General features: G+C 44.4%; 4 protein-coding genes across 5 annotated transcripts in view; 3 read left to right on the forward strand and 1 right to left on the reverse strand.

Moving 5' to 3' along the window:
- Nucleotides 1-37813: 37813 nt before the first annotated feature.
- On the forward strand, nt 37814-78781 carry LOC128430677 (NACHT and WD repeat domain-containing protein 2). Its single transcript, XM_053416799.1, has 8 exons — nt 37814-37828; nt 38852-39023; nt 47703-47791; nt 56992-57108; nt 66469-66672; nt 67359-67509; nt 68306-68895; nt 72034-78781. Exons 1-8 carry the CDS (start codon nt 37814-37816, stop codon nt 75925-75927), a joined length of 5232 nt encoding a protein of 1743 aa, XP_053272774.1. The 3' UTR covers nt 75928-78781.
- A 3648-nt stretch (nt 78782-82429) lies between these two features.
- Nucleotides 82430-101209, forward strand: zgc:194930 (uncharacterized protein LOC557813 homolog). Its single transcript, XM_053416479.1, has 3 exons — nt 82430-82727; nt 94625-94677; nt 99036-101209. Exons 2-3 carry the CDS (start codon nt 94646-94648, stop codon nt 99838-99840), a joined length of 837 nt encoding a protein of 278 aa, XP_053272454.1. The 5' UTR covers nt 82430-82727; nt 94625-94645; the 3' UTR covers nt 99841-101209.
- A 5128-nt stretch (nt 101210-106337) lies between these two features.
- rell1 (RELT like 1) lies at nt 106338-126386 on the reverse strand. The gene is made up of 8 exons (XM_053416478.1): nt 126245-126386; nt 119935-120129; nt 116869-116940; nt 115212-115266; nt 111375-111623; nt 109472-109622; nt 108051-108102; nt 106338-107971 (listed from the first exon to the last, which is right to left on the reverse strand). Exons 1-7 carry the CDS (start codon nt 126267-126269, stop codon nt 108070-108072), a joined length of 780 nt encoding a protein of 259 aa, XP_053272453.1. The 5' UTR covers nt 126270-126386; the 3' UTR covers nt 106338-107971; nt 108051-108069.
- A 5523-nt stretch (nt 126387-131909) lies between these two features.
- The window catches only part of per1b (period circadian clock 1b), a 15030-nt gene continuing 2760 nt past the window's right edge, over nt 131910-144179 (forward strand). Inside the window, exons 1-16 of one of the 2 annotated variants that reach the window (XM_053415747.1) lie at nt 131910-132091; nt 137520-138300; nt 138459-138676; nt 138848-138969; nt 139223-139424; nt 139574-139768; nt 139910-139988; nt 140102-140208; nt 140310-140463; nt 140564-140840; nt 141086-141194; nt 141604-141763; nt 141850-141965; nt 142332-142469; nt 142974-143363; nt 143517-144179. The exon at nt 143517-144179 is cut by the window's right edge and continues 134 nt beyond it. In XM_053415747.1, the coding sequence (XP_053271722.1) occupies nt 137885-138300; nt 138459-138676; nt 138848-138969; nt 139223-139424; nt 139574-139768; nt 139910-139988; nt 140102-140208; nt 140310-140463; nt 140564-140840; nt 141086-141194; nt 141604-141763; nt 141850-141965; nt 142332-142469; nt 142974-143363; nt 143517-144179 (3346 nt within the window). In that variant the 5' untranslated portion in view covers nt 131910-132091; nt 137520-137884. Of the gene's footprint in view, nt 132092-132611; nt 132768-137519; nt 138301-138458; nt 138677-138847; nt 138970-139222; nt 139425-139573; nt 139769-139909; nt 139989-140101; nt 140209-140309; nt 140464-140563; nt 140841-141085; nt 141195-141603; nt 141764-141849; nt 141966-142331; nt 142470-142973; nt 143364-143516 lie in introns of those variants that run through there. The other variant, XM_053415749.1, reaches the window with a different exon arrangement.

Genomic DNA, 144179 nt, shown 5'->3' on the forward strand with positions numbered 1-144179 from the left:
ACGTACACACACACATGCCATTGTTTTTACCTTCCCTGTCTCTCAGTTTCTCTTTGCTTTGTCATGCCTGCGTTGATTAAGCCGGCGCGGCGAGCAGCTGGGGAGCGGCGGCGTTTGCGAGTGGTAAAAATCCCTTCAGGTGGAACTCTGTCAACACCTGCCATCTCCGCTCGGCGGGCAGACGGCGGCCGGGCGGAGAGAGGAACAGCCGGCACAGCGGTACACAGCAGCAACAGCACTTCTGCCGTCTGTTGCGTCCCGGACAGCTGAGGACCAAGGACAGGTCAAGTGAGCCGGATAGGTGTGTGTGTCTGTGTGTGTGTGTGTGTGTAGTTGGAGCTTTTCCTCAAGAGCAGATGTGTTTCCACTTTCCACCGTCTCAACACTTCAGACTGAATTACTTCTTGGCTTTTTTTTGGGCCCCTGCATGGTGGAGGCCATCAGCTCCATTTCCCAGCATCCTCCTCCCTCACGGCCCTCGTCCCTCTCATTCTGTGAGGAGAGCGAGTAATTTCCTGTCTTCTATGCTGGGGCTCCTTTAGTGGTGCCCCCCCCCCCTCCTTCAATAAATGATGGTCCCTTTCTCCCTGACAGACACTAACAGCTGCATATATATGGATCCAAATGAGGCTGGGCGAGCTTTTTATGGCTCTTTATGATATATTAATATTTATGCCCCTGCCAACCAAGATAACGATAGCGTTTGAATTTAGCGCGACCAATTAACAAGTTCCAGCTGCTGCACTTGGGGTTTGTGCGTTTGTGTTGTGCATGCGTGTGTGTGTGTGTGTGTGTTTGTGCATGTGTGTGCACTAAGTGCATGAATGAGAGCGCATGAAGAGGGAGAGTTAAATGTTCCATTTAAATGTTATGTCACGAACTCAAGGATTGAATCAATCTTGTCGAAACACAATTAGGATTTTCCTGCTGTAAACAAGATGCTACTTCTTACACACACACACACACACACACACACAACATGTGCAATTATTCCAGTCAGGGGAACAGATGTGAGCATACGATCTTCCTATTAATATTATATTATTAGTCGGCAGCAGACTGATTAAACGAATTAGAATCATCTGAGGAATTTATAGCAACCACCTCCTTCCACTTTCCGACTTCCTCCCATGAATAAATCATGCGCGGCAAATTTTCGGCAAAATCTAAAAATAGGAATATGAAATTAAATAAAGGGGTATTATTTATATCCCACTGTCAAGAGCCAGGAGCGTACCCCGCTTGATGTCGTGGGGCTTTCCTCTCTGAAATAGCTCTAAAACGCGCATGTGTGTGTGTCAGTCTGTGTGTGTGTGTGTGTGTGTCACCAGCTCAGTGACATCCACAGAGTTGAATGGTCTTACTCATCCCTGCCAGACATGTTGGGGACAAAGAGGACGGTGCATGACAGCGGCCATGACTCACTCCCACGTATCTAATCTGCGGCAACTCGGAAACATACAGACATGATTTATGACAGTGGCGGCACATGGAGTGGACATGTGTGCAGCTTCTACCTGTTGTGTGTGTGTGTGTGTGTGTGTGTGTGTGTTTCTTTATATGCTGTGTAAACGGTGCCTCAAATACGTCCGAGAAAAACTATTAACAAGACAAAAGACGTGTCCCAGTTCTGTATGCGAGGTACACACAGTATTACTCTTTATAGTGCACGTATTTTGTGTATCATTTCACAGATTGTGTATAAAGATGGATGACCCGTGTCCACTTCATCCCACTATCATGAAACAAAGGCAAACAACCGGAGAACGAACCTTGCCACCTTGCGCCGATTACGTTCTTATAAAGCAGAGGCTCGACCAATCACAGGTCACGTTCAGCTGTCAATCACGACGTGTCAATTGTTTTTTATAGCATAAAATATTCGAGTAAAACTAAACTTATAGAATAATGACAGAACTACAGAATTATCATTTCCTCACTTCAATCTTTCCACAAATTAAAAAAGACTAAATCTAAATCTAGAGGTGCTATAGCGTGTAGCCATGCTAGCAGCTCTGTGAGGCTACGCATAGCTGTGATTTGAGCTAAATGCTAACCTCAGCCAACTAGGATGACAGGAAGTTACTGAAATGATCCTCAAATGTCACCTTGATGGTGACAAAAGGGAAACACTGACATCAGGAGGGTTCATCCACCAGAGAATATGAATGTTTGCACTAAACTTCACAGCGAATCAATCCCTGGGGCCATGTGTGGGGAAAACAAAATGTCTCTCCCTGTATTTTTGTGTTGTCACTGCTTCATCTCTTCCCTCTGTCGTCTGTGAAAAGCCATCGGACATGAGAGATCATGCATTGCTATATATATCTCTCCGAGCGCCCGAAGACGTATAACCGACAGATCGATAGTGACATGTCAGACAGGCCGAGAGCGAGCAGGTAAATTTATCCCAGCCGATCGACGGTCACAACACAGATGGACATAAATCCCGCGATGACTCATAACATTAGCATAATCAATCCTAACCCTCTTTCAAACCAAAACACAACAGCCAATAGACATCAATGAGAATGCTTTAAAAGTCAATTTTCGGCTGGCAGCTCCCGGCGGCGAGCGATGGAGCCATTCCTGGACAGACAGTCACATGCTTCGCAATTCTTATCCAACTCTGCCACCTTCGATTTTCTTGTTGAATTCCGCCCGGCTGACTTTTACAGCACTAATAAGGTCTCCGGTGTTTCTCCAGAGCCCGGTTCTGACACCTCTTTGTGATTGCCGGGCTATTCTTATAAATACCTCAGCATAATAAGAGGCCGGGCTGCAGGCGAGGCGAAGAAGACGTCCAGTCAGCCGGCAGAGGAGGCCCACTGTAATGTGTGTAGCCCGGTTGCTCATTAGCGGACACATCCAGTTATCCTCCCTGACAAGTCAGAGATGTCTAACCCCCCCCCCCCCGCCCCCCTCGCATTGCATTATTCCAGACGTTTCTGGACCAGTCAGATGCAGCAGAGAGCCACTGGAGCCTGTGGAAGCCATTAATATTTCGCAAAGAAACATCACTGGGACAATTGCATTATGTCTCCCAGTGCTCTCTGTGTGTTGTTTCTCTTCTTCTGAGGCAAAATGGTTCACGTGAAAAGTGACGGAACTGGAGATAAAGAGGTGAACATAACTTTTAGTCTGTCGGGATCCGCGAGAGACTCAGAAGCAGAAAAACCCAGTCTCCTCTATGTCCCTGTCCTCCCACTGCACACATCTGCTTCCTCTCACACATATTCTCTGCTGTCGTCAACCTGCATCACTTTGACAGCGTTGTGCTACATAAGAAAAGAGCCACTTGAAGGCAAAGCAAAAGAAAAGGAAGAGCGTGGCAGTCTGGGAAACCCACAGTCTGAATTAGGAGAGACAAGAGTTTTACTTTTGCAGGTTGAGGACCACGCACCTGGTTTAAATGTGATAATAGTGAGATGTGACATTGTGGTGAAGGTGGCGAGGAGTTGTCAGCCCACATATACCTGGCAGGTCTAGGCACCTGCATTAGTATTCTGTGGAATAGACACAGTGGTGGAGAGGTGAGAGTTTGTCAAGAATCAGACACAGTTTCACAGGGTTGCACTAGAGCTCAGCCACAGAAGTTCTTCAAATGATCCTTTAAAGGACCAGTGTGAAGGAGTTAGAAGCACCTAGTGGTGAGGTTACAGATAACAACCAAATAAATACCCCACCTGACATCCTTCCTTTCCAAGCATGAAGAGGGAGCCAACCCAAAAGGTCTTTGTCCTTTATGGACTACTGGAGACAAAATATCACAGAAATGGACGCTGCTATCTTGAGCTTTTAATTTGGAAAAAGTCTGTGAAGTAACAATTGTGGTGCGACAGTGTTTGGATTGAAGCTCGAGCCGAAACACACTCTCGACCAATCAGCTGTCAATTATCATATTTCACCCCATTTTTGTAGCATCGAATTTGAAGCAAATGAAAACACGGCAATTCTTAATTTCAGGTGCATCAAAACTGTTCCAGTTCTGCCGATAGAACCTGGATCCTTCACATTGCTGCTTAATAACTGAATGCAAAACTCACATCACCCGGAGAGAACCTGCAGCGTAAAGTTGTGTAAAACCTCTGGTGTCTCCTGAGGGATCAGCTCGGCCATTTCGGATAAATTGCCTCAAGTGTTGTCGCCCGACTCTCTGTGTCCGTTTGGGCTGAACAACCAATATATATGTTGAAATGAACACTTTAAAAAAAATGGGACCAGACCTTACTGTGTGAGAAGTAAATCTATTGGTGGGTGGTTTAAATTCTGTTCTGCTGGATGAACCCTTGTTTATTTGACAACACGTCTCGGGCAGTCGTATTTTAGGTGAGAGTGATTTTTTCTCAAGGTCTCCACGGGGAGTTCTCTGTCCGGCGCTGGCGAGGAAACTCCGTGGATGGGTTTGATTCTCCCGCTCAGGCAGGAACGGCCTCAACAGACAACTCCTTATTTATTTTTCACTCATACGCTGCCTGCTCTGACACTGATGTACGAGCATCCCATCGGGGGGGGGGGGATTCACTCCGCCGATGCTCTGAAGCTAAACTCAAATAAAAAAAGGCAGGAATCTTATCGAAAGTGATTAAAAAACATAATGAATAAAACCTTTAGCCGGGAGGAATAAAAAACACACTGCCTAAGCGTTAACTCAGGGGAGAGACGTCAGGAAAAGGATGGGTAACAATGCAGCAGATTTCACTCCCATTTGCTAATTGGGGAGATAATGTAAATCATTCCGCGTCAGTGGAATAAACGGCCGTATATAAATGGCGAGTTCCAAAGCAGCTCCGTCTCTGCCGGAGTGAATCAGCATCAGAGAGACGGATCTCATCCTGGGAGTTGCCGTGCTTTGCCTGGAGCCTGGTGAGACTGGGACATATGAGGCAACAGAGGCACTAGGGGGCCGTGGGAAACATCAATGTGGAAACTGGGACTTTCTAAAACCAGTTCGTTGAAAGCAACCAATAAAAGCTTGTGGGGTTTCTTGATGTTTAAAGGGATATGTTGGTGTTATTCATGTTTTTTGTGTAGAAATTGTCGAACAAATGGACAAGGGTGGAAACAGATAAGAACTACAATAGTTTATATCAGAAATACAGATATTTACCCTTGGTAGTGTGATGGTTGATATCCTCGACACTTGCAGCTTGACTCTATGTGGGGAGCTCAACCCTCCACAGCTTTGTCTCAGTGTTGTTGTGTGTGAGCACGCCAGATCACATGCCTGCAGACACTTGAGGTTTATTTTCAGTCTTTCACACAAACAATTATGATTGCGGCATTTTCTTTTTTAAGGTGGAAGTTGTTCAACATCCTTCGCCCCAGTTCACAGCCCTTTTTACCGGAGTACGTGTCTTTTTGAATTCTCCATGAAAACCACAATTTAGCAGAAGACGCAGCAATTTAACCTTATTGAAGTCATTGTCAGTTTTGACGCTTCCCGAATCAATCAGTGCTCTTAGAAAGCGCCGTCTTTATCTTATTTTATTCTCGGTTTCAAAGTGATCAATAGAAAATCCCGGTTGTAACGCGGCAGCCGGAAGATCCTCGGTGTGATTGTATCGGAAAATGAGCGGGGGAAGACCTTAATGAGCGAGTGGGAGGAAGGCCGCCGAGATCGTTTAATCATCGTTCCTTATACAACCATTTAAAACGAGACCAGCTCTTCCAAGCAGGGGTAGTATATTATACGTGGCAGAGTTCAGTCTCTGGGGGGGGGGGGGGGGGGAACACTGGGATTTGCTGATGAATGGAGGCAGTTAAGACAAAGCTTAAGATGATAACAAAGGAGGAAAGAAAAGGAGTAACAAAGCAGAGGAGGAAACAGTTGTGTTTGCGATAAACACTCAGATTTCCTTCACATTACAATCAACGTCCATCAGGAGGGACACGAGCATGAAAACACCACGAAGGCACAGAGGGCGGGCGTGAGTGGAGGGTTTAACTTTAGATGAAGGTCACCCGTTGTTTCTCTAGCACTGTCCTTATCTGACAGGGACTGGAGAGATAAGAGGTCCCCGATAATAAAATGCTCCGGCGTGATTGGAAATAATCACGACAAGAGCCTCTCCAGCGATCCTGGAGGGTCCGTCAACGTCACACAATATGAACCCACGGAGATTCTCACATGAACGTCCGAGCGAGGCCGCAGACAGGGGTTGATTTGATGGCGAAACACTTGGTGGGACCTTTGGCCCGGCGGGAGGAAATGAAAGGACTAAGCTGCTTCATGCAGTCAGATGTGGAGACGAGAGTCGAGCGATTTTTTCAATTTTCCACTTCCAGCTAACAGTTTAAAATGACTTTATGAAACAGTCTTTACTACAAAGGCGCTTGGGAAGCAATAAAAAAACTCCAGCGAGGATAACACCTCATCTCGCCATGATAAAGAAAATTAAAATGTGGTTCTGTATCCGTCGGTTAATCAGGATCCACTAGATCTGCAGGTCAAACGCATCAAACCACACACACACAGATGTCAGTTCTCTTAAACATGTCAGATTTCTGTCACCAAAATCTGTGAATTAATCCCAGGGAAATCAGAGGAAATGTCAGAGAAAGCAATCCACCCCTTGGTCCTGATCCACTGCAAATTGTAAAGGGTCCTTTCTTGGCTCATGGTCTACCCTTCCACCAAGTTTTGTGGAAGTCGACTTAGTAGCTTTATGCGTAAACTTGCAAACAAACAAACAAAGTTCCCTTCAACGTCTCTAAATGCTTATTATAGTTCTTATTAGAGCCTCAAACATCCAAAGCTTCAGACCTGCTGAGCTTTTTTTTTAAAGGGTTATAAAGATAGGTCTGCACAGTCATTGGGCAGGAGTTCAGTTTCTCTTCCCATACCTGAACTGAACAATATTCCTCCAAACTACTGAAGCTTAAACTCAGCACTTTAACCTCAGTCATTGTTTAATCTTAAAGGCAGTTGTTCTCTAGTACAAAGCTAAATCCATAGAAAATGTGTGACTGTCCCGAACCTGTGAGGCTGCACTTTATTTTGAGGTCGGCTCCAATGAGTTGAAATTTGTCGTGGGGTTTCGAACATTACAGTTTTTGTGAGTCAGGAAGGGGCTGCGTGGATAAAGGAACTGGGGGGGGGGGGCTTGTGTTGCTGCCATTGTGCGGCGTGCATCATTGTCTCCGTTTATCTTGTTAGGTCGCCATTGTTAATCTAATCTTGCGCTTTGTTTGCGTGTCACTGCTTTTCTCCGGAAACACTGCAAATCCATTTTCCTCCCTCAGGTATCCACAGAGCAGAACTAGCACGGCAGGGGAAGTCGACAACAATGGTGACAATCGTTTGTGAGTTGTTCAATGGCGACTTCAAATTCTCTTCACTGGCGTCTAACCAGCAGACACTGAGGACTTTCTGTTTCCTTTTCAGAGCATTAGTGGTGATTTTCCTGCATATTTTAACTCATTTAGAAGGTTTCAGTCTGGTGTGATGAGACTTTGACACCTCGGGGACAGTTTGTTCTTATCTTACCTTTAATATTGAAGATGTTTGATGTTTTAAGTCACCAGTACGCTGCACTGGATCCTGTTCCTGTTGGTCCTGTTGCATGATGAGCTCCTTAAAGCAAGCACCTGAAAAACAGTTTGACACAAAAGTAATAACGTTAATTCAGAGTTAACTAAAGTCACTAAGAATCTTTGGTAAGAAAAACCCAGGATGCAAACTAGAATGTCTTCTTCCTTCATTTAGCTTTTTACAGGCTAACATACTTACAGTGCAGATTAAGATGAAGCAATCATTTTAGTTGTTGTGCTTAAAATGTGTGAGGGGATAAATTTAAATGTATAAAATGTCATCTATGTTATATTTGTATTATTTGGGAGTTTGTTACAATGAACTGTCATGAAGAAGTGTCACAGATTTACATCTAAAGCCTGATTCATGTCCGATTTAACATCCTCGCAAAATTAAGTGTGCACACTAAACTGCAATATGGATTGGGACCTAACATTTGTAGTGGATGAGTCATTATGTGATATCTTTAGATCTGCTTCCTTTTATCACAGGAGCATCTACATAATGGAGCTCATACCAAACAGATTCTGTGAAAAAACGCTTTCAGAAAAAGAGATGACACATGATAATCAATATTTTACAGAGTTTGCCATACGTGTCGTGAACGGGTGGCAAGACTTTTGTTCTCCGCTTTAGTGCAGCTCAAAGTTTTGCATTTTCAACAACACTAACTCTTGGTGGCTTTCGTTTAGGTCCTGTAGACAAACTGCAGGAGGGGTCATTAATCTGAGTTTTCTCCTTTCAAAACAAAGGATTACCAATCAATACTTTTTATCTCCGTGCGGCATCGGCAAACCCCCGGCAGCGAGTAAACAGCACGTAGAGGCTCGGGCCTGGTGCAAACAACAATCCTGGTTTGCGTGGGGCTTTATCGACTGGATGGAAACAAACAAACAAACAAAAAAAAGTTGCGTAAATAAGTTTAAGAAACATGAGGGAGGATGAAGGTGCCTCCGAGGGCCCGGCGCTCCGGAGCGAGGGAGGCGACGGGGACCAGAGAGTAATGGGAGTTTGGGGATTTGTGTTGGTGGCTCGGTGACCTTCACAAACTTCACAGTCCTGTGGGGACGATGTAGAAACTCTGCAGCACAGAATGTGACACGATGATTGAAAACATGCAGGTTGGTGATTTCAGAACGAGTCGGTTAAGAGTGGCTGCACAGCAAAGAGCTGTCCTTGGTGCTGAAACATGCTGAGGCCTGCACATTCATCTGCGGCTCAACAACTGGCGACAACTGACAACCACTGACATAGGCCGGCATCAACCCTGACGAGCACTGCACATGTACAGCAAGAAGAACACGTTCAAGTGGAAGTAAGAAGATTTTCCAGGTTAACAAATCCCCTTTAGCTCACCTCAATCTAAGCTGTTTCCAGACACGGCCTCTGGATAATGTCCAGACAATCTGGTCGGGACATTATCTGGACTTTGTCTTTCACACATGAGGAACTCGGACATTTTTACAAGGGGAGGGTCAGGAAAAGTTCTGGAAAATGTCCAGAGCAACTGACTCGGACATTTGTGTTCTCAGATTCATCCCCTCTGGATATTTACAGGAGAATATCCGGAGTTCAATACATTTCTGAAAGCCGCTTTAAAGTAACTCAGCCACATGGAGACGTCTCCTCCCTGCATCCTCCTGCAGACTCAACACACACATTGACCCACGCCTCATTAGACTAACCCACAAACCCACAAACAAACATGACACACAACATCTCCCACGCTTTTTTCTGTACATACGGAAGCAGTCGCTGCACCTGAAAACCCCATAATCTGAATTTAAATGTCTGCAAATGGTTTTTGTTTTAAACATGAGCTGCTTTCTTACATTAAATCCAATTAAAGGGAGAACTCACACAAACACACACACACACACACACATAGTGCACATGGTTAATGAGCCGCTGTTCCAGGCTCTTATCCCTCCTCCCTCCTCCCTGAGCTTTAACGCCGCTCTCGCTCTCCTGCTCGGTGCGTCGCAGGATTACAGTCTCATTTGGAGTCAGTGTTTTTCACCGTCAGTGGAGACCGACTGTCAAAGACACGCCGCAAATGAAAAGTTAATCTTGAGAGGGTCTTTTTTTTATTTTCTCCTTTTCGCTTTACAGTTTTTATAATGTTTGAAATACTCTCTCAGCGGGGGGGAGATAATTACTCCTCTCTCAGATGCAGCCTCGGAGAAACTTTCCGTCTAAGGGAGAAAAGTCTGTATAAGTGATACTGGGCTAAACAAGACATTAGAGAGCCTTTATTGGGAATTGTGGAATCATATTACTGCAGATGAGTGAGGTGGAGGAAGATGGATTTGAAAGGGGAAAATAGTTAAAATTAATGAATTTGAGGAGAGCTGTTATCTACTTTGAACACAAACAACATAAAAACACTTCCTCTCAACTAGTTTCCCTCTTTCTCCCTCTTTGCCTCTTTCAAAAATCACAGTTATAACCGAATCCTTTGACGTCCGACTCTTTTTCCTGCTTTTTGTAAAAGAAATGAAGAATGTGGTCTAAAAGTGCCGGAGAAATGGTCAGAGTGCAACCCTGAAAAAAAAACATATTATCATGTGTTACTTCAGTGGAAACACACGTGATTCTTCTTTCCTGAAAGAAGCTGTCGAGAACAAATGAGAGTGGAGTGACGCCCCGATGGAAGCAAAGAGCCGACAGAGGGGAAAGGAGGGAGAGAGGGTGTGAAAGGTATGAAAGATGAGAGCGAACATATTAACAAGGAGCCAAAGAGCATTCACTTCATTCTCAGGATGAATTTTTCATTTTCTACTACTCACTCTTTCCCCATCTCATTGTTCAGATCTTCCATCTTTTTCCACTTTCTAGCCTTTCAGCTTTAAAGCACTTTATTCGGGCAGCAGTTCATTCACACAGACGGGGACTTTAAAAAAAGGATGAGTAAGAACAACTGCTTTTCCAAATATGACAGAAAAATGATTGTTGCTGGATTCAATATATAGACAGTAAGGTTTCATCGGTCACAGAATATTACTGGAGTTAATAAATCAGATATAAACAGGCAGATTTAAATGACTTATCAGAACCTTATAAACTCTTTGGTTTGTTTGTGAAAACACGTGAGAATGTAAATGAGCAAAACGTAGATACAGGATGAGAAAGGTCCTGTTTTCTAGTCATTGTCTATGTTTGTCTTAATATCCACATTTGTTTTTGCACTCATTGACATAAAAACAACTTCTTTGAGTCGCTGGCAGTGTTCAGAGTCGAGTCCGGCTTGTTCAGAACAAAGACGAATGGAGACGGTTCCTGGTCTCCATCTATTTAAAGGCCGAGCAGCCTGCAGGCAACTGCACCAGATAATCACTGTCATCAGTCAGGCTATGTGAAGAAACACCTGTGTAGGTGTGAAGGACCTTCAAACTACTGTGATTAAAATGCACACACAAACACACACACACACACCCACACAGTCTGGTTTTCAATGTTGCAAACACAACGCATTCCACAGCAGGCAATAAATAATCTATTCTAATTTGTTAGCAAAGATGCCCACTGAGTATTTTAAGCCATTTGCAAACAATGCAAGACTCCACTCTGATTTACACAAACACAAACACACACACACAGACACACACACACACACACACACACACACACATACACAACTGCCACGGCAAGACGGAACTGGCTGCTCTGAATTCCCCGGCCTCTTCACCGAAATGCATCCAGACAAAGTCCTCGCTTCACAAACACACTTAACGACTCTGTACAGTACACACACACACACACGCACAAAGCAAGGGCTTCCCCAGACACACAATTACGCACACACATACACACACTTCAGCACAGTGCACGCATTGAACAAACCACAGGCACAGACACAAAAACACAGAAGTGACCATAAAATGCAAGCATCCGAGGAGATTTATTAACAGAGGCAGACAGGAGGGAAGAAATCTGCCTTGCTAAAGGGCCTAATGACCTCATCTGTGGCCAGCAGCCGACATGACTGATAACATCCAAGACCACACACACACAGACACACACACACACACACATGCAAACACTGCCGGAGGCTCGTCCTTCGCTGCCCTCTCCAGCACGGCTCTCACTGTGTTGTAAGGGTTTAATTTTACACCATGCTACATTGCACCCTGATTAGCTGTGAGCTGCACCTTCCTCGGATTAGGAAAAAGTGAGAAGTGCGTACGTTGTCTGTTTCCGTGCTGAGCCGAGCGGGGAGCAGCCCAGCATGGCTTCATTTTCTCCAAATAACACAAATACACCACAACATCACACTCAACAATAATATAAAAATCACACACACACACAGCACCACAGCTCCACACAGAACCTCCTCAAGACAAAGATGAGGGATATGAGACATGGACTAAAAGATGGATTGAGACTTCCAGAGAGACGGATGAAAAACAGATTATCTCTCCTCGGACTGGTTCTTCATATCTACCTGCTCTCTCTTTTGTTTCTCTCTCTCTCTCTCCTTTCTGGCTTGTGTGTGTGTGTGTGTTTGTGTGGGTCTGTGTGTCGGTGTTTGCTTGTGTTGCCTCTTTAGGAGCTTCTCCATTATTATTATTGTACGGATAAGGATTCGGTCAGGCTGTCCACCATGAACAGAAGTCAAGTCAAAGTCCTTGTAAGGAGAGTTTTGTGTGTGTGTGTGTGTGTGTGTGTGTGTGTGTGTGTGTGTGTGTGTGTGTGTGTGTGTGTGTGTGTGTGTGTGGCTTTGCTCAGACCTGTCACAAGGTTTTAAGTCATGCAAACAAATGCTCACAAACCATTTGTTTTGTATCTTCTCCCTCATTTTTGTCTTTTGGATCTTTTCTTGTGATTTTCTCCTTTAACTCGTCTAAATTCTGTTTATTTGAGGTCGTTTCCTCATTTTTCCCTCTCAGAAGAAGCTCTACTGGTTTCCCTGTCGACATGCCGTGTGTGTGCATGTGTGTGTTGGGAGTTTTGTACGGGCTTTTCCTCCTGAAACACCAAACAGGCCTGATAAGCAGGATGTGCGTGCTGTCGACCTGCCTCCAAGGCTTCTCGTGTGTGTGTGTGTTTCTGTGTGTGTTTGTGTGTCTCCACAGCTCCACACCTCTTAAAGTGGATTTCCAACTAATACCCTTCAACTTATTTCTCCTCTTCCTCTGGCTGGTTTATTATCCGTCTAATTCCCAGTGGTACAGTGGAAACATCACGCTGGTCGGCCTCGTGCAGTTTCCTGGAGATTTCTCAACGTTCTCTTTGTTTTTCTGGAGTTCTTCCCTAATGTTCTTTTCTTCTTCTTCTCGTCCCTGATTCATTAGCGCGCCCCTGCAACCCAGCGTTTCACCCGCTCAGCTCTCCGGGACTGGCTCCGAGAGAGATGTGCATTTGCAAATGTAAATAAATCTGTTACTTCCCTGACAGCACAATTCATTAGCCCTCGCAGCGTTCTGCCTGTTCTCGCGGCAAGTGTTGGTGCAGCAAAAGCAGAGGGAGGGGGGGGGGAATGTGTCTGCTCTGCTCTTTGGAGGCTTGGGTGTGATTACAGGAGGGAAATGCTTTTACAAGATGCTGTGAGGTGACTGAGGTATTGTCCCATTCTCTTACCTTATCTCAGGTTGAGTTTGCTTGCTATCAATCAAAGGTAATTCTTATTTTTTACTGTCAAACTGAGTCAGGTGCTGATTTGAGGAGAGAGATCAGTGTGAAGCCGTAATTCAAGCTGAAGTCATGATTTGTACTGTAATCATTTGTGCACCAGTTTTCCACCACACAGCAAAGACACAATTATGTGTTATATTGTCTCATCTAATCTAATCTAAGAAGACAAAGCTCATGAACGAAAACAACACAAAGACTCATGTACATTCTATGAACTCCACCAATGGGGAGCAGGCCATTTCTGGTTCTGACCTGCATCCAAATGGCTGTAAAGGCAGAAAACTGACATTTTATATCATGGATCAGACGTGTGTACATATTGTGTTAAGTCGCTCCATCATCTTGTAAACATCATTACCACTGAAGCACATGAAAGCTCACATAACGGGGGCTAATAGCAGGGTCATGCTCGCCTTACGAGGACTGTGCCGGGTCATGTGACATCTCGTTGGCCCCGCCGCCGCCTTCATGTCATGTGCTTCCTCGGCAAAATACAGAAAGAGACATGGCTTGTGTGACATGCAGAGCCACACACAGAAAAGCCCCTGAGAAGGTGCATCGGCACTTTCCAAACACCGTTACATAATAGATGGGCGAAGGCGAAGGCAGCACAAAAGAGAGGGGGGACACTGCTGTGTGTGAGAGAGAGAGAGAGAGAAAGAAAGTGTGTGTGTGTGTGTGTGTGTTGGATGGAAGGAGGGAAGGAGAGAAAACTAATTAGCGCAGCACTTTAAGCATCACGGGCCACAGACTGCTGCGAGTGGGGACTGCCATAGACAATCCCAGTCAATTTTCCCACTCAGCGGAGAGAGAGCTGAGGCATGCTCTGACATTGTGTTTTCTCTCAGCGGGCCTCGACAGAGAGAGAGCGAGAGAGAGAGAGAGAGAGAGAGAGAGAGCGAGAGAGAGAGAGAGAGAGAGAGAGAGGGAGGGAGGGAGGCTAAGTTGTTGGTCAGAGAGTGAGAAAAGACGGGGAATTAAAAAACGAGAAAGAGCAGTAAGAGTAGGGAGACGGCTCATAGGACTAAAATCCAGAAAGACACAAGCAGAGAGGACGATCGAGACAAAGAGAAGAGCTGCAGCGAGTCACAGCTTCTATCATGACTGGTGGTCCGCTGACAATACATCTCCACGTCCACTCAAGGACATTTTGCAAGAAGGCCAGAGGACTGCTGTTCACACTAGACAGGGGATTGCTGTGGGCAATCCACACACACAGACACACACACTAATCACAGCGACCATCCTCCAGTGAGCGTTTGTGCAACAATGCACAACTCGCCTCACGCCAGGGTTTCTATGAGTGTATATGATGAATACTGTCCTCAGTGTGTAAAGGTATTCAGCACAAAGACAGACACCATAGCCACATGTCATCTCCGTCCATACGGCTGCCGCATGTGTACTCGTAGCTAATCTGAATAAATCATCAGAAGAGACGGGCCCTTTGCATTAACAGCTCTATTTTTATGGATTGCCCCCCCCGTTAGCATCGAAACACAAAACCCATTCACCTCCTCTCACGTGCTGCAGTATGCATCGCACCAAACTGCTGCTCCGCCCGGAGAGCCTCAGGAATATCCGGAGGAGGGAAGTCACCATATTGGATTGGAAGTAGCCGAATGGATTCAGGAGAGGATTTAAAACCGGGCTTTTATTTGCACTCAGTGTAAAAAACAATATTCCAAGTGCAGCCTCACAAAGCCGCTGCCACTGCTGGAGACTCTGAATCCACTTTTACAATATTCACGTTTCTGATTTTATGGTTTATCAATAACAGATTTTACTTTTTCAATTAAGCAAGCAAGATTAAGATGGAGTGTTAAGCCCAAAGAAGAGAAAATACAATCTGAGATTTCAAGAATAATAGTATTAATTTAAGAGAAAATATCATAATATTACGAGAATGGAGAAAAATAATCATTTTTCAAGGAAATAAGCAACAAGATGAACCCATGCTCCTCATCGAGCTCCTCTCCTTCTGGATCCAAAAGCTTGAATAAATCTCATTGTTTCTGGGGAAACTGTGTTTCACAATAGACCACTGACAAACATTTCCTCCTTCACAAAAAAGCAATTTTGTCTGTGTGGTTCTTTCTTGGGAAAAGACACAATCTTTTCAAATCCTGATATCTATGATAATGTGGGGCTGATGAGCCAAAAGAAGAAGTGTGACGTCCTTTGTGAAACTGATTATAAGATGCTGCACCTTCCTCATTTAAAGACAGACTACAGACTTCTTCTGATATCCCCCCTCTAAAGTGATACAAAGCCTGATATTAAACTTCATTCTGTAATATTGTGACTTTTTATTCTGATAAGATAAGAACTTCTCTCGTAATGTTACAACTTTAGTCTTGTAAAATCTGTGCTTCCTCTCTCCCATTGAGCGGCCCCCACTCATCAGACAGAACTTAATATCAGGAGTCTAATATCTCACAGAGCCAGTGTACTCCCCGGCCAGTCTCTGATTTCCAGGCGCTAATTGCTGCAGCTCAGCCTCATTCCCTGCCACTGTGCGTGTGGGCGCGAGCACAATAAATGAAAATACAGACGGGGTCTTGGAGAATTGAGCAAAAACAACAGTTCCTCCTCTTGTCTCCTCCCCACACACATTCTCTCTCTTTCACTTGCAGAAAGATCGGATCTGTGCGAATTCATTAGCTGGCTGCAGATTTATGGCCCACTGTTGTCAGCGCCTAATTAGCAGTTGGGGATTGTTGATGATGGCTTTGTGAGAGCGGCGGGTAGCGTGTGGCGAGGCGTATGGTCCAAGGTCGACAAAAGTCACCTGGTGTAAAGCTCTGTTTACCTATCACAATATGTGATGTACATATTTTTGTATTTTTTTCTTGTGGTGGCAGAAAGATTGTGCGATTGTAATTGTGTTGTGCTCGCAAAGGGAACTAAACAAGTGGTAATTATCCGCGGCATCTCCAAGATACATAATTACAGTCTGAGCCCAGCTAAGGTTACAAACCATGACGAGACAGATATTCACCAAACACACAACTCAGAGAAGTTTGAACACACAATAACCTCTTTGGTGTGTTCAGCCCAACAACATTACAGATCCCGGTGGAGAAGAAAAGAAAATGGAGGAAAAAGATCAGAATGAACCGAGCCTGTGGTTGAGGACATGAACTCATTTACAAACGTTTCTAATGATCTGTAAGGGAATTCACTGTTTGTGGCATATCAACAACAAGGGGGGGGAAACTTGTTCTGTCTGAACACACAACGTAAATTAGGCGTGATGGATAAACACCGAAATAAAGCTTGTGTCTTAAACACATTCTGAAACCAACAAGCAACACTAGTTTATTTAATATTAAAGAAAGACCAAATCCAAAGCAGGAATGATGCAGATGAGGAACGAGACTTTTTTGTTTTAAATGGTAATTTCGAATGGTTCTGGGAGTTTGAAAAAGAACTACGCCTACACGCCGACTATGAAACACACAGTCCTATCTTGGTTTTATTAAATCCTGACAATGTCAACATGTCAATAGGGATCAGGGACCATCTTTTCTCCACCCACTTGTACATATTTGAAAACGCCTGCAGATAAGATTTATCCTCCTGCTATACCTCTGGATAATATTGATATAAAAAGAAAGTAACTATTGGCTTTTCACACATTCTTTAATTAAATGTGTTTTTTTATTAATATACAGCAGATTGGAGCAGTTCAACAACCAGGTTACCAGAGGATGGATTGACTAGTGGTCTGTTCACTGACAAGGATAGGACACCATGTTAGAATGGAAAGGTCAGACCATTTACATTTGTGCTTTCTGTTTTGTGTGGAAGTGCGCACACACACATTAACACACAACCACATACACACACATTTCTTGGACACAGAGCCGGCAGCAATCCTTATCCAGCACTGTCCCTTTAACCTGTGCACGTCGCATAGTAGACACACACACACACACACACACACACACACAGAGAGAGCATGGGAAATCAAAAGCATGTTCATCTCAGAAGGTAGGCTGAATCTTTGTCTGATCTGATCTCAGGTCAGTGGGTCTCCCTTCAGCGAGCATGGCTCACAGTGTGTGTGCCTTTTAAATGTTTGTGTATATGTGTGTGTGTGTTTGTTTGTGTGTGTGCACGTGTGGTCATTTTTCTTATCTCTTCAAAGCATTTTCCAGCCTGGACACTGACCATATCAGGACCAGCAGACCTCATGGGGCCGAAGCAGGGTCTGTGCTCCTGGATCAGGTCAGGGGGGGGGTCAGCCGGGAATTGTGGTTAGGTTAAGGTTAGGCATGAATTGGTAATGGTTAAGGTTAGGGACAAGGTTGTGGTATAGGCTGTCCACAATGAATGGAAAGTCCTTCGCAAACCTGTGTGTGTGAGATCAATACCCAGTTACAGACAGCTCAGCCCCGCCCTGCCTCAATGCCTTGGCTCCAGCAGGAACACACACACACACACACACACACACACACACACACACACACACAGACAAACAGACACACACAGATAAAAAAGACAGAGTTGGAGCTTTTATCCGCCACATATGACTATATTGCTTCTGGCACAAAGAGAGAAAACGGTGAGAAAAAGCGAGGCAGATAGGAAGAGGTGGGGAGGCAGCGGACAGTCGGCCCCATGAGAAACTAGTTTAGTCACGTGACCGTGTATACAACAGAGAGAGAGAGCGAGGGAGAGAAGGGAGCGAGCGAGAGATTAAAAATGACAGATAAGGCACCTGAGCGACAAGGACAAAGAGACAAAGAGAGCAGGAGAAAGGGAATGCATGCAGACTGTGGAGAAAAATAAAGAGCGAGCGAAAAATGTGAACCGATGGCCTTTGATTTCTCTTTTTTCTTTCTCCTGTCTTAGCACAAATGACAAGATGTCACATAAACCCAGCTGTGATTAACCAGTTCCCCGTCCATGTTGTGACAGCGTGTGGAACCGGGCCTGGGCCTCCTCTCGCTGTAGCTCCCCTCCGCTTGTGCTTTTTTTTTACGAGGCCCTTTTATAAGTAACCGTCTGAAAGTGGGGAGTTGGTACGAGATCAAGGGACGGAACGGGAGGACGGGGGAACGAGGAGGAGAGAGGGAGAATCCTCCAGGCGTTCGCTGCAGCTCCACGCGACTCGGCAAGGTGTAAATTGGAATGAGATATTAGATTTGACTTTGATCAAAATCAGCTTTTTCAATGTTTCAAGCCAGCGTCAGCCAGCGGAGAGAAAAATAACAAACGGCCTGATTTAAAGGCACAGTTAAGCATTTTTGGAACCATGTCATTGGAGTAAATATGAAGCCAACAGCCACATGTTTGCTAGCTTAGCTTCGCGAGCCACGTTTCTCTATTGTGTCACATGGCTAGCGTAAGGTATTTGGAAAGTATTGTCATTGTTCTGATTAAGTGGGATTCAAACAATAACGCATAGATTGTATATTTAGCATTTCTCCATTGTTACAATCGCGTAAATCTCACAGCCTTTGGTCCCTCAAAACTGTAATAACAGGCTGCAGCCTCTAGTGGCCAGCATTCAATAAACACATCAACAAATTAGCTCGCTAGCAGTAGTGCGGGCATGGCAAACTAAATTGATCAATTCCCTTTCAATTTTTTTGAGTGCTGGTGGGTTGATTTTGAATCCTGAAAAGAACAGAAAGCTAAGCTAATTTTCCCTGTTTTCACCCATGCTAAGCTAATCATACTCTGACGTTCAGCTTTCACCTTTAACGAGCAGATGTTAGAGTCGCCTTTCATCCAACGACAAGAAAGAAAGATGATGTTATTTGAGCTGTGAGTACAGGACGGGTGCAGGAACATCTCGCGCATGATATCGCCTGAACAATCGATCTCTCTCTGTTCAGCCTCCATTCATGTCTGAGGAAACAAATGAGCTCTTAAAGGATTATTGATTGAATCCTCCCCGCCTTTCTGGAATATTCTCAGCATGGTAACATGAAAAGGGATCTCAGAAATTTCATCCATCAACAGAAAACCTTTGATTCGGACCCAACGCGCAGCACAGACCGGCCTTAGTCAAAGTGCAAACCACAGACAGATGAAAGTCAGTTTTCTTTTTACGCTGTGCTCAGAATTTATTGATTGCCTTCCCCTTTCTATCTCTCTTCCCCCCCCCCGCCCTGTTTCTTTCGCTTCCCTCCCTCGTCCACTGAATTTCTTTTTTTGCAAAACCGCTGTAATCACCGGCAATTCACAGGGCGCCTCCCAGCTGGACTCCAGCCCACTGCTGACAGAGTGCAAGCTCGTCGGTGAGCAAAGACACTGTCTGTGTGTGTGTCAGAGAGAGAGAGAGAGCGAGAGAGCGAGAGCGAGAGAGAGAGAGAGAGAGCGAGAGCGAGAGCGAGAGAGAGTGTGTTTATCTGTGCCGTCATGTGTGCATTTAAAAAAAAAGGTAAAAAATGAAACGGTGAAAATGGGGACCGTCTAAGTATTGGATCCGGTCATAGGCTGAGGTCGACCGGGGGACAAAGAGATTTTTATAGATTGCTGATTACCTGGGGGCGGGGGGGGTCCCTCGACTTAAATCGAGTTGGGGGTCTGACACAATACGCCCACTCCGATGTCCTTGGGAGTCTCAATCCTCCTCCCATGATTTAGTGTTTTTTTGCTTCAACCGCTGTTTTCTACCGATTCTTACAAAAACAATACAACAACAATTTTGATTCTCAGGATGATAGATTTAAATATTTATATATAATTTGAGATTAAACTAAATAATGTGACATTGCTCTTGTTTGAACTGAATTAAAGACAGGCTCAGCCAATCAATACAAACATTACACATGGATCAAACTACTTGGGCAACATCAGTTCAAATCCTTTTAAAGTTTACGTCTTGCAGCAGTCAGTACATTTTGTCCGCAATAAGTCCAGAATAAACTCGGCCAGTTATCGTCACTGAGCTGAAACCATGTGTTCCCATGAATAAATGCTCCCATGTCCACTCAGCTTAAACACAGTGAGGAGAAAGCAACACGATTAAAAAAACCTGAACAGCTGTGGGTTCGCCTCGACCTCAGTTTAATCTTTCTGACTCTGGAGAGAGCCGACAGCTATTTACATAAAACTGTGAGTGGTCTCTTTCCTCGTCTCTGCCTGTCAACTGGAACGTACTCTCCACAATGAACCCGCTGAAAGCCACTGAAAGCCGCTGCTGCATCACTGCTGTATCCACATCATCTTGTCCTTTTGTGGTGCAGAACACCGGGATGACTGCAATTTGTGTCCTGGATGTAAATAGATCTGATGCAACAAGGAGGAAAATGTCCTTTGCTGAGATAATGCTATTATAATGAGCATATTATATTTAATACAGTACTGCAAAAGGGCTGATGGAAAAAAAACAATAATAACATGGCAAATTCCAAATAATAAGCAATTTTGATAAATACTTACAGTACATAAGAGTTGTAGTAATATACCACGTGTTAAATTGCTCTGGTGTTTACGTGTACGTACACTGTATGGTATTGTGCATAAGGTTTGTTGTTATGGTCCTTCTGGTCTTAAACACGTCTTATTCACGAGAATTAGTTTTGTCCCTGATGAATAGACAAATAAAACAATCCTGATAACAGTAAAAATAATCTAAAGATTATTCACAATCATCCTGCGTATGATATAAGGTGAGAAATTACTACAGTCTGAGGTTTGTTTGTTTGTTTGTTTCCTTCATGTCTGCATCAGACCTGATTAAAACTGGACGTTGACTCCCCGACTCTGTGTCGAGACTTTCTGAATGACTCCATCCTGCAGCAGCAAGAAATCCTGCTGACATTAGACCTGAGAGCAAAAATCCCAACGCAGCTCCAGGTCAAATTTTGTATGATATAAAGGAAACTGCTGGATGGAGTGAAAAGTCCGCCCGTCTCTTGCAATTTCCTCGATTGAGAAAGAAATCGAGAAGAGAATCAAAACCGTAGCATGGAACATCGTGTAATAAAGTGATAATCACTGAGCGACTGTGGATTATTAGGACTTTTTATTACTGCAGATGTTGTTAGACCCGTTGCAAAACATAATTGCTTTCCGTTGACAATCCATTTTGTCATGATGTAATATCCATAACTGCAGAGGTTTGGTTCTGTTTAATCATTTCCATCCTTCTATTATCATTTTTATTGAATGTCTGTACAACATCGTGTCATCAGAGTCTGTTATTGATATTCTAATAGGAGCTATTAGAGAACCTGGATTTCTGAGGTAGGAGTTAAAGTGCCCTGAGTTATCACAACAATGCTTTTTAAATACCTGTCTATTCCTCATACTTTCACAGAGGGTAAGTCATAACTAAGATCGCTCTGTTCCTCAAAGAAAAGAGTTAACCAGAGCATAGCAAGGAACGACTTTCCTTATCCTGAACAACAGCAGAGAAACACAAAAACCCTCTAAACGCACACACACACACACACACAAACAGGGCCTGTTAATGCCCTGTGTTCATCTTCTGTTCTCATTTCCAAATTCCCAAGATGCCGTGCGGTCACCCTGAACCAGGCTTTCTCACACCCTCTGATGGTCCCCATAGATGACAAGGGCACAGTGTATGGGCACCGACTCTCCAAGAGGCGACGGAGTAAACATTCTAATTGCCCGGCGTGTGTGTGTGTATGTGTGTGTGCGTGTGTGTGTGTGTGTGTGTTGGTCATTACGACAAACTGCAGAAAACCAACTCTAGGAAGTCGAGGACACACACCACCGAACATTGCAGAATAAACTTGGCCCTGGTGTGCATCAGTGGATGTGCTCTACTTTACACGCAAAACCTTTTTCAAAATCGCTGATTATCCCCAAATCCTGGAGTCTCTCAAAGCTCTCCACTCGGTCCCTGCAGGACAGGGGGACTTTAGGACTGATGAAAGCAGGGCTGCCTTCATAGTTACTCTCAATTCACTTAGTTTGAAGTGAAACAGCCTCTTGGACCATCTGTTATTAGGTGCTGTTCACAGAAAACTACAAAAACATATTGGAAAACCAGCCTTTTGTCAGGGATAATGAAACTGGTTAACTTTCCTGCGCCAATGAAATTTTAAAGCAATCCTGCAGGTTTGTTATTGTTTGTTGCTCATCAGAATGTGAGGATTGGATTGGTCGGTCGGGGGTTCATCATCATGCGCAACCAGCTCGACCAATATCGTGACTTTTCACCCCTTTTTTTCGGGGTGATAATACTATTATCAATACTAATAGTTACTTGCACTTGAACAAACATCAGTGTGATAAGAACTACCTCGAGGTAAAATGTATTTAACAGTTATTTTACCTTTTTCAGTTTGGTGTATGTACCAGCTACTAACATGGAGGAGGCAGGTTTAATGCAGCCAACAGGGGGCGATCAAGACGGTTTACTATACGTTTGTGAGCAAGTTTTAATTACCAAGTTTCTTTTCCTCGTGGTGGAGAGTTACTACCTTCACCTCTTCTTCTAGAAAACACTACATAGAATAAAACAAAGCAAAAACACAGTTCAGCTCCCCCGCAGTTATTAAAACTTGCAGATGATTTCATATAATCAGTCTCGTGCTCCTGTCACAGATCTACTTCCCGGGTCTTAAGCTCATGATAATGGGAGAAAAAAACTCGCCGCACTCCCACTTACACACGATCCTGATTTATTGCCGAGCTATTTTTAGATCCCAGCAGATCTTCATTGAGTGATCAGCCATGAAGCCGAGGAGGAGGAGCCAGGTTAACGGAGAAGATTCCTACCACCACATGAATAATCAGTCTGGGAACACGAGAAGGATCCGATTCAAGTTTGGGCTCATTTACGGTAAAATGTTGATGTCACGACTGCAGAAAGCTTCTTTGAATAGAATTCAGAGATTATTGTTGCTCAGTTTGCAACCAGCCCTGTTCCCTGATAGTCTCCATCAATCAGGACAGACATAACTGTTAGCCGAGGCTGGACCCTCCCTCCACTGTGTGTTTGTGTGTGTGTCTGTAAGTGTCTCTAAGGGTGAAAGGGTTCTCAACACAGCAGTGCGTTTAATGGGGGGGAAACGCAGGGAGGGTTTGTGACAGGTTGCAATGGTCAGGGGTTTATTTGACATCTGATGACTGAGCGCTGCCAATGGCGGCTGACGTGGCTGCAGAAGCTAAGCAACGGCTGCAGTTTTTTATGCCGTGGCGAGGGGGGGCAGCCGAGCCGCTCATTGCTGGGTTTACTGGTTTCATTGGTGGTGAACGTTGTTGCTGAACCGATATTCCTTCCACAGCAGGTGAGGCCAAATATAGAATGTGTCACGTGGCATGGAGCTGAATAACACTTCTAAAGGGATTGAGTTGCATTTGCAGTTATACAATAATGCAAATATACAATGAGTGAATCTGCAGATGAAGGTTGAAGGTTTTTGACGAAGACCTTGTTACCTTAAAGTTACATTTCGGTAATCGTCTCCTGAACAAATATAATGATGTTATTCCTCACAGACGTGTGTTGTGTGTAAGTGTGTCTAATCTGACACTTAGAGAAATGTTGCTCAGGAACTCAACAGGTGACCTTTAAAATAACCTTTCTGCAGCCGCCATTGAATTAATATGAAGAGATGGAAAACCCTCAGATACCAGAACGTGCATTTGATCAAAAATTCATACTTGTTGCATTTTGAAGACTCAAAAAAAACAAACACAGGATTTCTCATCAAAACGCGTGTTAATAAGAATTAGTTTCTTTCTGTCAAAATATATAAAAGTGATTAGAAATTGTGTTTTTATGACAGAATCGCCATCATCACTGCTGATCGTTCATCACGTCCTTCATGTGTTTCTAAGTCAGACACCTCTTCCTCTCTATTTCTGCCCCTTCATCAGCTCAACAGGCCTCATTCAGCTCCACGAGCGGTCACTTCCTGAACATGCACATCACTCTGCAATCGACGTTTCCTCTTCTTTGTCTTTCTGGGAAATTATCTGTCAACGTCTGATGGAGCGAGGACGGCATTAGAGGGGAGGGGGGGGATGGGTGAACACTCCTGGAGGTAGAGGAAAGTGGGCGGCGGTCTTGAAACAACCTCGCCAACCAGGGAGGAGAGTTCTACGTGGGTTGCCATTGTCTTGTCGACAACCACACACACACACACACACACACACACACACAGTCAGACAAAGTTTTAATCTGAATATTAGCATTCAAAGAATTTGCCCTTTTGTTTGCTTGCTTTCAAAGTGAAATATGCTTTTTTTTTTCTCCAACCATTGTTATTCAAGGTCGGACTGAGCACAACGCTCCTCACAGTTTCTATGCAGTTACCGAGACTGTGCAAACACACACAAGCTGCCTGGAGTTCCCATGCAAAAAGCAGCCTTTGCATTGCTCAAGGGCAGATTTACAATAAGTCGGCTGTTCTCTCCCTCCCACGCAGGTCTCATGCATATTCCCCCCGTTTGCAGAGGGAGAGAGTTTCCAGTCACTAAGCTCCTCTGACCTTTAAGGCGTCTACTGCAGCCACTTAAAAGCGACGCGGGCTCAGAAATGCAAAAACCGCGACGCTCGGCTCACACCGCCTGCCAATCACACGACAGACAGATGCTCGTTTCGGCCAATCGGCACGGCCAGTGACATGTACAGATGTTAACTCTGCCCAGGAGACGTGGCGGGGGGGGGGGGGGGGGGGAAGGGCTCCCACTTTAAAAGCCAATCAGCAAGGGGGGAAGAAGAGCGAGGAGTCGTTTGAAATCGCACGTGATGTACCGCACCACATGCATGTGCGTACACGTACACACACACACACACACACACTCAAAGGTCCGTCTTCGAGAAGAGGTACTCGAGGCGCCATCCACACAAGGCACGTCGTCATGGCAACGGGCTGAAGCGGCGGCTAATGGCCTTCTTATCAATTCGGTCCAAATCACTCTCAGGCAAAACAACAGCCGACTACACAACCTGTCGTGCTGCACACAGGCGGAGGCAAGCGGGGCTCAATCATCCGCCCGAGTCCTTGAGATCTACACTAATGTGGTTTGAAGAGGGCGAGCATGGACACACACACAAACACACACACACACAACAAGAACCAGATCAATGTCAACAGATCCAGTAACATTGCTCATAATGTACGTACATGTTTATACTCACATACCAACACATTCCATCATATTGACAGGTTCATGAGGAGATTTCGCTGTCACCTCCATCTCTACTGTCCTCACACACACACACACACACACACACAGACACACACACACGGCCATGTCTCAGTGAAATCCATCTTCATTGTCTGTGCTTGAGAGCAGCCCTGAGATTCAACCCCTGCTCTCGTCCATCACTCATCCCTGTGGCTCCAGAGACGTGTCTGCAGATGCTGCTCCTGGTCGAGCTGCTGTCTGAACCCGAGCAGCAACATTCAACCAGGAGCCAGGACAAGAATCCTCTCTCTCTGTTATTTCCTCACAGATAGAACAAGAGAACCCTTTATACGACGAAGTGGGAAAGACAAAAAGTAGCGACTGACAAATGAAACTTTATCTTGACTCCGTCTCTGTTCACATTTTTTACCAAAAGTCAAGAAATGAACAAAGTATCATCCCAGTTTCTGAATTTCTCTCTGACCCACTTACACAAGGCTCTCTGATTAATATCTGCCCATCTGGCCTTCGCTGGTTTTTGGAAGCAAAGTGCAGTTAATTATAAATAGGATGTCTTCTAAAAGGTGCAGCTCAGTGTGTGTGAGTGTGTTTGCTTGTGTCCATTTGAGCACACACACACACACACACACACACACACACACAGGTATGTTGAATGTGATTAGGACAGCAGAGGGGAGAAGCTAAATTAGATTAGGAACAACAATTGAGTTTTTCAAGCTGTGTACCTGTGCTTTTTCCTCCAAATGGTATCACAGGCAGATACACACACACACACACACACACACACACACACACACACACACACACAATACAAACACTGGAGTAATATATGCACATTACTCCAGCGTGGTGAGGTGGGGGGAAATTATGCAACATAGAGATGCATTCACAGTGTGCGTGTAATTGAGGAAACCGGGGTGGATGACAGTTCAGACGGGCTATGATCTGCGGGGGGGGGATTTGGCAGGCGGAGCTAAGCTAAGCTAAGCCTAGACTGTGCCGGATGGTAATAAGGGAGCTGGTGTAGTCATCTGTCAGCGTGCCAAACCGGCGCTGTCCTGCGGGAGCTCATTAGCTTAGCATTCTGCCTCTGTGGCCCTGCCTTGAATGAATGGGAGCACAAAGACGGAGACAAACGCTCGGCCGTGCTGCGCCTCCCGCAGATCATCCCTCTGCCCGTTGTCTCTTTCTTTCCGCGTTTTATTACTTTGTCCTTTTTTATTTTCATCCCTGCCTAGTCTCTCTCCCTTTTATTTTTCAATCCACTGCGGCTGCGATGAGCACGATGGTTACACAATTATAAAATCCCCAGGACCCCCTCCAGAACTTCTTGAAGTCAAACATTTTACTAAAGTGAGAGTAAAAATAAAGAATGTACTCAAGTATAAACACCACATCAAGTTTTTGACTTGAGCGAAATTAAGTGTTTCACTTTAAATGAATACATTTAAATTACTTTGAAATATATGTTTATATAAAAACCAAAAACACATGAACACTCAACAGATTTAAATTCACTACAGATCCGTATTTTTATTTGGATCTGCACCAAATCGCACAAATTCATAAATATTAGTTCCCTTAATGTGCCGAGTTTCTTTGAGATTCATGAATCTTCTCTAAAGATTCACAGGAGATGTTTAAAAGCCCTATGTTAAAGAATAATCTGCTAATTAGTAAACAAACAACAGTAAAAACGCAAACTCCTTGGCAGAAGTTATAATATGAACATGTACCGCAATGCTGTGTAAATATAGTAAAGTAGTAAGTACACATACTGATAAATGTATTGGAATACAAGCCAAAAGTACTAGAAAATACATCTTCCCTCTTCTACTACTAAACGTTTACTTCAGTACTTTACAAAGTAAAAGTCTGACAGTCAGTGGTGAGATATAACAGACACAACTTTGATGTCAGCTCTCGAGAGTCCGTCAATGCCCTTTCAAAAAAGAAAACTCCCAACCTGGCCTTCCACCAGAAACAAACCCTCGACTGAAGCTCCCTCACTCGGCTCTCCTCCACTTTAATGGCGAGTCAAACCAAAACTTTTTCCCAAGCTGAACAGGTTTCTCCTCTTTTGTCAGAGCTTTGGTTTCCACCTGCTCCTCTCCTACAATTAGCCCTCTCTGCCTGACAGGCCGCGAGACGTTTACATCTCCATTAGTGTGCCGGCCTGGGGCTACACGCCCGCCCCCCCTTCAACAGACAGACAAGTGAATCAGAAGCACCTGTGGATCCCGATGTGTGGACTTTAATTAGAGGCTTTCTGACCGAGGTGTCGACCGCGTGAGGCCGGTTATTAAGACGGGATCGTCTGAGCGGAGTAATGAGAAAGCAACCTCAGTGGAAATCAAGCCTCACTCCTGGATTGGGAGGTTTCCCGTTACAGGATGAGGTCTTTATGACATAGAGACGGTTTAAAGATGCCGCTGGGCTTCAGAATAATAGTTCATGTTCACGTGCGGGCGCGAACACGCTCTCTGTGAGTGAGCGCCCATTATTCAGATGAGGCCACGTGGGAAAAACAGAGTACAGGAGACACTTGCATCGGGTTTTATGAGCTCTGTGAATGCACACCTTCATTATTTAGCGGTTCTTGGGGGTGCGGCGTCACCGATCAAAGACACACGTGCCCCCATTGGAGGGAATTTTCAGTATTCCACAAAGGAAGGTTGTCACTGCGTCTCCCTATCATCAGGAAAGGAAAATGCTTTTGATCATTTAGAATCACAGAGTGGCATGCATCATTCTGTAGCACTCTCTGCAGTAGGAAGCTGGATTATTAATCAAGAGACTTGCTGTTTGCATGAGGACGACCACGGGGAGAAGCCCGAGTAACAAGTTCTCAAATCGAATGCACCAATATAAATACCAGCAAAAAGGAGACATTTTTCAAACTACTAGCTAAATGTGCACTTAAAGTCCTTCTATCTGGTTTTGTGTGTAACCAGAGAGAGCGTGTGTATAACAGAATAGTACAGACGGAGCTCAATCGGATGAACAGAACCAGCCGGGATCCACAGGGGAGCACCGGGGATCAGAGGCCCAATCCTCTCCGACATACTTGACACGAATTTCTGCCATTTCGCCGAAGCTAAAGCTGTCAGATGCTGCACGCGCTGAGAAGAGGGGTGGGGGGGGGGGGTGGGGGGGGGAACTGTTGTAGCTTTAACGGGAGCGAAGGAGGAGAGAACAGTCAGCTGCAACGAGGGGAAGACTTCCTGCCGGTGCTGAACACGAGCCGAGGTACAGTGGAGGGACACGCACCCTGGAGGACCAGGATATCTGTGAAGTGCAGCCACATCAAAGATCACTCTCACCCTTTCTTTTTCCTTTCCAGTCATCAAACCCTCAGTGAGAGACGACAGTGATTGACACGCACACTGAAGTCTCTGACAACCTTGGGGTGACCAGGAAGATACACACTTGACCCTGAAGCTTTAGGTTTCCTGCAATCGGTGCCATGCCGGATGGTGCTGAAGAAGAGTAATAGCAAGTTTGTGCATGTGTGTAACATAGGATTCAAAATACTACAAGAAATGCATTCTTGTTGTCACTATATACAGTCTATGGACCAACTGGATATCGGTGATGTGATCTGTAGATACTGCTGGATTCTGTGGTGCATGTAATGGGAATCCAGGTCGGTCAAAGGCCAACCATCAACAGAAACCTGTACAAAGATGTGAAAGTATTCTATAGGAGTTCCTTCTCCTTCCTGCACACTGTCTCAAACTCACAGCCTCATTCAAAAGTAAAAGCTCCATGTAATCTTTTTTTTTCATTGTGAGAATTTGCAGGGACTCGGTGTAGTGTTTTTTTTTATGCCTGGCTGCTGTGGGAAAACTTATCACTCCATCATCCCCGTTATCGCAACCTTTGACACTCATTTGGTTCTCTGCAGGTTGAGTATAATTCACCGGCTTCATCTGTCCAGGGCTCTTCAAACAGCAGATAGTGGAGCAGAGATATAAACAGGGAAGACACACACACACACACACACAAACACACACACACACACACACAGACACACGATCTATCATCCCAACATGATTGGCCGTGAGTTGAATTCATATTATCTAGTTGCCTCTTGCAGGCAGCTCATAATAAATTAGGTTGATGCTTCACAGCACCATCACCACACACCTCGCCACCTAGCTGGAAAATGATATCCACAATAAAGAAGTAATTTATGGAGATTTGTGACACCCAGAGAATCGGAGCTGCCGTCCATTGCTCCCTGCTTCACGTTCCAGGGAAAAGAAAACTGTGATGTGACCTGTATTACTTAACCTTGGTTCCCAAGTGGAGACTCGGGTCCGACTAACAATATTAATGCTGCCTCTCTTTTAACTGACAGAGGATGGAGCCTCTGCTCTACTGCCAGATGAGAGATGACAGCATATTTTCAAGCGTGATGCTCGAGAGACAATCTTTTGTGTCCCTCCGTGATGAGCATATGTTTGTGATGTATTTCAATCACTTGTTTACGTTTGCTGTTTCAACGGATTTTTATTTCTCCGTCTTCTGTGCTCCGGGGTAAAAGATTCACGATTGATTCATGGCGCATCGTTGGGTAAGGGTTAGGATTTATGCCGTGGCATGCTCCATCTGACACGGACCAACCAGGAACCGTGTTTCCCGTGTTTACACAGTGTTGATATTTTTATGTCTCCGGCGAAGATCAATGGGAGATTCAAGCAGCAACAACCCCCCCACTCTTCTTCCTAAAGTCGAACCTCCAGCGGCTGACATGAATAACTCTCAGCAGATGGAAGGTTATATTTCGTCCCCTGACATCGTATTAATCCAGCGAGACAAGAACACAGAGTCAGGATTCCAGCCATCATCTTTAGAGTAATGTGACAGGAGGCTGCGGCTGCTCTGCTGTCTCTGGATCTGCTCTGTACGGCCTTCGTTAAGCTGAGCTCAGGCAGAATTCCCACTTTCCTGAACTCCTCGGCTCCGACAGGCTGGTGTTCTTGGTTTGTTTCTGCGGACGTGTCGGGGGACTGTTTCCACAAGATTAACCGATACAGGATTAATTGACAGTAGCTGCTCAGTGAACACAACGCAAAAATGGTGAAGTTGTAAAGATATAAGGATCCCTCTATAATTGCGGCTGCTTTGTAGTTCCCTGTTTGAAGTGTTGCTCTACATCTGTCGCTCTCTCCCCGTGTGTAGAAGTTAACCCCCATGTGCCACTCCCAATTACTCATCCGCTCTATTAGCATCATCCCTCCATGTGGATCCATGCTAAGGCCATTTTAGCACACAATGCATTGCGTGACTGTATCTCCTCAAGCAAATGTATGCGAGTCCGAGTCCCTTATTGGATGCGACATGTTAAAGCAGCCGTATTGCTGCTGCCATTTTGCACATACATAATGCAACGTACAACAAATGTATTTTTCTCCCCTGGCTGCCGAGGGCACCTGAAGAGGATGGCATGACAGCAAACATGAAATGTCATCCGGCTGCAAGTGGACGAGACTTGTCGTCGACACAAATACACAAACGTTTGCTCCCATTAGTTCAAAAAATGGATGTTAATGAAAGGCAGAGCAGAGGGTTTGGGTTTTTTCCAGCAGATGTGCAGATATGTGGCCATTACTGCCGTCTACACACTTGGCTTCCTGCCATTTTTTAATTGTGGAGATTATTTACGCTACATTTTCTGGTCTTTGCGTCACACACACACACACACACACACACACACACACACACACACACACACACACACACACACACACACACACACACACACACACACACACACACACACACACACACACACACACACACACACACACACACACACACACACACACACACACACACACACACAGTCTTTGAGTCAGGTTGCCACTTCCTCCCTGATTTGGACAGGCTGGGTTTCACCCCTAGACTATGATTCAGATGTCTCACATAAGTTCTTTAACGGGAAAACAGGAATACAAAGGCCACACCACAAATGAGAAAGCAACACAACGGAAACACAACCACAACAAAGTGAACAATATCGGATGTTGACCTTGAGCCGTCAAACCCGGACAAACCAGTCGCAGCTTAACATTTATGTTTATCCCCTTTATGTGTCTTGGTACAGCTGTTCTGAGAACCCACTCTGGTTTTTGTAGTTGTGTTGTCACTTTTGCGAGTTGTGTCTTGTGTCTTTCATCAAGATCCATGAATTATTCCCTGGTAAAACGGTGGAAAAACGGTTTCTCAAGCTAAACTGAAATGGTTCTTTGCTGAAATATACCACATCCTGCCACCAAGTTGTGTGGAAATCCATTTAGTTGTTTTTGTTTAATCTTGCTTGCAAACACAAACCAATACCAACCAACAAACAATCTGACAAGGGGGGAAAAAGGTGAAAACACAACTTTCTCGCTTGAGGAAAAAATGGCGGCCTTAACACTTTGGATAACATCTCAGCAGAGTTGGATCTAATGAGAAATTGGAGGAGAAATTAAAGAGTTCCCACACACACACACATATACACACACAAACACACACACATAAACAAGCTTCATCCTGCTCACTGGCACACAACAAGAACTGCAGAGGACCGGGGCCAATTAGCTCTGCTGTCATGGATCTCATGCAGTTAAAGCTCCTATGAATCTATTCACAGCGATGGCCGTGCTGGCATCTGTTTTCCAGCAGTGTGCACGAGGACACACAAGGGATCCTGTCATGAAATGAGTTGTATAGTTTATCAGCTATTGTGTGGATTAAGTCTGGATGTTCAGTTCAGAGACATATTTGCTCGACCTCTTTCTCAAGAAGATTTTCACGTCTGCACCCTTTTGTGTCGATATTTGCTGCACAACATTGTCTATATTTAATACAAGGGTACGTAGAGCGTGTTCAGACTATAGGTGTCATGCACAGTAATGACCACCACACTCCTTCTCCAACAGGAGATCGATACAACCCCTCACTGTGCAGGCATGTGTGTGTGCTGCAGTGTTACAGAGAAGATATGAAACTAGGACAAAACCAGCAGATTGGGGGGGAATTGTCATTTGGCAAAACAATCTAATCAGCCAGTTTTTGGGCGTTCAAGTGAAACGTTGGGCCAACAAGCTTCCACTAATTCCCAAGTGTTGATTTCATCCACAAATTATAAACACAACAGTGGAAGCTCCCCTCGCTGTGGCTGTTCCTGCACATTAGTATCTGAGAGTGGATGTGTGCAAAGTTGTATCACAGTGCAAAGATTCAGCACCCAGCATGAGTAAGTATGTATGTGTGTGTGTGTGTGTGTGTGTGTGTGTGTGTGTGTGTGTGTGTGTGTGTGTGTGTGTGTGTGTGTGTGTGTGTTTGTGTGTATGTGTGTATGTGTGTATGTGTTGTACAATAATCAGACCCTCAACTTCAGCCACTTAAAATAAACAAAATAAAAAATCCAAAACAAATTAACCACCAAAGGTCACAGAAACAAAACCACTAATTGGTGAGCGTTGAAAAGCGGCATTAATTATCTGGCCATGAAAAATCATAAATATCTGGGATTCTGCACCTAAAGGCTGTTGTGTGTGTGTGTGTGCCACATTTGATTACTAGCCTAGACCTTATGATTCCAGTAAAATATAGCTTACATTTTCAGAAAATAATCATAATTGTGCACCTTTAGCCATTGGCAATAGCTGTCATTTTTGTCTAGGGACAAATGAATGAATCTTTGCATGAAAACTTTAGCTAAAAGTTGTGTTATTTGCTCATTGGTGACATCCTAGCAGTTCAATTGATGAGGAAACACATTTTGCAGTGTAAAAGTGGAGCTGAAAAACATATGAACCACATTTCTTATTTCTCAATCCTCTTAAGTGTACAATATTTAAAAAATAATGTTTGCATGTTGAAGCTAAAGCTAAAAGAAATTGTGTCTTCTTGGCATTTGACTTGTGACTCGATGGTGTCACTACCACCTGTTAGGTTTTCCTTCCCGCTGATCCCAGGCCAGGAGGTCGCCTGTCACCTCTTAATCCCCTGTTTTGCCGGTGAAAGCGTGAAAGAGCGAGGGGAACTGTTATTGTGCAGCACCTGATTGGAATCCTGTCTTGGCTAATAGCAGGATTATGTCTGAGTCCCACTAAGCCAGCACTGTCAGGTTTGTATTCAGTCATAGCCGGGGGTATCTCCTGGTTTTTTTGGTTATGAGAGAAGTGTTATTGGATGTGTGAACGTAAACACTGGCGGGAGGAAACGTGGAGGAGGACAGATGCGCTCGTGGAAAAAAACACCTTATGCCTGAAGTGGCCAAATCACTTTTTTTTTTACACATCACAATCAAAGTCGCAAGAACCGCTCCTGTTTGTCAATTGTGTGAATTTTTTTCCTCCTCATGAATAAACCCGGTGATTCGCAAGGTGCCGAAGTTAATCTGCTTTGCATAAATAAATTGGGATGAGGCATCTGCTCCTCAAAACAGACGTCGGAAAAAAATCTGGAAAATTAGCTAATTATTCATACACGGCTGACGAACCTGAACATGTAAGTGAAATTAGAAAATGGGCTTTTTTTTTAAATATTTTAAAGCAAATGAGATGCGGAGGTGTCAAGGCACCTGGGATCAGTCGGTGATGTTAAAGCCAATACTAATTCAGTCAGTGCTTCATGGAAATGAGCACTGACAGAGAGGAGTCGGGGGTCAGAGCGTGATCACACGGGAGCGACGACCCAGGAGCATCATGGGATTGGAGAAATGCTAAAAGAGGATCAGAGGCCAAAGTACGTTTCTGTAAATTAATTACAATCAGATGATTTGTATTCACAGGCACATAAGATGATTCAGATTTCATTTATACGGCATTGTTTTTAATTGCTAAAGGAACATTGGGTTCTACCTGACAGGAATACACAACAGGTAATAATAATACGCATGATGGAAATTTAGTATGCAAAGAAATATCATTAAAGGGGAATAATCAGTTCACTTAAGATATTAATTGGAATAAAACTTGGTCATTACCATCTAAATTAGCTACGTGCAGTAACCTTTACTCAAACTGTAATATCTGAAAAAAGATATATACAACAGGGATCACCCCTATTCGCAGGAGTCTTTGAAATGGTACAGCCCACCCTGCTGTCTCTTTAAATGCAGCCTCCAAAAGGACACAGCCTCAATTCAGGGGTTTCATTGAATTCATTCATTGTACTTGCCTGTTTGAACTCAGATTCTAGTTCTTGTGTTTGATATAGCAAAAACTGTTTTAAACTTCCTGTTAAGATTTCATGCTACTTTATATTTAAAATGCCTCAAATGAATTCAAATGACATTGTTATGATTTTGCTTCTAACAGAATATAGGATCTTTAACAGAATGTTTTTACTGGAATCGTGAAACTGCTGTTCTTATCCTCCCTATCTTAAATCCCCTTCAATAAGCTTTGATTGTGCTTTTTCATTTATGAAGTTTTCAGTAAAAACAGTGAGGAATGAATACAGTTCTAACTAATCCGCTGAGTCGCTCTTAATGAAAGCATGAATCACATCACTGGGACTTTGTCCAAGATCAGATTTCCCATCAATGACTTAAAAACCCCAAAGGGACCGTGTGTAGTTGAACGCCCTTGATCCCTGAGTCAGCTAACAGGAAGGATCCAGTTCAGAGTGGGCCGTTCAATTAAGGAGTTAATGTGGCGCTGCCAGTGGGAAGCACATAGAAATAGATGTTCCCAAACCGTCTGCTCTGACTCCCACTTCCCCCCGTTTCTATCCAGCTGTTGTGCAGAAACAACCATCCATCACCGGCTATTTGTGAAGCTGATGTGTAAAGTGTATGTGTTAGTGTGTGTGTGTTGGGACGTTTGCCAAGTGAACAGCTAGTGTCTGTCCTTTGTGTCTGTGTGCGTCTCCCAGGTGACACATCACATCTTGTCACAACGGCGACTCACATTTGCTTGGAGTGGTCCAGGGTTCGGGGGACAGGAGTACACACAGACACACACACAGAGACACAGACACACACAAACACACCCACGCCTCCAACTTGCAATTACTGTAAATGCTTGAGTGCACACATACTCACACACTGACACTTGAGGGCACCAAATCGGGTAGGGATGGTTAATTATTTAAGATAGGGGCGGAGCGGGACATCGCCAAGATGGTATTTTCTTTACTTTACTTTTTTGTACTTTCAAAAACCCCATGTGCTATTTTTACAAGGGAACCGGAATTTCGAACACTGATACAAAACCCCTCTATTCTCCTCTCACATCCCCATCATGGCAACAAGCTGTGTAAAGTGCATCCTTTCATAAGACTGCTGTGTATTTATCCAGTGCAGGTGCCCTCGTGATTAACTGACTGAGGATTATGGGAGCGAGCGGAACAATCAAGTAGAGAAAGGTCACAGCTCGGCTGGGAACGAGACTCCCGGTCCCCCCCCCCCGGGCTCCACTTGAGCTTTTCCGGAGTCTGGATTTTGTTCTGGTGTGAGCTCGGTGGCCCTGCAGGCTCGTCTTAAATGGGTCGTCGTGAGCCCGCAGAGCCCTAGACTCATCCTCAAGACCCGCAGCAGCAGAACGGTAAGTCATCCAGTGCCTAATTATTTGATTCTACGTAAAATGAATTTGTTAAATGTGGCATTTCATGTTAATCTGTCCTCTAGACTGAGATTTGAATAATATTCTGCTTTTGATGTAGTGGGCTGCCTCAATTATGGTGAATGAAACGTTGTTACTTCTGATGTTCTTAGTTAATTTGGAACAAGATGTTTAGTTTTTAAGAACTTGTAAACAGCACCAATGTCTATCATTATGATCCAGTATCTTTTTTATGAACTTAAATGTTTCTTTTTTCCTTTGCTATCTTTGTCTTAGCTGGGTATATGAAAAGATGACAGATATGTTTAGGGTCCTCACATCACGGCAGGCAAAACATGCTACTGTCTGGGGCATGATGGTTGGAAACCCCCCGAATTAGGACCTTTGCCACTTGTTTTCTGCCAAAAGCTTCATAATTTTTTACCTCTAAATGTTTTTGACAGGCAAGAGCTGTGTAGAAACAATCTAGTAGCCCAGAATATCCACCTGGAACATAAAAGATAAAAGCTTGGGTGCAGACGCTGAACTTAAGGACGGAGACGACTGACACATTCAGATTCCGAGAAACCCTTCGTGCTGCCCACTAAACACCGAGACCCAGAGTGGAGGGACGCTGGTGGTCGGCAGAATACGTGGTTCAGCGTTTCCCCTTCACGAGAACAGCACAGTAATCAATTCCGTTTAGTACAAATCCAATGCACTTAAACTTCCAGCGCAAATAACCACGGGCTGCAGAGCAGAGGTACATTTATCGATAAAGCAATTAATTCAAATCCCTCCTCCCCCCCCTTCCTCCACCTCCCAGCTGCTGCGTCTGGCAAAGGACGCATGATTAATGTTACTCAAAAAGTAACTTGCTACTCCTTCAACAAAGTAACAACTAGGATTAATAATTATTATTATTACTATTCAATTTTTTGATTGTAAATCATATATTGCTATACTAATGCGTCATTGCAATAAAATATTTGATAACTTAACGTGTTATTATGATATGATATGATATAAAAATTTCATGAAGTAAAGACTTCCCAAAAAGTTGACTCTGCAGATAATCTTTGGGCTTGTTAGGTACAATATGGTTTGAAACAGTAGTTGGTGTTATGAACCTTATTCAACCTTTAAATAAAAATAATAAATGAATTGGTAAAGGATTGCATTTCTATATTTGCTTGCACAAAACACAACACAGCCAATTCCCTTGTCTGCGTAAACCTACTTAGCAATGTACGATAGTTTTCTAATAGATAATAAAACCAGCAGTAATGTATAAAGAGCATTAGCATAAAGCTCAACAGAACAAATGCAAGTGTGCAGTATCTCTTTAATGCCTTTGACAACAAACCAGATAGAGTGAAGCACTTTGACAGATTCAAAATTTGAATATGTGAAAGTAAAATTAGGGGCTGAGGAATAAAGTAAAAGACTTTATAAAGTTAAAACATTTGATTTGTCAAAGCTGTAAAGTCATTGGCGAAAAGTCAAGCGGTTGTAGTTTTAATAGAAATCGCTGAGGAGAGAGAGTGAGTCAAGTGTGACAAGGAAAAGTAGAGCCAGACCGGAATTAACTATTTTACTTTCAGAATAAAAGCACTAACCCTGGGAACTAGTGCAATTAGACGATTCTGGAGCTTTTTTTATGAAGGGGAAAAACACAAATAAGTTTATAAATATGACTATTCCCCTCCAAGCGTTTTCAAGGATCTTAGTCCATCTGAGTGTAGAGCTGCGACGCGTTTCATCCAAGGGATATTTTACTCTGACAAGGTCTACCGGTAGCCTCGGTTTGACTGTCTCGCGCTTCCCGCCCGCTCGGCTCCGCAGAGACAGGAGGATGCCACGGGGAGAAGCGCTCCGACACACGGCGTCGTCCGTCCTGCTGCGGTCTCCCGGCGTCGCCTCTCGGCCGCAGCGTCTCTGATGGGCGCGCTCGCTCTCCTCCACCTCCTCTCACCGCTTGGATACATCCCGGAGCCGCGAAATGAAGCGAATGAATGTGAGCAACAACCGAAGTGTCCCCGTTTTCTGTGCCCGTCTCCGGCAGCATCGCCATCTCCTCTACGCGCCGTGCGGACGCGGCGATCTGTAGTTGCGTGCCCCCCCTCCCCTGAGGATCTCATGTAGTCCCCACTAGTGGACTACCCCAAACTTTTACCCGCTCCTCTCTTTTTTTGTTGTTGTTGTCCTCCACCGCCTTTTTTTGTCAGGATAGACCAACTCCCGGAAAACCCCCGACGAACCTGACATCTGCTCCCCGGCGACATAACCGTGCTTAGCGGGTTATTCGCCCCCTTTGCCCAAGCATCGTCTCCGGGGTGGGAACACGACGGATGCTTGCCTTGCTCGTCCATCCCGAGATTGTGTCCCCGTCTCGTTCTGTTGTGTCTGTTTGTGTCCCAGCTCAGTGGCATGACAATTCAATGAATGCGTCCAAGGACATGTACAAATTACGCATGCACCATGGCGGTAGTAGGCTGTGCGTAATATCCTATTCTTATACCCGTAGCACATGAATGCATGCGAGCAACACATTCTGTGTCATCCCTTGTGTTTTGGAGGAGATTTGGCAGATCCATCCTAACTTGATTTGGTGTGTGGATGCGTGTGGAGGAGCATCGGCGTTCTTGGTAAGGCAAGGCAGCCGATTGTAGGGCTTCAAAACCTGGAGTCAAATGTTCTATTATTTATATTATCTGCATTAGGCGATGCATGTGAGGAAGGACAACACAGAGACCTCCTGTGAGTCCTGAAAGTGCTTTGGACCAATTATGTCCTCAGCCTCTAAACGTGCCCAAAAAAAGTTCTTGGCACAATTACTAAAACCATCTTCACCTATTTGCCTCTGCCATGAATAACGCCCCAAGCTGATGGATGGATCCGGGAAATCTGCGCGTAAACTTGCACGTCTGTCCATTTGCCATCCCACCCTCCCTCTCCTCCTCCTCCTCCTCCTCCATCATCCTCAACCACCCCTGGCCACGCTAACGTTGAACCCTTGCTGTTGTATGTGTCCCCACAGCCACGCTGGAAGTCGCCCCCCATGTGGCCGTCGGGAGTGGGGAGCAGGCAGCCCTGCCCGCGGGAGTCGGCGCTGCGCAGGGCGGCCGTCAGCGGCAACATCAACGCCCTGCCGCCGCACCACGTCCCCACCGGCCGCAGCGTCCGCGTCTTCATCTGTGCCAACCCCGACGGTAAGAGCCTGCATGCGTAATATCCCCATCCCCGTCCCGCACACATGACACAAGACGCAGCCTCCTCCTCCTCCTCCTCCTCACTTAATCTTTACAAATGTTTCGTGCGGTGTTTGAGATCTACTACCTGCAGAGGGGAATTAGTGTATCCCGCTTCTCTAAGATCTATTCTGGAAAAAGCTAATCACAGGGAGAAAATCTGCAGCGTTCCCCCACAAGTGCAGGGAAACACTTTGGCTTCGGGCATGTGATGTAAAATCTATAAGGTTAATGCATTGGGATTGAGAATAAAGCCACTGTCCACAGCTGGGGATCTGTAGCACTGGCTTTCAGAGGGAAGTCAGGACTCTGGGATTCAGCTCGAGTCCATTCACCAGTGACATTTAAAAGGACCCACTTAACCTGCTGGAGCGACTGGGAACATGTCTTAAAATTAGGTTACGCAAGGCCACATGACGACCAAATGGAAACAAATGGGTGCATGATTCATTCGGGCAACGCGGCAGAGCAGCAGATTGCTCTGGACACAGGGTGCACGGTGTGAGCAGAGTGCAAAAGGGCCGGGGTCGTGAGGGAGACACCCAGTTGCAGCTCTGTATTTGAATATGCCCTCTGGGCCAAAGGGGGTAAAAATAGGCTCGGTAAAACTGGAGTAAACAAGGCAAGGGAAGTAGAGTAGGCTAGGAGAGAGAGAGAGAGAGGAAGACAGAGAAAGAGAAGGAGGGCACCAGGATTTATAAAAAGGGAGGTCGATACATCACTGTCATTTGCTCGCCCTTGCTGCAGACCAAGAAAAGAATGAATGAATTGACCTCGGATTATTGCACATTTATGATCTGCAGCAGAGGCAGAAAAGTCTGGCGTCGTCTTGCCACCTGTAGCTGACTCAGTCATTCAGATCATCTCGTCACCCCCCCTCCCACCTCCATCGCAAAGTAAATGTAGACGGAAAAACACGCGGGCTATTCCAATAGTTATTTTTAGGCTGAAATGGAAAGGTACACATCTCCGCCTGAGCTGTGAGGAGAGCTAATTATGACCTGAAGTGAAGCGATGGGCTGAAACTCATTTTCAATCCATCAGATGAATGTGCAGGTCAGACCGTACTGGGGACAGGTGGTGACACCTTTACCAGGAGAACCCCTCGACTACTTGTAACCCCAGCCTGCTCTCTAATTGGCTGTTGTAATTATTACTCCAATCAACTAATGAGTTGGCCAGAAATCTACTTGGAGGAGGCTTTGTGTTGATGCGAGGCTCTTCCAACATTTTTTGGTAAAAATGGAAAACTGGGCTTAGAAGCTGTCTTGTCAAGTAAACAAAAGATGGCTTGAGCAAATGCTTATGACAAATGAATGTGATCAACACCCTTTCCACAATAATGTGTATATTTTGCAAAGAGAACTTGTTATTTAGGCCTCTCAGCCACATGCAAACAGCATTTTAAGTCACTAAGATATTATGTGTACTGAAGGTCGGAGGTTCAAAATACCAAAACAATATCCACAGCAGTGGAGACAAGGATTGATACTTTACAGTTTAACCATAAACTTTATTATAGATGACTATAAATAAAAAGAACACATAAATCTAAAGAGCTTGAATGAACTTGAACTTAAATGAAAACATAAATACACTTTGCACGCATTGTTTATTCTGTAAAATAGCGGCAAACATAAACACGATATGTATATTGAGCGATAACAAATGGGTCGGGGCTCTAGTTTCATGTGAAGCGAGATGCTGATATCCAGAATCCATATTAGAGTAATGGAGCCAAACACAATGTATACTTCAGACAGTTGCACAGAAACACTGCTGAGTCCCAACTAGATCACAATAGTCCAATCAAACATGTAATGAAGTATTCTTTGCATTTGTTTAGATGTGTAGGGATGAGTTCACTTTGTATTTCCAGTTGCAGCTACGTGCTCAGCAGCAGAACAGATTCAAACCGTCCTCACACCCTCTACTCGCAGACTTTCTTTCCCCCGTTGCAGACCCTCCCCTGCTGAGACGTCATGTGCCGTTACTCATGAGTGTGACCCTGGTGTGCCCTCAGTGCCGCTGCCGAGCCTCTATCTCCATCTTCACTAGAGGGGGCTGTCCATGCATTTATTTAGCTGCAGCTGTGCAGTATAATGTGGTCACAACAGACAGCGAATCAATAACATGCCACAAATGTATAAAAGGACCTTTTTCTCCACGGCACTCAGTCACAATAAGAGAACCGCTCCTTAAATCCCTGCTGGGCGGAACGCTGCTCTGGCCTTGAGAGCTCGGCAGCGACTCGGCAACTCCGAGTATTTATCCCTTCATGTCTCCGAAATATAAATGTGTGGGCAACGAAACGCAGCCGCGCCATTGTGAAGGAGTCACCCAAGGCCAGGGCAGGATCGCGCTTATGTTGATGAATTTCCCCCTCGATGAAAGTTAACAAAATATATATCGCACATAACTGTGTAATCTGTGATAGCAGAGGCAGGGGCGGGTGAATCATGCTATCTGCAGTGATAATCACGCCAACATAACTGTGGAGCAGCACTTCTTTTTTATTGTGTATGTGAGAATGGAAGGGGTGGGGGCTGGGCGGGGGGGGGCACTCTGTACTTTGATCTACGGCAGTGAGAGTTTTATGTGCTCTATAGCGTTGGCTCTGCTGAACGTGCTGACCCTAATGCCCCGTTAATCAAAAAGACGACGGTGACGCATTCGGATGCTAAGACCTCTGCCGGGTCACGGCACGGCACAACCGGCTGGTTTCAGACGGGGGAAATGTCCGGACCATGGACTGTACATAAAGATGGCTCAGTTAAAGTGAAGCGTCTCGATCTCCACCCGGTGGCTAGCTGCAGTATAGGGCATATATACTGCCTCCTCCATGTTAGTCGATGGGACGTGAACCAAACTAAAGAGTACATGGGTTCGTGGAGTTTAGCTACCTTTCTGGATAGTGCGAGAAAGTGTCGTCCATCTTTATATAGAGAATACTATGTGGAGCAAGTTTTCTAGATCTTTCCGGGGAGTCGGACTTTTACATCGTCCGGGTCAGACTCCTTCACAACAGCAGGAGTCGGTCGCTCTGGAAAAGATCCAGAGCGACCGACTTGTTTCACATACAGGCCCCCTCCGGAAGATTTCTGGAAAATATCCGGACCGCAGCTACATTTCATTAGATGTCAGATGCTACACGAGAAAGTTGACTTCACAGTGTAGTGGATTTATCTCACCATGTGCTACAGTGTGTCAAAGCCAAACAACAAATTTAACTGGATTTACATCCTGCTCCCATGACGCTAATGGATCCCAAGGTTTTGGCTCAGGTGGATGAATCCGTCTGTCGCTGTGTGTGTGCATGTGCGTGTTCTTGTCCGCTTGTGTGCGTATGTGTGTGTGTGTGTGTGTGTGTGTGTCAGCAACAGCCGATCAATTAAACACCCAGCTATCTGTTCGGGCCCGTGGCAGCAACAAACAAGCCTGACATGATTTATTTCTGAATGTTTTCTGTGTGCACTATGCAGACTGTCTCAGCTGTCAGTGTGTGTGCATGTGTAAATCCATATAAGCATATCGAGACATCTCCATTACCTTTGCCGCTGTCACCTCAGGGGCTCTGGCGTCGGCTCACATGCCATCGGCTGCCATTCGTATGCAAGCTATCACTTAAGCTGTTTAGAGTTGATAAAAGGCGAGAGGCCTCGGGGATGTGATGCATAAAATCATCCCGAACCCTCCCGTGCACCATCAGCGAGGATTTAGTGTGTCAGTACAGAGACCACTTACATCGCAGCCCCCCCCCAAGATTACTCCCAAAGTTCCTGTTAACTCTGCTTATCTTTTCTTTTGGTTTGTGTTGTAGGTATTTTTTGGGATTCCTGATTATCTCGCCTTTAAGAATAGGAATGAGTTCCTTCAATTCTAATAGAGTCTGGTGGGAGAGAGAGGGAGGGAGAGGGAGGGAGGGAGGACCGGTGAGGAGACTGTATCAAGGGCAGCTTTTGTTTAAAGAGAAGGATCCTGAAAATCTAGAGGGTGCTGGTATTTCTTTTTTTTTTTATTTCTGTAGCACGTTAAAAGTTTATGACGCAGGCGTATGGCGTTCTCCACCTCCTCGCGTCTGCTCGTGTCCCGAAGCGAGAGAGGAAGCTCGCTGTGTCTCGTTTTGGCAGCAGGGTTGTGTTTTGTGTTTTTTTTGCCCAGTGACCTCTCCCAGAGTTTTTCCCCCCCGATCGCTGTGGAGCAATCTCACACCCCTCAGGACGTCGCTCTGACAAAATTCAGCAGTTGCCCCTCGCACGCTCGTCCAACTCCCGGCGTGTTCAAAACCATTTCACGGAACACACTGTAAAAAAAACACTTTACTGGGGGGGGGGGGGGGGGGGGGGGGGGGAGAGATGATGGAGGTGATAGCGAGCAGCCCGCCCGGATCCACCTGAGTAAAATTACACAGTGATTATCCACTCGTAACCGACGTAATTAACCTCCAGGAAACTGGTGCGGTCTGCGGGCGGTTTATATCTAATGGGAATTTTATTTTATGTGCACATGAAGGGCTGTGGCGAGGGGGGGGGGGGGGGGGGGGGGGGGGGGGTGTTTGGAGGCATAATAATGTTAACTGAGATTAGAAATGAACAGAACGTGACCGGCAACTTACAATGAATGTTAATTCAACGTCTGTTTGGAAGATATTTTTTAGTTTGGGAATCTATTTCTATTTAAACCCACAATTCAAGCCACAACAATATGATTCATTTTTTTTTTATTGATTTATTCCATAACTGAGGAATAGATACTGTACTCTAAAACATTCCCACACTTTAATCTTCCTTGGAGTAAAACATATATTATCTTAATTTGTCTAGATCACAATGTCAAGTAAACAGATTTATCATCAAAGATTAAAAAGTGATATTTCACGATTGGAAAAATAAAGTGCAATCTTCCACCTATGGGCGTTTTGCAGCGAGGCTTTTTAAAAATAGACTCGGTGTAAATTAAATTCAGAAACTAAATCCCTCTTCACACAAAGTGGAGACAGAAGCTCAGGAACGTGTTACCTATGTTAGAATAGCATCACACCTTTAATGAACACACGTTTCGGAGTCACATTTGAATATTAATCCCCCCCGCACGCCGAGTTAGAAAGCCGTGGTTTTTTAAAACAGTTACCCGAAGTGCAGTGAATCCTCTGATAGGTCGATCTGAGGAGGATCCACCTGTTGGAGGCTTCAGGGACGAGAGGGACACATCGGTTGACCACGTTTGAAAAGCCCAGTCGCTACCGCTCTTCAAATGCTACCGCCCCCCCCCCCCCCCTCGAATTAGCACACAGCTCTTGTGTGATCTTGAAAGTCGTTAATCAGTCCAGTGTGTTGCTGGCAAACACATGAAACACGCAAAAGACCCACTAGTGGTTTTGGAGGCAACAGCTGGCGGTGCAGATGTTCCCCAGTGAACGTGGCACATTCTCACGTTGGGTAGACCAACACTGGATCATGCCTGCAGCCAGTGAGAGGGTCACTTAATCAAATACGAGTCACAGAGGCATGAGAGTCCCCCCCCCCCCGCCACTGTGACAACCAGCTTCATGTTATTTCTATTCCACACCGTAGCTGGTGAGCATCAGGTTGGGGTCGTGGCTCGATTACCACCAGTGGAATTCCTCGTTTCCTGATTCAGTGATATCCGGGTCTCTCCGTTTGCTCGGGAAACGCAGCAACATCTGGCCTTCATGGACGGCTGCTCCACACAGCCACAGTCTGCCCCCCCCCCGGCGTCTTCCAGGTCACTCGCTATCGATTTGCTCACTGACTGTGCGTTTGCATCACGGCCGCGCAGGTTCAGCTCTGCACATGAGAGAGTTTGGGTGGTATAGACGAAGAAGGAGGAGAGCGGCGGGGGGGGGGGGGATGTTCGGTCTCGTGTGGTTAACTTTGATGTAGGGGAGATTTGGTTCTGTGCTTTTAAGGAAGAACAAGGTGCTGCAGGCCGTGAGCCGAATTTTGAAGCTAAAATGTTATTGTCAATTCATCAGTTTGTAATTCTTTCAACTGTGTAATTAAACGTCAAGTCTATAGAATGTTTACAGTCCTGATTTGTTGGAATATTTGCTTGACTGGTGGTTTTCAAAGTTTTTTTTATGATTATGTCGCTTTAAATGAATTCTCTATGGACTTTCTACAGTTTGCATACGTCAACGAGTTGTTAACAGTTACACCCAAAAAGTTTTTTCTCTTTAAGAACTCGTGACCTCCATCAACGAGTGAGATGTGATTTGATTGGTCGGTTGGCTTGTTTGTTTGATGGTCAGCAAATTCCTTTCACTGTATCGGGAAGGAGGTAGAAATCTGAACCAAACCATTTATCATCCCAGATACAAACACACACGCTGGTGCATCTTTGTTGACCCCAAATCAAAGCATTGTTTCCATTTCATCTGCTCGGGCACTTGTCTTGTGGACTTTGCCGTCTCTCTCTCTCTCTCTTTCTCTCGTTTAATCACAGGCCTCTGAGCAGTTGTGCTCACCGAGCGTCTCTAAAGTGTCGGTTAGTGAATCTTGATGAGAGCTGAGCGATGGCTTTGTCAGATGCGTGTTGATGAGCCTGGGAGAGAGCGGCTGAGGAGTGACCGACGTGAGGAGGCAGCTGAGGCAGCGTGATGTGATTTTGGTTAATCTGTTCGGTTTGTTTTAGTTGTGCTGAAACGGGGTTATATAGCAAAGACAAATATTCACTGGGGGCAGCTTCTCAAAATTTGAAAGTTTGAGGTTCAAACCAAATAGTATTTATAGATACTCATTGTTTGCTGCAGGTTTCCACAAGTTATATTTATGACTTTTTAAGACCATAATGAATAAAAGTTAAGACAAGTACGACCAGAATATTACTTCCATATTATTGAAGATAAAGTCAAACAATAAGTTAGAGAACAACCTTTGAAATGCCACATTATCTTCAAACTACAGGCAGAGACAGTCTCCAGCCCTCAGTTCCACATCGGTCTTGCAATTTTATAATATCGTGATTATGTTTATGTCCCTGAGAAAGGACTGGATTTGGTTTATTCTGGGTAACTGAAGTGACAAGTGTATGAAAGACAGATGGATAAGAAAGGACAGGAACCAGGAGCCTTGGCTGTGTTTCTTTTTTTTCGACAGGTCGCCCATGAGGAGGTAGAGAGAAAGGAAAAATAAGTGAGAGAGAATTTTTTAAAAGTGGCTGAGGTGACATATCTGAAAAGAACAGATAGAAATGAACAGATTGGAAAAAAACCATCGGCAAGGACACACACACAGCGAGAGAGGGCAAACCTAGCATTCTGTCATTGTTCCTTTGCATGTGGGCGTGTACACAACAGACACACACACACACACACACATACGTCAGGCTGCCATAACTCATCATCGTCCCACGAAAATAAGAGAGAAAGAATGAGGTGGAGAGAGAAGCGTCTTGCTGTTATCAGCGGAAAATACAAACAGCAACACAGTGGAGTCTGTCAGGTCACATGGAGACAGCGAGCGGCACTCATTCCCAAACACACAAACACACAAACAAGGTTTCATCCAAATTTGTGCTATTTCCTGCAGCCATGATGTCATCCGTGTCACCGTGAGACCTTCTACTTGCCTGGTACTGTGATGTGTCTCCACAGGAAGCAGACTACAGCTCCACTGTTGCAGCAGCTGCCTTTTTTTTTTTTTCACCATTTGCATACTATCACAAGCGTCTCGGCTTTGATTTGACATTTTGCTCGGGTCGCCTTTGGGCAGATGCGTGTGCGGCCGCGGCCCGGAGCCATTGCTAAAGATAGACTGGAGACCGATCCGTCAGACCGAATCTGTGAGCTCCTCCACTCACGCGGCGCATGACACGGTTTCCGCGGCCGAGGGGATGTCCGGCGCTCCGTCCGGCCCGGGTGGGGTTAGCTCGCTCCGTTCTCACCCGTCCGTCCACTCCCTTCAGAGGAAAGAAGAAGAGGTGGGGGGTGGGGGGGAAGAGACTGAGCCTGTCCAAATACATTACGGTAACCATTTGGAAGACAGTGGAAAAGGGGGGGCGGGGGTGAGGGGGGGGGGGGGGGGGGGGGGGGGGGGGAGAAAGTGGGACACGTCAACAGGCCGTGGGCTCTCGCTCGGTGACACCGCCTCTGTCCAATATGATCACTGCCTTGGTAATGTGGCATAAATTCTGCAGCCGTATGTGTGTCGGCCCTGGCTCTGCTGGCCAATCGTATTTACTCTGTGGCTGTGCATATATTAGATTATTGTCTTAGTCATTGGACCGCAAATTTGAGTGTTTAATTCTCAATTAATTACAAATATTAAGCAAATGTGCTCACAAATAAAGGGCAAGTCAACACATCTGTATGCACTCATCCCAGTTGCACAGTGGTATCACGCGTCACAGAATCCAATGTGCATTGAAATCTATTTTTATTGTAATGGTCACACAAAATCTTTCCACATGTTATAAAGGTCAGCAGTTATTATAAGGGTTTGTTTCTACTCTACGGGAAAGATAAGAAATTGACGGGAAAATGACACAAAATGTTAAATTATTCCATAAAACTTTCACCATTAAGTTAAACAAGACATCCTACAAATCAAGGCTTTTAAATTCAACATCCATCTGTTACACATGTGCTACAATAAGCTTCCCTCCCTCTTCTCTCTTCAGACACAGAAGCAGAGAGGAACGCACTGAAGGAGCACGTCTACCCCAAACTACGAGACTTCTGCAGGGAGAACTATGGGATTGAATTCCAGGTAACTTGCTTTTCTACTTCTCTCCTGACTTCGTCCTCTGTCTTCACCTTAACTTCCATAGCTGTGGTTTGACAGAGCTGACCGTTCAGTGGCTCCAAATCTACATGATGGTGTACACAGCCATAGATGCCTGAGGGAAACCCCTCAGAGCTTCAAGCAGAGGTCTGTGTATCTTTAAACGCACAGAAGGCCAGCTCAGATAAGGCTTCCATCAGCGAGGTGCTGGCACAGATGTAGCCGCAGGTAAAGCGGCGTAACGCGAGGGTTCTCCCTTTGTTGTTGTCGGAGAATTGCAGAGCTCTCCCCCGTGGTGTCCACTCATCAAGATCATTTGCATTGCAAATCAGCATCAGTGTACTGTACACACACACAGAGAGAGAGAGAGAGAGATTGCTATCAGGGGTCTGTTTGTTAAACAAAATCCAGGAGAGCCCCGGAGTCACTCAAAGATCTGTGTCACAGATTGTTCCTGGGAAGGGTTTGAGGAGTTGTGCGGGGGGGCTTGTGATCGATTAGATCATAAACAGCTCCGAGCACATGCCGTCTACAGATGTTCCGACTGATTTTACGAATTCCTTAAATAGACGTTTAAGTTTTGACTTGTCGACGAGTCTCGAAGAAGGAAAACAATCAGAATCACAGCAGCTGTAAGTAAACAGTGTTATATTGGTTTGCTGAGTGGTGCGGCCTTGTTTCCTGTGGAGGTTAACATCAATACGGGGGGTGCACATTGTCCGGTGGTTCTACACCATCAGTCCCATGTTCCACCTCGCTGGTTCATAGCATCCTGGCGTTAGTACTCATTTGAGGACCTAGCTGTAACAAGAAGTATACTAGCACTGGTAGTATGTGTTACTCTACTGCTTTCTACATAACCATGGTTTTCAGTAAATGACAAACGAGTTGATTAAGAAAAATTACAATTTGTTGAAAATAAAGAACTTTCAAGAGACGTGGGAATAAGTCATTCAACGTTAAAGTTTTTTCGTGTCAGGCTCAAAGTCTGATCAAAATCAGAAAGACTTAAAATGTCCATCTCAAGGAAATATAAGAAAGTTTCAGAGGTTCCTCTCTGGTAAATGCACAGTAAGATATACACTTAGTACTAAGTCCTAATGGAATTGAATATATTTCTGATAATGCAGGCGTGATCAGAGGATAATTTTGAGGTTTCATTCGGATGAGGAGCCGGTTACTGAAAACCCTTCGTCATCGATTAGAAAGCTCCAAAGGAAAGCATCACAGATTTAATGCCCAAATGACTGCATCCAGTTTATGATGAATGGTTCATCATAGATATGAAAATATAACAAACCATCAAACTCATAGACGTAGCGATCGTCCCTCTGATGCCTCCGTGTGCACGATGACGTTCTGGCTCCACTGTGCGTGGCCACGTGTCTGTCTGGTGATTCAGCTCGCCGTGACAAAGCCTGAGCTGAAATGATGATGCAGAAGGCCTGGGAGTTATTACTATGACTCACTTACTCCTCTCACCCACCCTCCCTCCCTCTCTCCTCGTCCTCCTCCTCCTCCTCTACCCAAACCCCCCAACTCTTCCTCGTCCTCACCCACGCCATGTGAGAGTTGGCACCTTCGCTAAAAGCAGTCTCCAGTTTTGGTGTTTAACATGTAAAACACGTACGCGTTCACTACTTTCATAAATTTGTCTTTCATTCCCACCCCCCCCCCCCCTCAGCCTCACACATGCACGTCTCTGGCACACGTCCTCTGGCACACGCTGACACACATATGCCAAAGCTGACGAAACTCACTTTTCCTCGGGTCCCTCATCACACGACTCCTTTTCAATCCTTCCTCATAAGAGGATGTGGAGGGATCGACAGAGAGGGAGGGACGGATAGAGGGAGGAAGAGCACACAGAGATCCAGCCCAGGGGCCGAGGGGTGCGTCCTCATTCAATCAGTGCAAAGCAGCGACCAGGGAGTGGAGGCGGGGGGGGGGGTCCATCCCCATGTTTCCTGCTCTTCCAGGCTTTCATCACTCATACGTGTGCTCAACCATTTAAAGAGATGACACTAAACAGCCACATGACGACTGAGCGATGCCGGTGGACGCACACAGCGGACCAGGGTCAGACGAGGTCTCACAGACAGATCACTGATGGTGTGTGAGGTTTGGCTGGCGTCAGTCGGGGGGGAACAAAAGAACTCATCTCCAGCCATGTGGTGGTATTTGCTGAACACTGATCAGTGGATTTTCATGCTTGCAGCTCAAACACAGATTAACTCCTATCTGAATTATTTGTTGGGTGCAGTAGTTGGTACGTGTCTTTATTCAGATATTGCGAGACATTAACATCGTACATTTATAAGGGGGAACATTCCCTCAAGTTAAAAATATATATTGTTAAATCCCCATGAATTTGGGGAGGCAACAGATGCAATGACTCGCCCCCCCTTTCTAGAAATGAAGCCATAATATCCAGGATGAGGAACGGGCCACCATCTTGTGCATTTACAGTCTGTGCAATTTGCGAGTCAGTCTCAGCTGTCAGTCGTGATGTTTCACTTGGTTTTTATAGCATCAAATATCGAATTAAAACCAAACTAATGGGAAATGGTCCGTGTCCCATCCACTAACATGGAGTAGGCGACCTGAGCAGGTGGCGATAGAGATGCTTATGGCTTGACATTTGGGGGAGCAGTCATCTTTATGAGCAGCCTGTGATCTCCACACGTCTCCGGCTTCACTCAGCCCACTGCTTCGTCCGCCTGCTCCCCCCCTCCCCCCCACCGCCCACTCATCAAACCTCCGCCCGCAGCAGCCTTCAGATCCCGCTCAGCTCGTCCCCCTGCTGGCTGGACACTCACCCAGCCCTGCTCACAGCTCCGTCCTTCTGAGGCTCCGTCCTTCTGAGGCTCCGTCCTTCGTCCTGCCAGTCCCTGTTTGTCTCCCCTTGTCTCCGGCCATCAGCCTTCCAGAACCCTCACCTCCCCCCCAACAGATCTCCACTCTATCACTTGTACCACGGTTTTACATTTACGTTCATCCATCCAAACATGAAAGATTTCCCCCATCCCCCAGCTCCATAACAATACCATCACCACCTTCTACATGTAGGAGTTTAGGAGTAGAAGCATTTCTGATGATCCTCCACATAAATGACCTTTAAACGGAATCGCTGGGCTGCAGGAAACAGATGTTAACGATGTGGGCAAACCTCGCTACGGTTGCCAACTCGCAGACCATCACACACACAAACACACACAAATGCACAGCCGCTACAATTAAAATAAAAGTTTCCAAGGGCCACAGCTGTGCGAATTGATTCAACGGCTGTCACTCAGGCGTCGCTTCAAACTCACGAGATGAGGCGTGAACATGTGACGACGATTAAAAAAACAAAAAAACAAAAAAGCCTTTTCCTTTGTTTGCACTTTTATAAAAAGGAGAACGTGGCTGTCAGCTTGGCTTTGTCGGAAAAGACGCTCTTCGAAATTTCACCCACCTAAAAATGTCCTTAAATAACTTTTTATGAAAAATCTTAAAAGTTACAATATATTTATTATACTCAATCTTCAGATGCGGAAAAACTTGGAAGATGACAAATTCATCACCTGTCACATGGCGTGAACCCTCTTCATCCCTCACTCCTCCATCTGTCTGACTGCACGCCATATTTCTCTCTCTCTTCCACCTCTCCTTTTCTTCCTCCGTCCGTTTCCTCCGCTCCTTGGCAGCAGCAGCAGCAGGCCGCCACTTTCATTCACCCGCCCCCCCCGCCCCCCCCCTCCGAGACCGTTTTCCCCCTCGCCGCTCGGCCTCCACAGAAACACACAAACACGCCAACTGCCTGAATGACAATCAGCAAATACAATCAGAAGTCAAATCGGAATAATACATCTAAGGCTTCGCTTGCACCGCGTCTCTCTCGGCCCTCGGGAGGCGTCTTCATTCTGAGGAGATGATGTCTTATCACTGTCACAGTGAAGGTTATATTCTGGGCCCGGTCGGTTTATCGGCTGTCAGCGGAGGATCTCGGAGAAAGAAAACTCTCTGACGGACAGACGGATTAAAGCGATCTGGTAAAATCTAAATAAAGAGATTTTTGAAACTGACCGGGACCTGATTATAAAGTCTGTTTGAGTATATTTGCTGTGAATATAGAGAGAACTTTAACTGGAGAATCGTTCCCGGCAAACTGAGTGAGACACTTGTTGTTGTGCCGTGGTCTGCAGTTAACCCGCTGGTTTACAAAGAGCGATGTTGCCCAGATGACTCACCGCAGGCAGTGTGTCTCTGATTAGAGAAATGAATGGACTCCGAGCAGCTGCTTGAGCCCGAGCCGCCATTTGTTTCACCACCGGGTTTACGCTCGGTTAAAATGCAAAAAAATCAGCCGGTCCGCCCCGAGATGTTCTGTTCCTCGAAAATCTCTCAATGATTTGGAAATGAATATATTGTATTTTGACCTACTGTTGTTTTTTGTGACTCTAGAGAAACACTGATTGAACTGAGGAGCTGTGGAGAGATAGGTTTATGTGGAAGGAGTTCGCTCCACTCAGTTTATACTGGTTCCCACGAATTGTTAAAGTCAGGGAGTCCTCTGCACAGTCAAAGAATTAAGACTTAACGTCCCACAGGCAAAATTAGCTGCACAAGTAATGTGAATAATTCAATTTTAATTCTGAACGTGATTATGGTTCAGGTCTGATCTTCAAGCCTCCTCAAGGAGTTTACAGAAATGTTTTAAAGTTAAGATTTAAACCCCTTTCAAAAAGATTAAATGAGACGTATGATGCTTTTTCTGAGTTTCCTTCCCGAGAGAAAACAAACCAAGCTTGACCCAAATCTGACAGGCTCTCGGTTTTCTTGTGTTTTCCCCAAATGCAGGAATGTGCGGTGCAAACAATCGATGAATGAAACTTCTGCAGCATAGTGACATCACGTTGGTCGCACTCCTAGTAGCTAGCCCTTTCAAGGAGTAACACAAATTAACATTATTGACCTAAATATAAGTTTAACATATTTATCCTTTCACCTTTTCCCAATAACACAGCAATATTTGCTTAATTTTCTTACACGACAACAAAATAAATATTTTTAAAATGTTCCTTTACAAGTCAAATTATTTAAGTTCAAGGCATAAACTGTATATAAAGATGGAGGATATGACAGCCTCTTAAAAGTGAAAATAAATCATCTCCCTCGCCCCCTGGTGACTGGCTATAGTAGCTTATAGGTCATGTACCCCTTCTCCTCCATGTTAGTTGATGGGGACACAACTAACAAGTCAAAATACACTTTTATTTTTGCTTCTATTCTGACTAGTGACAGGATTTGGAGACACAACGTCCAAATTTATATTCAATCTATAGTTCAGGGAGCTTCAGAGTTGTGCCTGCTTCCCATTTAATTCTCAGGCATCTCAAAGCTGTGTTTGACAGGCTCTAAAAAAAATCAACCAAATTAATTATAATTTGAACGTGTGGCGAGCTTCAGAGTGACCTATCAGAACCCTTGTGTGATGGAAAAATGTATATCTCCCTGAGCCGGTGCCTCATTAGAGCCTCGGCGAGTCCCTGGATCTCATTACCTCGTGTCTTTGACTGGCTGTTAACCTCAACGTGCTTTGGTCGAGCTTTATCAGTCTGAAACACGGAGCCATTAAAGGGCCCCGGCGTTCTCAGAGCGTGACGGATTTCACTCCGAGGCGTGCACGTGAAGTCTTCTCCGAGGAACGCGTTATTGACAACCTCAATCATCTCCGTTAGAGTCATGCAGGGAAAGTGTGACCTCGTATCAGAGAAGCCAGGAATTGAATCAAGTAAAACATACGATTCGGAGATCTAACCTTCATGCATGTGTTTTTCATATCGGTGCATAAATATATCTGATTCCAGATCTGCTGCTAAAACTTGCAATTTTCTCGAGCTCTCAGAAAACTGCATTCATCAAACATTCTTAGAGATTTACTACATGTTCTTAGTAAAACTGCCTGCAGTACAGAGCTTAAGATATTTCTATGTGGGCGCCACATCTATTTTTACTCTTGTTTTTTTTTTTACAGTTGGTGGGGCTTTTCCCCCGCCTGATTTCATGCCCTTTCTTCCTGGGTATCTTGGGTATAATCCCAAAGTCTAACATCCAATAAATGAATCAAAAGGAGAAAAAAAAATTGCTTCTCCTGCGCTTGACCGGCCGTGGGCAGGCGCCCTCCAAGGGCATTAGAAAGCAGCTTAGCAGAAGCAGCTTCGGCTCTTACGCAAGCGGCGGCGCCCTCGGCGGCGTAGTGGAGGGGAAGAGGGAAAGTAATCAGGAAGAGCAAAGAAGAAGTTGGCTCTAAGGAGAAGAAGGAGGAGGAGGGAAGCTGTGAAATAGTTCCAGCTAGAACCAGTCTTCTAAGGAACACCTTCCAAAGCTCTTAACTCCACTCTAGTGTTTATGGCCATTTTGGAGAAGCATTCCTCCAGCTCGCCGTTTCTCCCTCGTCCCGGCTGATGTGGGCAAATTCAATCACTCTGTCCTCCACACACACACACTTCACACACACACTTCACACACACACTTCACACAGACACACACACATGCTCAAGGCCACTAGATATGACGAATGTCTTCATTTATCTTTTAATTACCGCTCATCCTCCCAGTCACCTGCTTGAAAGACGGTGGAAACCAATCATAATCAGGCGCTCATCTCACTTCATTCTCCCTCCCTCCCTCCCTCCCGCCCCCCCTCCGGTCGGTGTCAACACGAGGCCGATTGCAGTCTCCCACACATGGAGGCTGGAAGTAGATTAGTGACACTGATACACAGTGACTGATGTGCTACACAATGCGTTTTCCACAACAGGCCGACACGAGGGAGGCTCGTCGTGTGCGCACCAGTGAGTGGGAGAGATTTTCAAAGTAAAAGCCTTTAGCGGGCGCACGACAAGGGGAACACATGTGATCTGGACTATTTTTTCATTCTGCATTCACGTGTCATATATCATCTGTTGGTAGAACGGCAAAACAAACAATTTTGATTATCAATCAATTGTTTAAGGCGTTTCTCTGAATCTGCTGTCGTTGCTCAAATATAAAGGATTCACTGTAAGTTTGCCATTTCATTTATGTTATAGCTAAAAATAGTGAACGGACGAAATTCATCAGCTTCTATTTTTAAAATCCATTAATCATTTAGGTCGTTTCTCAAGCAAAACTGACAAATGGTCCCAAGTGGCGGCTCCTCAGTCGAGAGGATTTATTGCTCGTCCTGGTGACACGCAAAAAGTAGATGGAAGACTTTATCTGCCTTTAGAGAAAGTTTATGATATTTGTGATGGGGGAGGGGGGGGGGCGGGGGCTTTCTCTTCCATTTATATGACCTTAAAGTTTAATAGTTTAATAAAAAAAAGAAACATCTCATGGATTAAAACTGAGCATTTCTCTGGGTTTGAACGCTGTTGGAAACATTTTGAAAGTCTAGCTGCAAAAGTTGAACCAAATATATAACAACAGTCTGGTTGTTTCTATTTATTCTCATGCAGAATTGTCACATGTAACATCTTTGATTGAAAAAAGCTACATTTTAAAAGGACAAACAGGCAGGAAGCCAGCGGTCTGATTGTTAATGAAAATATTTGTTCAGCGCCCTGCTCGTCTGTGGGAGGACTCCTGCAGCGAGGTGACAGCTGTCTCCTTCCACCGGGACTCAGCTGCTCACAGGTGCACGGAGACGAACAAGCAGATGAGCCGAGTGGCGCTCCAGCCCCCCCGCCGCCGCCGCCAATGATGGGGGGAGGCGAATATCATCCAAACTGTCAAAACACTGCGCCACACACTCGGTGTCAGTGCCAGCCGGTCGGTGTGTGTCTGTGTGTGTGTGTGTGTGTGTGTGTGTGTGTGTGTGTGTGTGTGTGTGTGTGTGCACTCTGCCACACTGCGGACGTGTCAGTCATTGTGCCAGGTGAAACCCATTTGCTAGTGTGGTGGGCAGCGGGACACGAAGGGAGGCGGCAGCACCCCCCCCGCTGCTTAATCACTTCTCCTCATGCAAAACCGTTTTTAACCACCAGAGAAGAAGAAGAAGTTCACATTAGACATTTTAAGGGACTGAGACCTGAGCCTCCGAGCAGCAGCGGTCATCAGACCTCATGTGTCTTTTACTGTGAGGCGCTCGTCGGGCCCCGGCCTGAAGAAGAGAAGCCGACAGAGTCCCAGGAAGCGGCCGGCAGGAGGACTTGTTTCCTCTAAGACGAGCCCCGAGCCAGCAGCAGCATGCCGTGGGCCTCACACACACACACACACACACAGACACACACACACACACTTTCAGATGCTTCCTCACTCCTCTCCCCTCTGGTGGGAGATTCCCCCCGTGGCGTGTTTACAGTTGGAGTTGTCTGAGCTGCCAAAACTTGTGATGAATGTGTTGTGGGAGACCTCCTCTGTCGCCTGCATGTGTTAGTGTGTGTGTGTGTGTGTGTGTGTGCAGTTGATTCTCCCTGCTGGTTCTCAATGCTGAGGGGGGTGTTGTTGTTTTCAGTCACATAGAGCAGCTGAGAGTGTTGAAAACAGTGTCGGCAATATAGAAAACTTTGGACTGTAAGCCCAGGGATCCTCACTTGAGCTGTACTTCACATGTAAACATGTTGTTCAGCTGTAAACTAAACCATGACGGATGGCGACAGATGCAAAACTAGCCATTACGTAGAAGATGCTGATGAAGAGAATAGAAAACCTGATATTTGCACTTAAACACGCGATTTATACGAAGATTTCCAGAGGTTCACGTCCACGGAGTCAACTATTTGGGACGTCTTCATATCCTCTTTACATGTTTATGTGTTTTCCTGCAGCAGCAACCTCCAGCTATAACACAATCCTTTTGTATAACCCTGTTTTAAAAAGAGAATCCATCATATCCTTGTTCCTCTGAGCTGTGGAAGCTTGTTCCGCCATTTATTTTCTTCCACAGTTGGAATATTTTCTTTTTAGAGATGTAGAGAACATTCAGCTATAGGCATTATAAATAATTCATTGAGATTTTGTCTTTTATATTGTATTTATCGTCCAGCTTCTGTGTTCACCTGCGGCCTGTGTGGATATCTCTCTCTGTAATTGCCCCACTGGGACAATAGAAACATCCTTAACCCTCTGGAATCTACTAAAACACATCCATGCGCCTCTATGTTTGTGTCTTCTTCTAATAAAATACACTGAATGGGCTTTTGTGTGTGTGTTCCCAGGTGGTGGACCTGTACTGGGGAGTGGATCCAGAGGAGTGGGACAGTCCGGACCTGCAGCGGCTGAGGATGAAGCTGCTGGAGGAATGTCTTCAGACGTCAGCGGGGCCGTGTTTTGTTGTGAGTGTTAACACGGGTTGCAACTACACACACGAGCGGGTGTTTTGCACGAGATTTAAGTTCACATAAGTAGAAAATCAGTTATTTAATCAGCGTTGGTTTCTCCCATCATCCCCTCCCTGTGTGTGGCTCTGATGTGGTCCGTTCCCACGCTCAGGCTCTAATAAGACTCTGTGGAAAATACCTAATAAGGGTGAAATCTAATTTCTCCTGCAGGACCTCTCTCTTTGTAAGTCCTGGCTCGGTCACATTTGAGAGTTTCAGCAGCGTTTGAAGTCCTCGTGTTGCAGATCTAAGACTTGATGTGCGGGTCCGGTCTCTTTTAACATCGTCTCTTTAACATGTACAGTTGCTCGAGGCGGCGATTCCTCGTTTTAGAGACAGAACATGAACCGGAACAGAAATTTAAAAACTCCACAAACTCCATAGTCCAGAATGAAAGTGCTGCAAATCCATGCAAAGCTAAAATTACTCTTGTATGAATGAGTTATGTGCACGGAGAGAGAGAGGGGGAGAGAGAGAGAAGCATGATGCGTAATTACAGCTGACATTTCAGTCATATTTTGTAGATAATTTTAGGCCACATGGAAAAGAGAAAAACGCACGAGGAGAAGGACGAGGAGCGAATGAGAGACGACGGGGAGAGAAATCTGTCGGTGAATTATTCAAATGGAACAGATCCGTGTCTAGAAGTTTGAAATTGAGGTGAGAGATCACAGCGGGAGGTGATGCATTATGGGTAGAGCAGGAGCCCCTGGTGTCAAGGGGAGCAGAAACAAATCTTCTCCACCATTTCATCCTGCGTCTTTCCTTCACACGTTGTAGTTCTCTTTCTTTATGACACGAAAAACGCACAAATCCACAGAGTCCACTTCTCAATGATTGATTCTAGTTTATTTCTGGGAGGGGAATGATCCTCGTTTCAGGTCAGTGTCACTCATCCCAGAAACAAACATCTCGCCTATCAGGCAGAAACTACAGAGACTAAAGAAAGATACCAAACCCTGGACTGTGTGTGTGATATTGGAGGTGTGTTAATGACTTTGAGTGGTTAATAAAACTAGAAAAGCCCTATATAAATGAACTGTACAACTTGGAATCCAACTCACATATTAATAATCTCCAAAACAAAAACAACAACCACATTAGATTCAGACTCCGACACCAGCCGCTGAGTTTGCACCACAACAGTCAATAGCCATTCTGCAATCTCTATCGGAACTAAAGAAAGTTCCTTCTGCACATGTGGAGAAGACATGTACTTCAAAAATATGAATAAAGCTCATACATGGAGCTCAAGTTGAGCTTTTGAATCATAATTCACATGAGAGTGGGATAACGCAAGTGTCAGAAAACAGCAAAGTGCAATGAGATCAAAAATGAATCAACAAAAAGTTGAATATCCTGCACATACACGAGTGAAATGGAAGCAGTGCAGCAGGGATGTGACACAATCAGCAGTAAAACACTGCACTGGACAGAAAGAAGACATCATGTGTTGATACAGGAAAGGTTGTAACTTACCTGAGTGAAGCTCCCACTCTCCAGAGCCGAGTCAGTGACATCTCCAACCCAGAGTGAACCAACATTTAAAACTCCAGCAGGGGAAGAGGCGGCGTGGAGGCCGAACAGTTCTTCTTTGAAAGCTGCGTTAAAGCCACACGATAAAAGAGTCGACGGGTTTCTCCTCCTGATCAAAAGCATCGTGCAGAACAGCAGCAGCGATGGGAGGTTGAGGCAAACATGGCAGATGATGAGTGTGGATGCACCTGAGAGGAGGAGGAGGAGGAGGCAGGTAGGGGCCTGACAGCTCAAACAGGCCGCCCTCCAGGAAAAAGGTGTGTTGCATTTATGTCACTGTGCTGAGAGGAGAGTCATGTGAGGGGAGCAGCAGGTGGGATTCGTCTGCCTCAACTCCAACAAGCTGAAGGACTGTCAAATATGCAAATACACACAAGTAAAAATAACCCCCCAAAAAATATATGAGATACAAATGTTTTGTTTATTCCTCATCAACACTGGCGTCGAACCTTTTCCCCCCAAAGCTCTCAAATCATCATGTCTCTCTTCATCCGGACGTATTTGTAGTTTCCAGTTTCATGTCCGTCGCGTCCTAGAAAACATCATCTGGAAAATGTCAAGTCACTCGGACATTTGTGTCCTCACATGAAGCCTGTAGCAGTTTCCTTTCATCAGCAAAGGAGGAATTTAGTTTCCCTTATAATTGAAATCAAAGCAAATTTATACACAGAGGTCGTCTAATGTGTTTTGCATGAATAAGATGAGCAGAGAGCTACAAATGGGAAAAAAGCATTAAAAAGGGGAGAAGACATTAATTGGTGAACAGGATGTCACAGAATCACTTTGAGGGAATTGGTTCAAATTTGGTTCAAACGTTCAGTCTGACTCGAATATGAACTGATTTGATTTCAGTGGTCAAAGGTCACGGTGACCTCGTATGATTCTGGAAACAAAATATATGCAGACTGAAACTGTACTGGTCAGAGGAGGAAAACAACCACAGGGAGGTAATTCTAAGTGATTCAGTGAATGCACTGGGAAATTCAGCAGTTTTTAACTGGGCTTTTTAAACCTGTAGTTGTTATTGATCCTATCGTTTGACTGCTGTAGGAGGCAATGTGAAAAAAAGTTATAGATCTGATTTCCTCGGCCTCTAAAGCCCATTCACACATTGTTTTGTGGCGTCGAGGTGTAAAGTAAAAGCTCAATCAGACCAAACGATCCGATCTGAGGTGATTCCATTCGTCCTCATCCGCCCGGCCGCCCTCTGTGCCTGCTGCAATTTCACCATCTTAACCCCGACTGACCCTGAGCCGTACCAGACAACACACTGAGAGTAGACACACACACACACACACACAGTCTGAATCACCTTCATTCACTCCATGTCTGCACACACACACTGAGCATCTTGACCCCAGGCGTTTTCTCTGTTGAGATTTGGAATCGTGTGGGGGGGGCTTTCCTCAGCAGGATATCCAGGTTCCTTACACTCTCAATAGACACACACATGCATGTACAGTGCACGTCCTCCCCATCTGGCTGTTTAAATCTTTAATGGCATACGGTGGTGATGTGCTCTCCACGGCAGGGCTGCAGCGTTTTCTGATGAGGAACGCCACAGAAGTAAATTCCATTCAGACCCGTCAGAGCCAGCTCCCACGGGCCGGTTCCCAGCACTGGGGAGCTCAGAGTGGTGGCAGTGGTGGCAGTGGTGGCAGTGGTGGCAGTGGTGGTGGCGGGTTGTTTGATCAGGGACTTGGATCCTGGTTTTTGACAGATCTGGGTTGTCTGGGCCATCTCTGGAGCACTGTTGTGTTTTGTCGCCGGTGGAAGACCTAGTTTCAGTTTATACGTAGGGATGAGGAGAATAAAAGGTACTGATCAGATACCAGTGCATTTCAAATAATAAAAACTTATATTTGAACAGCTGTATGCCACTCACCTTTATTAGTTTTTTCGTTGTTGTATGGCCTGGCTCAGGTTGAACCCTCTGGAAGACAAATTAATACAGAGAATGACCAACATTCTTTTATTTTGTAGTAGACAGACATAACTGAAAATATATAGTACTCTCTTTCAACAAGCAAGTGCACTTTCAGTGTGAGATGCTAACAAACTGCTGTTTTATCCGGCTCTGACTAACACAACACGACAGAAATCACTACTTGCCCGTGGCCATCACGTGCAACTGCTGTTTTCAAGCAGCGAGGAAGAGTGGATTTCTCGAGAAAATAAATGTTATCTTTAAAGAAGTGATATAGGGCTGTCAGTTGTTTTAAAAGTCAAGAGGGATTTGTTCATATATGTATTCTATCTGCAGTGTAGAACCCAACATATTTCTCCATTTTCGTGGCAAAACATCTTTACATTACTGACTTTCTGAACTGCGAGGTCAGTCCAATTGCAATAGGTCAAGCTGACAGTGAGCGCCCTCTACTGGCCACGCCCATGCCCGACCCGGAGCCATTTCCGATGCTGGAATCTGTATCGGAAACATTTCTAATACCGAAAGTGATTCCAGCAAATTCAAGTCAACCCTCTGCTTTCATTCCCCTAATTTTCTTTCTAACTCGTTTACCTAGAAGTTAGCACTGCAGAAGTGTCACCAGAGCTAACACACACACACACACACACAGACACACACAATCACACACACACATGCAGCAGTAAAAGGAGACTTCAAAGAGAGAGAGAGCTGCTCTGGGGGTCTGCAGCCCACAACAACTGTCACAGAGCCCAGTGCCTGGATGAGAGGGGATGAAACAGAAGAAACGGGGGGTGGCGGAGTGTGTGTGTGTGCGTGTGTGTGTGTGTGTGTGTGTGTGTGTGTGTGTGTGTGTGTGTGTGTGTGTGTGTGTGACAAGGATGTGAGGTGGGAAGAAGAACAGGTTCCTTAGAAACACTTCAGAGGAAACAGAGAACCGGGATTGACGTGCGGAGCCGTGTTCGTGTTTAATGCCGACAGGAAACCTCTTAGTACCGTTTCCATTTGCCTCCATGAATCATTGGGGGGGGGAATAACCCTGGAGATATCGAGTGGAAAACACATCTCTGTTGTTTTCCTTCTGGTTTTCAACGACCACACTCGACGTGTGAAGATGTAGAGTCGTCGTAGAGAAACAGAGTCGACCGTTATCTAAGCTGCTCTGCACTGGAACCTGTCAGTCCCCCCCCCCCCCCCTCTGTGAGCGAGGGTCAATCGCAGCTTTCAAAGGGCACGGCTGTTCCACACAAACACACAAAGACACACCACAGCACACCTGGGTGGGGGGGGGGGGGGGTCTTTTCTCTAACCTGTTGATGCAATAAAGCCGGTTTCCATGGCGATGGCAGGGGGTTGGCATGGTGATGGTGTCATTGACCTGGAGATTAAACATGACAATGAGGACCGGCCGTGTTTCCCCCTCCCTCTCCTCCCCTCCGCTCTGCGACAGTCTCAAATTCCCCCCCCCCCACCCCTGTGTAAAAAAAAAATGATAAAAAGCCTCAAGGACGCGTATCAGCAAACAGCGTGAAGCCGCTCAGCCAGTTCCACGACTTCCTCCTCTCCGTGTCTCTGGCTGTGTGGCAGATTTCCCAGCGGTAAGAGGATAGCGGAGGATACTGTGGCTCTTATATTTCTCTCTCTGGTGATTTAACTGCTGATGAGACGAGGTTGAAGTGCAAACCTAATAACTGGTGTCAAGAAATCCAGCAGAGAGGGAAAAAGGTGCAGAGAGTCCGAGGTATCCAAATCCTAACATTTAAACAATTAGGCTGATAGAATAAGTATAATCCGATTAAAAGACAATAACCATCATCATGTCAGTCCAATAACACGATATAGATCCAGGCTGCAAAGGAATAAGTGTCAGGTTTGTGTTTCTATCCGAGAAAAACACAGAATATCATCAGTCCCCCGTTTGATTGAGAGGATTCACGTTGCATTGATTTCAAACAGTAAGACACTTAGAGCGTACTGTATACTATCAACATTCTGTGTGTGTGTGCATCACTGAGAAATAAATGTTTCTCTCTTCAGATCCTCCGTTTCCTTTCTCCCTCCGCGCTGCCAAAGCTTACGCAGCAGACGTCAGAGCCCCGTTGATTGATTGACTGCGCGAGCCATTGATTTGTTGATTCATACTGTAGCTGCGTGAGCCGCCGCCGCCGCCTCCGCCGCCCGGCTCATCAGATAAAGTGCACTTAGTCCGAGTATGAAAAACCCTTCCGAGGATGAAAAAACAGAAGAGGGAGGAGGAGGAGGAGAAGGAGGAGGAGGAGGAGGAGGAGGAGGAGAGCAGCGAAAACTCAAAACTGCATTTGTCCCTCATCTGCTTTTGTTATTGTCACTTTAGCCTTCATGTCTTTCTTGCACCTGCGACTGCTGAAATACAATAAGAACTTTTGCAACCCCTCGGCCTCCTCTCTCAAAAGACACAAACACACGATCTACACAAACACACACACACACAATCTCCACGAACACACACAAGGGTGGAGTGAGGCTGTCAGCCGACGTGCTCTAATCCACTCTCTGGCTCAGACAGGGCTGTTAAAACCACCCGGCAAATATTTGGACATTTCCTTTTTCTTTTTTTTACAGTTTGGCTTTGGCAAGAGTCAGGAGGGTGACGGCAGTGACAGAAGATCACACACACACACTCACACACTCACACCCACACACACACACACACACACTCGAGGGCAAGCTTACAGTGACTGTTCTCCCTACATCTCTCTCTCTCTCTCTCTCTCTCTCTCTCTCTCTCTCTCTCTCTCTCTCTCTCTCTCTCTCTCTCTCTCTCTCTCTCTCTCTCTCTCTCTCTCTCTCTCTCTCTCTCTCTCTCTCTCTCTCTCTCTCTCTCTCTCTCTCTCTCTCTCTCTCTCTCGTTCAGCTCAGTGCCTCCCATCCTCTCTGACACAACACTGCAGCACCGTGACTCACAACAGTTCATCTGAAGCTGGCTGATGAGTTGACCTGTGGGGTCAGTCCCATGGCCCGAGCATCGCTCCACACGAATGAGGATATTTTGCAAAAACGAACTTTCAAACCTTGAGTTTTCAAAGACTCAAGGTTGCTGTGTTTCCGTGTGTGTGTGGGGAACGGAGCGTTTGTGTAGACGATACACAAATTGGAAACACATCGTCCATCTTTATAAAGTGTACGGCAGCATGTCAAGGTACATTTTGCAGTGTAAAGTCAAAAGCCTCATTCACGGTGGAACGTCTCCTGTGTGCTCCTGCCTGTCACTGTATCTGACTGTGAGCTAATGGCTCCACGTTTCTGCTTAGAGAGCAAACTGAGCCTGTCTGTTTCCATCCTGCAGAGCGACTGTCAGAACTACAGCAGGTTAAACGTTTCCTTTCTAAGCTAAAAGGTGCGTCTGTCACTGGGAACAGTTTGGGCTCGAATCCAGCTTGTGACCTCCCCCCCGTCAATCACTCGGGGAAGATAGCGAGGAGCCTGCCCTACTTATCTATATTCTTTATTTTTGGCACAAAGCATCTCACACACACACGGGTGGGGGGGGGGGGGGATCCCTGCCTCCTCTCTCTGTCGGATGCTCTTAGTGATTCCCCCGGCTTTTGTTTTGCTCTTAAATTAACGTTGCTCTTAAATTAACGTTGCACCTGAATATGATGTCACAGCAGAGTCCATTCATTTATTGCCTGTGAAATACACTCCATGCTATTTCATCTTTGTTTGTCTTTGGCCCTTAAATTCAACTTCAAGTGTATTTAATCTAATGCTTCACTGATTAAATGTGTGTTTTTGCAATGATACGTGGGAAAAAACATTTAAGGGACTGAATGCCCAACCGTGCAGCTGACACCTCCTCCTCCGAAACAACTGACACTCCACGTAGAAACCATCTCCTCCGTCCAAGAGATGCTGTTAAATGACCCTTTGGCGGCAATTTCGTGCAAATCATGGGCAAAACCGTGTGCATGCAAATGAAGCGAGCGAGGGCATTTGTGGGTTTGGCGAACAGGCCGCCCCGCCGCCCCGTGCCACATGCCACATCGACCGACTCCGCTCGTTTCTCTGCATCTGTTCCCGCCGCGACTGCCAAGGGAACGAGGAGTCCAGCGTGGACGTGGACTTTGAAGCGTCATTGCCGCGAGCGTGTGAAGCTTGGTTTTCCTGCTCATCAGAGCTCACAGTCACTCATCCTGTCCCTCCCTCCCTCCCTCCCTCGCTCTGCAGCTTCGACCCCGAGGCCTCTGCTGCACGGGAAGTACGACACATGCAGCAAAGATCAGCCGGTCATGTCGTGCGGTTTGGGGGGGGGGGGGGATTTCCAGTGTTTCTAGTCTTTTCCCTGATTTCCCTTGATCGTGACCGATGGAGAACCTCGTGAACTGGGTCAGGAAACGGCTCGGATCGTTTCCAGTGACTCCGAATCGCTCTGAAGCGTGCGAGTAGAGGCCGAGGGGGAAGACTCAGTGGAGCTCACAGTGGATATGCCATGTGGAGTGGGAATAATAGGGGAAATGAAAAGGCCACAATTTAATATGATAATGTCTAATTATGCAGCGACTGTGCCGAGTGTTCTGGTTTCTGACTAAACACAGATTGTCAGAATTGGCTTCGGTGTGTCAGCCCCGATGACGATGACTCGTGGTTGAGATCAAAATAACCTTTAAATTTAATTTCACACTCCCAGACATTTATTCTTTGAAATAAACATACCTCCGTTAAATTAAAGCATTCATTTCCTTTCATTTAACAAAGTGCCATCTGTTCTAAATATAAAAAGCAAATCTGCTCATTTTATTTAACACTGCTGATTACTGAGCATTAGGGAATTTGGCCGAAGCCTCAGATTTTACATAACAGTGTGTCATTGAAACGTTTCTGTGGCGGCGGCGGAACAAATCAGATTTTTTCTTATTAAAGACGATGATTGATGCTTTTGGTTCTGACTGGAATGTGACTGTTACACCAGATAAATATAGAAAGCTAACACTGAATGCTTGGACCATAGACTGCACGTGAAGATGTCTGGATCGCCACCTGGTGGGCTGCTGTAGTATTGGTCACAAATTCTGCCTCCTCCATGTTAGTGGACAAATCCTAAAGAGTAAAAAGAGCACGTCAAATACTTTTCTCTCCAAGATGTTTAGGAAATATTTAACACAGAGGTTTTGGTGACATCTAGAGGCAGTGAATGTCATATGTAACCTTTAAAACCTGTGTGTGTGTGTGTGAGAGAGAGCTGAGCTGAACTACAGTAATGCAGAGAGAGAGAGAGATAGTGTGTGTGTGTGAGAGAGAGAGAGAGTGACGTAGGGAAAACAGTCACTGTAAGCTTGCCCTGTGTGTGTGTGTGTGTGTGTGTGGTTTCCAGTCAAAATGAAAAAAATCTGTTGATCAAATGCAAACACGGACAAATGTGTGAGTGTGAGTGTGTGTGTGTGTGTGTGTGCGTGTGAGAGATGGGAGCGATGCTGTGTCCTGTGAAATTGAATTTTCTAATTAATTTACTTAATTTCACTATGGTAAATGTACATAAATACTTTTTAAGTTAAGTGTAGAATTTACTGTAATTAGTTTGTTCTAAAGTGAATTATGTAAATACAGAATAGGATGAAGTTGCCGGCAGCCTTTAAGCCCCTGATGTCACACACCGGCGGCCGGATGCACCACAGTCGAGTCTGCAGCTCTGATATAACCCTAAACACCGCGGGCGTCATCGACTCCACCTCCATGCGCCACTGATCCACAAAATAGAGCCATAAAACAGCTCAGAAGATCCGGATGATTCACGCTGCCTGTCTCTCTCTCTCTCACCTTCCCTGCCCTCCACCTTTCCCCCCCCTCCCTCCTCCCTCCCTCCTCCCTCCCCTCAGGGTCTGGTGGGAGAGAAGTACGGCAGCATCCGGGTGCCGGGCGAAGTGGAGTCGGCCGAGTTCGAGATGATCCTGGACGCGGCGGTGGAGGCCGGGCTGGACACACACATCTTGGAGGAGTGGTACTGCAGGGATGAAAACTCTGTGCCACCCGCATACTACCTCAAACCCAAAGCCCAAATGCTCAAGAACTACCAGAACTCGGTGAGTCCAACTACCTGCTGTGAAAGACCCTTTAAAACACTGTTAATGGCAGAAAGGAGGGGGGGGGGGGGGCTTTCTGTTGTGTTATTTTACCCGCACGGACGTGATAACTTTACTTACTGGAGGCTTTCACGGTGCAGTTAATAGATTCTCGTCCTGGAGCTGAATTTACTTCTCCAGGTGGAACGTTTTATTTTTCCCGTATGGAGAAGAAACCAGATTTGTTTTGTCTCATAAAAGTCACTTAACAGCAGCACAGTTATTTTGGAATAAAACTGTCTACTTCACTTTATCTCGTCCAGACCTTTACAGAGGAAATGAAATATCTAGCAGTCTTTTATTAAAAACTGCCTAACGATGAAGATATTTGAAGCTGTAGTTTTTGCGTAATCGAAGCACAAGCACAAAATATGAATGTGCAGTAAACAAAGTGCTGCTCTCAAACTGAAAGATCACAGTCTTGAATCAAGATAAACCGATAAAAATCTGCCCTTCTGTTCCTCGGTGTGGAACGAGCACAGAGTCAGTGTAAATGTTTCCTGCTTCAGATGCAGAGCAGCATCTCTCTTGTTACTGCTTGTGTCAAACCGAGAATTACAGAGTTCCCCGTGATGAGCTCCTCCGTCTCACTGTAAACTCACAGCATCCCCCCGTCCCCCCCCCCCTCATCCTCTGTCCCCGCTCAGATGGAGTCGAGCAGCGCGGCCAAGACCAAGAACGACAAGGCCTGGAGGAACGTGTCGGAGGAGATCAAGAGGATCTTCAGGACGTCCGTGCTGCAGCTCCAGGAGAAGGGGACCATGAAGAGCCCTCAGGCCAAGAAGTTCCTTTGCTCTGGTGAGTTTCAGGTCCACGGTTTTTCCTCTTTTTCATATCGTGTCTCTTGATTCTGTCTTTTGACATTTTTTAAACTTGTGATCTGTACTTCAGGGCCACCGTACACTACAGTGGATTAAATTGGGTAAATTTATTATTATTGATGAACAAACCTGGTCGCTGACATTAGGAGAAAATAAAGATTAATTTGAAAAATGTTAAGTGGGACATTAATCTTCCGTCAGATAAAAAAAGAGGCTGTTGTTTAGTCCCTCGCTAAATTGATGAGATGCAATCAGGATCTGTCCGACTCGGCTCGGCGGACGACAGTGATTGATCGATCACATCAAGGGGATGGATCCAAACAGCACGTCACAAAGTTTGATTTTGCTCTATAGAGGAAGTTCTGTGTATTCCTGGAACTCCCAAACTTTTTCATTTCACCCTTTTTTCCCCCATCTCATTAGACCGGAGAGAGTTTCAGTCAGCCTGCTCTGTGTGTGTGTGTGTGGGGGGGGGGGGGGGGGGGGGCTGCGATACACTTCACTAGCTCTGGCTTATGTGATTTTATCAACTTTGTTTTTTCTTAAATGAGGCTCATGATAAATCCGTCTAATCGGAGGGTGAAAGCTCCTAAAATCTGTTCCGCTTTGCTAGAGGAAGAAATCTAAATCCTACATCGGCTACACTTTAATCCTCCCAGGTAGTACATTAGGATTGGTCTTTATCGGCTGCCCGCGAAAAATTAGGGAATTAGGAAAACGTAGGAGATTTTGTGACGTCAGATTTGACAATTTGTGCTTTTCTCTCCCTTCAGCCTTAGAGGATGAACTGGACTTTGCCCTCGGGAAACAAACTCCTGCCTTTCTCAGGAAATGCGTCTGCTACATCCGCAAGATCTCCAACTTCGACCGCTTCGCCAAGATCCCCGACATGACCCGCTACATGGACATCGTGGTCAGCGCCGACCGCGTCATGCGCAACCAGGAGTCCTACGAGCGCCTCCTCAAGGTGCGGGACGAGTTCATCCCCACGGTGGTCGCCGCCTCCAACCTCCGCGTCTACTCCTCGGTCACGCACTGCGACATGAAGCTGGGCTACTCGCAGGAGGTGGAGAGCCACTACGTGGAGGGCCTGTGCAAGCAGTTCTACGAGGACATGGTGGACATCATCCAGGCCACGGTGCAGCAGAACTTCGACACGGAGACCGACCCGCTGTACGACGAGATCCTGCAGCACCTGTCGCTCTGCAAGAACTACGCCGCGCACTACGAGTACAAGGCCGAGACGCTGGATTACGTGCAGGAGTACGTGCTGCCGTCCAAGGGGAGCAGAATGAGCCCCCTGGTGGTGTACGGAGGGCCGTGCACCGGGAAGACGCTGCTGTTGTCCGAGGTGGCCAAAGAGGTGAGGCGTTGGCGAGGTTACAGGGAGGGGGTTTAGTTATAATGACCAATATGTCCAGGACTTAGGATGTGTCCTAAAGCTGGGAATATACAACTCCACCAGGGAGATGTAGAGTGCAATAAAGAAAGTAAAACTTAGAATACTCTCCAAATATGGAAATATGAAAAACCAGGTTTAAACCCAACTGAATGCGATTTAAAATGTACAAGGGATATTCGCCATCATGTCTAATTTATAAAAGTAATAATTTTTTTAACATTTGGGTGTGAACATCTGCAGGGAAACTAAATTGTGTTTGTGTGTCTGTGTGTGTGTGTGTGTGTGTGTGTACAGTCTTTGTTCGCTCTGCGGTTTCGTGCGCACCATCTGGCTGCGTCCTCCTACATTAGCATCACGCCGCAGCCGAGACACCCACATGTCCACCGCGCCCGTCCAACCTTTATTATAAATGTCACATTAATGCGCCGGTTTGTTAGAGGCGCCATTTACATCGTCCAGGAGTGGATTTTATTAAATGTTACAAGATGCAACAGCACAAAACTAAATAAGCAGCAGGACAAATGATGGTGAGGATTAAAGGCAAAAGTTAAAGATTGCAGAGGGAACACACACACACACACACAGCAGAAATGACTGTTAGATGAGAGTGGGGAAGGACAAACAAGCTCAAGGATGCACGAGGACAAATCAATGTTTGAAAGAATTGTGAAGTTTTACAACCGCAGTGGGTGAAACAGAAAAATTCTCAGAATAAACCATCAGTTGCTTCAAACTGTTTTCATTTCAGTTGCACCTGTAGTTTTTGTGAATAAAACAAAAAGGGGAAGTCTGCACCTTAAATGCAGAAGAAACCTAAATATCTACTTCTTCCATTCAAACGTGAAGGATCATTTTTACACTTCGTAAAGAAATAAGCCTGTTGTGGCTAAAAAAAGAAATATGAAAAGGAAGATGACACTTTATTAACAAACGGCTGGAGTTGAAATTTGTTGTTGCCCACACAGAGATGAGCTGGATGATTAATCACACAACCTTATTGCGAGTGGGCTGTTTTATCTCCTTTGAATCCGTCCAATTTGTTATGTGTCGTGAGGACAAAGCCAATTCTTTAAACAGATTTTAGTTTTAAGCTGCTTCTACTGCCGAAACCGTGCAACTTAGCTCAGATGTCCACGCTCATCATAACCATCCATCTCCCTGTGTATCAGTCCTGTGTGATTCTTCAAGCTTTACTCAAGTTAAAACTCCCAATTGAAAAGTTTGAAATCCTCTGTGGCAGATATTATTAGATTTCTGTTGGAGTACAAGAGGACAGAGGTGTTTTGGGGACTCGATCCACGAGGGGGTGATTCTACACGCAACCTGCTTCCTTTGATTCATTGGACTCTTGCAGCGTTTATGTCTTTGCTATTGAGCTGGAATCTCACTGGGTCTGTTAAAACAATACAGGTCTCTCTCGGCCTTTTAAGAGGCCTGAGCTGTGGCTTGATTGTAGTTACAAGTAGAGAGGGGATAAAACAACGCTCAGCAAGTTACTTTGAGTACTTTATTTATAATTAAAAGCAAGCACTTACTTTTACTCTAGTTGAAGAAATGATGTGGTAATTTTATCTAGTTACATGTTTGTAAATTCATCAGATAAACACAAATTCATCTTTATCAATCGTAGAAAGAATAATAAATAAAGTAAAACTAATAATAAAGTACTGTGGTAGCACAGTATGTGAAAAGTCCTGCGTTTGAATGAAAGGAAACCAGTTGTTTGTACAAAGAAGGAATCTAATCAGAAAGTAAAGTGTACAGTTCTAGATACGTAGGATTTGCACATATAGAGGTGACGTGCAGGTGAAACCTGATGGCAGATCTAGGATTTGAAAGGACCAATCAGACTTCACTGTACACAGGTTGTGAGGAGGAGAGATGGCGCCCTTTGACTTTAAGACCATTTGTGTTCTAGAGCCTGTATCTGTGTTTATCACCTTCTTGATGATGCACCCGATAAAATAACTGTCAAAAACGACGCCCTTGATTTTCAGACCAGTTATTTTTAGGGTGAGATAGGGCCCTAGTTGTTAAATAGACTGTTAGAGCCTAATATACAGCAGCATCTAATAGGTTCTTCAGTGCAACAGCTGCTTTGGCACACTTAGAGAATATTGGGGATGCAGGAACAAGTCTTCAGAGACATTGACTGTGTACAAGTCAGGTTAATTAAAGTTGTGTGGACTGATTGTAACGACAGCAATTAGCTTTGTGCGTAAAGTTACAGAGAATTGGTTGCATTTGCCTTTCACAGCTCTTTTATATAATGTGCCTGTTGTGCATGTAATGTATCATATCATGGTTAAATTGTGTTTTATTCAAATTTTCCATTAAAAGGTTGAAAAAACAATGCATAAATAAAAGGCTGGCTGAAAAAAAGGATTATATTCAGGTCTTTATTTTCAGTTTCATAAATCGGTCACACACACACACACACGTGAAAAAATCATTTCAATGGTAAATACTCCACAGGCAGAGTCTCTGTTTTCCTCTCTCTCACGTTCTCGGGGCTAAAAGTGGAATCGGCAATATCATGTTGCCCTAAAAATGTCACATATCATCTTTATGTTTCCCCGAAATCTCAGCTGTGAAAATGTAATAAATTCATGAATGAAATTAGAATATCAACGAAGGCGGATTAGAGCTCATTCATAGAGTATTTCTAATGGTAAAAGTACTCATGTATGATGTGTATGTATTAATGACTTGGAGGATGTTTTCAGGACGTTAAAAACTAACATTACTGAGTGCTACATATTTCTCTGTCTCAAATGAAAGATAGAAAGTATGTGTAGCAGAGCCGTGCGGTCATGAGGTGAAACTGTATTAAATCTCTTGTCTGTGCTTTGCTAATGAGCCCTGCCTCATGCTGTTAGGATCACTATTAATTAGATCCCTCTGCCCTCTCACTGTAGAGCATCATTATTCTTGATGTTTGACTGAGTTTCTCTAACCAGACCTCGCAGAATAAAAGTAAAATCTACTCACAGCAAACAAGAAATACATGTATTTGTTATTCAAATATGGATTACTTGCTGAAAAGAATGTATTCTCTATTTACATATATTAATATCCAACTTCAATTCTGTTTTTCAGGCCTACACGTGGCTGCAGAAAGAGATGGGCCCCGAAACCGACCCGGTGGTTGTCGTCCGTTTCATCGGCTCCAGCCTGCTCTCCACAGACCTGCGCACCCTCCTCCAGAGCATATGTGAACAGATTGCAATCAACTACCGCTGCCTGATTCACTTTTTGCCTAACAAGATCCAGGAGATGAGGGAGCTCCTGATCAACCTGCTTGGGGAGTCCTCGTTCCACCGGCCCTTGGTCATCGTCCTGGACGCCCTGGAGCAGCTCTCAGAAGCAGACGAAGCTCGCAAGCTGTGGTGGCTCCCCATCCACCTGCCTCGGACCGTCCGCATTGTTGTCTCCACGCTGCCCAACAAACACGGAATCCTGCAGAAGCTCCGACACCTCATCCATGACGAGGGGTATTACGTGGAGTTAATCCAGAGAGACCGCAAGATTTGCAGCCAAACTCTAAAGCAGCAGTTGCTGGGGGTGAAGAGGAAAGTCACCTCAGGCCAACAGATCTATGTCAATGAGGCCCTCGCCAAGTGTACGTTACCCATGTTTGTCAACCTCATCTACAGAGAGGTAGTTCACTGGAGGTCTCACAAAGACGTGGATGATAAGTCCTTGTGCTCCACAGTGCATGAGAGCATAGAGCAGCTCTTCTACTCAGTGGAGAACAAGCTGGGCCAGCGCTTCGTCTTCAGAGCATTGGGGTACATCACCATGGCCAAGGCTGGACTTACTGAGGTGGAGCTAGAGGATATTCTCTCTCTGGATAACATTGTTCTCGGTGATGTTATTGTAGCAACTTACCTCAAAAACCCTTTGAGGATCTCCTACGACTTGGTTGCGAGGCTCAAGGAGGAGCTGGAGGGATATCTGGTGGAACGTCAAGTTCGTAACGTCACCCTGATGGTCTGGGCCAACAGGCACCTGCATCTCATTGCCCAGAAGCTGTATCTGAGCAATGAGGAGGATGTCCATCAAATGCACAGCCTCTTAGCGGAGTACTTCCTGGGGGCCTGGTCAGGAGGCCGGAAGAAGATCTTCACTTATGATAACAACCATTTCACTTCACTCAACATATCTCATCACAAGAACCCCCATCAACAGTCCCATGAAAAGACATCATCTGATAAGTACTCCTATGACCGGCAAACCCCTGAGCAGCCTTGGGTGTTCCAGTGCAACCTTTTGGAGCCCGACATCTTTTTTGTCAACCACAGAAAGATGACGGAGCTGGTTTACCACCTCACCAGGAGTGGGCGCACCGACGACCTCATGTTTGGTGTCATCATGAACTTCAGTTGGCTCTACACAATGATCAAGATTGGCCAGTTTGATAAGGCTTTAACTGACATTGACCTGGCGTACAGCTACACCCAAGAGAAAGAGCTGAAGTTCTTGGCCACCACTTTACGTAGCATCAAGGTTAAAGTTCTGAAGAATCCGGCGTCACTATCTGCAGAACTGCAGCAACGCCTCCTGCCGGTAGTCACCTCCCTCCCCAAACTCAGACACCTTCTCTTGGAGTGTGACAAAGATGGTCCAAAGTACTGCTCCATAGTGCCTCTCCACTCCTCTATGGACGTCACCTACAGTCCAGAGAGGCTTCCTCTGTGCTCTAGCTACATGCAGATTGTGGAGATCTTGCCCACTCTCGCTCCAAACATAGTCCTCGTAGCCCTGGAAGACGGGTCTGTCAGTACCTGGGATGTCGAGAGCAGACAGCTCCTGCGACAGATCGACACAGCCAAATCTGTCGTGCTGGGAATCAGGTTAACCACTGACGAAAAGTATCTGGTTGTGGCCACAACCAAAAACACGCTGCTTATCTACGATAATCACAAGTCCTGCCTTTTATCTGAGGTCGAAATCAAGGGGTCCAAGCATGGTGGCGTTGCTGGTGGGGTTGCCTTCATCAATGGTTTTACCTTGTCCACCCATCATGCTTTGGCCTGGCTTGAGGCCAGTAAAGACGTGAACGTCATCGACCTGCTCTACGGCTGGCCTCTCTACCAGTTCCACTGCTGGTACGAGGTGACGTGTGTCCAGTGCTCTCCAGATGGAATGTATGCCTTCTGTGGCCAGTACCTCAACACTGCATCCGTCTTTCATCTAGGAAATGGGGACAAGCTGGCCACTGTGACCTCTGAGTTTTCTGGGGGGTTCGTCAAATCCATCCTGGTCCTGGACACCCTGAACCAAATGGTGATGATTGACAACGAAGGCAGTTTGTCAGTATGGAACACCAAAGAGATCACCAACCCACGGCTGATGGAGGATTACGACTGTAGAGGGGATGACAGTGAAGTGGTGGGTATTGAGTTATCAGAGGACCAGCGCTCCATCCTCATTTGTAAGGCCACAAGTATTGAAGTACTCGACACTAAAGTATGGAAAATGGTAGAGAAGTTCAAAGCCAAACGTACTGAACGCTTTGTCGCTGCTGTCCTCTCCAAGAACGGACAAAGTATTGTGGCGTCGATGGAGAACACCTCCTCCATCTTCGTCTGGAGGAGGGACAGTGGACAGTGCATGGCAAGCCTGATAGAGATCTCAGGGAATATTGTCAAACTCATTAAATCAGCTCACCACAACTTGCTGCTCTCTGTGGCGAGTAGTGGAGTGCTCTCCGTCTGGGACATTGACATTATCACCGCCATGTCTAATATTGACAAAACAGGCAAGAAGATTCAGACCTTGCTGCTGTCCGGCAGAGAGGATTATTTGTTTACCATGGATGGCTCGGAAGCCGTCCACAAGTGGAACTTCAGCACAGGCTTCATTGAGACCATCTTCAAGCACGAGGGTATAGTGGAGAACTGTGTCCTCACGTCCTCAGGGGATCTCATGGTGACTTCAGATGACAAGTGCAGCCAGTACATTTGGCAAACCGTCACCGGAGAAAACATCTTCCGCATCAACGGGCAGAGAATATCGCAGCTGCTCATCACCCACAATGACCAGTTTGTGGTGTCACTCTGTGAGCAGAACGCCTCCAGAGTGTGGAGGCTTGGAACCGGTCACAAAGTGTGCAACATCTTAGTCACGCTCCAACATGCACTGGTCACCACAGCAAACACGTTCCTTGTGGGATCTTCCAAAAACAAACTCCTTGCTGTCAGCCTGTGGTCGGGGAGCGTATCCAAGAAGTTTGTGTGCGATGATGGTATTACCATCGTCAACTTCAAACTGATCCCAGACTGCCCCGACTGTGCCGTGTTCATCACATCCACAGAGACCGTCTTCATCTGGAATGTGGCGGATGAGTCGGTTTGCAGGCGAGTCCAACTGCCACCCAACTTCCTCAAAAATCTGGAGGACTTCCAAATCTCACCCAATGGGAAACTGGGAATCGTCTCCAAGGGGGATGAGAATATTAACGTCCTGGATCTCCACAGTGGGAAGCTGAGGCTTGTCCACGCTGCCGGTATAATCTGGCGTCAGAAATTATCCAGAGACGGACGTTATCTTGTGTACGTCTGTTTCCGGACCTGCGATGAAGACGACGATGCCGGTGTTGTGTCCAATCTGATCGTGATGCGCCTTGCTGATGGTAAGAGTATCGGTACATGCTCGCTTTACAAAACTCCCACCTTCCTGTCCCTCTGCCAGCGGGCGCTAAACATCATCATTGGCTTCGAAGACGGCAGCATCGGCACCTACACCGTAGTGGACCGTGTGGATGCCGCCCTCAAGATCAAGATAGCCACCTCCAACAGCCGACAGATTGTCAACAATGCCTCGCAGAAGGTGCGGCCCAAATGTGGCAACCATTCCTTCAAGACCGTAGCCGACTGCGTTTGGAGGGAGTCGACGGAGGTCTTCTCCAGGGACAGTCCCATCAACGTGTCCGACTCCGGGGAAGTGGAGTCGACGACGCCTACAAAAAAGACTGAACTGCTGCAGTGAACAAAGGGAGGTGGAGTTTGGACAGGAGGGTGGAGACAAGATGACCAAGTTTAGAATCTCTGGGGTTGCAGTTGATTCTTGTTTACAGCCACGTGATTCAGCTGCAGATGTCAGCCCTCTGGGTAGTTAACGGGCCGACCACTTAAAACGCTGCACTCAGATTATGTATTACTTACTTCCAACTTATGATACAGTTACTATTCGTTTACACATGAAGACTGTTAGAAAAATACTATGTTTTCGAAAAAGACTAAATATGTCAAATTGCGTGAGTTTATTAGTTTCGCCATTATGTGTCCTTTTGCATTTGAAGAACAAAGTTATTATTCAAATGTCTCGTTCAAACATTTTCAAAGCCATTCCAGTGATCTTAGCCACTTTCATTGTACATTATATTTATTTACATTGTGCACATTAAGCCATAATGTTGTTCTTTCGAGTATTTTTATGTTTGTATTTTCATCAGTCGGTACTGTACAAAATGGAAGAACTATGAACATATGTACATATCTGTTTTTGGCTGCTGCAATTTGTGCAACTCCTTAAAAAAAAAATGTTATGTTGTGCTTAATGCAATCAAAGTGAGTGCCTGGAATCAAAAATGTTCTTTATGGGCAGATTACAAGATTTATGAAAATGCAGGGAATTTGTAAACACAGTATACACACAGTTGCATAATACTTGCATTGACGTTAAATCTATCCGATCAGTTTACCGGAAAAAACAGTCAACAACACGAGAGATCGACGGCATTGCTCTTTGTGATGATAGTTGTAGAAGTGTCCTGGAGCGGTTGGCGTAAATTTGACGTGAATTTAGCTGCTGTTCCTTCGATTTGTGTGTTTTAAGGGAAACACCACTATTGAGCATACAGTGTAGCATAGCACCATACACATTCACGCCTTAACCAGTGTACTTGCTTTAGGTTTGGTTTGTTCAAATGTTCCAGTAGAAAAAGGACAAGGAGTGAATATATTTAGAGATTTAGACAATAGTTGGAAGCACTTTACGAGTGGTTTGTGAGATCTTATTATTAGGTTTAATTATAAAACATTGTAAAAATAATATTTGTCTTAAACAGGAAGTGGATCTGCCTACAAGGTCCTCCACGTACTTACAGGTTACAGCTGACTCACTGAAATGCTACAGTCTCTCTCTCCTCTATATATATATATATACTTATGCCTGGTACCTCTACAAAGATGTTGTCATCCTAGCACTGAACTGCAGAGGTGGGCAAATAGAAAAACAAGTGTCAATAAAACGTTTCGCCTTGTATGGAAAAAATAAATCGACTTCTGTGAACCTGAGGAAAAACTTTGCATGAATAACTTAAGATCAGGAAAGTTTAATGTTTGGGCACAAAGTTTGTAACATCTATTATTTTGGCTCAATTACTATTAACAATGAGGTTACGCTGAGAAAAAAAATGCTTTTGTGAATATCTGAGTTGCAAATTCAACTCAGAAAGTCTTTGCACAAATTTTGGCCCTGCTTTTACGAACTAACCACGGCCAACTTTTGATTCTGTGAATTGCCGTCTTTTTTTAAAACGAATGTGTGCCTTCTGCTTTTAAATCCGTACTCGAGGAACGTCTTGGTAGCTGACTTGTTAACGCGCATGCTACGTAACCGCGATGTCCATTGGTTTGAGTCTGGTCTGGGAGCTCTGTTGCATGTCACACCCTCTTCCTGTTTCCCTTCTTCACTTCAAAATAAAACACTTTAAATGAATACATCTGTTCTCAGACGTTCACAAAAGCAGATATTTTGTGAGATAATTAATAACCTCACATTTTATATAATTTTGCAAACTGTAATTGTAATAATTTTTTTTCTTGCACAGTTATGCAAGTTTTTTCGTAGGTTTACATTGGTGGTACAAAAATGATCATGAATCGTTAACATGGTGTTTGAACCTTTAATGTAAATGAGCCCACCGATGCTGAGTCATGATAACAGGTAAAAACAATTGTTAAGATCTGGTTCGCTGACAATCTAAAAATAGAAACATTGAGGTTGTTGCTTTTTACAAGCATGTCTGTAATAACCCAAAACTAAATTTGTTAATTTGATGACACCCCTGATCTGCCAGGCATGACAAACCCCCCACACACTCACACTTTGACATATACTTTTTAAGGGCTATTCCATTATTATTGTACGTTAACTAGTTTTGAAAAGTCGAGAGACGACGGCCCTCGGATAACTTCAAACTAAGAAGCAGCATCGAGCTTTAAAACACAACTCGAGAGTTTCTAAATTGACAAAAAGTTAAAAATTTAAATAAAAAAGATTATGTAATTGCCAAAGTCCCAGTTACGGTTTGTGTTTTATTCAGTTTAACGTCTCATTTCGTTTTTTGAGGCTTGTACTGTAATTATATTGTTACCAAATCGTTTCAGTGTTGGACTGTGATTATGTTTATGATAGAGAAAGATGTGCTATCTTTGCTAAAAAGGTTTTAAAAAAAAAAAGAGTCCTCTTATAGAATACAGTATATTGGAATGCCAGTTTAAGAGTATATTTGAATGTGTCCATATGGAAGCCAGTACATGGTATTATTGTATGTTCAGTAACTTGAATGACTTTTAATAACTTACATGTTTGCAACTCATAGTTGACATACTGGTAATGAATGTTTCTATGGTATTCTTTGTATTGTCAGGACATACTTACCTGTTTAGAGATTTATATTTTCATAAATGTTGTACTTACATTTTGTTACAGAGTTGTTTAACTGGAGTTCAAACAGAAAAAGAAAACTTATGTCTGAAGCAATATGAAACTAGTGTGTATGCATTGTTTGTATGGAACATTTTAATGTAATAAAATGGTTCACTTTCTGCCTCCAGCCCCCCCGCCTCAGCCTCCTCACTGTAATTAGAGGCTGCCACAATCACGTCTCTGCTTCTAGAAATGGACATGTTTATATTTACACCCGTTGATTTCAGAGAAGATGAGGACTGATGTGAATGAGCTCGACTCTAATTGGCTGCAGTTTAACGTCGGTCCTGACAAAGCAGCAGCAGCAGCACTATGTTGCAGAGCATGCTGGGAAACCGGTAATTCATGTGTTATTATTTTTACCTACCTAGAAAGAAGGTGATGACAGCATGCACACACAAAAACATAGACACCTACAGTCGTGTCTCCAGGACTTTAAATTCCTCGAGTCTCACTCATACCTTTAACCGTAAAGTTACAACTTGCCTAGACTCACCCTGAACCTTAATTAACCTAGCCTTAACTTACCCCTAAATATAGCCTTATCTATAACATAAATGTTTTGCATTATGGGGACAACATTTTTGTGGCCACAAGGATAACACCTCCCATACTGTGAATGTATTACAGATTGAGGTAGCCACAACATTAGTGATACCTTGACTACACAGACACACACACACACACACACACAGAGCTGTTAAATCATTTGATAGGTCAGTAATTGCTCCTCGGTGCCTGATTCCGAACAACAGACAAGCGTGGTGAGTATTTCACCAACACTGGCTGACATTGTCACTAAAATTAGAAGATGTGCAGTGCACCTGTACAGTGAAAGCGCACACACGCACACAAACACACACACAAACTTGCAAGGTAAACACATCCGAGATCAAGCTGTGATTGGCCAATAAACTCCTGGTGCTTTGAGCGACCATTTTAATTTCCCAGCGGTATCACTTTAAGCCAATCTATGTGTGTGTGTGTGTTGTGTGTGTGTGTGTGTGTGTGCTGTCTCCACGGCAACATCAGGTCGGCAGCGATGACAGGCTTGGCCCCGCCCCTCATTGTAATGATGGTGAGCTCACGTCTGTTGGCCATCGGGCTGCTTCCAGTCCTTATGACAACAAGGGCTCGACTGTCGCCAGCACATTCCACCTGCAGCGCCGCACAGGCATATAATTACACTGCTTGTTTGTTGAGCAGGAGGTCTCAACAGGTCATAGTGTGTGTGTCTGTATACGTGTGTGTATCCTACAGTACCTGTACACTACGACATTACCTGTTATTCACACAGCCCTGAAATAAGCACTTCAATGTGGCTTCTACTCTAGAAGCCGGAGCGCTCCTTTTCCCATCCTTATATTTCCTCCTTCCAGCTGTAACATGTATTCGTAGTGACGGGGGAAACCTATGACTCACCCATACTCCCCCACTCATCTCTCTCTCTCTCTCTCTCTCCCTCTCTCTCTCGCTCTAGCGTCAACATTACAGAGAGCTGAAATTCAAATCGTATGTAAACTCGAGCTCCAAAGTAAATTCTGCATCGGAGAATCCCGATGTTTGACTTGCCGTTCACTAAATATGCCGTGTGTGCCCAGGGGAAGTGGCGTGGGAAGATCACGCCACTTCTAGGCCACTCAAGAGACGAAGTGCCGTTCTCCATCACAACATCTGAAGATCATAGCTCTATGTTATCCCGTGTTCTCGACTCACATTCCCCCCCCCCCCCCCCCCTGCCTCCACGGTTAGACTCCGGTTAGGAAAGATAACTACCAACAAGCCCTGACCTAATTCTTCTGAAGCATGCTGGGAGGAGAGGCCTCTCCCTCTCTAAGTGTGTCGCTCTGTTTTGAGTTGAGGTGAACAGTAGGCAATGGGGGACGTTAGGAAAAGCTGTTTGCCTGTGATAGGTCAAAAGAGATTAGGGCGTCCACTCAGGAACTCCAAAATGGTGACAGAAAGACGTGAAAACCTCTTGTATCATCTTCGACACCCCCGCAGACGTTCATTTTAATGATCGCGATAAACTAAATCCTGTGTTTGCTTCTTCTTCTTTTATTTTAGAGTTGGTTTGAAGGGCAAATACTTCTCCAGTGATGACTCAGCACTTGCCAAAGTCCATTTATTTTCCTGCCGACTAATTCATCACCGCTGAGGCCCAACAATGAGCATACTCAGCCGTGTTTGACAACGGATCAGAGTTATTGCTCTTGGTATGAAAAGCCTTTTAAAAATGATAATTAGTGACTTACAGTGAGATTTAAAGCGGTCGCTCACACCCGAGGTAAAGATTCAAATTATTTCTTGTTTTTGTTGAAGGAGAAAAGACCTTAAATCCCCGAATGAGATCTCAGACCTTCAAACCTTGACCTTGACAGTTGAGAAACACAACCAAAAAAAAGCGACATCAGGTTTTAGAGGATTATTAAAATTATTTTAACCCATCGTGAATCATCTGAACCAAGGTACGACCCCAAAACCACGTCCAGTTGAAGTGTGTAACCCATTTGCTTACACATCTAAGTTAAACTTTAACCTACCTAAAAACTTACTGGTGCATGCAGCTGTAAACACTCAGTTGTGGGTCATCCTCTGGGGAATTCGTCTGTCAGACAGTAAAAAACAGTCTGGGGGGGGGGGGGGGGGGACAAATTTTATTCACGCAATATCTTCATATTCATACGTAGGATTCTTGTTTGAAGGAAAGATTAGACAATAATATAGAGCAGGTCATATGATGGGATAAGCTCATTCTAAAAGGAACAAACATGGCTTTATTTTATAGTAAGAACTTTTTGATGTGTTAGACTGCATCTAGCTTCTCTCTTCCCTCTCTGGATGAAGCCAGGCTCTGTAAAGTAGGGACCAAGTGTTAAAGGCCGATTTCACTCTAATCGCATTCGAGTCATATGATCAACCATGGTAACAGAGCAGTCAGGTTAAGTTGTGTCAAGCTGGCTGTTGGTTAACAGACCAAAACAGGAAGTCAAGCAAAGTCAGACAGAGGCAGGTAAAGTATGAGCGCCAGGTTTCTATTAGATACAGATGTTTGAGCCTGTAACACAATCACACTCTACACAGGTTGTGGCCACTAGTGTCGATATGATTTGTGAGCTGTTAAACCAAAGAGTGTTCTCATTCTGTTGTATTTAAAGAATTCCCAAAGGCCTTTTATTTCACAGACCAAAGCAAAGATTAACACTGCGATTATATGATTTTGTATTATTATTCAATGTGTTTTGCTCCTTTTGACCCACCTTATTAAGTAAATTAATGTATAAACGTATAGCAAAACTTTGGTTGAGAAATGCTTGATAAAAACCATGTGAATATGTCAATGTCAACATTATTTATATCGCACATTTAAAACCACTTGGTCGAGCAATGTCCTTTACAAAGCAACGTCCTGTACAACAAAAAACAGCAACACGTAATATATCAAAACACTAATGATCAAAAAATGTCAAGGATTTAAGTATTATATATTTATTTTAAGAGAAGGAAATAATAATGATATAAAATGTTGATATTCCTTTTCAAGGTAACCAACTCTGCATCACACAGTTTGGAAATGAGAATATAAATAAAACAAACCAAGGACAGGAAAAACAATACTGACAATTTTAGAAACAACACAACGAACAAATCTCATTCAAATAATCAAACACACAAAACCCCTTCCTGATAACTACTTCTTTGTTTTGTCTGTTGAGCTTTTATTGTGACGGAGTGGACCGGAAGCCGCCGCGTGACGGTGGGTGCACCTCCACGCGCTGCAGGAGTTTCCCGGCTGCAGGAGCCGTGAGCAACCCGCTGTTCAAACAGGAGACATGGGGCCGAGGAGTCACGGCAGCCCGGAGCAGGAGCAGGAAGTCCCCCGCAGCTGAGGACCGGGACCGGAGCCTCCACTTTGTGCCTGTGGTTTTTACTTCAGACCCCGCTGGAAACAACCGGAGCACAACAACAACAACAACAACAACAATAACATCAACAAGTTAAATGACAGCTGAAGTTGTCCGGGCTTCTTTGATACCACGGGCAGAGTGCCACACCTTCGTTTAGAGCTACAGGTAAATTCAAACTTCTGTTATCCTCTGGTTTCATCGCTCTTATTTCAAATACTCCTCTAAAAGTGTTGTTAAAGTCTTATTAAACCTGTATTAACACTGGTTCAGGTGGGTTTTACAGTAACGTCAGACATATGGTGGAAGAATACAACAAAGCAAAACAATAACTTCAAGATTTTACACATTAATAAGCAAATACATGGGTAATATTTGTGTAGTACTGTGTTTCAGTGGATTGAAATACTGTTAAATAATCATGTGTGAGTACTATTTGCTAAATTCACCAGCAGGTGAGCGTACACCTGTTACAGCTGGTGGTAAAACGTACTTCAAAAAAAGTATGAATACATCAATAAATGCAAATACTTTGTTTACAGTAAATACTTCTTATACTGTATGGGGGCCGGGTCGTCTGTTATGAAATATTGAGAACAAGTTTTCCCCCTCGGAACAAAAACAAGGCCTCATTGGTTTTAATATTTTTATTTTCTCTTCTGTTAACTTTCTGTTGAATCTATTTTTCCCTAATTCAGTTGGAAATGTCAAAAAATTAATTTATTGACGCTAAAACTAAGGAAAGTAGAAACAGTCACATCTAAAAAGCCGGTAAAAGCAAATGTTTCATATTTTCTGCCTAAAAGTGACTTAAATAACGTGATTATCAAAAAGAAAATATTGAATTTGATACTAAGGGTACTATATTTACATGAAATGTCAGTAAAGGATTATTGTTTACAAAATAGCAGTTACAGCTTTTCTACTACTAGCACTAATATCACTACTGTACTACTGAATCTGCACATTTATGTATTTTCATGTAATATGATGTACATGGATGAATTCAGTGAAATATCACTTTAATCCACTTTAGCAGAAACTTTCCATCCCACCCTGAGCTCACCCCTCATGTACAGGTGAAGTTAATGAGTGAATGTGGGTTGGGGGGGGGGGGCTGCTCTTGGGGACATGTGTAATTGGGGACGTTTGTTCTTTGTTGCGCTGGAGCGGAGAGGAGGAGGTGGAGGAGGAGGAGGAGGAGTGGTCTGGAGTAAGTAAACCAGAACTCAGATACACGGCCTTGGGCTTTGTTTGCACATGAAACACATAACGTCACTGCACCCTGTGTCACCTGAAAGAGACACACACACGTTGTCAGAGGCCAAACCGGCCGTGTGGGTCTATGGTCAATGGAATCTTAAACACCATGTTAACAGCTGCTCCTGCTACATCACCGTCTGACCCTCCTCCTCCGACTCGTTAACTCAGTTCTTTCAGTTGATTTTCCCAGAAAGCGCTCGGAGCTGCACATGACTCCACCCGTGTGACAGCTCATTAGACAGAACGAGCCATTTAAAGTGGATGCAAATAATATTTGCCCAAGATCAAGTTTGCTTTGCAGAGGAGCTGCTGCTGCTGGTGGTGATGGTGGTGGTGATGGTGGTGATGGTGGTGATGGTGGTGGATGACTTCACCTGAACCAGGATGTCAACACGGGACTGGGACTCAGCGCTGTTGTTTACTTTGTGGTCCTGGGAAATAGATTGTGTACTCACAGTCGTATTAGTTTACAGTAAAAGGAAGTGTTCTAGTGTCTTTGAAGCCCTGAGAAAAACGTATTTAATGCAACAGCAACAAAAACAACACACAATAGACCATTTTCAATTATTCTAACAAATTAATAATAAGTTAAAAAGTTTCAGATTCAGGAACACAAAGAGCTTCTTTCTCGTCTCCATTTAATGTTCTTATGAATACAAATATTCTTTTTGAAAATAGATGTCTTTCTTATTTAATTGTGAATTAAATACTATCAGCAAGATTCTCTGGTCCAGCATTTGTGGTGTAAAGATTATTCCCCACTCTGTTTTATATGAAGATTAACATATTCTGGATAGAACAAGACGATATCATCTTGGGCTTTTGGAATTTGACAAATATGACATTTTTCACAAAAGGAGAAATGTCTGAATTGACAACAGTTGTTGGTGGCAGCTTTTAAAATAGATTATTCACCAGTGAACCTCCTGCCAGAAGATCAGCTCCACCCCTTTTCTAAATGCAGAGTCCCTTTAATCATTAAACGTATGAAACCTAGATAAGATGTGTAAACACACGGAGAAAAAGTAGATTTTTTGGGGTTTAAAAGCAATGTCACGATGTCAGAGATCCACCAGAGGTTGACCCTCGTGTTACAGGCGTGTGCGTCACAGGCTCTTTATCATGTAAGGCTGCTCTCGGCTCCTGGGCTCCTCACCGGGGGTTTGTTTACTCGCTAAAGTAGAATTTCGTGGCTCCTGAGCCGGGAGGATCCACGGGAGGAAAACAGCAGCAGGTCTGTTTGCAGAGCGAGGACCAGAGGGAGGGGGGGGAGGGGGGGGGGGGGTATTGATAAGTGAGGGGTTGTTGGGTAATAGAGACCAGACAGGAGTTGTTTTCATCAAGCTGCTGCTGCTGCTGTTCAAGGCCATCGGGACACACACTAGCAAACACAAACGTTACATTTTCAGACACTCCTTATTGGACCACATGATTGATGGCGTGTTGGATAATGACCTTAAAGAAATAAGTAACCATTGTGACCCCCCCACGGATACACTTGTGCGATCACACCTGGAGTATTCTAAACCAGCCCAACTCGAGGTATCGAACCCACCGCTGCACGTGCGTTGGAGTCGTGGAGACTTTTTATTTTATTTCCCTGCTTTCTTTGTGCCGAGTCATAACTGGAAGAACAATGACTCAGACGTATAGTGCTCCGGCTCTCGGCCTTATCAGGTGTGGGGGGGGGGGTTAATCTGAACATGCGGGTTATTAAACGCTGGATCGGAGCTGATAAGACGCCCGAACTGACCACATTATGGAATGCTACCGTTTTTTTTCTCAGAGAAATCAAAGAGGCGAGGGGGGGGAGGCGCTGATGATTTCACAGAATTTTATGTCAATAATTGCTTTGTTTCCACTTTGCTTATCATAGTGTGTGTGTGAGAGACAAAAGCAGCCTAAGTTTGATCCAGTGGAGTCAGATGTAATCTAGAGACCAGAGGGAAGAGAAGAGGTCACAGGGGTCGAGACCTGAACTCTTATTAGTCGTGCGGGTGACATTTAGAATTCATTAAATCACATTCATCTGTCGAAAATACAGACAGGGACAGTTAATCCTCTTTGAATGTGAATGTGATTTGAAGGTGGATGTTAGATGGGAAATAAAATGTCACCACATCTTATTTGTGGAAGATTGGTTTTACTCTGGAGGATTAACCATCCATTACAGATTGTTCCTGGTATTGATCCCAGATTTAATGTATTAGTATTGGCCGATCGGATACTGATACTTATTAATGTTGAATTAATCTTTTGATTATTTTCTTGTATGATCAATTATTCACTGTTCACGAAAAAGGCATCACACAATCATAAGCTGGGCCCCAATTTACGGGCTGCATCATTCAGGGCCGTCAAACGCAGCAACAAAGGCTCCAATAGGTGGATCCGTCTTGGGCCGACCTATCCCAGAATTCATTGCGTGCCAGCCATGAGGCTAATGAGCTAACTATGCAGGTAGCCGCATAACTAGCTGCAGTAAGTGCAGTGGCTCAAAACATCGATTGGGCCACAGCTGAAGTGTTTCTGCTCTTCACTTGATAAAATCTTATAACCATCAGAATCATCTTCCTGTGCCGTGTGGCTTTTCCAGGCAGCTTGAGATAGATGGGATGATGAAATGGCTGTTTTCTCTTTTCTCTGCCAAACTGGAGTCAACACTTCAGTCACAGTTGTCACCACCAGTCCGTCTCCTGACAGTCTCACAGACTCACACCTCCCCCGGCTCCCGTCTCGCAGGAGGAGAGGCTGCTCAGGATTTTTGTGTGTGACACAACATCTAGGGAGGCCGTGCAGTTGAAGCAGCATATTTCATTATAATATAGACCTGCAAAAACTATGATACATCCCCCCAAAAAGTATGTATCCATAAATGCTGTGAGGAATGAGTCCAGGGCTACAAGTATTAATTTTTCATATAATTTATCTCTTCAATAATCACCTAATCTAACCTTGCCAGACTCTGAGTATTTGCTCGTGGCTGAATGATAGGGATTTAGACCAATCATTGTCCTATGAGGGAGGAGGCACAGACGGGCACAGACGGGCACAGACGGGTACAGACGTGTTTTACATCCTCGATGTGACTCAGGTGCTGCTAGAAGAGCAAAGAGTGGCACTGAATGAACCTGTGATATATGATCCATGATGGATTATCCATCTATCACCAAGTGGTTTTGCTCTTTTCCATGTGGTTCTGTATAACAAGCTTCTGGTGCTTCAGGTTAGGAAGTGTGACGTCAACGCAATATTTAACAATATCCAGCGACATTTGTTTTCTCGATTTAATTTATTTACCCAGAAAATTCTGCAAGCTTTCATAAATGTTTTTAAGGATGGACGTTTAATTCATTTGCTCAGATTCAATCATTGAATCATCAAATTGCCACATCTCCGCTGTATTATGATAATAATAATTTTTCAGACACCGAATTCGAAAAATATTGGCCCTTAAATAAAAGGAGTTGCTGTGACACATTATCACATTTAACTAATCCAGTATAATACAGCACTATAATAAGTCCTCCATCTTGAGGATGATAATGCTCAGTTCTTATTTAACTGGTTTGAGAGCTGCAGATTTATTGTAAAGGTAATTTTACACACTGTAGTTTGTGAAATTGAACTGAGTGACATGTTCTTAATATTTTGTACTTCCTATTAATGTAGGATGAGATGATCCTTACAGTGTTACAGCTAAAAGAGAAAATATAAACACATAATACATACAGTGTGAACAGGATTGCAATTAACTTGGATGTAAATTGAGTTTGAGTAAATATTAGTCACACGCCTCCAGGAGTCGTCTTTGTACAGTTTGGCTCCAATTAATAAAGTCCTATATTTAGATAAATAAACATATCATATCATCCGACTCTTTCCACCACAGCCCTATGGAAACAACGGATGGAGTAAGATGGATGTCAGACCAGTTCGCCCACTTTTCCATCACCACACCCTCCACATGTCACCCACATGAACATGATCTCCCTTTCTCACTGTCCACACACACACACACTAAACACACAAGACACACACACAGTCCAGCCCGGAGTAGGTGTCATCAAATAAATCATGACTTTATAATGCAGCCCGGCTCTTACATAAGCCGACCTTTCCGGGGATCTATCAGGTGACCGAGCTGTGCAGCAGCAGCCTCTCGTCTCGTGGAAGACTCTCCCTCTTTGTTGAAAAGTTCACTGGAGACTCACAGTCGTGTCCTCACCCGAGGCTACAGCTCCTCGTGTGCTCTCAGTTCCTGTCTGCACACATCTTCAGAGGATCCAACGCTGCACTCACAGGCATTCTCATGTTGACCCAAGCTCGCAGTTTTTCTACATTTCTAAGCCTTGTTTACCTGTATTTGGGTTTTCACAGGGCTGGAATGTGCAGTGTTTAGACCAGCAACTCCAATACACAGTTGCAGGGAAGTGGCTGTGGCTACATTTCAGGCGTCCAAGGGCACAACAGAAACAGCTGGTAGCAGATATGTGAGATGGGGTGGGGGGGGGGGCGGACAATCTCAAGGAGGCGACAGAGGTGTTGTACAGGCCCCAGATCAAATCGTGTTGTTTTTGTTCAGTTCCAAAGCCAGTTCAGATCTCAGAAAGTTTTAAATTTGTGGAAATCGGTTTATTTAATCTATTTTCCTTTGACCTCAGGCTTAAAAAGAATATCTTGTAAAAAAAACTTTAACTTCCACGAAACTTTTTCTGCTTGGAATTATATAAAAAAAAAAACACACACATGGCCACAAGCAGATTATATCAGCTCCAGTTATTAAATAATCATTTCGTGCGGTGGGGTTTTGGGGTCAATGTGCTCTCAGCAAACACTCGACTGTCTCAGCCAAAGATCATTTTTACTGGAAAACGTTATTGTGCAGCAGCAGCAGCACTCTGCAGCAAATGGGTGGATTGTGTAATTGTAGTTCAACAATACTGACAGAGTGGTGTCTGTTCTCCACAGACACGATCCACCTCATGGTGTCTTTACATTCTCACAGTGCTCGTCTTGTTCTGAGGTTGCATCAACAAGTTTTCATACATTTTAGGCTTGCTTTAAAAAATGTGATTTAATTGACTTTTTGGACGAAATGGTGAAGCTCTCCCGACAAGATGCGTTATAGTTTTCAAACGGCGTTTTTTAAACTTAAACAATCTCCATCTCACATACAGTAAACAGAAGGTAGATTGTCTATTCTGCATTTGGTTGCGTAGTTAAAGAAAATACCACGAATGAGGCACAGGGGCCGGGGGATAAAACAATATCTATAATTATCAGAGGGACCTAAGGGAAGATATGAAATGATTATGTATCGTGTAATCACATCAAGGAGGTATAACAAAATTCTAATTCAGTTTGCAAGTCCCTTGTTTCCCCTGAAAACTAGAAATGATCCAGTCCTTCAAAATGTAGGTTTCTCATCCTTCAAAATAAGATATCCTCTCTTTCTCTTATTTTGCCCCTTTTTAAATAATCACACAGCAACCCCCTATTTTTAAACAAAACTGGTAAAACCAATTTCAACTGGACACTTTCCCGGAGAAGAATTGTTTCAAGCCAATCTTTTAGAAATCCCCCCCGACTGCCAGTTCCACGGGTGTCCCCCTGGATTTCAATCCAATCCACATTTAGGTGACACTCTGCAGCAATCTCACTTTTATGCACCCGTCCCCCCCCCCCCCCCCCCAAGATGAAACGTTTCAATTTCCCTCTGAAGAAAAATCCGGAAGCGAAAAAAGTGGGAGCGAGGCCAAGCTGCCAGCTCTGAAATATCTCTCCCCTCCAGTAATCGTCCCTCGATCTTCCCAATCGTAAAAAGACAGGGGCAATATAATAATATTGCCCCTGACTGGCAGAGGGAGCAGATAAAGACTCATTATTTCTAGGCAAACAATGACCAATATCTGAATAAATGATAGTCATTGGATGCACTGATTGGAATCCTTGATCTGATTGAGAGTTTGGAAAGTCTCCAGGGGACAAACATGATTGGTCATTTGGACATTTCTGATGTGAAGCCCAGTGGAATGCTGTTGCTCACTGTCAAACCTGTGGGACGTTGAAAAGGCTGAGAGACAAAAGCTTGTTACAGGCCGGTTTGAATCAACCCTTCATTAACTTAACCATATCCAAATTATGACATGGAAAGTGTTATCGTTATTTTGTGTAATCGTCCTGACAAACCAACCAACTAACAAAAAGTTTTGCATAATAACTACTTGGGATTTGGAATGTTTCTCTATTCTACAACATTTTTATAGACCAAACAATCAATTCACTAATTAAGAAAATTATTGCCGGATTAATCAATAATGAAAGTAAGGTTTATTTGCATCCTTATCTTGGGAGAACTACTTTTTTTAAAAAGACGCTATGGTACAGAGGGAGATCAGGTTTTAGACTCTGTACTTCACCAACTGCTAATCTCAAACTTTGTGTCTATCTGCAGCTATTTACTCTGCAAACACAGTGTGGCAAAGATGGCAGCTGCATGCAGACACACTGGAGCCGCAGCATATATCAGCCTGCGTTCTTAGTCATGTTTGCCTTATGATTTTCTTTAGGCTGAGTTCTCAGGGAGTTGTCTTTGACTTTTAACGCCGATATCGGCTGCAGCGGTGTGACTGGCTCGTTACTCACGGAGCCCATTGTCGCTCGGAGGAGTGTAAGCCAGCTGCTGGGGCTAAGATGGTAGTGTGTCATCTCTGGCCTGCAGGACTCGCTCCCCTCCGACTGAGCGGTTTGTGCTGACCGGCAGCAGAAAGATTAGCCCGAGGCAGGTAACACCACAATCACATTGTCAGCGCTCAGTCAACCCAGAGCCGGTTCCTTTGCCTTGCAAATTTGCAATCGGCTCCATTCCGATGCAAAAAAGATTTTCCGACTCCGTCAGCGAGCGAATCATCGGGTTGACGTACTCGTGCGTCCACACTGGATGGTTGACTAACCACAAAATAATGTAATTTCACTTTTAAGCTTCAGTATCTCATGTGTTTACAATGGATTCATATCACAGGGTTGTATAACCGGGAAAAGGAAGTTGCTGCACTGCAGTTCTTGACGTATCAAAAGAGTTTGCTGCTTATTCAATCTGATACAAATGATCTGCATTATCCAATATTGAAATAAAAACCTGTCCTCCTGCTTTTTCCTTTTCCAAACATCCTTTAAACTCTCATGGTCTCACACGAGAGTGAAAGTCATGACTCAAGACCTCAGGGCTAAATATGCCTTAAAAGGTCATTTTGTCCCGTGTGTGCAGTTTTTGTTCAGTTGTTGATAATCAGACTATTTCTCTGTAGTTGTGTTAACGGCTTCGGGGTCTATTTATTGCAGCAGAGATATGCAGTCGTGTTTGGCGCAGGAGGCTCCGAGCTTGAGGACGCTCCGCAAACAAATTTGTGCTGCCTACGATACTCGAGCACATTAAAACACACCCAAGGGTAAAGAGAGCAGAAAGCAACGCACACATCTCACCGGGATGTGGTCATGTGGACTGTACATAATGCACGAGGCAAGAAAACACTTCAACAGGAAAACAGGAGGAGGAGGAAGCTGGTGGTGGCGGAGGCTTGATCCAGCAGTAGCACCTTGAGCAATCTGAGGATTCAAGGCTACAAGTTGGCCAATCTCGGAGCCCAATGGCTATCGTGTGATGAGGAATTAACCTCTGGCTTCTACTGCCAATATTGGGGCTTCCAGAGAACATTTGGCTAGTCTCAATTTACAGCTATGTAGATGTTTCCTGGTGAATTAAGAAGCTAATTTACCAGTTGGCGGCCAAATCCTGCTCAAACATTATTGGTCAAACGAGAAACAGAAACTCGAAAGGCTGGTCCTTCACCTACAGATTCTGCATATTCACATTTTTATAGAGATTACAGGATGGCAGATGATCACTGAGCTGCTTGCATGGGACTACACGTTGTAAAAGGCGGCTGATAGTGACCGCGGTGCCCTGTCCGGTCGAATTCGGAACTCCATTAATGTTAGGGTTTCCGTTGCCCAACTGGGAAATGATCTCCTCTCCTGCGCCACTCCTGGACTATAAGGGAAATTTCATCTGGGAAGGGTACTGGCAGACTAACAGGGAGCTGTCGAAGCCACTGGGCCTTACCGCTGCTCTGAACTGCCTGTTGGCATTTTCATCAGCAGCCGTGAAGTTGCCGGAAGGTCCCGGTGACAGTGTAGCTGTGGGAATTGCTCCAGCCAGGTTTCCGTCAAATCACGGGAGGTTGTTTTTGAAGACGAAAACAGAGGGCACTCTGGGACAAGGGGACAAGGGGACGCTACTCGGGATATCTGTCAGACGTTTCCTTACCTCCGGCTCTGCTGTCTTTTTATTGCATGGTTCACAGCGGCAGACCTGTAGAGGGATAATTAGATGTCTCGGGATAACTAAGTCACGCTTTGTTGCCTTTGCATAAATGGAACTATCATGCAGAACAGTGTGAACCAAGATGTGGCCCACAAACTCAGATTGATAGCCTTGTGTGTGAGGCGGCTTGTATATCTCAGTGGGTCCTCTTGAGATGCATTTGCTTTTTTAATTGATGCTAAAATGAAAAGAACACCGAGAGCATTTTGTATCAGTCCCACATGCATTTTCCAAACCAATCCCCCCCCCGCCTGAAGCAAAGCCCCCCTGGACCTTTTAGCTGGTTCCCTCCAGGACTTTGCACGGAGATGTTTGAAGTCCCCGAAGCTTCTTACATCACAGTTGCTTGGATTGAAGATCTACAGGACAAATAGATACAAATACAAGGAGGAAAAAAACTAAATCAACACTTCCTCTGTGTTCAACAAGCGCACAGTGCTCACACCTCTGCTCCACAAATTTCCATTGACATGCAAAAAGACTAAAAATAGACAAATTAGCCACACTGCTGCAGGGGAGGATGTGTTATTTAGATTAAATGAACAAAGCAGAATACAAAATTTGCAGTTCTGCACACCCAACTTAAATTGGAGCATCAGGGCCACATTGTAGAGCGACACTCTACAGCTGGAGCGTCCTAGAGTTACGACTAAATGCTCCCGCTCCTCAAACCACCAGAAACTAAAGATTCCACCTGGAGCAGCTATTTCTCTCCTGATAGCAACAACCACCTGATGTCAACAGAGATCCCATCAGGGTGCCCTCAGTCATATGTTCCCATGTGATCACTATATATATACACACCTCACAGAGGTACAGTACATTGTATTGTCACATTACGCAACAAGTTCATCATGAGAAAATTTCTTCTGTGCTTATAATCTGCAAACACGGAAGATATATGCATATATCCGGTGAACCGATATCTTAGTAAATGTGAACTAGTCCATGCCTGAAATGAGAGGAAATCTGCCTCTAGAACCGGGAAATAATAATTCTGTCACGATGAATAGGAAATATTAACGTGATAAAGTGGTCGGGCTTCTCAACTAAATTGAATCAGCAGCACAATTAAAGAAAACTTTTTTTGAATGACAATGTCCAGCAGTTTGAAGTAAGTCTTTTTTAAAGTGATACCATAGATCTGTGTCCTGTTTTTAAAGATTTAAGGATCAAATCTTCTTCTTGCTCTTTTCATTGGTTTTGTTTGACATGATGATAGATGAAGAGTAACGCCTCACATGTCATTTGAATGAAGTCTCGCTGTTTGTTATTGGATTTTTTTGGGGGGGGGGAAGACAAAGCTTTCTCACGGCAGCGGTGTCCACATCACGCTCTCTCTCCGCCAGGACTGTAATTCATCATCTGGTGACAGTCTGAATGAGCAGGGGTGACACTCAGATGTAATTCACACTATTCAGGTTTATTCTTACTTCGTTTTCTTCAAGGATTTTTACTGAAAGTGATGCAAAAAGCCGACAGGGTCAGAAAGTTAAGTGGAAGACTGGAAACTTTCATCTTTTGGGCACATTTTCCTCTTTTTTCCCACAAAGAGATTCTGTGTCCTCTGCCTCGGTCGCCCTCGCCCTCCTCTGCTTGCAGACAAACCCCGTTCAGGACCCGGTGATTAATTATTTACTCAGGCAATGAAATGCCAAAGCCTAGAGAAACACACCACCAGGAGAGAAAAGGTCACTCCAGAACCGCACATAGAGACACACTCTTCAACACGCACTCACACAGCAGTGATGGATGGCAATAAAATCTTTATCGGTGCTTTGGGCAGAGAGAGTTTTCATCCTTGTGTCCAAACGCCGTCGAGACCAAGGGCAAAGCAAAAACCTGACTGATGGGGTGAAGTGTTCGAGAGAGCCCTGAAAGAGCCATCGTTTAAAAACCACTCACATGTCAAAGACGGAGAACTGACCGATCCATAACAGTCCTGGACCCTATATCACAACTCCATGTGTGTGTGTGTCATTGTAGAGATTAAGGAGGGGTCATGATTTTCAGAGTTTTGTTCAGTCAATAAAATATAAAGGGTCAGGGTTAGTTTATTCGTCTTTCATCGTTTAAAAACAATTCCCTAGTTTTTATTCATTTCCAGTGATAAAGGTGATAAATACCTACTGCTAAAGCTAAAGCTAGCATATCAAGTCTAGATGGGTCAATTATATAAAATATGATATAATATATATATATATATTATAATCTTTTCTATTTGAAATGTCCATCCAGAGTAGAGACCAGAGGCTTTTGAGCTTTCTTTAACGTTTACTTGATGAGTAACGTGAGACATGATGCTCAAAACAACACACGCAGGTTTTTGTAGAAGTTTTACCGTCTGTCTGTTGCCGTTTATTCAAAGTGTTTTTTGTGCGATGAATTTAATTTCTACGTTGTTGTCTCTCCACAGCTCCTCGACAAAGCTGGCCAGATGGGGTGCCGATGCTGCAGGATGATAAAAAGGTGAGAAGTGACTCGGCAGTCGTCACCACTTCCTGTTTCACGCCGATTCTCTTTTCTGTCTCATGTGATCCATCTGGTGAATAATATCAGGACGCATTGTGTTCTAGCAACCTCTAGTTTCAAGATAGTTTTCATCAACTCACATTTTCCGCATAAATTCAATATAAGCTGCTCCGTAGCTTTGATTTAAAGGTTTTAGATTAATTTTTTAAAAATCATATTTTTGTCATGGCCTCATCAACAACCTGAAACCGGTGACTCCCCAGTAGATTTTCTTTTCTGCTCGTCCACGGTGACAATTCAAATGCCTCCTCGGCCACATCATGATTTCTGGTCTCGTTTTATGCAGATAGTCAGAGGTCCATTGGTAATACGTCTCCGCTCTCAGCCTCACGCTGGCTCCTTGTACAAACTGTGAGTCAATATGCCAATAGCCATCACCCTAGGTTACTGTGTTTCTTTGCTGGACTGTCCATTCATTAAAAAAAGTCCCACAAGACGCTGATGTCAGGGCCTGACTTCTCTGGGCGAGAGTCTGATTGCAGATTAATGAAAGGGCCAAGCTGCGATTCACATACCAGAGTTGTAATCCCCCTCCGCGCCATTCCTTTTTTCTCCTTTCCCATGTCAAAGACACATGTGAATGCTTGTGACACACACACACACACACACACACACACACACACACACACACATACCTTGCTAATTGTCTGGAGTGTCACATTTCTGGGCTTAGTGGCGTTTAGGGCTTGGCGGGGTGGGCCTGTGGGTTACTGGGTCAAGAGTACGGCCTCGGTAGAGGCAGGTCGACGCTCACACATTCCCAGTAAACCTGCAGAAAACAACAATATCATGTTTTATCTTCTTTTGCTGGACAGTCTTTACTTATTAAATCATCTAAGGAATAAAGGCAAGGAACGAGTTTGAAGAATCATCTGGAAAGTGAACATGAAACAGACGATAGTTGCTCAACGCTTTCTCATTTCGTATCTTACACTTTAATCCAAGCAAAATTTCATTTGGACCTCGTCCCATTATAATGTTTTGTAGAAAATCTAATTCCCACAGTTCCCACTTGGTCCTTTTTTAATGAAAACCCATAAAGACAGAAAAAAGAACTACTCATCCACGTGTTTTTGTCTAAATCAGCATTTCTCAAAGTTATAATTATATTTTTCTGGGACGCAGCAGAAATCCTTTTTTTTATATTCTGATTAAAGAAAGTTAACATCTAGGAAACAAAAGCTGAAAACAACAGAAGCTTATTTAGCAATCACTTTATAATAGATGCTTTTTCTCCTATGTTTTTTAATTAATAACTAATTTGGGAGCAGTGGAAATAAGCTGTGAACTACACTATCACGTATTCGCACATGTAGCGATATGGAGCAACAATAGCACGTGAATTGAATTCCAATATTAATTTTCATTGTTTTGCTCTGAACCAACTCCTGGTGCTATTCTCACCAGTGTAATGCACTGGGCTGTTTGTACTGAGAACAGATGTGGCATGTTTGGGTGATAATATCCTGTTGGTTCAACACCTCTCATTATGTAGAAATATTGATAAGAGCAGCTTTAGCAATTATATTTCCTTAGAAAAATAAGTAAACTCAATAACTTTGTGTCAAAAGTTTTACATGTTAACTTCAAGAGGAGCTACAAACTTCCTCTGCTACTCGAAGGTGGAAGTTTCCATCACACTTAAAACAAAAACCGTGGTGGAGAAATCCACAGGCACCACCACACCCTGCATTAGATTCTAGATGAAATCCTGAGCTTGTATTGTTTTCACATGCAAATCATGGTGTCGCCCCATAATCATATGAAAAATCAATATTTGACTTAACCGGAGGAGGTAAACACAGGATTTTCATTGTTGATGTTATGATATATGCAAAAGGGTGGATGAGCTTCCTTAAAAAAAAACATAACCCCCTCACAGGAAGGGAATCCCAACAGAGAGAAGAAGAAAACAGGAACTCAACTTGTGTACAAAAATAATCCTTTACTGTGAAAATCGGAGTTTAACACTGAGGGAGTTGCTGCTTTTTCTATTTCGGTGTGACTGGTATTGCCAGGAGAGAGGAGCATCAGCTGTTTGATTTAGGTGTGAAAAACACTCGTTGGGAAATAGCTCTTTTATATTATTATTATTCAGTGAGCCCCAAAATTTATATTTTGTTTTTATCCAGTTCAGCAGAAGCAAGTTATGTTATATTTTGGTCTCGGCCTTTTGAAAAAAGCTCGGAGATAGAACTGGTGACCTCCTGTCGTCGATGAAAATACACTTTCATTTTCTCACATAGCTTTGTGAATTACTGCCCGTTTTAAAAACAAAAAACATAAAAACATGGCTCTGTTTTCTGAAAGCAAGCTTCAGATTTCACCTCGGCAGCCAGGACACGGCGCTGCCCGGGAGCCAGAGAAAGTAAATTCACTTTCTCAGCTCTCCCCTGTGAGACGGAGGAGAGCGGCTGCAGCAGAGGGAGCACATGGGTTCAGAGGTCAGAGGGCGAGCGTGTGCGTTAGAGCTCACAACCAGAGACGTGTGGGCGGGGGGGGGGGGGACAAGTGTTAGTATGTACGCTTGCCAGGAGACGATTGGTCAATTTATTTAGAAAGTTAACTTGTTAATTCTCTTGACCCTGTGTTTCTTGAAGTAAAAGAAACCAGCAGAAGAAAACAGATCGAGGAGGAAGGCAAGGGAAAGCACTCGATTCAGAGAGAAGTCAAAGGGAGGGTCTGTGACGATGGGGGGGGGTGGAGAGGCACCTGGTGGGGTGTGAGATGGAGGATAGCTCTGCTGGGGGTTATGAGGCGCACAGCTTGGAGTAGGAAAAACAAATGAAAGGAGAAGATGGCTGTGAAAACCAAGAGGCTCTCGCAGCAGGTGATGTCTGACAGGCTGTTACTCTTTAAGCCCCCCCTCCCTCCGCTAACATTCCCTAATACCTGTCAAGGTGTGAGACTGAACAAACTAAAAACATGGTTATTACAACCTGTAGGGGGCTGTTTAGGATGTAGGACCATAGACTGTATACAAAGATGGACACGGCTGTGCTGAAGTGCCTGAAACCTCTATTCCCTTTAATGACCAGCAGGGGGCAACTCCACCTGGTTGTGAACAGAAGATTGTTCTCTTGATTGATCACGTCAGTGAGCATTTTCATACACAGTTTATGATCTCAATCACTAGTTTATTATCTTAGTCAAAACTGCACAATGTTAATTTTGTAATTTATGGTCCCATTAAGAGTCAAAGCATCTCGATTGCCACCTGGTCGCTGCAGCTTCAGCACAGGTCATGACGTCCACCCGCCACCAGGGGGTCGTCCATCTTTATATACATTTATATGATCAGTATCTGTTTATTGTGGAATTTTGCAACGCAACAAACCGACGTAATAAAACAAGTCCTGCTACACCTCCATTCCTTCTCTCCCCCCCCTCCCCCAACGACTTCTTAATAAACTACATCTGACATTCACAGGAGCTCAGCAAACATCATCACAGCTGAGGCTCTGTGCAGACATCACGTCCGAGTGTCGGTGTAACAGAAGCACTCACGACGAGGAAGCTTCAGTGAACAGTGTGCGAGACGGCTTTTATTGATTGTGACGGGAACATCCGACAGGAATAGTCCTCGCTCGTTTGACGCCAAACTGATCCAGGAAATGAAAACACTGACGCCAAGTCCAGTACGACTCCGACTCTTTGAGAAATAAGATTGATTTTACAAATTCCCCTTTGATTCAAAGTCATATTTGAGTTGAAATAAGTGGTTGAAATGATAATGTATGAGAGATTATATTTTCCCGAAATTGCCACAGCTGCAACTACCGATAGCATCTGGTCGACAAAATGGCAGAATTCCAGAGCCAATTATAATATTTCATTGTTTTATCGATTCAGTTCAGAAACCCAGAGAGTCTGAACCCGAGCTCCCAGGAGAGTCTCCAGTGCATGAGGGTGCTTTCAGGGAAATATCATCAGCTCCGGGATGGTCAACGTTTTGGACAAATTGAAATTGGGATCACTAATAATTAATGATAAGGTGGGGGAGGATAACAAATGTTACCTACAAGATTAAACAGAATCATCAAATTAATCAGGATTCCTCCTCTGGGTACCACGAATGTTTTCACAAAGTTTCACCACATCCACTTTGTTGAGATTTTTCCGTGTGGACCAAACCATCACTACTAGACCTACACTGCTAACATTACTAAAATATTTACAGTATTACAATAGCATTGATAGAGTATAATAAAGGACAAATACATGTGCATGAGTGTATATATATTGGTTGCTTTGATGTGAACTTATGATTTACTGTCTCTCCCTCTGTCCCACAGCTACATCTACGACCCGTCTGAGGAGGTGGACGGGAGGAAGCCCGACTCCGCCGGCAACTCGCTCTACCAGCCCCACCACCTCCCAGGCCGGCCCCCCAGCATCGACCCGCTGGGCAACCACAACAAGCAGAAGCAGGGCATCCACAACCTGGCCTACAGCAAGTCCAACGACAGCACCCTGAGGCTGGAGGTGGACAACAACCACCTCAACCAGAGGCTGCACGCCGCGCCTCCACCCGCCAAGGAGCTGCACCAGCAGGCGAGCGGCCTGCCCGAGGACGGCGGTCTGTACATCATCCAGCCCGACGCTGTGGCACCCAGATGGATTTCCCACGAGAAGAGGCCGAGCCAGGTGCCGGTCTACCCCAACATAACGGAGTACGAGAACCAAAGAGGCTACAGCGAGCGGGGACACCGAGAGACGAGGGACGAGTGGGACACCTCCATCAGCAAGTACGGGACCGGCAGTGAAAGCCTGTCAGCGGATGAGATCGAGGTGGACGAGGGCGTGGGGGGGACGCCAGATTACCCGTGTGACACCGGGGACGAGAGCAGCGTCCTATCCGTGGACATGCACACCAGCAACACCAGCCTGTCCTCAGTGGACACCCGGGACGAGCTCAGACTGCGAAAGACTCCGGACGTTTCCACCATGGAGAGCGGGATCTCGGTGACGAAGTACGATGAGGAGGAGGAGGAGGAGGCGAGGAACAAGGAGGAGGAGGTGCACAGCGTCACAGACTCAATGGTGGCGGAGGCCCTGGCTGCCCTTGAAGCCGCCACCGCTGGAGAGGACTTTGATTGACAGACGAACTCCGCCTCCTCTCCCTTATTATTGCGCTCTCGACTCCGATTGATAAAAATGAGACTTGACGGAGCGAAATAACCCCCTGGTGGTTCGAATCAGAAACGAATGAAGGAGAAACTCTGTTTACAAATAAACAAACAGATTTATTTTTTAACTGGAATTTTCTTTTTTTATTGTGGTCACACTGAAGGAAGATAATAATAATAGTAATAATAATAACGAAGCCTTGTGAAGAGGGCAATAAGCTGCGAGGTTTTTTCCATGAAGCCACAAATAAAGAGGCACCAGTGTGTAGACTGTGAATTTCTTTCTGAATCTCTACTGGTTTCAACACTCCACAGTTCTTCTACGTCTGTGAACTCAGCCCCTTGCTCTGCTCGGACCACCAGTAAGATGAAAGTCTCCCTTTGGACCATCGTTATGCTAACTGTTAGCATTTAGCATCAGTTTCTCCTGTGTTGATTCACAGTTCTTCGCCGTGTCTTGCTCTCTTCGGGGAATCTCAAACTCAAACAGGAAAGGTCATTATTGCATTTTGTCCTTGTTTTATATACACCACCCGTGTTTATGTTACCATTCTATCATCTTTTTGTTATTTATGATATCTACACCCACGTCATTTTTTGATTTATCGTGACAGGACACTGAAACGCCTCGATTGTAGCTTGAATCCACTCGCGTGTCAGCTTTGATTTCAGAATGTAAGAGAATCGATTAAAGTAGCGACTTGCAAAGTTAGATATTAGTTTACGCACTGTGCTCACGTTATCAGAGACACCGCACAGCACGTTGATTTTTGTCGTGATTTCCATGCACAACACGTGTGTGAGACGTGTAAGGAGACGTATGCAAGTTTCAGATTTTCAACTTTGAGCCTAACTGGACCCTCGAAGCACGAAAGGCGCAAAATCCTACAATAATCCATCTTGACGGGCTTCGAGCTAATCAGCAGAACTACTGGCTAACTGTGGTGATGCTAGCAAGAAGCAATCCGATTGGTTCTGAGATGGTTCTGTGTGACAAACCATCAGACGCGTCAAAATATCGAATCAGCCCGTGTTTATATATTTCTATAGGTCAGGATTTGTGTTTCTACTCCGGCCTGTGACATTAGTTCACCTCAGATTTCGCTTACGTGCCTTATAATGAACTGATAGAGGCCGGTCACTGCCGAGGACATTGCAGGTATGGGTTTTATTATTTTTTATTTTTCAGTATGTTTAAGCTAAATTCTCTGTTTGCTCAATGAAGTTCTGAATCTGCTTCAGTGCAGCTCCCTTTTATCAGTCATCGTGTGCCTGCCAAATCATTTCTTATTATCACATTTGTATTGTAAAATAAAGAGATGTACTTTAAAAAACGTGAACTGATGCACTTTGTGGTATTTTATGTATTCTGATGTGGTTGTGGGTGGGTAAAGAATATTCGAATTTTCGATTCTGCTTCTGCAGGACGTCAAAACGCTTGTTTACCAGGACGTCATGTCACTTTGGGACTCGGGTGTTTAAAACCTCGCCATCGCAGCAGTTAGAGCCTCGGCAGGCGGCGTCCGGGGCCCCAGCGGGCCTCGGCTAATGAACACCTCTGGGTGCTTGAGACAGGAACACACACACACACACACAGCGAGACTTGAAAACCTCCACAACAAACCTGACTGAGGAGAAATACAAGTCCTGGTCGGCTGACTGACTTCTGATTCCTCGGGGCATGAGAGGCTGTTCTAGAGCTGGACTTAGAAGGGTTATCAAACAGGAGAGGGTTTCATGTCACAAACAAGGAGGGACACACTATAAGACCGAGCTGAGGCCTGTGTGTGTGTGTGTGTGTGGACAAGTTCAGTTTTTTCTTATTGTTATTTAGCTTCAGGCATACTAACAAGGTATGTGTCTCTCTGAAGGAGGCTTGTTGTGTTGTTATTTTTACTCCTCCACCCATGATGGAGCCGAAACACCTTGTGACACAATGTGAGGCTGAAAAAAGCAGATCACACAAAGCAGAAATCTGAAGAAGTTAATTTGTAAAAAATGGATTCTGCTCCAATATCCAAAAACACTTTCGTTATGAAGTTCTGAGCGTGCATCTTACGTTAGAAGCCGGTAGTGAGGGATCTTTGTGTGTGTGTGTGTGTGTTATTGTCATGAAAAGATGAGCAGAGGAACATTTACATATTTCCATTAAGCGCGAGGACAACAGATCTGCTGTGAAGCTCCTGCTCGATGAGACCAGTGACTCATCTCTTCATCAAAACAACAGAGCGACCCTCAGTTTGTGCGTCACCACCAGATTACTTTGATCCTCACAATCAGTGTGAGGAGGTAGATTAAACACCGACGGACAAAACAGCAGGTTTGATACAAATAGAAAAGTGTGAAGATGCTGGATTGCAATTTAAAATGAGATCAAAGGAGAAAAATCCTCCCTTGATGAAAACGTGAGCATTTGTCAATAGATATTCAAATCGTGGCAGATGATGGAGGAGCCCCAAATCCTTCAATTTATAAGATGGCATTTAAGTAATAATGAAATGACCGGATGTTTCCACATTAAGGCAGGAAATGGTCACTTTTAATTTAATCTAAACTCTTTCTGTGAGAGTTTAAGGAGCCTTTAAGGGTTTGAAACATAAATCACTCTGAGACGAGTTGTTTTTAAGTGATAAGGTGTTTTTACAAACATTATTCAAACAGGATCAAACTCGTACCTCACAGCGTCTTCCAGGTGTTGCACAGCAGCAAGAAGGTGAAAGACGAGTTCACAGAGGATCTCCTGCAGGTTCTCCATTACAAAGACAACATTGTAGATTCCCGCACCATCATCCGGGCAAATGTTTCACTAAAGGGGAATTCTGAGGCTCACAATGAGTCCAAATAGAAAACACCTGTTGATTGTTCATGCAAGTCCACGTGGGGAATGTAGTTCACAGCTGTAGTTTCCAATTCCCACACACAGGTTCACACAGAAAGCAATGAGGACATCGACACAGATTCCAAAAGTGATCCTCAGGTTTGTTGTGATGACTTCCCCTTATTTTAGAGTGTAGAATAAAGAGGATTTTCTAGTTTTTGATTTGTTGGTGATGTGTGTGTCTGTGTGTCTGTGAGTGTGTGTGTATGAACTCTGACCTCTTGTCTGAAAGCAGGAGATGGAGTTGGCCTCCCTGTTGACTATCTGGTTTTCCATTATCCCAGTTTAACTGTGGGTGTCCGTCACTGTTACCCTCCACTGACTCACATGTAATCAGCCCCGCCTCGAGATAACAACACAAAAGTGGCTCTGCAACGAGCTAATCTGTTCCACAACCTGCCGTGTGTCGAGAGTAGATGTGTGTCTGTGTGTGTTTGTCGGTGTGTGTGTGTGATGGCAAATAAAGAGCACTTCTGTGGCAGATTCCTCTGTGCTGTTTTTATTAGGTCCATTAGGCAGCTTGCTTTAGAGAGTCCCCAAGGTGTGTGTGTGTGTGTGTGTGTGTGTGCGCGCTCTCAGTTAACATGTTTGTTTTTCTCAAGGCTTTTGTTGGAGTTAATGATGTCACACTTAATTGTTCCCCCCCTCCCCACACACACACACACACACACACACACACACACACACACACACACACACTTGTCTCAGAGGAACAGGTCGGACTGTATTTAAAGAGGATGGATTATTCCACAGATTCCCGATCGTTAACATGTCATTTTTTTGACTTTCTGGAGCCAGTTCCAGTAAAAAGTTGGATTTCCCAGTTCCTGTCAGAGTCATCCACCTTCTCCTGTTTGTTGATTTGACCTCTTACCTGAAAGTCTGTTAATCGGTGTGGACATTCACCATTAAAAGCCTAAAAATAGCCCTCAATACTGGAATCCAACCAACATCCCTGAAAATCAGCTAATGTTTAACTCCGGTCGTGACCGCAGACGACGCCTGAAGCCAAAATATCCCGGATTCGAACGCCTCATGGGGCCGCGGCGTCAACAATGAAAGGTCAAAAGGGACATTTTCATATTTTGTTAAGTTCGGCCAATAACCTAAAACACTTGGCTACACCTAAAGGACCTGAAGGATCATTCTAGGGTAAAGAAAACGACAATTCTGACAATTTAAAGGAAACACACTCCAAATGGCGATGTTTGTTTGTGGATTATTTTGTTTCATTTCTAGAGAGTGAGAGGAAGCGGAGGCTCTCCATCCATCTTTATAAACAACCTACGCTCGCGGGAACCGAGCCATCTCAGAAGGTCACCGGCTCAGACGTGTCGAACACCGACTCGTCCTCCTCCCCGTGGTCCCCGGATGTTTTGCTAAAAATAAAAAGGAAAGCGAAAGAATTCCCTCCATCCAGAGTTACCGCTCCGTCCTCTCGGCTGGTGGAGGAGGCAGACGGAAGATAAGATGTGGGGCACTTAGCCTGGCATCGGCCTGGGAATCCTGTCGCCTGGAGGCCTTAATAATTCAGAGGCTGAGATAAATTTACTGCACATGAAAGTCGTGCAAAAGAGACAGAACCAAGCTTTATTGTTATCTATACCGTCCTTGTGTGCATACCTAATGTCCTTGAGGGGTTTTTAGCTGCTTTAACGTGGTGTGAGAAAGGGAAAAAACTAAATTAGCTTTATATTTGTGTCCCCGGTTAGAAGAACAGTAAACACCGGAGTCAATATTTGCACCAGGTCCTTGTGCTGCTTATTCACGTCCTGCAACGTCGACCGCATCGCTCCAACAGGTTTTACATCCTGAAGCCATCCTGTGTGTGTCTGTGTGTGTGTGTGTGTGTCTGTGTGTGTTTATAGAAGGTAGGTTTGCTTTGAGCCTTCAGCGATGGGTGGGGCGGGGACGACGCCCTGTGTGCCGACAGCATGGACATGTTCCTCGTCCCTGTCAACACTCGGAGAATCAATCCTCCCGCCAGCGAGGACCACGTGTCCCTCAGAGCCCCCCCCCCCCCGCTGTCCCTCAGAACAGATAGGCCTGGTAATTATTTAATGAAGCCATCATCTGAATTAATTGATTTCCTTCTTTAGTCTCATTGAGGTCAGAATCGTTGGATCCGTGAGGGAAAGAAGCGATTCGTCTTCGCCCGAGTGATCCTGATAAGACTCGGATGGTTAGGAGGACACAAGGAGTCGCCTCAAAAACACACCTCTCCGTCTCCATTATCTGGAAATAATAGGACGGGGGGGTAGAGGTCATCGCGCCACCTCCTCGAGATGAAGGAGACAAATCATCTTTTCATTACGACGAGGGAGAGAGGGAGCAAGAGGAAGGAAGGAAATGAGGAAGAATACGATATGAAGACGGATGGTCGGGTGACACGAGGGAGGAGGGAGAGGAACTCTGGGAAATGAACTGAAAAGTGGGTCCGGACATTTTCCCAGAGTTGGTTTTTTACATGTAAAGAACGCAACAGGTTATTTTCCTGTTGGGTTACATAAATCCAACAAAATATAACATCTATGTGTGTCAAGTACGTCAGATTTGAAAGACTATAGGAGTCCCGGAATTACTTATACTCTTCATAATTGATAAGGTGAAGTAGACAATAACAGAATAACCCTGGAAATCACCATTTTATCTCGCAAACTAAAGTCAGAGACCTATAATATTATATTTAAACACATTTAAGACTTAAAAAATTCAGAGAGGAAGAAAGAAGGAGCTTAACCAATAGAGCAGTGATATTTTACCAGTGTGTTTTACAAGTGAACAATTATTTATGGTTCGTTGTGTATTAGTCGTCTTTATTTGCTTTATTTCTTTCATTATACAATAATAAAAAAAAAAAAACAGTCCCAAAACATGACAAATATAACACATATGTTTTTCAATGAAATTTAAAAGATGAAATGACATTCACAACGATTTACTTGGTTTTTAAAAAGGACCATGAAACTAATTAAGAATGGTGACAAAAAAAATCCTCAAACAATCGAAAGCTGTATTTCGTGTGCGTCGTCCCGGCTTGTGACTTGTAAACGAATATTTAATATTAAATTTGCTGGAGACACTTTATGATAAATCTAATACTTGATCCTGCTCCTGCTCCCACAGTTTACTTTCCACACAAGGACAAAAGAGGTAGACTTTTCAAACTAAAGGCGTCAGTACAAACTACATCTGAATCCTGTGCACTCTTCGTTGAACAAAAAGAGAAGAAAATAAATATTCAACTCAACCGATGAGGCCGAGAACTTCCTGTTACATTCTAAATCGTAATTTTCTCGTTAAAATTTTGACTGTTTTAATAATCTAACTATTTCCACCATTTGTATCTTTGGATCTTATCCTCATAACTGTGACCTTTAGGACTGAGGGTCAAGTTCAAGGTCACATGTAGGAATAAGAAAAAGGTTGAAAAACACCAGAATTTTTCGTTAAAAAAGAAAGGACACTGTGTTAAAGTGATGAAAAATTCAAAGTGCCTCTTATTTTCCTCTCTCTCTCTCTCTCACACACAAAGACACACACACACACACACACACACACACACACACACACACACACACACACACACACACACACACACACACACACACACACACACACACACACACACACACACACACACACACACACACACACACACACACACACATTTAGAGTCATACCACACGTATTTCTGTGTCTGAATTTCCCTCTGGATTAATAAAGTATCCATCTATCTGTCTATCTATCTTTCTGGAGGTAACATTCACATGAAAGTGACTAAAAACTGTTTCCCCCCCCTCTCCACAACAAACGGGTTCTCCATACTGTAGACGCTCATCGAACTGCAGCGCATTGCAATTAGACTCACGCTGAGAACTGAGAGGCTCATTTCATCGGAAGAAGAAAAGGGCGGATCACATCCCGGCAGAACAACGGAGAGCTAATCTGCGACGGATTAACTCATTTGTACCCGATCTGCTCGTGACCTCTTCCTATGATGACAACTCGTATAACAACAAAAAAAAGGCAGCTCACGGTAAAATCCGATGAATCTTAGGCTTAGAGTTAAAATAAGTAGCTTTGTTTGGCTTCGACCGATTTTATGATTTATTCTGCGTGAACACGAGAGCGAAGCCGAAAAGGAACAAGACTGGAGATAAAAGTGAAGAAGTAAAAGCTTTCAGGTTTGTTTGGTTAGAATTGTCGTCCCTTTTCCTTCCATCGACTTTAACTAGCTATGTGTTTTTAACGTCCGACAAACAAAACAATGAATGAAAAAAATATAATTCCAATTTAAATGTTTAATATTACAAATTAAAGCTTTAAAAATATTTCTATATTAGCATCTGGTCACATGATCAGCTAAAAGGACAAAGGGGTCAACGAAGTAGCTCTACGAAGCGTGTTGGTTTCTTTTGGCCGACGTTACGGTCGACAACCGTTTTTCATTTTGGTTCACAGCTCCGATCGTAATTTCAAGACTTCTGTGCTAAAGCTAACTGTTAAGCACGAGGCTAGCACAAAGTTAGCAGCCAGCAGTTTAAGTAGCTAAAAAGGCAGGCAGCTACCAAAACGGTAGACAAAACAATGTTAAAGTGACAAAAGAAGAATGTCACTTCTACCTGTTGATGGAAAATGCAGTTTCCTCTTCATTCGAGGTCAGATTGGAAGATGGAGACACGGGGTCAGGACGCAGAAGACGGGGGAGACACTTCAAAGTCTTCATGTTCACGATGTTACACGATGTGATTACCGTTGCTCTCCTCTTATCGATGATGCTAACACTCCCGTGTATTTGTTCCCCGGCTCATCCGCATCAGGTTGATCCTTCTTCCTGGAATGACTTGCTTTATACTGCTTGATAACATGCAAATAACACACACTGCATCACGGACACACAGGCAGTTCGGTTGATTAGTTTGCTGGGAGAGGCCCGGTTCAGGGTTCCTTTGAGCAAGGCACTGCTGTGGTATTCTTGAAAAGGAGGATATGGAGTGCATTGTGAGCAGACACACCTCTCCAGCCTTCTATTTGTATATTCCACCTTCGTCTTCATCGGCAGCAGCATTTCTCCCTCCCTGTGGAGCGAGGGTGTGGAGGGAGCGATCCTCGGTTCGAATCCCATGCTTCACGTTCCTCCTGAGCAGATGTTTGGATGTTCTCGTTTTGGGTTTTTAAATAAAGTGTCCAGATGCTGCTTCTCTCGTTTCTGGGGAAAGCTCTGGAGTTGGAAAGTAAATCATGTTAGACACAGAAATGGAGACAGGGATGAAGGAGGTTGAATATATGAGACCGGTTACCTGGATTTTCTTCCTTCTCTCATTTCTCAGTGTCCGTGTTGTCTGTCTGCCCCTGGTGGTGGAGAAATAAGAGAATCATTAATCAAGGGTCTGTGTTCAGCCTGATCAGTCCTCCACACTTAAGGGTTTGTTTATTTTCTGGGACGGGAGACATTTTGTCCTCCTCGCACAGTCAATACACGAAAAGCTACAAGTCAACAGCACTGAAATGACACCGAGGTTAAATGGATCCATGAAATCCATGAAATACGAGTTTAACGTCTCTCCCTAAAACAAATTTGGTTTGAAACAGGTTTGTCCCAAAGACTCTAAAACTCTCACATTACAGAGAACAGCCTTCTCGAGTCTGCTCAGGGATTTTCAGATAAAAATAAAAAAAACTGGAACAGAACTCTGAGGATTTATTGTGATATAGTACAACAGGGACGTTGGGAAATGCGTCTTTAAGTTTCAATGTATTACATCACATATTAGACTGTTGTTTCTTACCCAACATGGTTAGAAAATCAATAGAATGAATAGCTGCAATTAGATTTCAGGACCAAGGTTTGTGTTTTTACAGTTTTACGCCACAACTGTCACAACAAAGGGTAAAACGCGCCCCCCCCCGATGGTTCACTATATGCACGAGTGTTTAATGGGACGAGTAAATAGACCGAATTAGAGCTGAATCCCACAGGGCTCATTTTAAAGCAGCAGTGTCAGTTTCCTCTCTGCTTGTTCTCTGAGGTTTCTCACAGTTTGTTGTCAAACAAACAAACAAACAAACAATAGACGACACACAGGAGGAGAAGACGAGTGGAGGCTCGTCATCACCCGGAGCGTCACAATCTCATCAGGCAGAGATGCAAACTGAAAAATGAAGCGCTGAAGGCTGCTGCTCTTCATCGTGAATGTTTTAATTACTCATTAAACTTGTTCTGTTGAACTCAAATTAACCTCAATCCACTGATAATAAACAACTTGTTGAGTGGGAGGTCGCTGACAACAATGTTGTTCACCGTTTCTATCTTTTAACAGAAAATGTGGTTTGTCTTTGAACAATTACACATTTCTTCATCTGTGGAAACACATCGGAATGTTCTATCACTGTCAAACAGCGACCTCTGTGTGTGTGTGTTGGTGTGTGTGTGTGTGTGTGTGTTGGTGTGTGTGTGTGTGTGTCGGGCCACCACTTGCTTTCAGAACAGCTCTCGCTCTACTAGAGGGAAACTATTAATCGGAGGGGGGTTAATGTCGCCAGGTGCTGTGAACATGCTCATCATTAATAACAAAAATCACAGACCCACTGCGGCGCCTCCACTCACACACATAAATTATCCTGCATATGTAAACACTGCTTGTTGACACACAGGGTGTTAATGGGCGAGAGACAATGGCGACAAGAGAACGAGATGACTGCGAGTTTCCAGGACACAGACCTGCTGGGACTCGGACGTCGTCCGGCTCTTGGGCGCCACCTCTGTGGGGGACGTGGGGGACGTGGGGGACGTGGGGACACTCCCATTGGAGTCTGATATTAACAGAGTCCGCCTGTCCCTGGTTGATCTTTCACACTTTGTCACCCGGAACCTGGAAATGGGAGAGAAATGAATATGTTTGTTTTAAAAGAACAAAAAAAAGCTCATGGATGTTGTTTGGGCCACAAGTGAGGAAGGAAGTCTCCTACAAGTCAGCTCATTAAAACAAGACTCTGTGAGGACACACCAGTGGCTGAAAGACACAAAAACACACACGGCACAGTGTACACGGCTGAATTTTCAAGCAAACTTTTAAAAAAGATGGTTTTTCTAGGTCAAAATAAAACAGAATATGCTCTTGGTTCAATAGTACATTTTAAAAGGCATAAGCAACATAAAACAAGCCTTGGAAAAGAGTCCTTCAATTATAACATCACGGCTAAGCCCATATTTCTGAACATCAACCCAGAGAGTATCAGTTAGTCTCATTTGTGCCACAGCTGACATCTGCTTCAGCCTGGACAGAAGGAACAGAGTGTGTGTGTGTGTGTGTGTGTGTGTGTGTGTGTGTGTGTGTGTGTGTGTGTGTCTCTCAACCACCTCTCTCAACTCTCACACACACACATTCCCTCTAAAACCTTAATTAAATCAGCAAAATGAATATTCCTATCCAGTTGGAGCCGACCCTCTCCGTGCGCAGCCATTCATCTGGGCGTGCAAATGAAAAGCGGCCTCGCAGAATCCCAATCAGCTCGCACCGGGACATTAAGGATGAGGAGGAGGATTCCTCGCTGCGTGACGGGGGGGGGGCACGCTGCCTCGATCTTCCCTGGGTTCACAAGTGGACTATAAAATTGGCTCATTACTTTAAACATCCAGGGCACAGGCGACGTGAGCTGTGGTGGATTTGGAGCAGTATCAAACTGCGAGGGTTTGATTCCCAGTGTGGAGTTTTTGACTTAAACCACTGGAAAGCAATGTAAAGTTTCCATTGTCACTGGTTTTCACACCTGCATGTTCAGCTCATTTAGCACTGTCCAATCAGTGGACAGTGCTAAATGAGCTTAATGAACCCACTTGGCCACATTCTTTTCGCTGTGTGATCGGAATTTTTAATTTAGTTTTCCAGACTGATCTCTCCTAAAGTTCTGTGATGACGAAGGATTAAAAAAAAATACTGAATCCTATGAGCAAAGGGTAAATTGTGATTTGTGAATATGGGCAAAACAAAAAAATAATAAGACGGAGACAACAGCATCAGTTAAAAACTCATTAACATCATTTTGCATTGTCAATTCCTGCAGCTGCAGATGAAAGAAGAAAAGACAAATGCACACTGACCCTAACGTTTCTGTTGACACGTGCTCAAACAGACTCCAGACAAGCAGCAGCACTGAGGCAGAAAGCTGTGAGATATCACCGGCCTCTCCTCCACCGCCTCTGTCTGTCCAGTGTGGTGTGTTTTCAACAGAGGTCGCGGCAACACAACACAGGTCAACCGGAGAAGCTCCACACCGAGCCCGGCAGCTCCAGGGTGTTCTTTTCCCAGGCTTCTCCCTGACTGCCCAGCCAGGTCATTTTCCAGGTGGCTGGTCTGATGTCAAAGTGCAACGAAAACCCAATCTACTTTATTAAGTGTGGGGGGTTTTCTTTTCTTTTTTCACCGGCAATTACGTGGAGTTAATGTCTGACAGTGATTGTTTTGTGTGCACCTTGTGTCGGATCTGGCTCCGGGGCGAACTGTGTGAGTTGTAATTTACCTCCGCTAATTAAACCACCCTGTGTGTTGTGATTCCAGGGAATCCTGGAGATTAAACACACGGCCGTAAACCCTCCTTTTTATTCTTCCCACATAGACACCCACCTGCCCACGGCCAGCACCGTGACCTCTCCATACTGGCTGCGGCGGTGCTCCGACTTGCGCGCCGACATCTTCCTCAGCAGCGGCCACTTCTTCTGGCTGCAGCGCGAGCAGGTGTTCTTGAGGCCGCCGGGGCCCCCGATGGTGTGCAGGTGGTTGCAGGTGTGCTTGGCGGCTCCAGGGGGCGCCCCGGGTGAGATGGGAGTCACGGGGGGGGTCGGGGTGCCGGGGGAGGTCGGAGTGAGAGGAGGACTGAGGGAGAAGAGGAAGAAGAAGAAGAAGAAGTTAGTGATTTTTAAAACCTTCTGTAATGATTATCAATGAGACGGACATTGTAGTTAATCAGCAACTGTTGTAGTTTCATTCAATTAAATTAAATTAATTAAAATAAACACAACCTTTAAGGGTCGGCTTTGAGAAGTGAGACCTGTCCCAAACTGACCTACAGTCAGTCCAACACATTTGCATTTCACAGAGAATTCAAGCTGCAGAGTTTCCTTTATGTCACCTCACACCAGACACACCAGAGCAAACACCATCAAAGACAGTGGGAATTATGTTTAATGTGATAATAATCAAAGTAATATTCTCTATAGAACGGGCGTCAGGTGACATGTGGAGAACTGTATAGGAGATACAGCAGTAGATGGTGTTTTCCCTCCACTCGTACTGTATTTACTTTAGAAGTGTGTTAACAGACACTAATGGAGGCTCGCTCGCCCGTCTGTTTGCTCTCTCTCTCTCTCTCTCTCCCTCCCTCTCTCTCTCTCCCTCTCTCACATATGTTTTTGAGTGGAGCGGTAGCGTTTGCATGTTTATGACCCTGGAGAGCAGCTCTCCACATTGTTTACACACAAAGGCAGAATCAACAGCAGCTCTGCTCACTGACAACAACACGTGCCCATGAAGCACAGGGGACAGGAAGTAAAATAATGAGATTTAGGTTTTCACGGACCAGGCTCAGATGAACACTCAGAGTATATGTTGCCACAGAGAAACTGGCAGAAATGATTCAGAACAACTGAGCTTCACAGCGAGGTGGGCGGGTCCTGAACGGTCCTGAACGATGTGTTTGATTGGGCGGAGGTCAGAGCTTATTGTTCCTTAGTAAACCTGACTTCGTCCATTGGGACACGGTCATGTTGAAACTGGCAAGAAGTTAGTCAGTAAAACAAACTGCCAACCTACTCTGACATGTGAGTAATTGTTTAAAGTTCGATTTCGCAACAAATTGCATTACATTGCTTGATGTTTTGTCCCCATTCAAACTAAACTATTCTTTTAGTTTCATATTTTAAGCCTGATGGTCGACTGAGGTGGTTTTAAATGCGCTATTTGAATAAACTTTGACTTGACGTCAACGAGTGTTAGTGCAGCCGCAGTGACGTCACACTATCAGAACATCAGACTTTTCATAACGACATCTGCGTAGATGTGAAATAGAAATAGAGAAGTTTGTGGCCATGAAACTCATAATGTGAGGTAGACACCAGAAGACAGTGCTGTGTTTTCACAAGCTATACAGGTGGGGTTCTATAAACAAGGCGTATATAAGTATGTGCATGAGCAAGTGCATTGTTTTTTTAATCAAAGGCACAAAACCTATTCATGAGGCACATATGCAGCGTGAGGCTCCCTGAGGAGCAGAGGTAGGAAACAGGAGTTTGACCCAGGAGAGGAAGGAGATGATTGAAGGGAGGCACTGATGTGAACGGAGCAAGCTGTGGAGAGACGACAGGGGAGCGAGGGATGGCGGAGAGGTGGAGCAGTGATGGGGAGAGCAGCAGTGAGCGGAGGGGAAGTGAAGTAGTGAGTCTGGAGAGGCAGATAGCAAGGCCTGGCCACACTACAGTCGCTCTCTCTCCTCCCTGTAGCCTCTCTCCATCCCTCGCTCCTTCTCTCCCTCCTTTTCCCCCCCTTAAGTGTCCCGTAAATTACCCCCGGTGAAACCCCCTCTTCCCACCATTCCTCCATTTCTAAGTGATCCACTGGCCGGCTGCCCAACCTGGCCCAGAGAAAAAACAGAGACCGATATGAACGGGCGACAGGGAGAGAGAGTGACACAGAGAGAAATCTGGACAGAAATAAGAGACGGGAGGAAAAACGACAAAACACGGGAGTGGAGATATGTGTGAATAGAAATCTGGAGAGAGCACAGAATATGATGCATGGAAGTGACGCCAGGAAAATGTGTGCGATTGCAGATTTTTTATTTTCTCTCTCCAGGACACCCAATGAGACTGAGCAGAATACCTCAGCACCTAATCCCTGCCGAGGCAACGCTGCTGCCATTTATCAACACCGCTCCTTCCCCAACAAAAGAGAACATCTCCCCGTCCTTTATCTCCCTCCTCTCCTTCGAGAACAATATGCAGCGGGACAAGAAAGATGACAGGAGGAGAGAGGGAGGAAAACATACTGCTCTAACTCGATTTACTTAAGGCTCCTCCACTGTCGCGAGCATCTCCTCCTCCTTCTATCCGTCTATCTGCCCAACTCGCTCTCAGCTCTTATCTCAGCACTACACTCGCTCATGGACTGAGCTCGGAGGGAACGCTGGGATGAAACGTGAAGACGTCTGATCTCTGCTCGAACCACCGGCTGCTGTTCTGATGAGGCAGGGTCACAGCCTTTGATTTGAGATGACAGTATGAAGGATGCTCCAGAATATACAGGGCGTTTTCAGGCCCTGTAGATTTTATCTAGAGCTGGTTGGTGTAATTTAACCATAATATTAAGCTGCTCGCTGTCACGGTTTGCACTTTCAAAACAGAACATTTCACTTCGGATATTTATATTTGGGCAGACTCAACGCTCAAGGAAACCGCACGCCCACCAACACCTGCACCCATTGGACGGTTCTAGCCATCACAAGGAATCCACTCCCCAATGCACGCTGCTTTATCATCTGAATTGGACTGTAACTTACTAAATTAAAATCATGATGTAATTGAGAAGACTTGAAACTAGAGAATCAGATCATAAAGTCCTTATGATCCTAACCCTAACCCTTACATTACAAATCAAGTGAGGTTTTCGTTATAGACTTCTGGAGTCGCCCTCTGCTGGTCATTCGAGAGAGTACAGCTTCACTTATGGAAAATCTGATTTAAAAGAAATGTTCATGGTAGGTGTTAAGTGGTTGAGAATTATTTTGATCATGAATTACATAAAATAATTATAATTTCATGTTATTATAGTATAATAAAAAAAAATTAAACCTGAAATACAAGGTGATGTTTCCAGATAACTTATTTTGTCTGACCAATAATCAATAAGTGATATGAGGCCCAAAAGCAGGACATATTAGTCGTTTAGCCTTATAAAAGACTTATTTTCATCAAGGTAGTTATTGATTAGACTTTTGGCGATCAATTTTTTCAGCTTTAATGGAGGCTTCTGCACTTTTAAAGCTCTAGATTGTTAATATCTACTCTTTTCTTTGCTCACTGCTGCCATGTGAAGCTTGAGTCATAGTCGCACTCGGTGTATTCTGGCCAACAACTGGGCTCAGTGTTCTTTAATAACCCCTGGATAATGCGATGTGGGGCACAGCCACACTTTGGGAACTGTCCCCACGACTGCTTGCCCCCGATCAGGCCCCTGCCAATCTGGAAGCGTTTCAGAAGAGAGACGTGACCTGGTTGTCTTTCTCTGTCTGTCCATTCATCCTTCCTCAACTGCTCTCACTTCAGGCTGACCAGGAGGCCTATGGTGCCACCTGGTGGTTGATACGGTTAACAGCGCTAGTGTTTACCCATTTATCAGAGAGATAAATTAAGTCTTTATAAACACAGAAGGATTCGGAGAAATCTGATTGTTTTTGAGTGAGACACTTACCCGTCAGAATCAATACTGTTATCACGAACCATGGCTTTCAGGGCGTCCGAGTTTGCTGGAAAATGGGGTAGAGAGAGAGAGCGAGAGAGAGAGGGGGAGTTACACACTCGTTCAGACGTGAAAGGGGGAGAGAGAGAAACAGGGAGATAACAGCAGCGTTGGGAATTAGCGAGGAGAACGCTCCAGTGACTTCAAAAGCAGATCGCTTATAAGAAGATGGCAACAACGCCTTAACACAATTAAAAACGGCACTGAAGTGAAGCTACTGTACACAACCACCTCAGGGGGAACGCGACAAACCTGACGGAACATTTGACAGACAAAACAAAGTCTGACAAAAGTTTCACTTCTAGTCGAGTAGGGGATAAAGTTTGGAATGTCTTTACTTGACATCAACAGAAGCTGCTGATATCTCTTCAATAAAAGCTCAGATAGAAATTATTCCTCGGTTAATTGTGGACTTTTTCAGCATCTAGACCACAAAGTAATGTTTCTATTTTTATTTAATCAGGCAGTTTCTTTATCAACAGATACCTGATACCTGTTTAAAGGAAAAAACAAACAGATTTTACTGTCACGACCGTATAATACAGAATATTTCCATGGTTCGAGTCCCTGAACCACGTCTCCACTTCTCCATACTGACGACGTGAGGGTGACTCACAGTTAACGGACTCCCAACTTTACAAATACTACAGTTGGAATAAAAGGAGGCGATGACTCAGCTCACAGCTCAACTCTGGATGAGGAGGAGGAGGAGGAGGAGGAGGAGGGGGGGAAGAAATATCCATCTTGGACACAGTGGTGACGAGCGGTGACTGACTGAGACAAGACAATGCTGCATTCATCTGCTATCATAGAGGAAGTCTTTTAGATAAGATATGAAGGAAGGTATGGATTCCTCTGACGGACAGATTCTGCTTTATAGAGCGAGAAGAATAACTGCCGAAGTTCATCTAATTATCATTTAAACCATACAACATAATTGGGACCTTTAAAATGTTTATAAACGTGCGGTGTTCTTACACAATTATAGCTTCACCCTTGTTGTACTTTTACAACTCTTTTAACTATGCTGTCATTCATTACCAGTTTATATATTACCAATTGTGGATGGTTCAAAAGCTGGGAATAAGCATGATGATAACTGTAACCTACTATCAGTTTGTGTTGTTACATAATTTGTATGTGTTTAGCTGTAGCTCATGTCATACACAGTCGGCTCGGCAGTATAATCGTATTACTTCTCTCCCTCTCCTTTTGATTTTATTTTCCCTTCATCTCCTGCCTCGTCCTTCCTCCGGCGCCGTGTGATGTCTGAAGTGAAAGTTGTTGAGAACAAAATGTTTGATCTGTATGTGTGTGCACTTAAAATCCCAACACTCTGTCCAGATTCTCCGACTGCAACACAACCAGAACGACCCTCCCCCTCCTCCTCCTCCTCCTCCTCCTCCTCCTCCAATACTCCACTGCTGCTGTCTGTGTGTAAACATTTATATCTGTATCTTGCTATGAACATCTATGATATGAAATGACCTAAACGTGACCTAATAATAACTCAAACTTAATGCGGCCACTATTTACATATATACGCGCTAGCTCAAGTCCCATCCACTAACATGGAGGAGGCTTTTCGGACGCTGTCATCATCACATACCTTCGTTTTTCATGATGTAATGAACAATCTGTCCGACTGTGTCATTGTTTTCACTGAGGGTGTCGTTCATCTCTGGAAAAAAACACACAACAGGAAGCACTCGCGTTAGTACATGAGCAATAGGCAGTGAATTACTAATATCATCAAGCAGCTCTGATTGAGCTTCGGCTTCATAAAAGACATATCAATGGACATGACAGACAAAAACTCACAAGAAAAGGTTGAGCAAACATTTGAGTTAAAAAAAAAACCAGGATGTTTAAAAACACTTCTCAGGTTTGGCCTGAGGACTTTAACAACCAGGGGCCTGTTCCCTTGTAAATGCAAAACAAAACCGCCGTCAGTCAGGACTTAAGCTCTTATTAATATTAGAACTTGATGACATGACTCCCGAGGGTTTTACTGTCTAACTGGAGCAGAAATGCAATTAATTAGTTATAATTGGAACCTGCACGTTCACTAAATGCAGCGTTTTGTGTGACTGTTTTCCTTTTCGAGAGATTAAAGTTTTGAAAGCTGCTTTGATTGAATTTTTGGCCACTTGGGGGCAGTGTAACAAGCTGTAAACACAACACTGTCATGTTTATTGAATTATAAAGTTGATATAATGTGAGCGAACTATCTTCCAATTTGTGCAGATATGAAGCAACGCTCTACTTTTTTGCTCCGTTTTGTTCTCTACCTGCTCCTGAGGGAAATATCTGGCTCTTTAACTGTTGTGTTGACAGCTGGATGCCAACTTTGTGTGTCTGCTGTTTGGTGCAGAGCAGCTACAGCCTGCAAAGTTTTCCTCGAGAGCTTTTCAAACAAAGATGGCTGGCTGCTATGATGAGAACCGAAATACAGGAGAGCTGTGAGAAAGAATCAAGTTACCGGCTGAAAAAAAAAACAAACAATGGCTAACAATTCCCGGTCAATGTGTCGATTGTTCATACAAAAATTATTGATAAGTGCAGTTGTGTTGTAGTGAACAACAAAAACAAGGGTCCACGTTATCTGTTAATTTATCAGCATCAATGTATTGAGTGAAAACCACTGGAGTGTTTAAGTTTGGCTTGAGACCAAGCTCTAATCCATAAGAATGTGCAATCACTGCCAGTAGAACTCAAACCAGCTCTTCCATGCAGCACACACACCCCCTAGGAGGCACGTCCAAGAGCTTCCTGTTGTTAGCTTCCTCGATTTTTTCTCATTTCCCCGAAACATAATACTTTTTCCACAACATCGGATTACTGTGAATCACAGTGACCTATGGAAACTGCCCGCAACGTATAAACCTCACAAGCAGTGGATGTTATAGGAGACGAAAGCAGAAAACGACAACAATGCAAGAGGAAACCTGTTCATTAACAAACAAGAGACGACTGGATGAACTGAACGTGGGTGGAAAAAGCTTTTTATCCCCTTACTCTTTTGTTTCACTGTATGAGGAAGAGAGGGTAGGGCTGTTTGACAAACAGCAAAACACAGAGAGCTGCTGCTGCTAGGTCTCAAACTTAGAAACCAGATTTACGTCCTGTCGGTTTCAATACCTGCTGTTCTTCACTTAACGAAGACTTTAGAGACTTTGTATTCCGGAAGGAAAACTGTTGAGAGGTCAGTTGCATGATAACAGATAAGTGAGAGAAGTGGACACCAGGTTCTCTTGTTGATCCTGACAGTGTAGTGTAAACAGTTTGTACCAGTGAAATACACCAGGGCCGACCAGTGATGACAGGAGGCCCTCGTCTGCACACAAGTATTTTAAAGAAGAGAAGAGAGCACTGTAGTCATGACAGATATGACCGGTGCAGAAAAAGGGAAGACTAAACCTGGGTCAGTTCAACTATTTGTCTGAGAGGCCAGAAACTAATAGCTACTCTACTTTTTGCTCCATTTTGTTCTCCACCAGCTTCTGTCTGGCCCCGGTTTTCATTGTCTGGTATTTTTCTAGCTACCTCACCATGTTTAGCATCATGTTAACAGTTCCTACTCTCCAGAACACCTCTCATGCCCATGAAATACCCCAGGGCAAACTGGGGATGCCAGAAGTTTCTCGTAAGGAGTGATGACAGAGTCTTATCATGCACTGTATTGTAAAATAAAGGGGAAATCTGGGTCTCCTTTGTCAGAAGAGTTTTCTCCGAGGCCAGAAAACTCTTCATCATGTGCACAAATTGCATAACAATAAAGCATTATCTGACGTGAAGCCCAGGGAAATCAAACAGGCCTTGTTTTGCTTCACCTCTCTTAACACACCCCTGTTAAGTCAGAGAATGAGTGATACCAAACATCTTCTTGGTTTCCTCTATAAGCCTTAAAGAAAAGGACATTGTCCTTCCGTCATTAGAAGATTATGGATAAGATAAGACAGCAGTAAAATGAGGGCTTATGGTGTGTGAAGACTTTCAATACAGCATCAACTGTTTCTGAGCTCAGGGTGTTTTCTGAAGATTCATTCATTAGTGCAAAACACTGAAGACCACTTCTTATTCAGCGATGCACAATATACACGTGTTCCTTCAGTAAGCCCAGAGCTATGTAGTAATTTTGCATTTAACCTTGTTTTTTATGCACAGGAAAATAAAAATGTCAACAGGTTTATAGCAAAGAAAGTTGCCAGCCACATCACACCGGTCTATTATTATTATCGTGATCATCTGCCCGCACCTACAGTACGTAGTGGCACATACCAAAGTTATTAGAGTCAGGAATGTAGTACCAGCCTGTATTACTGGAGGGCAAGCAAAATAACCAATGTGACTTTATTACATAACGTCTCATTATAATTTTGTAAAAGTCATACGACAAGGAAATGGAAAACCTCCTGCACACCGATGACTAACTTGGCAATTGTTGCACAAGAAATCCCTTCTTCTGCATTTGTTTTTTTCCGACTGACCTGAAAAGCGGCAGCATCACGGTGCGACAGAAATAATTTAGCCGAGGTTAATGTTTAACTTGAAAATAGTGTCAGTGATAATGTAGATAAAAGTAAAAAACTAAAACTAGACGTATTTCCAAGAGCCTGAATATATACCAGATTTGATATTTGTGGTATTTGGTACTGGGTATGTATTTCTTTACCTTCACCCATTTCCGGATCCTTTTCCTCAAAGACGTCATCGTCCTCCGGGGCCTCGGTGGTGCAGCGGTAGCCTTTCCTCTTCAGCACGTGGCAGATCACCACCCCCAACAGGCCCAGGAGGAAGAACACGGGCACCAGGACGAAGGCGATGTAGTCTGGTTTGCCGCCCACTCCTCCTCCACCGTCTACACTCGCTATGGTTTGATCCGGTGACAAAATGAAAGAGATTTTCTTTTTAAATGTATATTTGTTGCAACAGGGTGCACAGGCTTTAGAGAATCAAACAACACATTGTCATTACAACGCCCTTGATGGTAACTTGATATCGACACTGACACTGAGGATCCTCCCGAGGCCGGTGTTGAGCAGCTGAGAGGATTTAAATTCTATTAGCTGCAACACGACTGAGCCTTCATGTTCCCGTCGTGGATCAGTCGAGTCTGCTGCCGTCTCTGCTCTGTAACGGCTCCATCTGACACAAACCTGTTGTGTCTTTGTTCCACAGAAGAGGCAGAATGAAGGCTTACTGTATCTGTAGAGTAAAGGCTGTTGAAAAGAGCTTGACACGTGTTCTTCAAACCGATGGAGCATTCCAGTGTTTTCCTTCCTGTAATGACTCTCCCATTAAAATACATTCGAGGTCAGTAAGTGAAACAGCCCTGCTGCTGATGTGCAATTAACATTTAGAGGCCTACACCCAGCACACAACACAAAGTCCCAAGTGTCTTTGCTAGTGTCCGAACGATGGAGATTATATTTGTCACGTCATGTTGTTTAAATAGCAACGGGTGTGTTGGTCAGGTGCATCGGAGATAGCATGAGGCAGCAGAAAGCGACTGCCCTACAAAACCCTGGTGTAAAGTCAGTGGTTTAGTATTTTTCAAATGCATAATTGAGATATTCATTTGCACCTACATGGATGGCTGTACAAAAACCTACATCATAGACTCTATATAAAGATGGACAACAACGGCTCCTCAAGGTGAAGCTGAAACATCTTGCTCAAAGAAGGTTTCTTAAATATTTGGATAGACTCTGGTTCCAAACTAGGTCAAAGACGTTGCACAAGATGGCAGCGTTGGTGTCACTTTACACACAAGCAGAGCCGTTTCCTCTGTATTCTGTCTCACTACCTAGGAAAAAGGGCGATGACAGGAATACGGAGGGGGCAGGTTTGATTGGTTGAGATTTTGAGTTTATTTGCTTGAAAAGCTGCAGATGAAGAGCATGGATGTGTACAAGACATAAACCCGCTCTGCCTGTAGTAGGTTTGGTCTGACCTCAGGGTTTATTATGTAACTGCAGCAGAAAGGAACACGTGGATCATAAACTTTACTACAAACTCGCATTTCTTCTGCTTCCACTCCCACATGCCCACCACCTACACACCTGGACTTTAGACCCATTAGGGTGAAATATGGCACTTGGGAAGGCTTTGTCAAACAAAGCCTGAGACTCATGACATTCATGGTTTTCCTGACGACCGATTGCTCTCATGTTAGATGTCGGTCAAGCCATCTTGAAACTGATAAAGGTTCAAAGTGTAGATGGCGGCCTGTGGTCGGCTATAGGAGGGATCTGACTCCTGCTGTTGGAGCAGCACGTAAGGCATTCCAGTACAACACACAGAAGGGCCTTTGTCCTCTTTCCTGATCACGTCCTTGTGTGTGTGTGTGTGTGTCGGTGAGAAACCGAAAGAAGTATAGTATCCATTCTGAAAAAATCTAAATCCTATCCAATAAAACAATATCTTCATCTCATTGTGAAATGTGCTGCGTGTACAGGCATGCCTCTGTGTAGCTAACCATGTGCCTCCTGATGCACACAGGCATTTTTTGCCAGTCCTTTGTTTGACTTCCCTCGTGCATCAGACTGAACACACTGTTACAGACCATTGTCCGCTCACTGACCGCGCTGTGACCGAATGTTGTGCGTTTCCATTTGCTTATATCTCGAGGAGGTCGCTGTGATTGGCCGGTCCTGGCACAGTCCCATGCCCTCTCAACGTGGCTCAGAAGGAGTCGTAGTGGAAAGTGAGGATTGTATTAAAACCATTAAATAAATAAAAAAAAACACTAGAGTGGAAAATGGGTTGAACAGATTCCTCGAGGAGGATTTGGAGTTGAGTCACAAATCGCTTAGCAACCAGAGCATTGTGCCATGATGGAAGTCCACAGAGCGACAGCCAAAAATAAAGATGTGGATTCACACAGTAATTATGTGAATCATATTATCATGCTGCATGAACTCAGGGGAGAAGAGACACAAAATATAAAAATTACAAATGATCGTAGAATAAATTAAGTCATGCTCATCATACTTACAAGTTAATAATGTCTTGTTTTAACCCAACAAGTCAAAAATATAACCTGACTGTTACTAGACTTATTGAGCAAATACATTTGGAGGTTTTCCTAGATAAAATAATGGTAACTCAGCGGACCCTTAAAGTGTAAGTACACAAATGCTTTTTTCTGACCTTGATGCATACGTAGCAGGACAGTCGACTATATATAGATATGTATATATATTTTAGTTTGGTCAATGTCCCATCCACTAACATAGAGGAGACAGGATTCAAGGCCTATATTTCAGCTCTATTTCTGGATAGTGTTCATTAATAGTCTATGAGCTGAACAAATGACAACGATACTGTCACTAAATAACTTATCAGCTGATGTATGTGCAATGACTCGGAGTCCTTGTGATGCTGGATGTGTTATCACAACACCGAGGGGCTGCTCGTCTTTGCTTTGTTAAATATACTTCGGTGTCATATTGACACTGCTGATGAGTTCCCGATATCCACCAGAAATAGGCTGAAGAGGCGACTGTGTTTATTCTTGGGATGAGATGAGAATGTGAGAAGAGATTCTGGGCCGAAGAAAAACATTTTACACAAAAGGGTCTCAGTGTCACCAAGTGCTGCACATGGGGTTGGCATAGATTCGGGTGAAAGCCAAACAAACTGACTGGGTCAAACTGCCCCTGGCTACAAGGAGAGCTTGTTGTGTTACAGTGAGCAACTGCTGCTCCCGAGGATCCCAGCAGATAAATATCATATTCCCCTGGAAACTGCAAACCTCAATATGAGGGCGACTCCATCGGAATGCGCTCTAACTTTCACTTTGATAAGTGATATCCTCCAAAAGGTATTTCTGTCAACACTCTCAAATCCATAGAGGGAAATATCCTTCGCAGGCTGCACATGAATAGGTCAGCGCTACAGTTCCGCTGGTTTAATTTCCTGCAGTTTTATCAGGAATCAGTGTGCGAGAAGTTGTCTGCCTGAAGGTTATCGACGTCTGCCACGAACGCCTCTTTCACTGGATGATGTTAAATCAATCTCTGCACAAAGGATGAGATTTATGTTTGAAAATACCTGGAAGAAATAACCTGAAATATTGAAGTGGGAGACAGTTTAGCTCGGTAAAGTGTTTTATATTCAACTTTTCTGATCCCCTTTCTTAAACATCCGCTGTTCGAATAGGAAATGATTTTAGCTACTAATAGAGGCAAAGTTTAACGATGCCTTTGTGTGCTGGAATCTAAATGAATCACACTTTGTGACATTCCTGCTCTCCCTCTCGCTGCACAACGCCACAAAGCGTTTCAGAAAAGAGGAAGTTGATCTTTCTTCCCGCTGACATCAGCAGACAACGTGGCATAAGGAAGCACGCCGCGTGTTTACTAAACTAAATGAACCTTGTTCAGATTTATTTTAGTTTCCAGAAGCGACTCTGTGAGACGTTTATTGGCAGACAGCCTGGCTGACATCTTTTAAAACGGAAAATCAGAAACAGATGCAAGAAGAAGTGACAGACTTTTTAGTGAATGCATCACTCCAGCTCTATATCCTTGGTTGTTTTCCTGTTTTCTTCTTATTTATGGATAAAATACTTCCCCCGAATATTGTATTGGTATCAGCCTCTAAATATCTGTTGTGTTTTACTAACAACAACAACAACAACAAAAAAGCTGCAAGTTGTATTATATTTTTAATGCGAATGATATGAACTGCTATAATCAGGTATATTTTACGTGAAACAAATGTTTATTCTCTTTTATATATTTTGTTGTACTTCTGTTGTATTCGTATTTATATTTATTCATAATAAACTTTGTGGTTTAACTGTAAAACATCAAGCCTCAATTATATTTATCTGTCGTAAGGTTTTGATAACAACATCAAAATCACCTAATGTTGGCATCAGCATCCCACAACCCCACATTTCTTAGTGCATGTTTATTCACATTGTCTGGTCCTATTCATATTAATCGAGATTTATTCCTTTACCTCAGAAGATACAAAAAAAAGCCATCAGGGCCTCCACACCTCAAATCGTTCTTTTCGTGGCATCGTTAAAAATCTGCAGTGAGTCAATTAAAAGCTCTTAACTGTTGAGAGAACGACAGTAAACAAACCACCAACGCTTTTTCATGTGACCACAGCACATTAAGACGATGTTCTGTGGTCTCCAGCTCTGCAGGCAATATAAGAGATTTGTAAAGACTCAGTCTAACTGTGGCATTTCCTCTTGCTGAGGAAATCATGTGCAGCTAGGGAAGCAAATCTAAGAGCCAGTGCACATGTGGTTTCAGATTACCAGAGACAGCCCTGTCACATCAAAGCCTCATCCTCTCTCTGGTCACTCAGTGCGGCTGCTTCTCATTTGCAGTCGTGAGATAAGACATTTTAATTCAGAATTATTTTAAAGAAGGGATCTAAAGGCCAGAGAAATTAATGAATAGATGAAACACAACAGATTTGTTATGACCTCTCGTATCCTTCTAATAATCTTGTAACTCCTTCAAATTGATCTTGTGACCCTAAATGAATCCTAAATTGCAGCTTTACATGAAGTTGTGAAGACACTTTTATAGTCCACACACACACACACACACACTAACATAACATGAGCATATTCCAGTTTCCCAACCGGCGCACTGGATGACTGGGTCTCATTGAATTAGCATGAGGATTCGGCCTTGGCCTTTTCGAAGGACAGACTTCTGTGGACTCTCCGTGGAAAACAGGAACAGGCCGGGCATTTTAAAGGTTAGGAAGAAAACCAAAGAAGCACTGGCTGGAACTGAAAGAGAACCCTTGCTGATTCAGACACACATACAGTTGTCTGCTTTAGTGGTCCCAGTAGTTTGAATAGAACCACAAGAGGCTTTTAGAAAAAGGGCACTCAACAGAGTGTGTAAAAAAAATCTGTTGTTACTAATGAGACATCTTTGTTTGTCAATGAAAGACTGGATATTTGAGGATGGTTTCTGTGCAAAGATTTTATTCCGATATGTACATTAATAAAAGATTTATTTTGGTTTTACTTAATACTACAACGGAGGTTTTTCACCTCTTCACTTTTCCACTTCTCCATGGAAAATGGAAGCAGGTGATGAGACACTATTTCCTACTCTGCTTCTGCACTTAGTCTAAAAATAAAAAAGTAATGAGTTAATAGAAACCCTTAAAAGGTCCCGTGTGTAAGATTTAGGGGAAAGGGATCTATCGGCAGAAATTGAATATCAAATAATCCTAGTGATGTTTTCTCTAATGTTTGATAAAATGAATTATTGTTCTCTTTAACCTAGAGTGGACTGTTTATATTTAAATACTTCATTTACATCAGGAGTGGGTCCTCTCAACGGAGGCCGCCATGTGATTTTACAGTGGCCCAGACTGGACAAACTTAACACCTTTTGAGATTTTATGACAACTGAAGGTTTCCACAGGTTCTCTCTCATGTTTGTAAGGGGAGGGTGAGGTGAGGGGGTGTTCAGCTGCAACTTGCAACTTCACCACTAGGTGTCCCTACATTCTACACACTGGAACTTTAAGTTGTAACTTTGCAAGAGTCATTATAATTTGACTAGGATGGACTGACCTTCATTAATAAACAATAGCATCCTACAAACTGTGCATGATTCACAGATCCAATCCCTTAACTTTTTTAATAATATATCACTTTTAAAGAGATGTAGCTCAATATGCAGTTAGCAGTGATATTGTGAAGGTATAACTTTAAAAGATTTTAGCCAAGTGTGCTCCTCCATCTCTCCACATAGGTGAACGCGTTGTGTTGACGTGTAGCTGACACACAGCGTGTCTGCATCCTCCAGCTCAGACATTAGCTGAATTAGCCACTTTGCTACGTTGCGTGTTTATTTTGTTGCGGGAGCCAACTTTGCTGCGTGACAGGGTGAGAAGAACCCGCAATGACAACGACTCCAAAACGCGCCCTGGCGATGCATCACTCCCACGTCCATTGAGAATAAAAGTTGACAAGATGGGAAACTTACGTGTGGCGCCAGTTGGATGAGCCATTGAAGGGCAGGACAGCGGGGAGCCGGGAGCCGGGAGCCGGGAGGCGGGCGGAGGTGATGCTTGAGACGGGCAGCAGATGGACGAGGGGCCGGTCACCAGCGAGCTGTGGTCAGTAAACTAAAGTAAACTTAGCAACAGGAGGGGTTTCCTACTAACGTGAGCGTACTTCCTGATTCCCCAACAGAGGATACGCCCTGATTTCAACGCAGCACCGCCTCCTACAGAGAGAGGTACGCAGGAGGAGGAGGTGGAGGAGGAGGAGCAGGAGGAGGAGGAGAGCAAGAGGAGTCACTGACCAGGACTTCCGGCTTCGCTGGGTCTTGATAAGAAATGTTATGGTTTGTATGGTTTGTAATGGTCGTTTTTTAATCGTCAACTCAATTAAAATAACATATTAACACAAAACTTGTGAGTGATAGTTTCACAAAAGAGTGTTTCTATGCCTCTGTTGTCATGATTTCTAATGTAATAATAATAAATTTGCTTCATAATATTGTTTAGAATGTAAAAATGTACAATATAATTTCATATAAATGTGTTCTGGTTGTTTTGTTTTGGCAGGTAACTCATTTTGTAGATTCTTTTGAATGGTATAAAATGAATTGTAACTAATAGAGGGATGTGAGGGGCTGTGTTGGTCTGCAGTGATTTTAATAATTAATTCTATTAAAATATTTGCTTTGTTAATTCTTGTGAACGTCGGGGCAGGTTAAACACGAATCTTCTTCTTTCTGCTCATTTTTATCAATATTTGAGGTCTTGTGTTTGCATTTTGATTGTTTTGTTTGGTCGATGAATGAGAATAAACTTGTATATATAAATACAATGCACTTGACTTTGGATGAGCCCTCTACACAATAGCTGCCTTGTGCGTTGGCTAGTTTGGTGCATCCTAAAAGGCTCCCAGTAACTTCGCAGTATCCATAAAAATAACTAATTATATAAAAATGTTAAAATTGCATCATAGAGCCTTTATCAGATCGCAAATCATAAATGTCAAGTTGAGTCTTTGCTTAAACGTAGCCAAGCAAATCTCAAGTTTTGCAAATGGATTCTCAGTTAAGTGATGTGAGTTGACTCCCCCACCTCCAGTTATTAGAAGCTGATCTGCACAAACATTACAGACAAACACAAAAGCCCTAATTCTTCACACAACTATCAAAAAGATTGAACTCAGTGGTGGAAAGAAACATTACATCCATTCATGTACTGTATTTGATTTCCTGATTTCCATTCATTTATTTCTGCAGATTAATTATTAGGGCCTGAGCACTGACAGTGGGAGGCCCTAATGAAATTGTAAGGATTATTATTATTATTCAGGCAATTAATTGGCTTTTTGAGGGCTTTAACATGCTCAAATTCTTACAAAAATTTGAAGAAAGTTAGAAAGTGTTGAATATTTACGTATCCATTTTCAATGGGCGTCGCAAAATGGCTCAATGGTGCCCCCCGAGACCCCCGGAACGTGTTCACCCCCGGAACGTGTTCACATTGACCGATCTTCACAAAAATCGACACACAGGTGTATCATTCAAGATTCAAGAGTTTATTATCAAATGCACAAAGATAACATTTTTTTTTGCTCATGTTGTTTTTGTTTCTTACTATGTTGTCTTGCTCTTTCTTTTGCTCTTGTTGCACTCTACCTGCGCTGCTGTTGTAAACCCTCAAATTTCCCCACTGTGGGACTATTAAAGGATTCTATCTATCTATAAGTAAACTGAAGTAATGACGCCCCCAAGAGGACACTGGGTATAAATGCAAATGGTGCAGGATGAACAGGGTTACCACTGGAGGCGCCCTTGACTGCAATAACACAATGTAGACTACAGCACATGTAAATGCAAAAATTATTCAAGTAATTCATGTATTTTATTGTGTACTCAAAGTGCATCATGCAGTACTCATCTAGCAAATATACTCTCTCTCTCTCTTTTTCTACACAGCCAAGATTTAGAAAAACATTTATGTATTTATTTAAATGCTGGCCAAGTTGCCGGCCAACTTGTGTAAACACATAGTAATAAGGAACAATAATCATTCAGCACTGTTGAGCTCACTGCTGTCTATTCCAAAGAGGAGACGAGATGTTTGTTCACATTGGAATAAATTAAAAATGAATGTACTGTAGTTTTCTTTTTATAGAGAGGTGCTAAATGTATTTCCACAAAAATGTATCTCACAAACAAGCAGGAGAGATATTGAAAATGTCTGTGGGTGGGGTCTGATTTATACTGGGCATAGAGGACATTTCTAGAGACAGGAAAAAATGTATTTTAACAAAAACGCCATTTGTAATATTACTGGCCAATCAGAGTGCTGTATTTTGTGCCTGCTGTATCTACTTCTATGCTTACTGTCTATCAATAAACAGAAAGTGGTATAAACCAGTATGTGTCAGTGTCAGTTTGGTTGATCGACTTGAATCTCTGGAATCAATACTGTTGTTTATGTGTATTGTTGCCATGGATACGGTTGATTCAGATCAAAGTCACAAATGTACATAATTCTAGGATGCAATTGTAAGGACCCTTTGATCCTTTGATCCTATGATCCTTGTATGAAGGTAGGTATAAATTAAGTGAATCAAGGTTCAATCTTCACTTGGTTTACTTGGTTCACTCAGTTCACCAGGTCATTACTTAGCTCTCTGCTACCGGTTCGCTTGGTTTACTTTGTTTTCTGGACGCAATTTGCTTTTTAATTTCTCAGACCTCGACAAAAGACTTACAGAGAAACATGCAGTTTGAAATTGGGGGCGATCTCCTGCAGGGGGAGAAAAAGAGTGGAATCTCCAAGGGTTATGGTGGAAAGGAGCGGACCTGCTCAAACCCTCCACCAAGGCTGAGTGGCCACTTTATCAACATTTTATTTATTCTTCATTTAAAAAGGCAGGTCCTCATAAGGTAAAATATCTTCTGCAGCTTTCATTCAAATTGCTGTTTAATTCTAATAAATGTAGTTGTTCGATTATTTTTGGTTCAGTCCTGCATGTCAGTGTTTCTCCAAGTTTGCGCAATGCTTCCCTCTAGTGGACATTTTCCATGCTGATCTTTGAATGTCCATTTCTTATCGTGGCAGATTTACATTTCTACTACAATGGGACTACGGCTGTGCTAATTTTAGTATGTGCATAGTTGCAAATAAACAGTTTGTCCTTAACACACCCTAAAATGTTCTTGCACTTACAGTATCATGATTACAGTCAAACACATTGCAGATCAACAATGTAGATTTCCATCTTTTCAAAGATAGTATCTGTCTTTTAAAGAGAACAAGTACATCGTGTCCTCGACTAAATGGAAATCTACATCCTTTATCTGTTTGACTGTAATCTTGTTGTTGCAAAACAGTACGGCCTCTTTAATACTATATCTTACAGGTATTCATGGTCCCAAGAGGATGGATCCCACTCAACACACCATCTCTATCTTACCATTTATCTTTCAGTACAAACGCATTACTTTAACACTGAATTTGTGCCAGTCATAGTGTTGAGAGACAGCTCTGCAGCGACAGGCAGCTTTTAGGTCAGTACTCTGGATTTCTCCTGCAGCTGCAATCTCCAGCCAACAGGCTCAGACCAGCCAAGAGCGACCGACTAAGCACCACAGGCCGAGAAGCTGAGTAAACTACTGACTGCTGAACAGAGTGGAGCATTCAGACAGGGGCGCGTCTTTCTAGTATTTTAGAATTGTGATGTCAGGTGGTACAGACCACATATTGACTGGTTTATTTTTAAATAGACAAAGCTGTAATTATACATTGAGTCACTCACTTGCACTGGGATATGTGACACACTTTTTTAACTCAACTTCCATTTGACTTGATATTCTAAACTCGTGTTCCATTTACAGCCACATAAAACAGCTTAGTGTTGTGATTTTGACTAAATATTGATTGAGAAAAACCTTTCAACCACTTGTAATAATAATACTAACTTCAATTGGAGGGACAGCTCATGATGAATTATGGACATTTATATACATTATCACATGATAGTGATGGTTTTGTATTAGATTTGATGTTCTGATGTTTTTTGTTCATACACAATTCTGCAACTAAATCTGCTCCTGTGGAAATCTAGTGTTATTATAATATGATTTAGTTATACATGTTTAAACACTGTATATACCATTGATGCAGGAGCTGTATTTGACTCACTGGGGAGTTATTTCACAAATGAAAATAACGTTGAGAGATGTTAAGCTTGGATCCCATGCAGATGCAGAACATGGCCATCTTTGCTGGGACTTATCACTGATGACTCACCACAAACACAAATACAAAAGGTTGATTCAGTGTCGAAGGTACCAACAGAGGTCTTTTTTTGTGGTTATTTCGATGCACTATTGTAACAAACATTATTAAATGTGTGCCCAGTTACGGTTTGAGGACTTGCTGTGTTTTGGCCTGCCTTCCTCCTCCCGCCCTGCAATGAAAATGTACCAGCAGCCTCTGGCATGTGCCCTACATCTGCTCTGTTTACAGCCAGCCAGCAACCACCCCGCCGTCCGCGTGCCTTCAGAGAGGGAAAGGAGTACAATCGTCGTCACCGGGGCTCGGAGCACGTTGAAAAGTGCATGCATGGCCTCGTTGCTGCCGTAAGTACCAAATAAAGGCGCAGGGCAATACACCCAGCGTTGTTCTGTGCTGAGGCGAAAAGGAGGTAGAGTAGAAGCAGGAGAGTGTCAACATCCATTCGGTGTCACAAATGAATTCACCTGTAATTTGAAAATAATAACAAATAAAGATATTTAGACAGTTTTCCAATTAACTTTCAGGGGTAATATGAGGAGGTGGTCAAACATTTGTATATAATATAAATAAAAAAACACAATAGAAAAGCATATGATCCCCATAATAATTTTTACTGGAGCTTTCAGCTGTATCTTCATCCGTGTATAACTGGATCAAAATTTAAAAACAAAAGCAATATAACCGCTTATCTATATTTTTAAACAGCAACAGGTGCATCACTGTACACTTATAACCAGCTATAAGTGCATCACTGTTATTAATAACGATTTAACCGGCAATAGTATATCACTGTTACAGTTTTAACCAGCTATAGGTGCATCACTGTTATTTATGCAGTTATAACCAGATATAGGTGCATCACTGTTATTTATGCAGTTATAACCAGCTATAGGTGCATCACTTTTACAGTTATAACCTGCTATAAGTGCATCACTGTTATTTATGCAGTTATAACCAGCTATAGGTGCATCACTTTTACAGTTATAACCTGCTATAAGTGCATCACTGTAATTTATGCAGTATCTAGCTATAGGTGCATCACTGTTATTAATGCAGTATTATAACCAGACGAAGCACAGCCTCTCCATCGTACCTTCTGTGCAACAACACGGGCTTTCTCCTCCTCACCCTAAAATCCATGTGCGCATCTTACACCGTCTCTTACGGTCAGCCCCGCTGGCCCCACAGCAGCGTGTGTTGGCCCCGCCCCCTCATGTCCCTGTGTGTGAAGTCGGGACCATACTCTCCACCACGTGAGCGCCGAGCCCCGTGAGGCCAGCCCCGCCCTCGCCGGCCAATCAGAGCGAGCCGGGGGCGGAGCCAGGGCCGGCCCTCGTCCAATCACGGCAGCGCATTGTGCCTCACTTGCCAGTCCCCGCACCCGCACGTGTGTCCCTGCGTGTAGCTCAGTGAGCGAAAAGAAGAAGGAACACAAAAAGAGCGCAGCGCAAAATCCACGAGTCAGGATTTTACTCTGCGTCTCTGGGCTCATCTGACACTCGCTGCTCTGTCATGGTGGAGTAACGAAGCTGCTCGCGACGTTTCAACACTTATTCCAGGTAAGCGTCTGCTCTTTATGCGTCTTTGTTTATATGCGTCTTTGTTTATGCATGTTAGCTGTCACTCTTCATTCTAACTCATATTACTTAGTAAACAACTTAAAAATGTATAATCGGCTATGAAAACATCCAGCAATGCTAACAGTGTAAAACGTGAAATGTTGTAAATGTGTTTTAACCCTTTGCGTACGCCATGCGAGTAAACGCACAGCTTCCGGGATAACAACACGTTTATTACGCTTAACAGTTGCTAGCTAAAAAAAAAAGTCTTACAATGTACTTGTGGCGTTTATGTACGTTTTTATAAAATCGACGTGAGCCTGTCAGATGGAGCTCGTGGACACGCATGTAGAACAATGTAGTCACACGCCTGTTCCCGGTGGAAAGGATCACAATGTACGGTATTTATACGCAGATGATTGTTTTCACTGATATTAAGTGAAGCGTTAACTCGGATCTGTATGAAGTCGTGATCGGTTTGTTATCAGTGTCAACGTGACGCCGCCTGCTCCCTCAGCTTCATGTGCTGCTCGCTCGTACACACGAGGACACGCCCCTTCAGATTCATGGCCAATCCCATCTTTAATGTTCAGCCTTTATTTATTTTTTATGTATATGAGGTGTATTACTTAGTGGTTCGTCACACCTTTGACTGCTGCCACTGAAGCAACACCAGGTATTTTAATGTTATTTTAACAACCTCTTAACTTCTTCAGAGGCTTGTTTTATTTATTTATCCTGTTCCTTATATTTGCTGGCATTGATTGGAATAACTGAAATGTGTATATTTGTTTATAGTGTCTTCATTACACTAATCATACTGGACATTGAAAGTAGCTCCTCCATCACACACTGCATAAGGGATACATTGGCTTGTTAGTGTTTACAATGCAAACAGGCATTATGTATTTGAAACAACAATTACATAGATTAATATTTTCTTTATCATGAATTATCTTTTAACGTTTTTCTTCTTGGTTAAGTATTTAGCTTTTATTTTGAGATATTTGGTTTTGATTGATTATTTTATTGCTCACAAAATTGATAGTATAATTTAAAAAATATATAAATATAATTTCTCTAGAAGCTCCTGTGTTCCTGGTGTGTGAAAACACGAGGGGGCATCATTACAGCTTGTTTTATTCTGTTGATACACCCACACAGCATGGGGCTCACAAAGACCACAGGAGCTCAATCTGCACTGATGTAGCCCTGCAGGTCTTTGCAAGTATTTCACACTGCTGAGTGCCTAAGTGCACAAAAAAGCTGTACATAAATATTCCCAAGGTTTACACAGGCTCATGTTGACCAAGTTTTAAACAGAGAGCCGAGACTCTCCGCCACCCAATGTGTGCCCATCGTGTGGGTGTTTTGGATACAAGAGAAATGTTTGTACCTTTTACTGGTCTTTTAAAAGTTGCAGAATTCTAAAATAAACTTTTGGCTGAGAGGAACAGCGCTCTCGAGGTCCATGGGGTCCATATGTGTTGTCACAGAGCAAGGTTCTATCAAACATGCTAATGTAGTGGTTTCACACAATATCCTAAGCAGTTTTTCGTTGGTAGTTGGTTGGAGCCAAAACCATGAACATCAGCTGTCACTACCCAAGGAGATGACCCGATTAGCTACTTACCCAGTTAACTAAATGTGTGGTCCAGTGACATAGAGACTGCTGGTAGATGTTGTGGAAGACTGCCAACATGAATATGATTTCGAAATGTCTGCTTAGTATCTGCTGAATAACTTAAATACAGGTGGTAGAAATAATTGGACAGGACTCAGCTTATACCGCATTTTAATGTTACCTCATTAAAATACTTTGAAGTTTTCTGGCACGTTGATTTCTCCAACTTGGATGATGTTTAAAGTGCTGCAGCTTTGATTCATATGCATGTGAGGCTGTGCCACAACCAGTCCAGACTTCACTTCCTTTTAAACTAACCTGGTTTATTAATCTGTTGGGCTTTTAATCAACCCATTTGGCAGGTGGAAGAAGGGATCAGCGGCCCCACGTCTGAATGACGTCAGTGGGAAGTGAACTTTCCACCATGGCCGAGGCTGTGTTGTTGTTCTTTGTGTTTTAGCTCATGTTTTGTGTTTTCTAATCGCTCCTAAAAGGAAGGTGAAGGATCTGAAACTTTCCCCAGCATTTTAGGGGTGCTGGTTTTTCATGTGGAGGATTTACATTCTGAGGATGGGGTTTAAGATTGTGTGCCATGCAGGAAGGTTGTTTCACGAACCAGATCTCCACCAGGGAGCTAATCTTCATATGGCCTATTTCCACTTGTCGAAAAACCCACTAACAGTCACTAATCGGAAATGAGTCACTTAAAAGCCACGTATACCTGCTAACTTTTGTGTAAAAGAGGTATAATACAATCATTCAAACTTTATTTGTATAGTCCATATACACTCATCACAATTTGCCTTATGGAGCTAAACAATCTATTAAAAACTACAAGAAATCCCCTTTTAGCAGTCGGGGAAAATGCAAAAACCCCAGGGAGAGTTTCAAGTGAGAGATGCCCCTCCCAGCACGGACAGAATACAATAGAATCAACGAAATAACAAATATTTATGAGAACAATCTATGTTAAACATAAATGTTATATGCATTAATTGAAGAAAGAAGAGAATAAAAGAGAGAGGGTGTCAGATGGAAGTTATACACATTATTATTTTACAGTAATTACATCCAAAAAACTCAGATTTCAGCTTCATTTCAGTGCTTCTATTTTATCAGAGCAAACTTCAGTCAAAGAGAAGAAGATCCACCTTAATTGTATTTATAATGTGTATAAACGTTTGAGTAATAACAGCGTAGTATTTTGTAATGTTGCTTTAAGAAGTCGTGTGGCCGTGTCGTGTTGTGTTTTGGTTCACCACACTCTTTTAATCGCGTGGCTCATAAATGTACAAGATGTTCAGCGCTGGGTGCTGCACGGTGCAGCTGATCGTGAATCAGCTGCTCCGCCCCACATGTTGAACCAGTCAGAGCTGAGACCAGCGTCTGAGAGCCGTCTCCCTCTGCATGCTTGAGCGCTCTCATTGGTCCAGCCCGGCGACCAATCAGCGGCCGGCCAGGCGTGCGGGAAACACAGCTCCGAACACGTGCAGCATGTACACAGTCAAGAGCGGGGGCGTGTCTCTGTGCGCGCGCCTACCAGTGAGTGCACAGTTAGCAGGGTGCGTCCACGCAGCACAGAATCACAGCAGCGTTTCTAATTGTTTCTATTTGATTTATAGAGTCTTTGATCTCGCACCACTCCTTCCTGCAGCAGGGCAGAGTCTCGTGTTCCCTCGTGTTATCTCCAGGTGACTCGCTCTGTGTCTCTGTGTCGTGGCCATGTTCTCGCTGCGGCTGTGGAGCACTTTGTTCTTCACGCCGCAGCTCGTGCTCTTTCTGGTAAATCGCTGGTGACTCACACGGAAGTTAGAGCTGCTCTGTTGTGGTTGTTTTCGAGTTTACTGGAACTAGGGCTGCAATACTGTTAATATAATGTAATAAAAAAAACTGCTGACTGCTTTATGGTTAAATCTATTATTCATTTCGTCTCAAAGCAACACAAAATGTGTCGATTATAACCAGTACAACTCTTTCCAAGCCCGAGGTCCTTAAATTGTTTTGTATCTGTTGATCAGCTAATCAATTAACCGATCCATTAGGGCTCTAAGTGCACCAGCCACACTCAGTAGATGAGGGTTATTAAATGTTGATGTTATATTTTAGATAGGTAGGAATCAACTTTTTTGCAGTTTCTGTTTGAAATGTGTTATTGTGTGTTATATAATCACACACTTGAGATCTTACTTGACATCACCTTTGTCAGTAATTATATTAATTGACTAGTACAATCTAATTACTGTGGCTGACATAGTACGTCAATGCCTTGCCTGTTTACTGTAATTCTATCAGACGAACACTTGATTGTCCTCACCCAACATAGTTTACAAATTTGTGGCCAGCTGTGGAGCAGAGCCCAGAGAACAATAACTGTGACTTCACCGGAGCCTTGTCTCCTGCCTCTGGTTCACAGCCACAGAGAGGCTTGTGTTGATTTTAGTTCAATCAGTAATTAGGTTTCAGCCCATTTTAGTTACATCAAATAACTAAATTAAACCACATTATCAGACAAATACACCCGAACCCTTGGTGAAGTGGAAAATTTGCTGCAGCAGTGTTACAACAGCACATGGATTGAGTCTAATGAAAGGGGGCACCCCCCCCGTTACAAGAAAATGGCCCACTACAGCTGGCTTAGCAAGTGGGTGGTTGGGCCAGTTCACCACTACCACCTCCTACATCCACCACCATATGCCCCTACCATCACCCGTAGAAGTATGCATGGCTGCCACCCTGACACGACACCCACTCACACCCTGCTTGCACATTATGTTCCCTCCCCCGCCCAGTTCGGCTGCAGCGCGAACACACGATTTGCCATGTGCAATTGATAATCATCCATGTAATAAACATAATGCTGATTAGCATTGTCGTGATCGGAGAGGAGGCACCTTGGTCACATTGATACAGCACCACGTGCCTTTAGTCCCAGTTCAAATCCCTGCGGTTGATCCACCAGTTTCCGCTCCAGAGTTACTACGCTTGTTTTAATCACTGTGTCATGAGTTGCTATCGTCATTAGCCGTCCATACCTATTATCCACCTGTCAGGAATAATAAGCCATATCCAGCTGGTGACGGCTGCTCTGGACCTGTCCACTAAGCCGTTATTGGGTTATTGCGTCAGCACAGGAAGCTGCGCTACTTAAACCTGACCTGAGCAAGTTAGGCATCAAAAGCATCACAGCCCACCTGGCGGGGGAAGGGGAAGGGGAAGATAATAAGGGGTTTGTGAGACAGATTGTGTATAAAAATGTAAAGGTTTGGCGACTGAGGACCGTTCTGTGTTTGTCTTCTAGTTGCGTTTGCCGGGCTTAAAGGATTATTGGGTGTTTTTCTTAACCAAGAAATAAATAGCACTAGACGTTTACTTGCGTTCGATTTGACTGTCGTCTTGGTAAAGGTGGACTAAGCTGTGACGACAATTGTCACTTGTAATTGAGGCATTAGGACACGTCCTGTGCTTCTATATTCAGATGCACGCGTACGCACTTGCTGCATGCACATAGGAGGAAATTGCATTATCTACTCAAAGTGATTTTCCAGGTATAAGGTTAACAACCACACAAACTTACATTCCGACAAACTTAGAGCCTGCACCACGAGGCCGGGAAAAACCTCTCATGGTCATATTTGAATCTTACCTCGAGGCCAACACGATAAACTGATATTTTTCTCTCTTTTCTCAGTTTAAGTCCTTGAGATGTACCGACAAGGCCACGGCAAGCATTTTGTAATCTTTCAGCTAATATATTCCTATTTTTCTCTCTCTCTCTCTCTGCTTCTCCATTTTTTGTCATATCAGGTGGCCTTCAGCACCAAGAGCAACACATCTCCGAAGAGGCGAGAAGACCAGATACAGAGCGTGGATAATTTTGTTGCTCTCACCCAGAGCTGTTTTTCTCACTCTCCTTCACAATCTCTCGTCCCATCTGTCGGAGCACTTGTGCCAAGGCTGTTTCGTAAAACAAGAAATTCATCTGTTGTCCTCTCTACGTTGAGTGACAGTTTCGCCCCAAGATATGAATTTCTCTCCATAGTTCTTAAAATGAACATCCTTCCACTATGATCTACCTGTGGATACACAGTCCCACTTAAATTTAGATTTAAGTCGTTCCTGCTTTACTCCTCAACCTTAATCAAGCTGCACCAGCCTCATCCTACTCTAGTATGAGTTATGACAACTCTATATTAATGGCCAGCGGCAGCACTCGGGGGAGGGTGGCAAGGGCTAACGGAAAAGACAATGACCAGGAGGCCGAGTCAGAAGGGTTTAACTCTCTGAAAAGCATCGGCGGTCAGACCAGTGCCAATGTCAACATCCCAGTTCAAGGGAGCGGAGCCCGTGGAGGCTCATCGCCCAGTGCAGGGTCTGGATCCGGAGGTTCATCCCGAGACCAGAGGGGTCCCAACTCGGACGATATGGACGGCCTCTCCAGCGGTAACGACTCTGGGGAGCGGGAAAGCGAAGGCGGGATGGAGAGGGGAAGCGGCTCACGTGGGCGCCAGTCCACACGCAGCTCCCACAGCTCGTCGAATGGCAAAGACTCAGGCATGATGCTGGAGACCACAGAGAGCAACAAGAGGTGAGAGGAGATAGGAATCAGCAGTTTATGAATTATTCAGGCGAGAGGTGTAAAGTGTATTAACTCCGCTGCGGAGATCAGTCAATACAGCAGTGACATAAACATACCCAGCACCTTTTCTATGTCTAATTAAAATGTTCATTCATCTCTTTCTCCAGCTCCAACTCCCAGAGCCTGTCACCTCCCAGTTGCTCCGTGGCCTACAGCACCTCCGGCTGCAGCAGCGACCAGTCAGCGAGGGCCCAGACCCAGAAAGAGCTAATGAAGGCCATCAAGGAGCTGAAGCTCCGTCTACCATCTGAGCGAAAGTCAAAGGGTCACTCCAGCACACTGAATGCACTGAAATACGCACTTCAGTGTGTCCGCCAAGTCAGAGGTGAGCATCTGTTGCTGTAGGTTTCCTCTTCTCTGCCACAGGAAGAGGCAGTGCATGTGTTTCTGTGAAGTGATGGATTTCAAGCCCCTGCCCCTTTAGTTGACGTCTCTTGTGTCTTTGAGCTTTTTGTTATATTCAAATCTCACTTTAACTTGTGTTTACTTTTTGCAGCAAACCGGGAGTACTACCACCAGTGGAGTGTGGAGGAGTGTGAAGGCTGCAGTCTGGACTTGTCTACCTTCACAATCGAGGAGCTTGATAACATCACCTCAGAATATACCCTCAAAAACACCGTAAGTTTTTTCTTAATATGCTCAATGAGCTCCGGACATTTTTCTCAGTTAACAGCTTTTGAAAACCTTATTTCCTCTGCTGAATTCGGCTCACGTTCAGAAGCACACTTCTTCACACTTTCTTTATTCAGTAACATAATCTATTTCTCTACTAAGCTGCCAAATACCCACTGTGCCCAGAGAAAGATTGAATCGATTGTTGGTGAAAGTACGTCTTTCTAAACTCCTTTTATCATTCTCTGTTTTTTCCCAGGACACGTTCTCCATGGCCGTGTCATTCTTGTCAGGGAAGGTTGTGTACGTGTCCCCCCAGGGCTCGTCCCTGCTGCGCTGCAAGTCCGATTGTCTCCAGGGGACTATGTTCTCTGAGCTGTTGGCCCCGCAGGATGTCAGCACCTTCTACAGCGGCACAGCACCCTGCCGCCTTCCCTCCTGGGCCTCCTGCATCGGTTCCGGTGAGCTGAGACGAGGGGAAATTGGGAAAGGGTTGATAAATGGGAAGATTTGGTGTGGATGAGATATATCCAGGATGATTTTGTCATGGCTTTACTCAAGTTCATTGCACCTTCTCCTGTATTGACTTTCACATCCTCTTTCCTTCCAGTATCTCCTCCGGTCGATTGCACTCAGGAGAAGTCCATGTTCTGTCGGATCAGTGCTAACCGGGTGCAGGGCGGCGAGATGCGCTACTACCCGTTCCGCCTCACGCCCTACCAGCTCACTCTTCAAGACTCTGACACTGCTGAGCCACAGCCCTGCTGCCTGCTTATTGCAGAGAGGGTCCACTCTGGATATGAAGGTATTTAACACTATACCTCATTGTTTTGTGAAGCAGACAGAGACCCTTTGGAATTTAAGAGCTAGCACCTATGTTCACCTCGGCTTGAGCAGTTAATACAAGCTTCTGATCTGTTGTATCTGTGTCCTCTGTGCCGTCCAGCTCCTCGTATCCCAGCAGACAAGAGGATCTTCACAACCAGTCACACTCCCAGTTGCCTCTTCCAGGAGGTTGACGAGAGGTCAGTTCTCCTGTTGCATCTCAAGACTAAGCCATGATTACTTGCACGAAGAAGAGAGCATTAACAGATGTGTTGTCATTATGTAATGCTGTGTAAATGTGTTACGTTTGCAGGGCAGTGCCGTTGTTGGGTTACCTTCCTCAGGACTTGGTGGGAACCCCCATCCTGCTTTACATCCACCCAGAGGATCGGCCAATCATGGTGGCGATACACGAGAAGAGTGAGTCTTGTTTGTACTGAAATGTGAATTATTCACACACATTGTGTCGTGGAAAATGAGCAGTTTTCTCATGGATTATCTGGTTTGTTGTCTCTCTTCAGTCTTTCAGTTCGCGGGGCAGCCGTTCAACCATTCGCCCCTGAGGATGTGTGCCCGCAGCGGGGAGTACGTGACCATCGACACCAGCTGGTCGTCCTTTGTCAACCCCTGGAGCCGCAAGGTGGCCTTCGTCGTAGGGCGCCACAAAGTCAGAACGTAAGTTTGTTATTTAATTTGCTTGAATTAAAAATAGGGTTTTATAAATTGTTTTGAATTCATATGTATAGAGGATAATGTATGTTCTTCCCGTCTCCAGGAGCCCTCTGAATGAAGACGTGTTCACCACGCCCCAGGGCTGCGAGAGCCAGACCACCACGCCCGACATCGTGCAGCTGAGTGAGCAGATCCACCGGCTCCTGGGCCAGCCGGTGCAAGGCGGCGGCTCCCAGGGCTACAGCTCGCTCGGGTCCAGTGGATCGCGGGGCTCCCACCGGTCACACCATCAGCACCACAGTGCCTCAGCCACCTCGTCCAGCGACGGCAACGGCCCGGCCATGGACAAGGCAGTTGTTCCTGTTGCTTTACACAAGCCTGTGAGTTTAAGCGACAACACAGGCACAGGGTCATGGGATAGAGCTCACACAGCAATGATGCTCTACAAGACATGTAGAGGACAACAAACACACAACATAGTCATCTCCTTTTAAACGTTTATCATGTTACATCCTATTTAAAATGCATGTTTTCAAATTTCTTATTCAACATGAGGAAAATGTAAATTAAGCTGAACGTCATGCAGCGTCCAATTAACCGCGTCTTATGCTGTGATTTTCTCCAGATGACGTTCCAGCAGATCTGCAAAGACGTTCACATGGTCAAGACGAGCGGGCAGCAGGTTTTCATCGAGTCCCGTAATCGTCCGATGCCCAGAAAAATCATTAACGCAGGTAAAGTAAAAGGACAGATAACCGGTGTCTATCATACAGTGTGATTTACTTCCTCTGCTAAGGTTGTTTTCACTGCCGTTTGTCTGTCTGTCAGCAGGATTACTTAAAAACTACGGAAACAATTTCCTTGACAATTTAAAAACAGGTGGATCCAGGATTCCTTTTTTTCGCTTTCTTCAACATGGAGAGATAGGGCGTTAGCCTTAGCCGAGGTATGCACTCTCTCCGCGCTTCTAGTCTGGTGCTTGTGTTTCTGGTTTTAGAATGTTTGACCAATGGAGGATACACAAAATGAGAGAACACGCAAAACCTGCCTGTTACTGGGAGTTAAACTGCAAAGAAGGAATCGTACAAATATATCACTATATATCAAGTATTCACCCCCTGGTCGTATTTGTTCTTCCTCCAGCTACAGCAAAGATCAGAGCCATCAACAGCGACCCAATCCGAGGTTTGATCGCCGACATGACAAAACCTCCCAAAGCTTTAGTCCCTGCACCGATCGCACAGAAGGAGCCGCCGACCGGCTACTCCTACCAGCAGATCAACTGTCTGGACAGCATCATAAGGTGTGTGTTTGTGCAAATCCTGATGCCACACAGGATCTCTGTGTTTGTCACTTTACTCATCCAACAACATGTTTGCCTTTGTGCAGGTACTTGGACAGTTGCAACATTCCCAACACAGTGAAGAGGAAGTGTGGCTCGTCCCGCACGGCCTCCACGACGTCTGACGAGGACAAACAGCAGGAAGCCAGCGGCAACAACAAAGGTGCTTTTTAATAATTACGCTGACGCAGTGTGGGTTGTTGTGCTGGTTGTGTTGGCAAGTCTCAGTAATGCAGTTCATGTTGGTGGAGAAAATACTCCTAAGAATGCTGAACGTGTGCTCACCGCCGGATTTTTCTCTTCATCTGCTCCTCTCTTTTTTTTAATTTTGCTTTTGCTCTACAAAGCTTTGTTCATGCTCTATGCTGATCGTTTAATGTTCTGCTTCAAACCTACAAATCTTATTTTATTTTATTTCTCTCTGTGGAACTCGGACGCTTGCTCAGACTTTCTTCAACGACCGATAGGAAAAAGGCTTGTGCCTGTGTCCGCGCAGAACACATTAACTAATTTCTTGTCTGTGGTTCAGTTAACCTCGTAGGTGAACCACCTCCCCTGCCCCCTCTGACCATGGCCACAAAGGCAGAGAGTGTAGCCTCAGTCCCGTCCCAGTGTAGCTTCAGCAGCACCATCGTGCATGTGGGAGACAAGAAGCCTCCCGAGTCAGGTGGGCAACAACACTCTTCTGTTCGCTGTAGTCTGTTTTTTCATCAGGTTTGTATGGAGGCTCTTTGCATGTCTCAGACTGAATTTGAAGGACTTCAATATGCTTCAAGGCAATTCCTTGACGCATTAATGTTAAGCTGTAAAGTACTGTGATACTGTTTGCATATTTTCTTCAATTATCTTGTGATTAACTGTAAATAAAGTGATTGTCTTTTTTTGTCTAATCAGATTTTTACCTCAAACACAGTTTCCACTTTCTTTCAACTTTTGCTGGATTATGTTAAATGCTTAAATCAAGTACACAAGAGTCCTTTTTACTAAGGCAGTAGTTTATCTACTACTGTCTATATCTTAGCTGCCGGTCATTCCAGACCAGGTCAAAGTGTTGAAGCTTTTTATTGCTGACTGTATTAAACTGTTTATAAACTGCCTGTTTGATATTCCTTCGTCTAGAAGTTACAGAACCTCTAACGTCTCTTCGTACGCTGCTTCCTATTTATCACAGACATCGTCATGGAGGAGACTCTTACAACTCCCACGCTAGCCCCCGCTCCCTCTCTCAACCTGCCGACACCTCCAACCAGCGGCCTGTTGCTTTCCACAAGCACAGCCACCGCAGCCCCGCCTCCACTTCTGCCATCACCCCCTCCTCCCATGCACCCTCTCACACAAACCGCTAAGCCAGATAGGGACAGCCGGAGAAGCTGCAGTGTTGGTGGGGGCGGAGGAGGAGGTCGGCTTGGTCTGACGAAGGAGGTGCTCTCTGCTCACACCCAGCAGGAGGAGCAGATATTCCTTGACCGCTTCAATGACCTCAGCAAGCTGCGCGTGTTCGATCAGTCGGCGTCTTCGACTGTGCGGTGCCCCACCCCGGCTGCCAACCCACTGTCACGAGGTAGGAGCACACTGCAGCCACCATTCTATCACACACACACACACACTTCTAACAGACCCATATCAGATTAAAAGTCCTAATTTATTCATTGTTGTAAAATAGGCAAAACAAAGGCTCAGTGGGAAATATTTTTTTTATCTTCTCTTTCTCCAGGAGCACGTTGTTCCCGTGACTACCCCGCTGCAGGAGGCAGCACCGGTCACCGGCGAGGCCGCGGTGGAAAAAGACTCAAGCACCAGGAGTCTTCTGATCAGCACAGCTCTCTGGGAATGGGCGGGAGCCGACTAGACCCCAGAACCAGTGCCGCACCCCTGCCCCTCCACATGCCACATGTACCCCTGACAAACACCTCGTCCTGGCCCTCTGTAGGCTCCCAGGCCAGCATTCCCTCCGCCCCTTTCGCTCCTGGTATGCTTCCAATGTACCCAGTATACCCACCGCTCGCTCAGTCACTACCCATCCCAGTCCCTTCACGATTCCCCCCGGCCCAGATGGTTCCTCCCATGATGGCGCTCGTTCTTCCCAACTACATTTTCCCCCAGATGGGAGCGCCCATCTCTCAGCCGGGTGCCACCCCAGGACACTTCTACAATCCTAACTTCACATACCCCAGTGCCACCCCAGCCGTTGCCCCCGCCATCATCCCCACTGTCATCTCCGGCCCTTTGCCCATTCCCGGCAACTGCGTCCCTTCTCGTAGCAGCACGCCCCAGTCCTACAATCAGATGCCAGCTGACCGCGAGGGCACAGAGTCCCCCCTCTTCCAGTCCCGGTGCTCCTCCCCCCTCAACTTGTTGCAGCTGGAGGAGACGCCAA

This window comes from Pleuronectes platessa, chromosome 23, assembly GCF_947347685.1.
Source record: "Pleuronectes platessa chromosome 23, fPlePla1.1, whole genome shotgun sequence".
Lineage (NCBI taxonomy): Eukaryota > Metazoa > Chordata > Actinopteri > Pleuronectiformes > Pleuronectidae > Pleuronectes > Pleuronectes platessa.

Bases quoted from the DNA above. Each gene is read 5' to 3' on its own strand.
- LOC128430677 (XM_053416799.1), top strand. The intron at 57,109-66,468 runs GTGAGTGTTAAC...CCCTCCCCTCAG, and splicing joins CAGCGGGGCCGTGTTTTGTT to GGTCTGGTGGGAGAGAAGTA. The intron at 67,510-68,305 runs GTGAGTTTCAGG...CTCTCCCTTCAG, and splicing joins CAAGAAGTTCCTTTGCTCTG to CCTTAGAGGATGAACTGGAC.
- zgc:194930 (XM_053416479.1), top strand. From the start codon at position 94,646: ATGGGGTGCCGATGCTGCAGGATGATAAAAAG. The intron at 94,678-99,035 runs GTGAGAAGTGAC...TCTGTCCCACAG, and splicing joins TGCTGCAGGATGATAAAAAG to CTACATCTACGACCCGTCTG.
- rell1 (XM_053416478.1), bottom strand. From the start codon at position 126,269: ATGGCTCATCCAACTGGCGCCACAC. The intron at 120,130-126,244 runs GTAAGTTTCCCA...ATCAAACCATAG, and splicing joins TCATCCAACTGGCGCCACAC to CGAGTGTAGACGGTGGAGGA. The intron at 109,623-111,374 runs GTGGGTGTCTAT...TCCCATTTCCAG, and splicing joins ACGGTGCTGGCCGTGGGCAG to GTTCCGGGTGACAAAGTGTG.